The sequence below is a fragment of the Asterias rubens genome, chromosome 13 (assembly GCF_902459465.1).
Source record: "Asterias rubens chromosome 13, eAstRub1.3, whole genome shotgun sequence".
Lineage (NCBI taxonomy): Eukaryota > Metazoa > Echinodermata > Asteroidea > Forcipulatida > Asteriidae > Asterias > Asterias rubens.
This window is the reverse complement of record NC_047074.1, coordinates 8,176,345-8,293,482: the sequence shown is the minus strand read 5'-3', so window position 1 is coordinate 8,293,482 and position 117,138 is coordinate 8,176,345. Positions and strand designations below refer to the sequence as shown.

The following is a 117,138-nucleotide window of genomic DNA, read 5'->3' as shown; positions in this document are numbered from 1 at the left end:
TTACAACAATAGTCACTTGCTAAAAAAAAACGCATCAAGAGTTAGAATTAACTCCACGTACAAATAGAAAAATTCAAGTATTATATTCTTGGTCTCCCTAATCGTCGACAATAAATTATAAATCGATGCAGAATATGAATATACTTTTCTGCAAATAGAAAACAACAAAAAGACTTTGTTTTCTTTTACCAGAAACTGCTTCTTAAGTATCAAAAAAGTATAATTATATTACAGGTGAGCAAGATCCAAAGAGAGAAAAGTTTACGCTAAAAAATGTTTTTAGTTCAATGAAAGCTATGTACAAAATGAACGGCTGGGTTAGCTCCCTTCTCAATCAAGGTAAAAAATAATTCCAGTTCATCTGGCAAAACAAAAGTCTTACTTAACTATTTTTAAAATGTTGTTTTAAGGACAAACCTCCACTTTGAAGATTCAAGTTTTTCATATTTCCATCTCGGTACAAAACGTGAACATTGAAACATCATGGTTTTCAACAGATGGCACTATAGTTAAACAATCAATAAAATAACACCTTCTTGACATTCTGGCTCGGAACTTTCCCATATCAATAAAAATCCTACAGCACTTTAAGAATGTTTTTTTTTTTACCCTAGACTCTGACAGGACTACTTTGTCTAGTTTGGCTGAGTAAGAATGCCCCGATCACACTCAGTAAATTGTTAAGACTTTGATTGGTTTGGCTGTCTCCATGCTCAGCATGGTTAGTTTGGCTGTGCAGTACTGAACCCATCAAACTCATGCAAAGCATTTAGACTCGGATAAGATTGGTATGCCTGATCCATGCTAAGCAAGGTTGGTTAGCTGAGCAGTACTAAACCCATCAAACTCAGGCAAAACCTTTAGACTCTGATAAGATTGGTATGCCTGATCCCATGCTAAGCACAAGGTTTATCGTGATTCAGAAACGCAATGCATTGTGGGAAGGAATATGGGGTGGTTTCTATGCATTTTCTACGACTCGCACACGCAACGCCTATATGTTTGTGTGCAGAGCCGTATATTGGGAGAGTTGTGACAACTTGCGATTAGAAGCCATTTTGTTCCCAAGAAACGCATGGGCGAACACGGGGTGCCAGACTAGTCTGCCCATTGGGTTGTGCTGCGTTTGGAGACAACATGGCGCCCAGCAACCACGTGACCAAAGAAAAGTGGTCCCTCCATGTCGCAACTCTCTCAATACACAGCTCTGTTTGTGTGTGTTCAACAGCGCCCTCTCTTGATATTTTGCTATTCGCGATAAACCTTATGATTTGTTTGTGCGTGCAAAACTGAGTCCATAACACCAGGCAAAACCTCAAGACTCTGATGTTAAGATTAGTGTTCCTAGCCCCAAGCTAAGCATGATTTGCTTGGCTAAGCAGTACTGAATCCATCAAACTGTGGCAAAACCATTAAAGATGCTGATAAGATTGGCGTGTCTGGCTTAATGCCAAGCATGGCTGGTTTGGCTGTGCATTTGTGAATCCAATAAACTCAGGCTAAACCAGAATTTGGGGATGACTTTGACAAGAGAAACGAATGCCAAGGTGGGATTTGAACCATTATTACTGATCCAATCAACCAAGCATTAAGTGGCTAAGTTTCTAACTGAGTTACTTACACAAACAATTTCATCCCTTGACTCTTAGACCAACTCCAGGACTACATTTAAGTGTTTAAACCCAGTTCAAATATTTACATTTTGTGTCATATTTAATTTAGTATAAACAAAGAAGATCTTTAAATCAACAACAATGAACATAAAAGATGTCCATCATCATTCCAAATATTGCAAATATGTAATTGAATTTTGTAAACAAATATTCATACTTTCATTTATTTTCCCAATCAGAAATCTTGGAGTAAGTTCGAGTGTGCACCTTGGTTTACTAAAGGTTGACATTTTGACTCGAACCCAGGCTGGTTGACCAATGGTTGACTACTGTGGTCGACCGTTTGGAACCACCCTCGAGCCCATGGTTTCTTCACTGGTCCATGAACAGCACGTTCCATTCTAACATGTGTAAAGCACCGAAGGGAACCAGTGACAGTGTAGATAAAAAGCGGAAGGTTTACTAGACTTCCAAATGAGTCGTGCGAGTGAGTGTGTCACTGCGCATGTTTGTTGCTGGTCAGTAGTCAACCAAGGGTCGACTAAATGTGCCCACTTGAACTTACTCTTGGTTTCCCCTGAATGGTGGGTAGGGCATAGATTGGTGAAGTAAAACATTTCAGAGTGTACACCAAATCACCCCAGTTCATACATCGGTAAAAACTCTTATCAATTCATATCAATAATGACAACTGTACCATGCACAATTATAATTTAATTCCATTGCTCAGTATCACCAAGCAATGACAATAAACAAGCCCTTCCTGAGTTTACAATAAGGTTAACTAGTCTTGGTACAAGACATTTTTACAATGATGCATGTGATGACATTGCCATCAATAGAGGGATTCCTCCTCATTGTCGAAGCACACTGAAAGGGAGACTTTCGAACACAAGGTGGCAGACACAAGCGTCTTGGCTGGGGATTCGAACCCACACTCTGCTGATCAGAGTTTGAACTCGGTGCTCTTAATCGCTCCGCCACGACACTTCCATGTACTACAATGATATATAATGACAGCGGCTTGAACCAAGACTAGACTTTTAGCAGATTTCCTTTTGGGATAAGTTGCTTAAAAACATTTTTTTTCTCTGCCACGTCTTTTAAAAAAAAAAAAAACTTTTAAGGAACACCTTAGAAAATAAACAAACAATTGCAGCATTGTGTTGATAAACGGAGCCGTAACAATATATTTGGGGAGCACCTCATCAATCACCAAAATTCTATACGAGAAGAAAGACTCCAGGGGGCAAATTCTTCGTTGATTCATCCAATCAGACAGTCCTACCATTCTGACTTTTGAGACACTCCCTTCTCATTGGACAAAATAAATACAAACTTATAATTATTATTAACGAAATCAATCAAATCCATAATGTCAATAAAATCATTGGTACCTCAATCGTTGGCTGTTAAATATAAAAAATAGTTGAAATTCCCGTCATGTTCCGACCATTCAAATCACAAAATAGCCCAACTAAAAAATCTTTCTACAAATAAGGTCAATCTTAACTACTAAAGAGAGGCTTGTGCTAACACCAAGCGAATATCTCTTCTTGAGTAGTGTTTGTTCTGAAAAGAACTGGTGGTTTAACAACTCAACATTTCGATCAGTATGCTCTGATCGTCTTCATGGTGTGTTACCGCAAACGTCTATTTGTAATTCTTCCACCATACAAAGTTTCAAATCCTGCTTTAAAGGCACTGAACACGTTTGGTAGTTGTCAAAGACCAGTCTTCTCACTTGGTGTATCCCAACATAAGCATAAAATAACAAGCCTAAGAAAATTTGAGCACAATTGGTCATCGAAGTTACGAGAAAATGAATTTGTGTGCTTTCAGATAGGAATAAAAGACTAGAAGTCTTTTATTGTTTAGTGAGAAATTACCTCTTTCTCAAAATCTATGCTACTTCAGACGGAGCCGTTTCTCACAATGTTTTTTACTATCAACAGCTCCCCAATGCTCGTTACCAAGTCGGTTTTTAAGTTAATATTTGTTTTGAGCAATTACCAAACGTGTACCTTCCCTTTAAGATCAATTCTTGATAAATTGAGGGCGCTTTTCCAGTTTCAAGTTTTCAAAGGCATACTATGTAAGGATTTGAATATAAGTCCTATTGACCCCTTGCACGCGCGTCACACACGGCGACTGATCCGCGCTCAACATGTTGGTGGGCAAGTTAAGGTTTACGTGTATTAATGCCGCGACGCCTAAAACGCACACTTTCACTGCATAACGCACATCATAGAATTATATATAAAAACGTACAGTGAAATTGCCCACCAGTATGGTGCATTCAAGATTATTTTTTATGATGAAATCAGGTGAAATGGGTCAATTTCAACTTCTTTTTACACTTGAGTGCAAAACAACTTGTCGCTGTGCTTGCTTTTTCTCAAAATGTAATTGTTTTTTCAAGTTAGGCTGTTTTGCAGTGGAGGGTTCACACTGGAATCAACCAATCAAGGAGCTTCGTTCATCAGAAGGCGTCTTCTTATGCATAGGGGGTTAAAGGTTAAAGGTCAGCCGATACTACAGACACTAGCTGTATGATGTTCCTGGCAACTCATTATCTTTCTTCTCCAAGTCTCGGATAGCTTGCTGGATCCTCTTGATGTGACCCACTTTTGTGACCCCGATGTCCTGATGGTAAAAGAAAACAAAACCTGTTCTTTAAGAATGGCTCGCTAAGGTCATGATCAGTTTTGTGATGCACTCATTCTTTAGTCCTTAGAAATAGGCCTGGGCGACTAGTGTTGTAGTCACAACTATTGATTGATTAGTCGAGTCCGGACTACCATTTTTCAACTTCTTGAATAAATGAGCTGCCACGAATGCTACAAAATTAGTCGCGACTACTAGAAAAAAATAGTTGCGACTACCTGTTTGGTGAACCAACAACATAATTTACTTACAAAACACAATCAGACATCAGTGACACTAATCCTGAAATCCTTGCAGCTTGAGTTTTACTCTATTGCGCCTGCGCAAACAATGCCACAATGCATCATGAGAATTAAACATTAGTCACAACTAGTGTCATAGTCGGGACTATTTGAGGTGCGACTGATAGAGTAGTAAATTTCACTAGTCAACCAGGCCTACTTATGAGAGTGGAATCTTAACTCTTTGTGAAATCAACCCTAGTCCATTCCAAGGAAATCACCAGTTATGTTTGTGTGATCAAAAACCATTTCAAGATGAAGCAGTTTGTTTTCAAAAGTTTGTTTTCGTCTACTTTTACAATTTCTGCAGCTTACCTTCAGGTCTCTTCTTTCCAGCGTCAGCAGCTCGGATCCTCTGATGTCATTACGGATGAAGTTATCCCGGTACTCCCCTAGCGACAGACTATCTAGCCACACCCCGACCTGCTGGGGGGTCCACATCCTTGGAGAATCACCTGATGCTGAAATATCCAACAACGTGAGAAGTCAAAAGGAAGAACTCGCTTTGCACTCAATGCTTCAATAACGTGTATTTGTTAGGGGTAATAATGTCAGAAGTGCTTTGATACACCCTTCGAGCTGTAATAAAGCTCTTTATAAACATCGATTACATGTATTATTATTACTTACATGTTCCTTCCGAGGAGCCAGGACTTCCGGATGGGAATGAAGACCGGAAGTCTTTCTTCGTGGGTTTCTTGAACCTTGAGACCATCGGTAACTTAAAACGACCTTTCGTCCGCTTGATGTATGGGTCCGTCTGCTGACAAAAAATTACAACGACCCAAAACAAATTTACCATTCAATCGGACTTTAAAAAGCTTGTCTGAGAATTGTCAAAGCTATTTGAATGCAATGGGGGAAGACCTGGGTCGATAATCGAATGCACACACTGACATGTGAGTAGGTATACACATTCAAACCGGGGACCTATAACAAAAGAGGACAATAAGGTCCACGGTTCGGGAAAGGTCCAGGGTTGGAAAAAAGGTTGCAGAAAAGTTATAAACAAAAAGAGGGAAAATAGGAGGTCCACGGCGGTCCAAGCTTGCGTGCATGTGTAGTGATGTGGGAGCCATACTGATGCAGTACTTGGAGGCTCTTCTTTCTTTGGGCAAGTACAGTCAACTCTCGTTATAACAGCCAAGGCAAATAATAACAAATGCCCGTTGTTACACAACAGAAAAACAAAGAACACAGAGCAGAAATGAGATTCAGGACTTCAAAATGTACTCTTTATGAGCAGAACCTTTTATAACATTGCTCTTTATAGCGAGAATTGACTCTACATAATATCATTAGGCCATGGCCACATCAAGGACTTGGATCACAATGTTGTAATAACCACTGATAAAGCTGTCAAGTTAGACAAGGCCTTTAGCCAGGTCCTTCATTAGTCAAATACACTGATGCATTCCCTACCCCCCCCCCCCCCCCCCAAAAAAAAAAACAATTGTGACTTACATGTAAATCTTCCTCAGGGAAGCCCAGAGCGCCATCTATCAGCATAACTTTACGCAGTTCCACGTCCGTGGCACTGACCGCACTGTTGAGCCTGTTAAGAATGTCGTCCCCTAGGCGCGTGGTGTATGCCTTTGCCGCTAGGAACAAACTGGTCTCACTGTGGAGGTTCCGGACGCTACTGACCATCTCCATAAGGGCTTTGCGACTGGTACCCTGCAGGGAGAAGGGACAAACAAAAAGATAAACAATGAAATAACCAAAGACTCCCCTTAAAGACCTTTCAAAATCATTACGGAAATGCTGCATTAAGGAAAGAGGCTTAAAAGTTACATCTTTTCGTCTGACAACTCACACCTGTTATCTCTATGTAATTGCTAATCCAAACAGGTGGACTTAACTGGATCATGCACAAACCAGCCGTGCTTCTGAATGCCCATGGCAAATTAACTGCAAATCATTTAAGTTTAATGACCCAAGTAATTCAATGCAACATACTTGCTCACTGAAAAGGATGTATACTTTCAGAGTTATTGTGCCTAAACTTGGAAATTCTTTAATGAAGTTTTCTCTAATGCTTTGGTTCTAACAGCGATGTTGAATCTTGTGCTCAATGGACAGTGCATATTTTGCCGAAACACCTGGAAACTCACCTCTCCAACCTTCTCACTACCCCAGAACCTGTCCATCGTGGTGGAAACAGACTGGGCATAATGCATCAGGCCAGACTCTATGGCACGATTCTGCTCTGCAGCTCTCTGAATACTGAACACAACAAAAATAAAAATGTATAGTTTATAAATTGGGGAGGTTACCGTGACTGGCTTTGGTGTCATTCTACCGTGCATTCCCACATGGACGACTTATATTCCACAACGTTTGCACAGCGAGCGTGGTCGCTGTAGGTTTACAGTGCGGGGCTGTTCCCTTTGTACTTTTACAGCCCCGTTAAGTTACCGTTACTTAACTCTTATTTCCGCGTGTTAGTTTTTACAACACGGTCGCGGTAAGTTTAAAGGGAGGGCAGATTTTCTTGCGACCCCATTGGATTTAATTTTGGCATTCTACAGAAAAGTTGGGGTATTCTAACCAAAAAGTGTTCAATGGGAACACAGCTTATAAGTATTACCGTTACGTACCAAGTAACTAGACTGTTGACTGTCTCACAGAAGTGTCTGACCAGGATGACCTCTTCATCGGTAAGTGGCTGCAGCTGTTTCCAAATCTTCTTACGATCCGTCCACGACTTCAAGGTGTTCTCAAATGCCTAGGTCGGAATAAAAAATATTACCTCATCAGTGAAAATTTACAGAAAGAATTAGACTCTTTTTTTCTTTTTCTTTGCACTCTGCACTCTGAAACTTCCTACCAATAGGTTGCTTTCCAACATCTCACAATTTGTTCTAGTTCAACTTAATTTTCTCTTTTTCTTTATGGTGATAGTGTCATTACATGTAGTATTATTATTTCATTGTATCACACCATCAAAAGATGGATAACATTTTCCTTTGTGCCGGTAACTCCTCGAGTCCGGTAGCCTTAGATCTCAAGAGTTTTTCTCTTGATCCTTGCTGTTTCCGCCGTCTGTAGCAGATCTACCCTCACATCTGTCCCCGTTTCATTTAGATGTGTCCCCATGCAGTGCTTTGGGAATGGTGTTGGGCGCTCCCATCCACCCCAGGGACTTCTTTCACTTTCACCTGCCAAATCTTACAAAGTTCCCTGGCCAGGTCTGGGTACTTCCCCCACCTCCCCTCCCTTATAATAAAAAGAAGAAGGAAATGGAACCAGTGGAAGGTAGTGCATTCTGCTCTACCCACCAGATTCCTAGTGGATGATCATGCCTACATCCCTATGGACTGTGAAGGGGGTAAACCTGTTTCAGCAGTAACACTGTTTCAGCATCAAGAGTAGGTGGCAATGTGCCCCTATTGACCGTTGATTTTGATCGGTACCTATAATCAGTAAAGTGTAGCCCTCATCTTCAAGTGGCTGCCACGGCCTTGTGCAACCAGTAGAAGAGATTTATTTCCTCGTACCTTATCTCTGACCAGCATCTGTGCTCTGCTCTTGTGGATGATCTTAACGAACCCTGGAGGTTGAACCCACGCCTCTCCATCCACCTGAACAGGAACTCCTTCCTCGCCAAGAATCGTGATCTTCACAACGTGGCACTACAAGATAAAACAATTCACTGCTATATTACCTCTGAAAATAATACAGTAAGAAAATTTGTGATTTGGGGGTTGAACAAAAACAAATTGACTAGACAAAAACCTCCAGATTAACGTGGGAAAAATAATATTGACAAAATAGGGAGAGGGCCAACATAGGGCTATGATCAGTTCAATCAATCAATCTTGCACCGTATCCCGCAGGACGTTGGCTCCAAAAATTTTCTTTTTCCACTCTTGCCTATCTTGCGCTCTTCGATATTCCAGGTAAAAGGTGCTGTTCATGATGAAGTCGTTTTCCAACCTCTTCCGAGGCCTACCCCGTCTATTTTTTCCAGTTACTGTTTCAATTGAAGGATATATTTTGGAAGTCTGTTGTTTTTCATTCTCACTATGTGGCCAAACCAGGAAAGTTGGACCACCCCGATTTTTGGGGTCTTCAAAACTCAGAAACCGGGACTGTCCCGGAAAATCGGGACAGTTGGCAGGTCTGGAGAAATTAACATGGGATGAATGAAGGAGGAGGATTCAAAATAAGTTTATACACAGTTCACCACATAGGGGGGGGGGGGGGCAGAATGTCTGGAGGAAAAGAAGAGTGAGATTCTCACCTGAGCTATCCGATGATGTTGTAATGTGATCATCCGAGATACGGCCATTTGCATCCCACCAAACACTGCAACCACCTCCAAGATACGATCGTCAAACGAGGGCGCTGTGAAAGTCTACATGACAACATGACAAACAAGGAACAAAATATTATTAAGACATTCTTTTAATAATTTATAAAAACTACTAGAGAGCACATTAAGCAGCTAAAGCACCAGAGTCTAGGCTTTCTCTTGAGAGCGTGCTACACCTCTATGAAATCACAGCCCAAAATAGAACAAACTTTCTTTCAGATGATCACATCATATTAATAATAGTAGCTTCTTAAATAGCGCTCATTTCCCTCACTCAGCGACGCTCAAGACGCTTAAACATTCAGTATTTTCCTGCAAGGTATATTGGGCTGTATTTTAAGTATGAGACTGACCTACTCATTTTACATAGCACAATGTAATGGTTTACAAGGTGCTTTGGCACAATATGCAGCCAACCAATCCAGTAAAAAAGGGGCAAAAACCCCTTTCTCTGTCTGATATGTACACTGGGTTAATTTATGTGTGTAACACAACACACAGGGCCAATGGCTTGTACGTCACATCCGAATGTCACAACAGGGACTCGAACCCACACTCTGCTGATCAGAAACTCCAGAGCTTGGGTCCGGTGCTCTTATCCGCTCGGCCGCCCCACAGCAAAATTCTCTTCAAAATCTCAGTACCAACCTCGTCCTCCTTGGTCGTGCCCCAGAAGTTAGCCCCGCCCATGTAGCTTGGAATGTTTAAGACGACGATGCCTTGGAGGCTGGGTAGCGGTATCCGCTGACCATCACACTCCAGCTGCACCTTCTGCTCCAGGTTGCGGTAGGTTCTCTGGAGAAGCTCCTTGCCTCCCAAGACGCCGTACCACATGATGTTCTTGGTTCGACTGTGGGTTGAACACAAAAACTTCAAAGTCAGGGCCCAATTTCATAGAGCTGCTTAAGCAGAAAATAATGCTTAACAAATGTCTGCTAAGCACAAATGAGCAGGATACCAGTAACAAATTGTACATTTGACATGGTAGTTTGGCTGGGAATCTGGTCAGCATAATTTTGTTGTGCTTAGCTACTTTTTGTGCTTAAGCAGCTCTATGCAGTTGGGCCCACCAGGGCACAAGGAAACTGTGGTCCGGTGGTTAGACTGCAGTACTTGCAGTAAAAAGGTTGTAGGTTCACATCCCCCAAGCTAACCACTAATTTCACAATGACTAAAATAAGTATAGTCAAATGCAAGCTGTTTCAGTCTTTCAAATCGGGTGGTCAGATTAACGTAGTAGTATCTTTCCTCGTCTTCAACTTATACATGTAGGAGCCCGGTTAGAGTCACGCTGGGGGCACTATGTGGATTGAGTTTTCAGTCCCTACCTGCCTTGAGTGGGTTTTCAAGGATTAACTCTCTTTGATTTTCCTCCCGAACTTTCTTCGTTGTCTTTTCTCCATTGGGTTCTTGGCTAGCATGAATCAATTATAAATAATTTGTATAGCACCTAAATCAAAGGTTTGCTCAAAGGCGCTGAGTCACAGAAGAAATAAAAAGTCATTGATGTTAGGCCTGCTGAAACAAGTGGGCTTTCCGAAGTGTCTTGAATGTGTTGAAGGATGTTGTGTCCCTGATGTGATATGGAAGTTAGAACAGTGATTAAGTTCACATTTCTGAGAGTCATTAGCTTCACAACCAGAATCAAGAAATGAAATGAAATGAAGGCAAACTCAATAATTTGGGCCCAAATGCCAAACGGAAAAAGGACATCACTCACCTGCATTTCTCCGGATGTTCTTCTCTCTTATTGTGGAAATCCAGCGCTATCTTGGCGTCCAATCCGATCCCAAAATAATTATTCATCACACAAGTCTCTGTGTAACCCTCCCTGAATAATAAAACAATAACACATTCATAAACTCTTACTTTAATTTGTTCATTTGTGGAAGTGGCCGAGCGGTTAAGAGCACCGAATTCAAACTCTGGTGTTTCTGATCAGCAGAGTGTGGGTTCGAATCCCCAGCCGTGACACTTGTGTCCTTAAGCAAGACACTTAATCATTGCTTCGTCCTTCGGATGGGACGTAAAGCCGTTGGTCCCATGTGTTGTGTAACGCATGTTAAAGAACCAAGTGCACTTTTCGAAAAGAGAAGGGGTTCCTGGCTGTGGCTGCTGTATGCGCCGTAGCACCTTGTAAACCATTATAAGGTGCTAAATAATTGGGTCTCAAAATTCATCCCTGCAATTACCTATCTTTCTGAAAGTTTGTATTATACTCAGCGCCTTGTGTACCTTGTTTGGTAGATACGTGCGCTATATAATTGTAAGACTTCGATATTATTATTATCTTTGGTTTTAAAAGCCCTACTATGGAATCTGTGGTAATTTGATCTTATACATTTGGTTTGCAGTAACACCATGTGTATATCTACTTGCCAGGTAGAGTTTGTTCTTTAGAAAACTGTCTTGCTATATAATTTTACAACAATTTTTTGCTAAACGTTTAGCTTAATTCGTTTATCTTTGGTTTTAAAAGCCCTTCTATGGAATCTGTGGTAATTTGATCTTATACATTTGGCTTGCAGTAACACCATGGGTATACTACTTACCAGGTAGAGTTTGTTCTTTAGAGAACTGTCTTGCTATATAATTTACTACCAGAGAGAAGTTTTTTGGGAGACTTCTCAGTTCTGAAAAGAACTGTACTGCACTTTAACTAATACCCGGCTGGAAGGTAGAAAATCTTAGTTACGGAAAAATCGCATCCCTGATTCACGCTAAATCCACTCAATACTTTACAATGTAGGAGCGCTGGCTGGAAAAATGTTGTCTACAACTCACACTGATTCAATGTCTTGGTCCATAAGAGGTGAAGCAGCGGCACACAGAGCATCAGCATTGGCTAAGAGCACCTTACTAATCAGCCCAGCACCCATAAAACCACCTGAAAGGCCACTTATACCTAGCAAAGAAAATCACAAATAACAACTTCCACATTATAGAAAGATTTGCGGTAACACCATGTATAAATGACTATCTCTAATGAGTTTGGGTGGTTCTGAAAAGAGATTAATCTCAGCGGGGCATTTGTGTTTGTTAGCACACCATTCTTGTTTAGTATTGTGTAAGTTAAGTAGGATTTGAAACTTTGCATGGTGGAAATATGATATGGTAAGGTTTGCGGTAACACGTAATGACTATCTCTAATGAGTTGAGGTGGTTCTGAAAAGAACCGTTGGTTTCAACTCGATGTTTCGATCAGTATGCTCTGATCATCTTCTGGAGTCTATATAACACAAACACAAATGCCGCGCTGAGATTAATCTCACTCTTGAGTTATTGCTAGGACAACATTTCTTTTATTTTAGCCATAATGACCTTTACAATTCCAAAAACAACAGGCTTCTGGGGCGGATCCTAAGACCAAACCACAAGTTTGGAGCTGATATGCCAAGTTATTGCTCGGACAACATTTCATTTGTTATAGATATATATATACCAGAAAAAAGTATCTTCTTTGAATGTATAACAGATTCCTCTAAGATTACTTACTTTTACTGAGTAAAGCATTTCCTCTTCCTAAACGTGGTCCCAAAAGTGTGTCTAAACCTAGAACACAAAACAAAATTAAGTTACTCAATCATGTTTGTTTTTCAAACAACTGTGACACTCGGGAACTTCATTGGCTACAGATTTGAGAGAACGAATCTATTTTAAAAGTGCTCTTCTTGATCTTAAAAGCTTGAACAAAACAACTCCTTTGTATATTTCCACTTTACTGTCACATTACACTCCTTCACCATTTCTTCAGTCCACACTTGACATCACTCGCTTGAATGTTCCCCAAGCAAACAAAGTTCTAGGTCCAAAAGCTTTCAGTGTAATTGGGCCAATTATTTGGAACAATCTCCCTACTACCACTAGGGAATCTGTTACTCTATCTGCATTTCGTAAAGTTTCTAAATACCCACCTTTTTCCATATTTGTTGCTTTCAAGTGTGATATGATCTTAATGGAATAGCGCCTTATAAATTTTAACCCTCAATTCAAACTTGACCCATGATAGTTAAAGCCTGGTTCATAATACCTGCAAATGGGAATTTGATTCGAATTTTGACATACAAATTTGTATGGCATTTGCATTTGCAAGAAGTGTGAACCAGGCTTTATTTTTTTTTTTTTTTTTCCACAACTTGCCTGGAAGAAATGACATATTCTCCATGCTACCGAAACGATGAGATAGACCGACGGGGCCCGGTGAGAGTGTACTACCCCGGCTAACCCTTCGAGTCTGAGGTGACTTCATCTGTTCTCTTTCTGCAAGGGGAGGACGGTGCAGAGGTTGCACAGAGGACGAGGTACAAGAGAAAGGATTGGTATTTAGATGAGGTTCGGGGGAAACGGAGGCCATGACCTTGGCACCCCTTCAAAAGTTTCCAATAGACTGTAAGATTTTTCAATTGAAGTGCCCTTTGCAAAATGAAAATGGCCTTGCCCTCTCTCAATATTATTAAAGGGATAGTATACAGTGGGTAATCACTCTTAAAATTATTTGGGAATAAACACTGCTGGTTTTAGAATTCTACAGCATTTTGCGCAATATTTAACTTTGAAGTAAACCGAATATACATCGATGAATAACATTTAAGGTGAGACGATACAACAAGGAAGATGGGTAAAGATTGACAGACGGAATGTAAGAAAACTTCAGAGAGATAAACAAAATTAGACAGGATTCAGAGGGTAGAAAGGGCCCACTTTCATGTCTCAGCTTACCGCCGAATAATGCGCTTACAATCAATTCTGTGCTACATGTAGCTGTGTAAGCGACCTGGAGTAAGCACGCGCACAAGTAAAAATTCTCTGCTAACCTGTGAAATAGGCTTGATGCAAGCGCTGAACTCCCTGCTTCCGCAAGCGCTGACTTTTTCGCTTACAGTAAGCAGAGCCATGAAATCGACTCGAGCTGTTAAGCAGAAAATACTCCAATATTTGCTAAGCAAAAAATTGAGTGACAACAATACAAACTTAATGTAATTATGGTTGGAAACCCGTATTTGTTCAGCAATATTTTTCTGTGCTTAGCAAGTTTTTCGGTGCTTACAGGTTTTATGAAATTGAGCCGAGAAGAGGAGGGCACAAACTGAATCACAGACTGAGAGATAGCGAGTGAGAGAGACGCACACAGACACAAGATGGACAAGATGAGAACAAAGACATCTTTGTTGAGCAGAAGTCGGTAGTGACCTACCTGCCTTCTTGCGTTCAATCTTGGCCTTGGTAGAGGACGTGAACACAGAGAAAGACATCTTAGGACTCTTTGGAGCCTCCTTACCCGACTCGGACGCCGGCACGTCCAGGCTGGACTCCTTCTCCACCCCTCCTCCGTCCTCCTTGTCCGACTCGCAGTGCGGGGTCTCGATGGTGATTTGGGGTTTCAAATTCGATTGGTCGGCCGGGCTGGAGGAAAGGTCACTTGTGGATTTGGAAACCGATGCGGCGGCTTTATCGACTAAGGCCTTTGCTTTTGCCTCGTGGTGTTGTGTCTGGGCGTTTTGTTCATCAACGGCTGAAAAAAAAAAAAAAACAGAGCAGTGGAAATTTGATAGTTGTGCACTGACTTGTTTAAATAGTCAAATTATTTAATTTTTGTTATTCTGGTGGTGAAGCCAAGGACTTTTAGAAAAGTGAATTTAATCACCGTACAAGCCCACAACCCAAAATGGAGAGAAGACAAGGAAGGAAGGTTCATTTTTAGATGTGGGAGAAAAACCACAGATATTTATTCCAGGGAAAACCCATGCAGTCAGGCAGGGACTGAAAACCCAATCCACATGGTGCCCCAGGGATGATTTGACCCCAGGTCCTAGAGGTGGAAGACGAGGAAAAATACCACAGGGTGTTCTTTCTTTCACTAATCTTTTACAACTTCAATGACCAATCGAGTCCAAACTTCTCACAGATTTGTTATTTTATGCATATGTTGGGATACACCAAGTGAGAATACTGGTCTTTGACGATTACCAAAGGTGTCCAGTGCCTTAAAATTCCTTGAAGAATAACAACTGGGGGTTTCAGTGAAGCCTGAATCTCACCTTTCTCTGTCTGCTCAATAATCTGCCTCACAGCCTTCTTGAGGCTGTTGGCTCGAGACATCAAGGCATCTCGTGGTTTGAAGACCTTGGTAGACGTGGATGGCCCTGTCATCTGCGCTAGGGTGTCGCCGTCGTGCAGCGGGTCCTTGGTGATGTCATCGTGGATGTCAGTTATCGCGACGGGAGGGACGGTCCCGGGCGGGATGGGCGTGGCACTAGCTTCATCCTCGAGGGTCTGTAGGAGGAGCTTGAGTTTCTCGTTGAGAACGGCGCACTGCGATAGGAAGACAACAATCATTCAAGTAGTTGTCAACTACCGGTTCTTTTCAGAACCAACACTACTCAAAATTGTTTACACATCAAGATCATTTTATTACAGTGATAATGAACTCAAATGTAGTGAGCACCAAAAGTTAGGGTAATGGCGCAGAAAAAAAAGTTAAAATAAGTGTCAGGCATGATGTTTGCACCTTGAAAAAAATAGGACAATAGAGTACAAAGACTGACCTAAATAATGTACACATGGAATATGCTTTTAACAGACGTTTTGGAATACTGGTTCATCTTAATTCATTGTCTCGCTAATACTGTTACTGTATATTGGAATACTCTATAATCACATTTTTACTGGGGGCAAAATAATCGGAAATAAGATTGGAGTAGGAAGAATATCATGCCTAAAGTGTGTATAAATCAAAATTTCTGCAAAACTTTAAAGGCAGTGGACACTATTGGTACTTACTCAAAATAATTATAAGCATAAAACCTTTCTTGGTGACGAGTAATGGGGAGAGGTTGATGGTATAAAACATTGTGAGAAACGGCTCCCTCTGAAGTGCCATAGTTTTCGAGAAAGAAGTAATTTTCCACGAATTTGATTTTGAGACCTCAGATTTAGAACCCGAGGTCTTGAAATCAACCATCTAAACGCACACAACTTCGTGTGACAAGGGTGTTTTTTTCTTTCATTATTATCTCGCAAGTTCCATGATCGATTGAGCTCAAATTTTCACAGGTTTGTTATTTTATGCATATCGTGAGATACACCAACTGTGAAGGCTAGTCTTTGACGATTACCAATAGTGTCCACTGCCTTTAAGAAATAGAGTGAGAAATTTTCTCAGGTGAAAGGTTAACCAAGCTCATATCAATATATATTTGGTTTGCGGTAACACCATGTGTGTCTCTACTTGCCAGGTAGAGTTTGTTCTTAGAGAACTGTCTTGCTTTGTTCTACTACCGCGAAGTAGATTTATTGGATGTTCGGGAGACTTCTCAGTTCTGAAAAGAACTGTCCAGCTTTTTAACTACAACCCGGGCGGAAGCTATAGAAAATTGGCTGGGACTACTACTTTAGCTTATTGGATCAGAATTAACTGCACTACCGCGGAGTGAGTTCTTAAAATGGTCTCAACGTTTTTACTAGCTTGCTCTAGTCATCGTCAGGGGACTGATATCATATCAATTTTTCTACTACCATCTGAATTGCTGCACCTTTCAAGAAAATTATTTTTCAATCCAATCTTGATAAAACTTAGCCGGCAAAGGCGATTAAATAAAGCATTTGAAAACACTTTGAAATCACAAAACCATATGGACGTACCTTTTCTTTCATGACCTGTGCATCTCCTGAATGGCAGCTTTGCTCATAGGCACGGCCGACTTTCTCTACAAAATCTTTGACTGTCTCACATAACACTCTAAAATAGAACCATAATAGCGCAAGTTCACAGCAAGCCCATATAAATCACACATTGTTGTTTGGTAAAGACTCTAAAACTTAATGGCAATAACAACCTCCTTTGGACAGTATAATGCATTTTCAGAAACTTTTCACTACGAAGTACTATGGTTTTGGAAAAAGAAATCACGTTATATCCCCTAAAGTTTGAATCTGAGAAGTGTCACTGACATATTGTGTATTCCAATTGCAGAGGTTTCTTCAGGCGTGGACATAACAGCTCCAGATTTTTGGCAATAATGGTAAATAAATACACAGCATTGAAACACAAACAGTGGATTCCAATTGCTGAACGCATACAACCCCTTTGAAACTCTCCCTAAACTTACTTTGCTGAAGATATAACATCAGAGTTCTCATCACAGTGAAGTATCTTAGTCAGATGAGCGGCCACCGAGTCCTCGTAGGCTGTGATCATCTCCTTCTCTTTGCTCTCCATGGAGTCTGAGATGTCTAGACTATCTGTCTTCAGCACGACGGTCCCTGCTGCCCTAGCGCCAGCTAGCGGTGTCTCCTGTGTGCATATACTCCATCTACATCAAAAAGCATTTCAGTAAAACATTTAACCGAGCATTGATATTTTAAACTTTGTCTATCAGTCTTTTTGACAATCTGTCTTAAGCACGACGGTCCCTGCTGCCCTAGCGCCAGCTAGAGGTGTATCCTGTGTTGCATATACTCCATCTACACCAAAAAGCATTGCAGTAAAATGTTTAACCAAGGATTGATGTTTCAAACTTTGTTGATCAGTCTTTTTGACTATCTGTCTTCAGAACGACGGTCCCTGCTGCCCTGGAGCTGGCTAGTGGTGTCTCCTGGGTGCATATGTATACTCCATCTGCATCAAAAAGCATTTCAGAGAATCGTTAAAAGCACTGGACACTATTGGAGCTGGCTTGTGGTGTCTCCTGTGTGCATATACTCCATCTACATCATCAAAAACATTCCAGTGATATTGTAAAGAGATACAACAATTTATATTTGGTTTGTGGTAACACCATGTGTATAGTTATCTACTTGCTGGGTAGATTATGTTCTTTTGAGAACTTGTCTTGCCTACACTACTGCCCTGGAGTAGATTTTGTGGAATTCGTTTGACTTCTGACAACGATTAGAACAAGCTAGATAAAAAACACTGATACCAATTAAGAACTCACTACGCGGCAGTGAAGTTAATAACCAGAAGTCCCCTTGATCCACTAAAGCGAAAGTACATGTAGTAGAAACAATTACTTCCGGTGGGATTAAGTCAAAAACTTCAACCAAGATTTGTCTTCACTGCATCTGTTGGAGTAATTGTTGCTTCAAAAATCTTACGCAGATATTTCTTCCTAGAAAATCATCGAAGTGCTACAATTCATTTTCCTTTCTATACATATCCCCTCAAGAACATTGACATTTCTTCCCTCTTACCTATCCAGCATCTTAGTACTAGCTCGTTCTAGTTTCTCCAGGATTGTTGGAAGCTGAGCGTCATCATCACAGGCTGTCCCCCAGCCCAGGACCCGGGCAAGATCGTTGCCGGTACCAAGAGGTAGCACGCCTATCTGACACTGGTTAGGACAGATTAAAAAGGGCAAGTTACAGACTTGATTATGACGTCACCGTTCAAATATCTGCCCTACAAGATGGCGTCTGTGCGCGTGCATGTGTCGTAGAAATCAAACCGGGAATGCTGCGTGCTTCATTGATGTACGCGTTTGTATGCGCATAGGGTTTGGCCTACAAGATGGCGACTTTCATAGCAAAAAAGTGGTTTTTCAATATGGTCTATTGTTGTCAACGTTTTTAAGATATGTTAACCCAGGCCACCAAAATCAACATCATTATTTTTGATTAGTAGTAGGCCAAAATCAACTTAACCTATTGCAGGTCTAGGAATACCAATGTTATCCAGTCCAAACACTTAGGTTTTGAGTTAATGTACAGTACACAACTTGAACTAGCTTTAGGATTTGAGACATCTTGTGGCCAAGACAACCAAACAAGATTCCCCACTACCAAAAGCCCAAGCAAACTAATTTACATACATCTGGGAATTTGAATTTACCAAACATTGGAGAACTTTGTTGGACTTGGGACAACTCCTAGCCAGAACAATTAAGGATAAACTTTCTTGTTAAGTATTAACCAGGCTTAAAGGCAGTGGACACTATTGGTTATTACTGAAAAAAGTTATCAGCATAAAATCTTACTTGGTAACGAGTAAAGGGGAGAGTTTGATAGTATAAAACATTGTGAGAAACGGCTCCCTCTGAAGTTATGTAGTTTTCAAGAGAGAAGTAATTTTCCTCGAATTTGATTTCGAGACCTCAAGAATTTGAGGTCACGAAATAAAGCATCTGAAAGCACACAACTTTGTCTGACCAGGGTGTTTTTTCTTTCACTGTTATCTCCAATTGAGCTCAAATTTTCACATGTTTGTTATTTTATACATACAAAATGTTAAGATACACCAAGTGAGAAAACTGGTCTTTGACAATTACCAATAGTGTCCAGTGTCTTTAAATAAAAACCTTTCTATTCTACAAGGAGAGCAAACATTTGATTCTGATATTTTGGCAGGGGAAAAAAGGCTCATCCTGAGAGATCCTGTAAAGAACTGCAAAGAACTGCAAAGTGGAAAGTCTTCTTAAAATTTACCTGCTTATGAAGGTCTAACTTGTCAATTTCAGAGAGCACCCAGCCTATACTACCATCTCCACCACACACTAAGATCCGAAAGGTGTCAAAGTTTTGGAAAAGTCGCAGACTGTAGAAATAACCAATGGTAAATACTTGTTATTAAATCATATCATAAAATATCCACCCTCAACAGAGTAAACACTTCAGCTAAAATTAAAAGGAGTAACCAAGGTAGCTAAGCGCTCACAACGAGTTTGAAATTCCCCATATTTAAAGTGGCAAAATCTTGTGATTTTAGAACCAAATGGTCAGCTACTTTTAAAGTGACTTTCTGTCACTATTGGCTTTCACTGCGATAAGGGTTCTTTGTTTTGCTTCTAATCACTGTAGTGTACCACCCCAATGGAGGTTGTTTCCTTCATGTATCCGCCCGCTAAGCCGGGTTCCTCAAAACCTTGTTAGGTGTTTATATATTATCACTGAGCTCCATTTCCCACCTCTATTTCCCGCCTTCGTGCATCACCAAGCTAATCCGCCTCCACAGTACTTAAGCAGCATGCAGCATCAGAGTCCAGCTTTTTCCAGAAGACGATCAGAGCATTGATCGAAACGTCGAGTTGAAACCAACGGTTCTTTTCAGAACCACCCCAACTCATTAGAGATAGTCATTACATGGTGTTACCGCATCCCTTCCAATATCGTATTTCCACCATGCAAAGTTTCAAATCCTACTTGTTTATATATTGTTGCATTCCTCTTAAAACTACATGTGTTGTATTGTTTGTTTTTGTATATCCTTTGATTTGCAATTGTCAATATTTTTAATAATGCTTGCTGGCTAATAAAATTAAGTGAAATTAAATCTTACCCTATGTGAGGCCCACTGTTCATCAGATCGAAAACCTGAGCGGGATTAAGGAGCTGCTTAAAGCGACGTAGGAACTTCACCCCCTGGTTGTCCCCACTCTTGGAGTTAACGAACACCAGGAGGGGGCTACAGCAGCCCTGCCGAGTTGCCTGCCAGTAGCCGTCAGAACTCATTGAGTTCAAGGAGATTGGAGGTAGGAGGGATAGACGACACTGACCGAGGGGACACTTAGCTGGGAACTGGGATCTGCATGATGAGTGTACCTGGGTGTAAATGGGTATAATATGGGCGTAAGGTATGATTGTAGATGGAATGTCCTGTAGCTGGAATGTCTTGGGACAAATGGGTACAATATGGGCGTAATGTATGATTGTAGCTGGAATGTCTTGGGATAATTAATGGGTACAATATGGGCTTTTTTAAGGTACATGTATGATGAGTAATTGTAGCTGGGATGTCCTGGGATAAATGGGTATAATATGGGCATAATATGGGCTTAAGGTATGATGGGTAATTGTAGTTGGTACATGTACATGTCCCCTCATGTCATAATATACAGTGCCCCATAAAATATAAGTTTTACCGGCCCATTTCAACAAAAACCCATTTCATTTCACCCGACTCAATCGATTTCATTTGATTGCTCCGTTGAATCGGCATTCAACAGTTCAATCAATACCTGATCAATCAATAGACCAATCCATTAAGCTCCGCCCCCTTGCCTATTGAACAATCACAACCCATCGCACAACCAAAAGTCTGACACTATAAAGTCCGACATGCATGCGCGTATGCTTGGCGCGCGGCAGAGTTGTGCAGAATGGCATTGGAGAGGTGTGTTCTTGCTCACACATGGGCCGTGGGCGGAGCCTAATGGATCAGTGTATTTCATTAGGTAAGGAAGAGGAAGGGGTAAGGAGAGGGGACATCTGAAGAAGATACTCACCATGGCTTTACACCAGAGACATCTCCAGTCTTGCAGACGCAGCACACTACCACAGGTTTTATCACACACGACACATTTGGCACTTACAGGTAAGTTTCCCTCTAACCACTGATGAGGGGTCGCGATCTGAAATCAAGCAACAAAAATGAACCATCGTTAGGCTTTTTCACATGAGGGAATTCAGCAGGGAGTCCATGGTCCCAAAGTACACAGTGTTGTCGCGATCTGAAATCAAGCAACAAAAATCAGTATGGCTTATTTACAAGATGTTGGATTTTTTCAAGATTTACAGACTTTTGTTTCAAATTCAATATCTGAAAGTTTGGTCGTAACAAGGTCCAAGTCTTCAAGACAACCTGAGGGTGCAAGGAGTGATCATTAGGCAAAACAAAAAACCCATATATTTAGCGCCCCCGCCTGCTTCATTTTTGGGGGACCGCATGGATTTTATTTTTACCAGTTATTTAAAACACAATAAAATATCATCTGATCCATCAAAAATATAACATTTGCAAGTCAGAACTTAACCTCTGCTGATTACATGGTTAAAAACTGATCCGTTCAGTTACACATTTACATAAATGTAATTCTTAAATTTATTCTTGTAAAAATGTGAGATACATTAGGCCACATTAAAACAAAAATTGTTTTTTTTTGCAGATGGGGGGAGGGAGGGAGGTTTGTTGACATGCCAAATATGAAATCAATAATAAAGAAATCATCACAATCACTATTGCAAACTAGTGGTCGAGAGGAAATTCTGAAGAAAAAAAACACCAGTATTTTTACTTGATGCAATAGTAAAATCACCCCCTCCTAAACAATTTCCCACAAATCAAATCCATAGAGAAATGTTCACCTTCCTGGCCGACCCTCACTGATACCCAAACCACTGAATGACTACGGCGTTCCACACACTTCAACTAATGACACTCTCACCCCCTGACAATACATACATGGAACCACAAAATGCCGCAGCTGGTGCCCAAGGTAGCAACCACACATGACGTACGAGCTAGATACATCCTGCTCTCATCCACACATTATTTAATAATAGAATTATCCCACCAAATATATCCTCTCTCTGCCCGCAGGCTTTGAGAAAAAAAAAAAAAAAAAAAAATGGCAAGTGAATCGGTGTCCAGAACTGCATAGCGTGAATAAATTCCCCTCCTCGTAGATTCTGTTTCCTAGAACCATCAGACGATCTTAGAAATACAATTGACGTCAATATATTGTACCACAAGGAATTTCCACATATGGGCAATTCCGTCCAGTTATCCGACGAGACATGCAGAAAGAATCTACACTCTAAGAAGCAATTAAGATCGTCATTGATTGCCGTGATTTGGATTCTAATGTTGGGCATCTGCCAGAAGGATACCCAGAGGAATTTGTTTGTCATTATTGCTTGGAATGATTTAAGTTTCAAAATCCTACTTAGTGATTATGTTTTTACAGGCAAAGTGTTCCTTTGGTTTTTAGATCCGTCTGCCTGTTTTACTCCTTTTCAAATGTGGACATATACAATAAAACTAACCTGTGAAAATTTCATTTAAAGGCAGTGGACACTATTGGAAATTACTACTATACTTACTATAATCATAAAACCTTTCTTGATTACGAGTAATGGGGAGAGGTTGATAGTATAAAAACATTGTGTGAAACAGCTCCCTCTGAAGTGACATACACACATGTGTAGTTTTCAAGAAAGAAGTAACTTTCCACGAACTTGATTTGGAGACCTCAGATTTAGAATTTGAGGTTCGAAATCAAACATCTCAACGCACACAACTTTGCGTGACCATGGTGCGACAAGGATGTTTTTTATATTCATTTATATCTCGCAACTTCGACAACCGATTCAGCTCAAATTTTCACAGGTTTGTTATTTTATGCTTATGTTGAGATACACCAACTGTGAAGACTAGTCTTTGACAATTACCAATAGTGTTAAGTGTCTTTAAAAAGGTGGTTGGGTTTCAAAACATTGGCCACAATCTAAGGGAGTAATGTCCCCACAAGGAGAGAATACTCCGTAAATGGAATATACAATCTTAGAAATGTTTCATGCAGAAACTATTCTCAGATTGGGATGCTTTGGAATCTTTCTCTAAAACCACATTCCTTTGTTCGGAATCATTGGTCAAAGTCTCCTGACGATGACTAGAGCAAGCTAGTCGAAACTTTGAGACAAACCCAAGAACTGACTCCGCGGTAGTACAGTTAAAGGAACACGTTGCCTTGGATCGGTCGAGTTGGTTGTTTGTAACCGTTTGTTACATGCATATGGTTAGAAAGATGATTTAAAGATAGAATACAATGATCCACACAAATTTGCCTCGATATTGCATGGTTTTACTGTTACTTAGCGAACTAACACGGTCGGCCATTTATGGGAGTCAAAAATTTGTCTCCCATAAATGGCCGACAGTGTTAGTCGACGAGGTAAAAGGAAAACCACGCATTTTCGTGTGATACTTGTGTGGATCATTATATTCTACTTTTAAAATATCTTTCTAATCATATGCATTTTATAACAAACGGTCCCAACCGCTTTTCAAAGACCAACTCGACTGATCCAAGGCAACGTGTTCCTTTAATTACGATCCTATAAGCTAAAGTAGTAATCCCAGCCTATTTCTTTACCATCCGTAAGCTGAGGACAGTTCTTTACCCGAACACCCGAACAATCTACTGCGCGGTAGTAGAATTAAGCAAACGAACAAACTCTACCTGGCAACTAGATGCACACATGGTGTTACCGCAAACCAAATATATATTTCTCAAAATGTTATGGAAAAAACTTCAGCGCTCCTAACCGAAAAAGATTTTATGGTCACCAATTTTTGGAGTAATTTTTATGAGACCACAGCTCAGGGGGACACAACACTTCCTTGGACTTGACCATATCCTTCAAAAATTTAAAACCCCTAGAAATGTTAACCTTGAAATGGAGATTTAAATGAAGCTGTCTCAGAAATAACATCATGTCATGCACAATAGTTACAACGTAATTAATGGGCACCCTAAATGACGTCAACATTTTCCACAAAAAAACTAAATATTGTGGAATATTTAAACACAAACATGTAGCAAATTACATTTGGTCTAGCAATTTTGTTTAAGTGTCTTGCTCAAGGACATAACAACTGCGACCTAGACACCAACCCACGCACAGACAACACGGGAGCACTTCACCACTCAGGCACCCACGACGCTCAAATATAAAATGAAATTATTAATTTATAACTGAATAAGCACTATAAATTTGTATCGGTACAACATTTTCCTTCTGTCAAGGTGTAGTTTTGAGAAACTAGCATTGGAATATTCTTTATCCCGATGCAAACTTAACATCTATTTAATCGTTTGCAGTACCCGCTGCCAAAACATAGGATTCAAACTGCCTCTAGCTACCGGGCAATCTCTGTGGTCTAGTTGGTACGACACTGCTCTAGAATTGCAAGGTCGTGGATGCGAATCCAACCCAAGTAATGTGCGTGTGATTTTTTTTCCCAGAACTCGATAAAGTACTGAGTATGTACAGTGCTAACACACATTGTGTATATGGGCAAAAGCCAAAATGAATATAGCATTGTTTTTTTTATATTAAACATTGGACCAAATAAACATCTTTATTTATACACAATTCTAACTAATTCATAATTACATCGTGGTAGTAGAATATAAAGCAAGACAAGTTCTCAAAAGAACATTATCTACCCAGCCAGTAGATGGTGTTACCACAAACCAAATATTCATTGATATTTCTAACATAAATAGAAAGAGTATTTGTTTCTTTCAACGGTAAATCCAACAAGAAAAACAAGAAGTGGTGAAAGCCACTTTTCTATTTTAAGCAAACAAGGACGTCTATAAATTGCCCGACGAACCATGAGTTTTGAGTCGAGGAGGAGAGAAGGCCGGGCATATCCGGTTCCTTGATTGGATTATGAGAAATAAATCTTTTGATCTGTGCGACTAAATTTGATTTGGGAGACGAAGACGGAAGTGAACCTTGAGATTTGGGGTAATGAAATATCGCCGCTGTGTGCAGATATCCGAGAAGGTCGCACTTCAACTTGAAGCCAAGGAAACAGACTGGTAACTAAAAGGGGAAAATCAATGACTAGATTGTGCAAAAATGGAAACACCAAAAGTACTCATTTTTAAATGAAGAAAACATCTCTGTTTTTGCGAGTACAAAATTTATTGCCATTTTAATTATTATTGTAATGTTTTACTTCAGACTTTTAATTGTGTAACTGCTGTTCATGTAGTTCTCCTGCTGGCAGCGATTTGAATAGGCTTTTTAATGAACCATGGAATGAATGAATGAAATGATAGCTATTGAGAATATGTTTTCGCTGTGACGTCTTGCCCGTCGGTCAGCCCAAAGTGACCCACTCCAGGGTACTTGGGGCTAGCCCGGGTGAGCCCCGCAAATGACGTCAAAGCTATTCAAACGTGGCAGGGAGCTCATCGAATGCACCAATCAATTTATATTGGAGACGAAGATAAGAGAAGATGGCTGCACGGTATTGCCCTATGACAAAAAAACAATCAGATTATCAATTTCATTGTATTATCCACAGACTCAAAAATTCACAAAAAACAAAATTGTCTCAAAATAACCTTTTCTTTGAAAACAGCATTAAGAACAATAAATTCCCAGAGCTTTCTTTGGCAGGTCGTTCATACTTAAGCATACAGGGCTTTCACTTTTAAATCTCCTTTCAAAATGGAAATTGTTAGCCAGCAATTAAGTCTCTCTTTACCAATACTAATTTAAAAGTCCAAACCTTATGACCACAATTGAATCAACAAAGTGCGCAGTGAAATTCTCCTCTGAATTCAAGCGGAGGTAAAAGAAAAACAGTCAAATTAATGGGGTTTTTTTTCACAGAGCGTCTTTACGTTTCATAGAGAAATAATTTGAAGAAGGAACACAAAATCTCTCTGGAGACTGGTGGGATGGATCTGGGATAGATAATATCAAATCGAAGGAAATGACGTTAAAGGAACACGTTACCTCGGATCGGGCGAGTTTGTCCATGAAAAGCAGTTGAAACCGTTTATTTTTATTTTTATGAAATAGATATTGGTTATAAAGATTTTTTGAAAGTAGAATATAATGATCAACACAAACATGCCTCGAAAGTGCGTGGTTTTCCTTATACTTTGCGAACTCACATGGCCGCCAGTTTATGGAGTCAAAAACTTGACTCCACAAAATGGTGTGCCGTGTTAGTTCACGACGTATAAGAAAACCATGCAACTTCGAGGCATATTGGTGTGGATCAATACTTTTAAAACATCTTTCTAACCATATACATTTTATAACAAACGGTTTCAAATGCTTTGCACGGACCAACTCGCCCGATCCGAGGCAACGTGTCCCTTTAACCCCTTGGAGACCCTTATTACGCCAGTGGTTTCCTTCATAGAGACACAAACGTTGCATTAGTGATAAGAAGAAGAAACGTAAAATAAACAACACAAGAATTTCCACACTCAGCCTCCTCACAACTTTACAAGCTACCGATTTAAATGAGCGAGATTTCATTAAAGGGTGACGATACTGCGCAATGACGTACTAGAACGCATATCCCTACTCCCACCCCCAACCCCTCCCCCACCCCCTTGGGTAAGAGAATATGGAAATACAACCTCATGTTTAAGCCCTTCAAAGACAGCTCAGTTAGTACGAGATACTCTGTAAGAATTGAATACTGACAAATGTAACCTCTTCAAGTTGTTGGTATTATCTGGAAAAAAACATTCAGTGCCCACCCACCGTATTATTGTTTTACAACTTTTTTTTAGCTTTTTGAGTAATCGTTTTCCCTTTAAAAATATCGTTGCAACAAAGGTATCCCTGACATGACACAGGAAAAATAACAATGGCTCTCGTAGTTAGCACCATGACTCCAGAAGGTGGTAGCATTTTAAAGATCTTAATGAACGTCTAGAGCTGCTATGTCTACGCAAGATGAATAATCCATCAATCTGAGAAATAAAATTTGAGTGACGTTTCTCAAATTCACATTTTCTGCATAAAAACTCTTTTACCAGAGCCACATTACTTCGAGGTGAAATGATGATCAAATTGCTTTCTACTATCGAAAGCTGCTGCACTTCTTAGCAAGTCAATTTGTATTGCCACTTATTTTACATAAACATGTACCTTCCCTTTAAGTTTGCCCATATCACAAAAAGCTTATTAAAACGCTAGCATGTTCAGTGTACATGTACATACCACACATATATAAAATCCCTGCCATTTATTGTTTTCCTCATTATTTTTCCAGTCGATAAATATTGTTCGCTGACAAAAACAGATGAGGGAGAGATAGAAAAATAGAAAGAAGAAAAAAAAAAAAAAAAAAAAAAAAAACAGTTTCGTCTAAACTGACTTTCTAAGATTTATGAGTATCTAATGGTGCACCTGCTGACGGTAAAAGCAATTATTACTGTAAATGGACATCAGCCGCTGCCACAACTTTATTGCCTTGTCATCAACAGAAATTGATAGTTCTGAAATACGGAGATTAATATCAACAAAAATAGCATCTTCTTTTTTTCCCTTAAAGGAACATTACAGAAATGGTTTTGCAAACAAAACAGTTGCTGGCAGTGTAAGCACTTTATGTAATCCACCATATACATAAACTGACAAACCTGTAGAAGTTTGAGATCGATCGGCCATCTGGGTCACAAAAAATAGTGAAAAACCAATGACACATTTTGCATGACATTGATGCAAAACCAAAAATTAGTAAAACACTCACTGAGCGATAAACTCCAAACGGGAAATTTGATTTCTCGTCAAATTAAGATGTTTCAGACAGTAATATTTCAAGGGATGTTTTCTACTATCATCAACCGTGTAAGTTTCATGTAAATCTGTGATCTTCAAGATTTTTGTTTCTTACCATTCTGTAACATTCCTTTAAGCATATTGTGTAGATTTCAAGTGGGGTGGGCGATGCAAACATTGAAAAGCATTTATAAAAAAAAAAATGAAAAAATAAAAAATAAAAATAAACATTATTGCCTTTTTATCAGCTGAAACTGGCAGCTCTGAAATACAAATAATAATATTTGGGGAAAAACCAGGGAAAAAAACAGCAGAAGCTCTTTTACCTAAAGCCAAATGTATATTATATAACATTGTAAACTCTATAACAACACATTACAGTTTGTTTAGTACCTTGTATTGTAAGCAACTGAAATGTTGCTGTTCTAAACCACCAAGAAATAATATCAACCCCCTTCACCATATTATGTAGATTTAAAGTGGGGGTGGATGCATAGCGGGGAAGGACCCCTGCATATAGACTGAACTGCATTAAAAACAACTTTAAAAACCCAAACAAAACAACGCAGTATAGTATTGCTTTATAATCGACTCAAATTTAGCGTTCAGAAATGCCAAGAGTAAAATCAACAAGAATAGTTCAGCTTCTTTTCCCCAAAGCCCATTGTGCTATCAACTGAGACTTATTGTTCAGAAATACGCAGACTCCCTGAGTTAAATATAAAACAGCAAAACTGGGGGGGGGGGGGGGTCCAACTATCAGCTGAAGGGTCGATGTCCGAGTACAGAGCCCATTTTCATGGCTCTCCTTAACGCCAAATTCCGCGCTTCAATTAGCATTTTCCGCTTACTTGCAAGCACTAAATTTGCCCAGTACTGTGGAGTACGCTTGCGCACAACCAAAATTCCCCGCTAACCCGTGAAATACACTTGAGGTTAGCACAGAATTCCCCGCTTCTACAGCTGCTGGTTCTTTTGCTTGCAGTAAGCAGAGCCATGAAGTTGGGCCAAGATAACCTTGCCTTTGTTTTTCAACTGTCTACTCAGACCAGCCTACTCATATTGAAACCATCAGTATCGCCAGTTTCAAGAAGGTTTTCTTTTTACAACCATCCTTGAACCTCCGTGTCCGATCGTTAAAATCTGATATGAGATTCCTCCTCACTTGATGAATGGTGGCCCAGAGCGTCTGTCTGTCATCATCACCAGTGACCGATGATATCGGACTACCAAGGAGGATGCTCCTTCAAGCTTGAAATCCTGGACAGCCTTCGGGTTAACTTAGTCAAGTGGCTACTGGATAAGATTGTCTGGGAACGGCTTTATTCTAACCGCAACAAAAGACGACGGCTGCTATTTGTGTCCTGTTGACTATGTCAAGTCTATTGCAGGGTTTGCCCATACTTTCTTTTTATAGACTAAACAGCGGGACCAGGGGCCGATTTCACAAAGCAATAAAATTCATCGCAAGACAAATTTTCAGTATCACCATAGAGATTTGTATTGTGACATCACACTTTACTTATCAACTACAATTGATTTGAAGTTACGATCAATTTGAGACCTTTGTGCAGGGGCCGATTTCACAAAGCTTTAAAATTCATCGCAAGACAAATTGTCAGTTTTACAACAGTGACTTGAATTGTGACATCACGCTTTGCTTAATTACCAAGACTGATTTTGCAGTGGCGATCAATCTAAGCTCTTTATGAAATCGCCTCCTGGGCTCAATTTCATGACTCTACTTACCAGAAGCAAATAAATTGCGCTTGCGGAATCAGGGAATTCATTGCTTGCGTCAAGCGTATTTCATTCGTTAGCGGTCTAGTGGCTACTAGATGACTGGTGGCGACGCTATTTGATCGATGATATTTTTGTAGCCATAATTTTTTAGGCCAAGCTCAATCACAGAGCTCGAATCCATCGCCCTAGACCGCTCGACCACGACACCCCATAGTCAGAGATGATCTGAGAAGGCTCGCAATTACACACACCACAGTACAGACCAACTACGCAGCGCTGGGGAAAAAAGTACACATACTAAAAAAACCTGGAATCTGTTATCTATCTAGGTTTGTTATCGTCGTGTGACACAAACCAAACACGCTTATCACTCCATGTAAAAATGTACTTCGTGCGTGTTAAAGTGTACTTGAATGTATAACTGCCCCCCCCCCCCCCCAAAAAAAAAGGGGGGGGGGCGCTAAGTTATGCTTCATGCAATTAATGCATACTGGTCCTCAATGTAAAACATACTAGTACACGAACAATCGTTCAGCATATAACAGAAATTGAAAACTTACAAAACTGAAATTGTTACAGATTTTTGTACAAGACTCTCTGCTTGGGTCGAAACGTCAGGCCATTACCTATCTTTTTGCAGGTTTTTTTACATAAACATTTTCTTTTACAAAAAGGCAATTTATGATTTTATGAAACCTTGCCGACTAGTCCTTGGTTTTAGTCCTTTATCACACAGCTACAAGCCAGCCCGTTTTAAAATGACCATTCATAAATACCCATTACCCACACAGTAGATTGTTATTCCTATTGGTGGAGAGCATGTCATGTTGTGTTAAAACGGCTGATAAAGACATAGCTGGAGCTATTTAAGACCGGCTGGATTCTGGTGTTGGGAGTGCAAAAGCTCATTTTACCAATTTACTTACGCGGAACGCAGTATATTATAAGAACTTGTTGCCACTCTTTTATTCCCTGATTTAAAACCTTGTCGCCGCCCTTCTTAAAATATTCATTTTTACAAACAACGAAAACTAAACCCTATCTCCCCCATGCAAAGCCTCAACTCCTACAAACATTCAGAGACTTTTCTAATCAAATCTAGAATTAACAAAAACCTTCAATTACTTGTTTGCATTTGAAATTACATGTACTTAAGTCAATCAACATGTAAATTCCCGTTAACCTTTACAAAATAGTTTATAAGTTATTCATCAGTGATTCGCTAAGTACTTGTCCTTGTTGTCTTTTACAAAGTTTTGTTGAGAAATTAAAACCACCCACCCTGTTTATTTTTCTAGGAAGTAATTTCCAAACTTATCTTCATGAAGTAGTAAATAATTTATCACAAGTTTGTAAACCCATCTATGAAACCGAATCTGAATTATACAGTCGGCAAAGCATCACAACTTTTTGTAGAGAAGGAAATGAAGAGATTAAAGTTTTAGACGGTGGAAGAAAAACCCCAACAGGGAAAACCCACGCAGATTAGTTTCAAAGGAAAATGTCATTCAAGGGGGAAATGTTTCCCCAGATGACAGTTACAAGAACTAACTTCAAACCAAGTATCATGAAAAGAACTAAGAATAATAATAATACCTTGAAGTTGTTATGTGCCACTTTTTATCAAAGTGCTCAGTATTTTTGTTCACTGCAAGGTGTGCAGAGCTATGTTCTTGAAGTATGAGACCCATTCCTTTACATACAACTGTGTAATAGTTTAACACTAATATAATAATAGTGGATTCTAATATAGATCCGTTACTCAGTGACACTCAAAGCGCTTTAAAATACAGTATTTTCCTGCAAGGTATGTGGAACTACGTTTGAATTATGAAATCTACTCCTTTATAGCACCATGTCGTGGTTTACACGGTGCTGTGGCACAATATGCTGCCAATCCAGTGAGAAACACCAGGGCAAACCCCTTTTCTGTTCGATAAGTGCACTGGGTTCTTTTACACAAGACGTGCGGGACAGATACCTTTAAATCTCCCATGTTCTGTGGCACAATATGCAGCCAATCAAACCAGGATCACCGAGGCGAACCCTTATTTTTTCAATACTCAGCCAAACTGTTTCCTCATCAATTCACAGCACACTGTAGCATCAGTCACCTCAGTAAATGCAAAGAATCCACCCTCGCCATTTCATGAATTCATGCTTCGTGCCAATCCTCAAAACTCAAGATCAAGAAAGGGAAGTATTCCCAGTATCATTTGACCCATCGTCGAGATCGCTATTCATCGACATCCATCAGTGTATTCATAGAGCGTTCGGAAGGAGAATACGACACACTTAATCAAGCTGGGAGAAATCTCTCTCTGAACTTCCCATCTCATGGGAGTAGCCAAGGGATGGGGACACATACATACATACATAAAACAGAGCATTTATAAAGCGCCTTTTCAACAAAATCAAAGTGCTGTAAAGTGAGCAAACAAATGGAACTAAACTACATCGTATTACATTTGATACAAACCAATAAGAGATTTCTTGAAAATATTTTTTAAAACTAGTTTCCAAACATCCGGTTTATGACTCGCAAGAAAAAAACATGCTTGTTTCACTCATTTCTATTATTCTACAGCATTTCACATTTCAAGAAAAAAATTCAAATACCCATTAATAATACATATAGAATGTTCTGTATCACACCCCTTGGGGGGGGCGGGGGTATCAAAGCGCACAGTATTTTTCCAGCAAGGTTTGTGTAGCTACATGTAGTATGAGACCTTTTCTTTTATATAGCACCATTATTTACAAGGTGCTGTGGCGCAATATGCAACCTATCAAATCTGGAACACCGAGCAAACCCCTTCTCTTTACAATCAGTGCATTAGGTTATTTTACATACATTACACACCACACAGGACCTACGGCATTACGTCCCATTGTAAGTTACATTGTGTGTGCAAATCTGTGAGCATCTTTGTTTTCAATCTTAATAATGATGTGCACACCCTCCAAATGGGCATTCTTTGATTTCTATTTTTATGCGACTCAAAGAGTAAACAACTCAAAAAGTCCCAAATGTGAAGTAGCCCCCAAATGATTTAATTAGGAACTCCTTAAGATCTTCACATAGTCCCGACTTTCAAATAGTTCACTCTAAGTGTGAAACATCACTTGGTCTATAATATAACAGCTGTTACTTTATGGTCTGGCAATTCCGTTAATTAGGTCTTTTAGAATGCCGCTAACTAACAATTCTTGACTTGAATTGTATTTGACGATGATGGCGTTATCACGCACAGTCGGCGAGTCAAAGACAGGCCAGCTAGTTTACTATGTGTATTCCAGAAATTTAAGTGTTATTCACACGGCAGCAATTTAACTGGGGTCTCTTTCTTAGGTTGTAAAATGTAGCAATGTTTGACAAGATTTTGCAAGAGCAATTGGACGGTAGAACAAATTGGACGGTAGAACAAATTGTTGTCCTTTCACATGAGGTACATATTGTAAAATTTTACAACCAAGCTACAATTTAGCAAGGGACCCTTGCTAAATTGCTCTTAAGTGGTGGGTAGACGTGTAAGTCAGGTAATTGCGCATAGGAAAATAAAATGTAGCACTTTAATGACTAACTGGCAATAAATAGTTTGCATCATCATCAGATGCAAAGAAGGAAAACAACTTCAAGCAAGGTTTAAATACAGTCCAGTGTTACTTCAGGGCAACTTATGCATAGCGTTTTACAGCATAGTCGCGGTAGGTTAACAGTGAAGAGCTGTTCTTATTTGACTTTTTAAAGGCAGTGGACACTATTGGTAATTACTCAAAATAATTATTAGCATAATACCTTTCTTGGTAAAGAGTAATGGGGAGAGGTTGATAGTATAAAACATTGTGAGAAACGGCTCCCTCTGAAGTAACGTAGTTTTCGAGGAAGACTTTTTTTTCCACGAATTTGATTTTGAGACCTCAGATTTAGAATTTGAGGTATCGAAATCAAGCATCTGAAAGCAAACAACTTTGTGTGACAAGGGTGTTTTTTTCTTTCATTATTATCTCGCAATTTCGACGACCAATTGAGCTCAAATTTTCACAGGTTGATTATATTATGCATTTGTTGAGATACACCAACTGAGAAGGCTAGTCTTTGACAATTACCAATGGTGTGAGTGTCCAGTGTCTTCAATTGATAAGTTACAGTGGCTGAGCGGGGAAGTCTTCGACGACCTCTTTCGGCATGTTAGCTTTACATCATGGATGAGCATAGTTGATAGGGAGGTCATTTTACCAAGTGTCCCTATTGGTTTTTAATTTTGTCATCTATTGAAAGTTGGCGGTACTTCAACAAAATAGTCCAATAAGCCTTTTTGAGATATGGCGGACACAATGCTACAACACTATGGTTTGGGTCAATTTTCCGGTGTACACCTAAACCAAACAGTGTGCTCCTATAGTGTCTGCCATACGTGTACCTCAAAAAGGTCTAACAGGAACATGGCTTTAGAGCATGAATAAAAAATGTGAGGATAAAAAAAAAAATATAAAAAAAGGATTCAAATGTGAAAACAGCATTGTTCCTGATGTGTTCCTTATGTTCTGTTGTCCCCTCTCTTTCTAAAGAAAAGCTGCGGTACTTTTACAAAAAAAAGTCAAATGGGAACATAATTTTAGCACATGAAAAAAAAATGTGAGGACATCAAAATATAAAGGATTCCAATGTTAGGACAGCATTGGCCCCCTTTGTGTTCCTTTTTTCTACTGCCCCATCTTATCCAATGATACCATGACACTGGTATTGAGCACTGGTACTCGGTTTTGCAACTGGTACGCATTCGATGAAAATGCTACGCCAAAGGCTCCCACACAGCAGTTAATTTCCTTGAAGTCAGCTGTCAATGTGTACGTAAGGGAAAAATCTTTCTTTGGGAGTGACTTGCGTAATTGCGTTGATATGTTGATAAAGATTGTACGATCATCATACATGTATTTATTTATTCTGCCAAGCTAATTAGCTGCAAATGGTACACTAATAACGTGTTTGTATGTATAAATCACTGATGACGATCGGCATGATGTTTGGTCCTTGAAAAAAAAGTAGGAACATTTGATAGAGTACCAGGGCTGACCATGTACACATAGTGTTATTAGTAGTATTATTATATTATTTGCCATAACAGTACCAACAAAAAATACATTGACAATATACCCCGAGATGGGCAAGGGACAACAAAAGCAAATACATACTATGATCCGTAGATCTGTTGCCCCACACCTGGGGTACAGAGGGAGCCGTTTCTCACAATGTTTTATACAATAAACCTCTCCCCATTACTTGTTACCAAGTAAGGTTTTATGTTAATAATTATTTTGAGTAATTACCCAATAGTGTCTACTGCCTTTAGATGTTACAGCTGGCACTCAACCGTCTCTAGCCACAACCGTGAATATGATGAATGTGACAAAATTGCTTGAGGGGCCTGGGGTCCCTTTTATTCTAGACCTGGAACCTCCCAGATGATACAACTCATGAGGTTTACAGACTATGTGCATCAACAGAAATACTACACTACAGGTTGGGACACAATGTGGACTATTTCTTTCTTCCCCTTGGTGACTGCTTTACTTCTTTCAAAGAACAAATTTGAAGACCTGAGGAGATTTTGAGAAAATCACGAACTCTGGAGAAATCCTATACCTCAGAGGTAGGAACATTTTACTGAGAACAAGGGCTGACAAACATAAAAAAGAGACTTTTCAGGCTTTTTATAGCCATTTGTCTACTCAGGACTTTAAGTCATTAAAGAGCCAATAAAGGATATATATGTCAACTATTACCTTTTTATGGCCAAATAGAAATCGCAGATACCGATTAATAACCATTTTACTCTCAAAATTTGCATTTAGTAATAAATAAATCAAGTCAAATGCACGGGCCGCTTGGCCTTTTTCAGCCGAGAGTCAAAAACGGCTTATCTATTATAATGACCCTGGACACCAGTGACGATTTTCCCCTAATTGAGTTTAAAAACAGTTCTCCAGCTTTGGCATTTCCACATCAAATAGCCGCCACTGACGTCACGATTCCTTTGTCGCGCGGGTTTGTTTGACCCTACGTTTTTCAGAAATTTGGCTTGGAGCGTTATATTTTTTATGTATCCTATGGACTGAAGCTGTTAGAAAAATGTAATATCTATATATTTAAGATCATCCTTTATTGGCTGCTTAAGACAGTTAGAAAGGTTATTAGACAAACTTATTCTGACAATTTTTCAAGCTCCAACAAACTGTTCGGCAAAAGAAACACATTTTTTTTAAAGTAAAACAATAGTTTGCAGATTTTGATTCATTTTTGCAAATTTATTTTTAATTTGGTTTGGGGTTGAACAAAGACAAATTTACAAGAGCAGGAATTTAAACCAACCTCTGGATTTAATAGATGGAAATTTGCATCGTGGATAAAGAATATTAATTTTGGTTTTACCCATATACACCAATGTGTTTTAACACTGGATTAACGGACCGGCGTTCTACCAACTGAGCTTTCAATTTTTATTTAGCATCCTTTTGATCATTACCTATACAAATCTGCAACTAATGACCTTATAGCACTGAGAAGACAAATTATTTTGAGGGCCCAAAAATCGGAAATCAGACTAAAGTAGGAAGATTCTTACCGTTCCATCTTCTTCTTCGATGATGTCTTTCCCAACCGAAGCTAGCGTCGTCCACTTGCAGTTATTCTGAGCACGAACGGCACATCGTTTGTGGGCTTTGAATTTGCATACTGGCAAAAGAAGAAAGAAAAACAATTCATATTCTGTAAAAGCACAAATGTCTGTTTAACTCACATTTTAAACGTATTTTTCCGTGGTAGTTTCTTTTGATGAAATACAGTGTCTTGAGCAATACTGGTTCTTTTAAAGGCTCGGTCGCACTGCAGCGATAACGAAAAACGATACAATCACGACGCAAAGAAAACGCATTGTATTGGTCGAATTGCTCCACGCAGAATACGCACATGCTCATTCAACCAATGGAATGCGTTCTCTTTGCGCCGTTATCGTTATCGCTGCAGTGGGAATGGGCCTTAAGGGAGCTAGGGTTATACCTTTGGTAATTACTCCAAAAATAATAGCCCCAAAATTGACTTGGTAAGAAACACAGGTTAGCTTGTGCATTCACCATGGATTTAAGATATTACATCATTCATTTTCATACAGTAAGAACATGCATGTCTTTTTGTGTGCTTACGATTAGCACAAATTTGGCCGTTGAAACTCAGGGCCCAACACTTTTCAGAACCACTTCTCATACAGAAATGTTTCATGAACCTGGTGTTACCACAAACCTCCATTGACCATGGACCAATAAAATAGCGCTTAACAATTTTCTGCTCAGCAAAAGTAAGCAGGATACCAGTCACAGGTTGTACATGTGACATGGCATTTTGACTGGTAACCTTATTCTGCTACTTGTATAATTTGGATGTGGTTATATTAGCTACTTTTTGTGCTTAAGCCCTTTTGGTTTGGGAATCTGCCGGAAGGCCATGAATTGTTTGTGTCGTTGAGTCGAGGACCTCTATCCAAAAAGTCTCATCGTTTACCTTCACATGAAAGACCGTGGGAGGTTACACCGGATAGCGCCTCTCTGCAGACGTTGCAGTACGTCGGTCTCGCGTGAGAACAAGCATACCAATTATGCATTCCTGAGAGCATATCACGCATATGTTCACCTTCCTGTAACCGAAAAAAAAAAAGAAATAAACAGAAATCCATTATTATTTTTTGCTATCTCCCTTGACATTGATTCCCCGGACAAAAATGTAACCTCAAAATCAAGAGAATCTTTACAGAAATGCTGCCTAAGTGGCCCATGCTAGGTAGCTTCATGGCTTCTTCAGCACACACGTAAACAACTACCCACACAAAATCTTTCATGACGGCTTCGAAAATCAAGTCCTAAACCAAGTTTGAAGGAAGCCTTTAAAGACCAGAGCCCAGAGCTGCTTAAGAACAAAAAGTAGCTAAGCACAACATATTATGCTTACCAGAATAAGGTTACCAGCCAAAATACCATTTCACATGTAACATATGTGACTGGTATCCTGCTAATTTTTGCTGTTCTCTTGTCTGATGAAGTCAAAACTGAGCGGTCACTTGCGCCTTGGCAAGATATTGTTTCAGACATTATAACACGCCTTACAAATATTCTGCCTTTTCATTGGTTAAGAGCGCGTCACATGATATGTCTTAGTTTTACTAGACGTGCATCGTTTGCCGTGTGATAGTGCGTCGTTTTGCCGTGTGATAGTCCGACGACTATCACACGGCGTGCAGTACCCAGACGTCTTTTTACCCACCTCGAACCCAATCAGTTGTGCATCTGTGTATCTAAAATGCGCGTACGAACGTTACGTATACGAAGATGATAAATAGTCTGGTGTGGTGTTATAAAACAAATATTGACTGCTTTAATTCGTGCTATGGTTAAAACTCCGACTCCCTCGGTGATCCCCGGACCTTTCCGTTTTCCCTCTGCTGCGCTTCGAGAAAATAAAACACTCCGGGGATCACCTCGGGGGTCATAGTTTTAACCATAGCACTCGAAGCAGTCAATATTTGTTTACTAGATGTCTGACAAAGACACTCGCTGCTTGAACTACAAACACCGCATGGGACTGTCTTGGAAAAGTTTCTTGGGTTAATAATCATAAGTAACATACACACAGTCCTTCACAACCAGTTGGTGCTGAGCAAAGACATCAAATTAATTGCTCTGTAAATTGCCAGAGGTTGGGTGGAGGAGTCGAAGGAAGAAGAGGGGTGGGGGGGGGTTGTTGCTCCATGTTCAGATGTTGGTGTAATCATTAACAGAGCAAATAGAAACGGTATCCTACTGTCGTTATCTTTATCACAGTGACAACCTTGTTCCCAGCGGAGTGCGTTTTGGCGGCTATAACCAATAACTGCTTCGGTCGTTGGCCAGTGATTAACCATTGGCAAATTCAACTGAAACAGCCAAAACACACCCCTGGAAGTGTGACTTTGAACTATCCAAATATATTGGATATTTTAAAGTTAGTCCTGAGGTTGATCAACTCTGTGTTAGACACAATTGTAGAGCCTGCTATGAAAAAAGAGACATAAGGTCATAGTTCTCGATTCACTTTCGTGGTGGGGAAGTAACTACCCCACAAAAAACTCCAACACTGTGAGAACAATGAGATGTTTAGAGGGACGACGAGCCATTTGTCGACCTAGTTAATCATAAGCATCTTCTTTGTTCTTACAGGTTTAGACTGAAGCCCGGTTCATACTTCCTGCAAATGCGAATGCTAATGCGATACAAATTTTGACGTCACTACGCTGTTTTCGCAGCAAGTCAACAGCGCAAATTATTGGCTGCGAATTGTTCACGTCAAAATTCGTATTGCATTCGCATTCGCAGGAAGTATGAACCGGGCTTTAGTCTTTTTTTAGTGAGATCCCCTTTGGCTTTTGTACACAAAAACCAATCAGTCAACTGATGCAAATTATTCGTTGCGATCTTGTGACGTCAAAATTCATATCGCATTTGCTTTCGCAGGAAGTATGAACCGGGCTTAAGTCTTTTTTAGTGAGATCCCTTTTGGCCATGTAAGCAAACACAAATCAAAGGGCATCTCAGCATCCAAACAGCCGGACCCCTTTTGTTGAAGCAGTCTAGCATCAACGGCTTAGACCACATTCCCTGTATGTGGAATATTGATGAGACATGTTATCTTAGTATGCGTCTCAAGTACACAGGGGGTCTCTTAGGCTCTGACAGGAATATCTCAGGAGGAGAGTGTTCTCTTTAGATACAATCTTATCTTCTAGTTGATTCTCCTCCATACAGTAAGAGGTTAGAGGAAACATTGAAGAAGAGACAGCTGCGTTTCACGCAGGGTCGAAGAAACTGACAGCCGCGATAGATAAAGAAACCTTGTTGGCGAGTATAATTAAAGGGTAATTGATTTTTATTTGGATTTACCCTTATACACCGATGTATATAGCACTGTGTACTGAGTACTTTCTCGAGAAGCCCAAGTTCTGTGAACAAATTGATCACAGGCATATTGAACTTGGGTGGGATTCAAACCCAAGACCTTTTGCCAGACTCAAGACACAATATTTTGTCCTTTGAAAAAAGTGGGACAATTTTATTTAGTACATGCATGAGTGCATGATGTATACATGCTCCAATAGACTTTTCAGCTAGCAAGGGATCCAAACCTGACCAAGAAACAATTTGAATGCAATGTGTGGATGTACACCCATTCGCTTTCCGCATCCAACCATGATCCGACAAACAATGTCCTTTCTATTTTGCCATAAACACCTAGTTTAATGGGTGAAAAAAGACCACATATTTTTAAGTGGAAAAAAACCGAAAGATTCTCATGCCTGTTTCAGGCTATTTAATCAAAGTTTGCTCGGTTTATTGACCTCCCCACCTACTCTTTTATTTTCTTAGTGTACATGTAACAATCCCATAAAGCAAAGACCACCCAGGTCAAAATTCCAGTTGAACCTAGTTAACTGGGGTCAACTGGTTCAACTGGATAGTGACCAAACTCGTCCATTTTCCATATTAACCAACTGGTTTGGACTAGGTTAAACTGTGTTCAACTAGGTTGAAATTATAAACCAGTTGGTTTTTGTCCATTTTCCATATTAAACCAACTGGTTTGAAATATTTTTAACTAGTTTATCAACTGGTTTTCAACTAGTTCCAGTTAAACCCAGTTTAACTAGGTTCAACTGGAATTTTGACCTGGGTATAAGGTGCCCAGCCACTTTCTTCCCACACCACTGCCTGACAATAAATACTCTACACTTTCATCTTGCTTTGATCCTTTTGCTAAACTGTAATTTCAAATTCTATACGCTGTACACTTAAGGCTATAAGAGGAGCTTACATACAAACATACAAAAATGTTTTGTATACCGCCATTTCATCAAGATCCCAGCAGTTTGTGACGAGCTTGCCCCGGTATTCTGGCAATGGCTGCTGAGTGCGCCTCAGCACCTTGTAGACCCTTATAAGATATTGGTCTCACATGAAAAATGTTTGTCAAGTGGTCTGAGTGCCTCATTGGTAGATGTGTGCCCTTAAAAGGAGACTCTGGTTTTTTTATTTTAGTAGTAGTGGCTACATTTGTGCAATCAATCTCTCTCTCTGATTGACGTCATCACAGAATAATTGGGCACTTTGGAAACTTGCTTTGTCCAATAACTCCATCTTTATCAAAGTATAAATAGAACTAAATATGAGCGATACAAATAAATTTGTCAAAAGTACGAGTTTCCTCAAGTAGTGATTAAGGCATTGGAGTAAAAATAACCCGTCCATATGTACTTTGCAGGATTATTGCACTGCCATAATCACAAATCTTGCAACGAACCACCACAAACATCTTCTCCAAAGTACTTTAACCCAACTCATACAGACTGTCTCTATCGTAAATCACTGATCAATCCTCTTAAATACATAATTGAGAACGCACTCTGGACAGATTGCAGAACAAAAACAAAACAAAATTCAAAACAAAAGAGAAGCAACGCTACCTGAAATTTTTACTTAAAGGCAGTGGACACTATTGGTAATTGTAAAAGACTAGCCTTCACAGTTGGTGTATCTCAACATATGCATAAAATAACAAACCTGTGAAAATTTGAGCTCACTCGGTCATCGAAGTTGCGAGATAATAATGAAAGAAAAATAACCCTTGTCACACGAAGTTGTGTGTGTTTAGATGGTTGATTTCGAGACCTCACGTTCTAAACCTGAGGTCTCGAAATCAAATTCGTGGAAAATTACTTCTTTCTCGAAAACTATGGCACTTCAGAGGGAGCCGTTCATCACAGTGTTTTATACCATCAACCTCTCCCCATTACTTGTCACCAAGAAAGGTTTTATGCCAATAATTATTTTGAGTAATTACCAATAGTGTCCACTATCGTACTACTGGCAGTATCTCATTAATATATCCACACCATTCAGAATAATCTTCCAGACAGATCCCTTTTAAAAAAGGAGTGGACAAAAGGGTTACAAACCAAATTATAATAATAACAATAATAATAACTGTGTTTATAGAGCGCCTTAACCAAAGGATACAAAGCGCTAGGGAGAATGCAACCAAAAACCCAAAAGAGAATAATGAATAATGAGCATAAATACATTTAGTGACAGAATCAAAAACACATTAGATGGGACGAATAAACAGATGTGTTTTTAAGAGTCATTTAAACTGTTATACAGAAGATTAGCTTTCCGGATATCCTTTGGAGTGAGTTCCAGTTGCGGGGACCAGCGACGGAAAAAGCACGGTCTCCAAACTTCCTTGAGAATCGAGGTACCACCAGATTGCTTTGTTGCAAATACTTTCGTAAATATTTTTTTACCAATGAAAAATAATGCATTATTCTTAAACCCTACCTCAAAACAAGGGTTTGAATAATTAGTTTTTCAAATAAAAAAAACATACAATTTTATGCCATTTATTTTACATACAAAGTACAGGTATGAAAAAAATGCTGTCGAAAAACCAAAACAAAACATACAAAAACCAAAGCAAAACAACCCTACCTCCATTTGTACGAAACCAAAGGGTTAATCGTACTGCCAGTATCTCATTAAGGTATCCAAAGCACACAGAATAATCTTCCAGATAGAAAGCCTTCAAAGGTGGACTCGAGCTAACACACAATGACATGAACCGCTAGAAACGGCATCTAATCAAATGACAGACGCTAGCTTTCTTTGATCGCGACAAAGCACGTCTCTTCCAAACTTGCAAGCACCGACGTGACTGCCACAAATAACCCGGCAAATTTCCCACACAGATTTTTTTCCCCTGCTACTTCTTCGAGAGACAATTTTGTAATATGCATGTGGATCGATATGCAAGTCGCCTCCTGGGCTAAGGTATCCCACTCGCGAAGGTGCCTGACGTCACGTCTTGGTTATTTAATCAGCGTTTGTTAGCAAGTGGGGTACACGTTACATCGTCAGGCAAACAATGCAGCTTCCTGTTAATTCCACTGGCTGTCATTTCCATTCTGTTGTATTGCTTTTTGTTCTTTTCTCAATGCACTGCTAATTGGTTGCCTACTTGTTAAATGCACTCATCATTATTCTTTAATTAACTGAGCTTTTTCGCTCGTTAAAATTCAATTCTGTTTTTTTCTTAATTAGTAGAGATTGCCTGGGTGTTCCAATGTGAGTTGTGACATTTTGTAATGACAGGTTTCAGTTTTTTTCCTCCAGTAATAATGTCCTTCAAGCGATTGTAAGATCAGTTACAAGCCATCGGGAATTGTTTCCCTTTTCCAAAATTGGAAAACTTATTCAAACTGAATCATTTGTTTTAGATAATTTTTTTATTTCATATTATTTTCGATACCAATGTTTGGTTGTTGCTTAGCTTTTGTCTCGTAATGCCTTGCTCATACTTCCTGCGCAAGCCAATTTGACGTCACAGCTCTCTTTTTGCTAACACTCTTTCGCAGGTGTTCAGCACAGTTGAACTCTTCCCATTTGTTTGCTGCAAACTTGTGACGTCAATATCGCATCACATTCGCATGAAGTATGAATTGGGCTTACCTCTGTTTTGCCTCCTTAGGTGGTAAATCTGTTAACGTTTGCTCTAATGACTTCTCATTAGAAGATAAAAGATGCCACTCTACAACTTCTGAGCAATCATTTCGCTCAGGCGATTTATCATCAATTCAGCACTTCTCCTGAAGACGAGCAGAGTATAGTGTTCGAAACATCGAGACCAAACCGGCTCTTTTCAGAGCTACCACTACTTCGAAAGAGTTTTTTTTTTTTTTTTCTTCTTTTTTTTCCCATGGTTGTACCCGCAAGTTTACTATTAATATTTGTATTTATGGTTGCTCTAATTCTGCACTATTTGGAAATAAAATCTCTCCTCCTATATTTGTTTAAAAGATTGCTCTTTGCATCCTATAAATATATGTTGTTCTATTTTAAACAAGTTTATTTCATGGAGACTGAACATAGAATCTGTTTTCTTCCTTCACGGTTGTTTGGTTCAAGACAACAAAATAGAAGTGCTGATTTTCAAGTCAATAAATGTAAACAATTAGCAAACCAAATGTTTTTTCTCTATCCTGAACATTTTCCTGTGTGGCTTTTTTTTTTTGACTAAAAAAAATTACCCAATAATTTCTTAAGGCTCAACATTATTATTAAACGTAAATTTACTTTTTCCAACGAAATAGTTCTGTACGGAAATGGTTTTGTACAAATGCTGTCACCAAACTCCAAGTCATGATTTGTAAGCCACATCTGTGTACATGGAAATTTCCAATACAAGTTTTCTTCACTTGAAAAATTTTCTGTTTTGCAAGTTAGTTCACAAAATCGTTGTGAAAAATGATAACATTATAATATATAGTGGGACAGATACCAGAAATATTTGGGGAAACGAAACCTTTGATTAACAAACATGGAATCTGGCATACAGTAAGAGTGTGTCACAAGAAAGATATTTGGCTGCAGGGCCATCGCAGATTTGTTATTTGAAAAATGATTAAGGTACAAATGTAGAACTAGTAATTTTCAAAATTGTCAACATTTTCAGAATGGCTGCCATCATGGCTTATTATTCAACTATTTTGTTTTTGGTTTGGATGCTGTTACTAATGAGCTTACAGATTGAATTTTGGGAGGGGGGATAATTACTAATTTTAAATTTTGTTTTTGCTGTGGAGGTTTGTTGAGATAACCACATTGCAGTGACTTAACAAGATTTTAGATCAACATCCAGTGGGCGGCTGAAGTCAAAAATAAATGCATTAAAGATGAGTTTCTTGATCTCAATGAACTTATGCAAGAACATTGGGTGACATTTACCCAGCGATGTTCAACTGTACTTTAATCCTTTTCAGGTTGTTAAAGGCACTGGACACTATTGGTAATTCCTTTAAAAAAAAATTATTAGCATAAAAATTCACTTGGTAATGGACAATGGAGAGCTGTTGATGGTGTAAAACTTTGTGAGAAACGGCTCCCTCTGAAGAGACGTAGTTTTTGATAAAGAAATAATTTCTCACTAAAATATTTTAAATGTGCGACAAGAATGTTTTTTCTTTCATTATTATCTCGCAACTTCAACCAATTGAGTTCAAATTTTCACAGGTTTGCTATTTTATGTGTATGTTGGGTTACACCAAGTGACAATACTGGTCTTTGACAATACCAAAGGTGTCCAGTGCCTTTAAGTGATATTTACCCAGTGATGTTTACCCGCACTATAATCCCCTTTCAGATTGTTAAGTGTAGGCGTACGTAATACCATAAAAATGACCAGCAACGTTACTGTATGGTAAAAATTCCCACCCACTTCATAAGCCATGTTTTGCGTAAACAAGCATAGAATACTAATTGCGTCTAATGAATGCCACGTTTTGTTCTGCAGGACGGCAGTATGATCAAAGGTTATATTGACCAAGGATGAAAATTATGGCAGTGACTCCCTCTCTCACTCTCTCCCACCCATCATTCGGGTGGCACGGTTGGCTTGTGCGTAAAGTGCTCGCCTCTCACCAAGGTGACCCCGGTTCGATTCCCGGTCGGGGCCATATGTGAGTTGAGTTGTGCGTTGGTTCTCTGCTGTGCCACGAGGGTTTCCCAGACTATCCGGTTTTCCTCCCTTTAGGAAAAAAAACCAAACACTTTCGATCTTGGCTGTGCTCCGTGGTCATAATGGGTTGATGTGGCTGGCAGCTGAATGCGCCCTTGCATGCCTGCTTCTCGAACACGTTGTAGCCGCGTCCTTCGCAATTCAGCTCTTAGCTGCGAGTAAGGATGATTAGCCCCCCAAATTATTATTATCTCTTGGTTTTGGCGACAGAATGTTATCCCCAGCTCTGTCCATAAAAGGTTGATGTGGTAAAGCCCACGTCGCTGTCTGATTCATTGATATTGAATGGTGTAGATGTGACCAAACAACTATTCCGACTCTCTCTATCAATGGGGATTAAAGGCCCGGTCACACAGGCCCCGATAACGAGAACGAAAACGATAAAAATGCACGAACTCGCTTGGTTGAATTGCTCCACGCAGAATACACCCACGCTTATTCACCCAATCGAGGGCGTGCATTTTTATCGTTCTCGTTCTCGTTATCGGGGCCTGTGTGACTGGGCCTTAACAGCTGGTGTAGTCGGGGGAAAAAGCAGGATCAGACCTGTTTCAAGATTCTGCAATTTGAATCCGTTTTAACATCAGGTTAGAATCTATCTTTTGGAAAGGACTCTATCTTTTGGAAAATGAGAGCATTATAACCTTGGAGCCCTTCATGTACCCCAAAACTTTCCATCTTTTTTTTTTCTCTCATTCTGAGTCTGGGTTTGGGATGGTGGTAGTGGAGCTGTGTATTAAGAGAGTTGTGACCTCTCGCAATTTTAAACCATTTTCTGTGTGTCCCCCCACCCCCCACCCCCCTCAACTCTCCCCCCCCCCCAAACCCCGCCTCCCGAAAACACTGCATATGCGCACACAGAGTGCCAGACTAGACTGCACATGTGGTTGTGTCACATTCATTTGGTGCTCAATATTGGCCAGTACTCCCCCTAGTGCTTCTTTATTGTGTAACTAGAATCTCAGGAATTCTTTATAGAGGATTTTAGGGGAGGGGGTTTACTTCTATACAAGAGGAAGAAAGTATGTTAAAGTCAAGGTGCGCGTTCAGTAGCCATGTTACTAACGACAACTGGTTCCTCCAAGTCACAAGTCCGCCAATACACAGCTGTGGGTGTAGGTAACCATGACAGCTGGGTTACCATGGTAGTTCACCCCAGGGATTGTCTGTCCATCGGCCTCGTGCTTTGACGTTGAGTCACTGGGATGGAATGACTTGGGGGCAGTGACTGATGAGGAACCATGGTCGCAAAACCATCAAGGAAGCTGTGACTGAGGAATGAGTGTTGGGCGGGAATGGCTGATCTTAAAGACACTGGACACCTTTTGTAATTGTCAAAGGCCAGTAATCTCACTTGGTGTATCCCAACATAAAAACGAACCTGTGGAAAATTTGGACTCAATTGGTCATCAAAGTTGCAAGAGTATGATGAAAGAAAAGGAAAAAAAACTTGCTGCACAAATTTTTTCGCTTTCAGATGCCTAAAAAGGGGCTTCAGGACTGAAGTCTTTTAACTTTTGAGTGAGAAATTACCTCCTTCTCAAAAACTATGTATCTTCGGAGGGAGTTTTTTCTCACAATTTTTTTGAACTTAGCAGCTTTCTATTGCTTGTTACCAAGTCAGTTTTATGCTTACAATTATTTTGAGTAATTATTACAAATAGTGTAAAGCGCCTTTAAAAACATCAAAGAATCTGTGAGGATTGCTGAACGAGAATGGCTGATTCTTAAAGACATCAATCTGGGTCGAATTGTTCTCTGTAAACGGAGTTAGGTGAACTCTAACACCCAACATTTTTCAAATACTCTTAAACATGATTCGATTAACGTGAGATGTACAATTTTATTTCATTTGGCAAAATGAAACGCATGTCGTTGATAGCACTTGTACTTGTCATTATCTATTTTATATTTTTTTGTGTCTGAATATTTATCTTGCAATTCACAATCATTTCCCTTGGATACAAATATCTCAAACTTGTGACTTTTCTTTTCAATATAATAAACTTGCATATTTGGGCTATCAACTGCTTTTCATTTTGCTGTTAAGCGCCTTGAGGAATTTTTTATTCATACTGCGCTATATAAATACTGTTTTATTATTGTTATTAATTAATTAATTTATGAGAGTGAAGACTCCAACAATTTGTGATTTTTCCTGCAATTTTGTAAAAAGTGTAATAAAATATGGTTGGGATGATTTTTGTTAGCTATTGACATTTTTTATATATGAAGTGAATTTAATTAATTAACGAGCACCAATTGTTTTTTCGTAATTTGTTTAATGGATGGTTTTTTTAATCTGTTTTTTTTTTTTTTTTGTCTTTCTACATATTTGTACTATTGATTAATGTTTACCTGTGTACTATGTTTATTGTTTACTTAGGATGCAACATTCGAATACCTTATTTTTTTAATACTTTTTACACACTATTTTCCATTTGTTTTTCTTTATAATTTTGGTGGCAAATTTTATCGATTTTATCAATTTTATTTTAATTCAAATTTGATCAGTCCTTGAGCTGTCTTTAATCAAGTATGTTTTTTCAATTTCAATGCCATGCAATATTATTTGATTTTTCAATAAATACTGAATGCTGAAGTGCCTTGTGTGTCGCTGAGTGACGGATATGAGCACTATATAAGAACCAATAATAATAATAATAGTTATTATCATTATTAAAATGAAAATAACACTTGCACTTGGAGATAGAAGTCTCTCGGTTGCAGCCCCCCGCCTGTGGAACGGCTTGCCTCTCATCCTTCAATCACAACCTGACATTTCTTCATTCGAATCCAATCTCAAAACTTACCTCTTCAGTCAAGCCTACCATTGATTTTTCCCCTGGTCATTCTTTTTAGCGCAGTGAATAGTTTTTTTCTAGATACCAGATTTGTTATTATTATTTTGTTACTTGTCAATCTGATATACTTTTTAGACTGATTATTTATCGCACCGGGCATTTTAAAGCATTTTCCTCTCGCTGATTAAAGCCAAAATACACTAGATATTCTACAGTACCTAAATTTTAATTCAAATTCTTATCTCGATATTAAATATTTTCCACTAGGTAATCTAAGTGGAAATAATTTACATGGATACGCCAAAGATTAACTGCTTCGTGATCAAGGGTTGGTTGGTATTCAATTTGGCGAATTAATTCGACAAGATTGACTCGACAAATTTGTTCCAATTTCACTCAACACTGCTCCGTCGTCAGTTAATGTCACACTATATTTGATTCACGCCGGGAAGGCATCAGATTCTATCTCCAGCATCATCAACAACAACTCACCGTTTTCTCCTCCGAGTCCGAAGCGCAGAACCCATTATTGTTACCCTCCATGACTGACCCTACGAGTAATTTCCTGTCCTCCTGTCCTCTTTGGCTTTATCAGTCCACTTTAAGAATTTAGCGCACTATGATCAGAGGGCTGTTAGCGGAGATTCTTTAGTGTTTGACAGTCTACAGCATGTGAGCCCGACACTTCATATGTGTGTACTTTTTTATTATACGAGGACATTTGGGGGAAGATCGTATATATGGGACAGTCTACTTTTTAAGCAGGGGGGTGAGATGAGTTTATTTCAATGAGGGGGGTGGGGGGTGATGAGCGAGATCTGATCTTACTATTGGTCAATATTTGTCTGTGAATGAAACAATCTATCACCGATGATCGGATTATTTTGTTTTGATTTGGTTTTGAGGAGTACACTGACCAAAATGCTGAGTTGCGTTCATGTAAACCAGTTGTTGTTTTAAGATCCGCACTTCCAAGAAGTAATTTCTTAAATACTTTTCTTCCTTTAAGATATGGATGTAGAATGGTTTTTGTTAACATGATGCTGATTTATAGGCCAAACTTTCAAGAAAGATGTAATCAAGGTTATATGTGAAACTTCCAGCTGAATACAGTGTCTACATGTTGTGACCGTATTTTCATCAAGAATTTTGAATCCATTGATGCTTTACAGCAAGGCGACGAACAGACACCAAGGAAATTTGAATCTTCGAAACTCACCAATTGCATGGGGAAAAAAACTAAATTTCAAGGGAGAAATGGCAGCTCTTTGGTGTGTTTATTGAGAAGTACAGAACGGGAATTATTTCACTTTTTGAAAACGGGGTATCGTGGCCAAGATACCCAGTTACCCAGTTAATTTGAATAGCATGTAAGAAGGTTTCTGACTGACCTTTCGTTATTAACGTGTCAGCCTTCTGGATGTAATATCAATCTCTATTTCATTCTCCAATTAATACCCTGTGGACCTCATCACATCGGCTCAGTACGATAAGGTCATTAGTGCGGTCAGCATATGTTTCATAAAAGAGGGTTTTGCATACTTTGGAGCTTCTGGTAAATGGAGTACATGTATATTCAGGCCTGTGAGCGGACCCTTTAAAAAAGAGCTGAAACACTACATGATGTAAGAATGATTCCCCCAAAGTCCCATTAAAAGTTAAAATAATCATAACACTGGTTCCTCCCAATTGTTGCGCGGAACATTTCTACAATTTTGGCCATATCTAGCTACTTCTGTCCACCTTCTCAAATTCATAAAATCTCTTTATATAAGGAGCTTCCAACAAGAAAAGTCACTGCACTATTCTCCAAGTTTGGTCCCTGACATTGTCCGCGTCCGTGAACGCAAATCGCTACAGGGAACCTAAGGTCACGTCCTGCGAATTCTGCGCTTACCGCAAAAGTATTTCATGGGTAAGCAGGGAATTTTGGCTCGTGCTAGGCGTTCTCCACGTTACTAGGCATTCTACGCCTACACACCTAGCCTAGAAGTTTGGCAAGCAGAAAATGGAGATCATAAGCGCAGTATTCGGCGGTAAGCAGAGCCATGAAATTGGGTCACAGACTTGAACAAAACTAGAAATCCCTGACATGCATGGCTGAAACAAACTGAGTAGAAAATACAATGACAGAAATGATTCCATTTGTTTTATAAAATGACAATTGACATGGGCACCAACTAAGGTAGCTCAAGTTGCACGTTTTCAACTGTCCCCCCCCCCCCCTGGTCTCAAGCCGAGTCACCAAAGTCCCAGGGATAAGCCTGACTGCAAGTCACTAAGACCATGTTAAATTCACAAGCAAAATGGATGAGAGGCCAGCCTTGAGTATGAGACTAAGCCTCAAGTCTACTGGGACTGCCCAGAGTAAAGAACAACCTTGCTGCACTGGCGTCACAAACGATTTTAGGTTTCTTTCCAAAAAAAATCTGGGCCAAAGCACTAAGAGATAGAAATCATGTAAGGTGTTCGTTGTCAACAGTTTGTCCTTGTCAGGCGTAGAATTTTTTGGCTTCTGATGGAATTTGATAACGTTTTGCAATTTTGTAACCTGCAATATGGGCAGATGGTGCAGTCAACTTTTGTTTATTTGACATCACTTTCCATAGATGCTTAAAGCCATTGGACACTTGCGGTAAACAGTATTGTCCAAGGCCCACACTTTGTGTATCACAACATCTATATAAAATAACAAACCTGTGAAATGTTTTCTCAAAAAGTAAAGCATTTCATGGAATAATATTTCAAGAGAAGTCTTTCACCATTACCTTCTGTAAACTCTGTAAGTTATTTGTAAATCTGTGAACTATTTTTTTTGTTTTCTTTTTTTTTTTCTGTACTGAAAGTGTATAATGGCTTTAATATAGTGCAACCAATTAATTTGTTAGAATTTACTCAATACCCAGTACCTATAGTTAGTCTGACTGAGTTCTCCATTAAAGTTAAGAAAACTAAGAAACAATTTTGACAAATCCAACAGGGTCTTATTTCAGAGCTGTTTTCAAATGTCTTTGCTAAGCAAAATATTTAGCAGGGCACTGGCCACATCAATACAAACTAACAATGGTGCATGTACATGTATTTCGCCAGTAACCTGTGTCTCTCTAAGCAAGATTGTTCTGTGCTAACACATATCTGTGCTTAGCAGCTTCATGAAATTTGGTTTAAAGTGTTTGGGTACTTTATGTACAGCATAAAACATGAAGTCCACACATTTACATTACACACAAATTGAAGATAATGATGGTAGACTAGCTTCCCTTTAAATATTACTTGATGGTGTGCTGTAGTTTTTGAGAAATCAGTAAAACAATGTCACACAAAAAATATTTTTTAAAAATCGTCTCAGACGAAAATGATTGTGGTATGTACAACGTATTTACGTGGCTCTATTACACATTTTCATTCACGAGCAGGGATTCATGTCATGGCCGAAAACTTGATCTACATAAAGTTATCAAAACCCTTTACTTAAAAACTAAAAAAAACAAGACATTTTTCCTCTCCTTCCAAGATTGAAAATTGAAGGGATTTACGTCATATACTTTCCTTGAACTCAAGAACGTTAAATGGAAATAAGGAAAACAGAAACATTGAAGTACAAAGGAAAAGCAGGTAATGAGAGCACAGGGGACTATGGGGCTTGAGGGAAAACAAAACGGGTAATGGCTTTAGTAGCCGAGTGTTGTACGTCATAGCGTGGAGCTGAAGGTTCTACCAAGCTCTTAGGTCTTAATTATCATCTCTATGGGATATTCTAATGGGAAAATTTGAAAACTGAGAAAATGGGAAAATGTTGATTATTATTATTTTTATTTTTTAGGAGAGGGTAAAATGAGACTTTCGAGATTTGATTGGAGAAATGTTGGGAGGATCTGATTATTTTTGTTTCTTCAAGTTGATTGAGTTGATGTAAACTTGGGGGTGTGGGCCGTGGGAGGAAGGGGGTGGAGATACATAGTGTTTCAAATAAGCCTACAGAGCACTTGTGACCTTTTGTACAAAACAATTGTGTTGACATACATTGTGTATACTGTTTGAATACAAAGTTCAACCATCGTAGCAATCTTTGAAGGATTTCTTCAAGATTTACCAGATGCTAGTGATGAGAATTTGCCCTCTCAGCATTATATTACACTGCAAAACTCTTCTTCTCCATATGTTGAAATTAAATTACTGTCTCTTTTCTTGGGACAATTAGAAGCAAGGCAACCGTGGGGTAGCAAACGCTTTAATTAGAAAAACAGTCGGAACTAAAAAAAAAATCAAATATCTGTTTACACCGATGCCATAACAAAAAATTGGCATGACTTCGGAAGCACTTAGAATTCATTGCTTTATCACATGTGGTGTTTCTGATCAGCAGAGTGTTGTGTTCAAATCCCGATTATTGCTTTTGTATCCTTGAGCAAGATACTATTATGAATGCACGTTTCATACTCAATGAATAATTCATATACAAAAAAACGCAAACCAGTTGTAAAAGGCTCTCGTGGCTTTGCCACTTGACTCGCGTACGTGGTCTTCACTTCCAGTCGCTTGGGATCGCAGCTCTACAAAGCCAATCCAAGCCACAAAAGCCTTGACAAAAGGCTAGCTTTTACAGAGTTTTTAAGGCTATTACAAACAATCTCACTATTTTTCTGAGGCCCCAAAATTGGAAATCAGTCAAAAGTAGGAACACTATCTTGTCTGATAATACTTCAAGGCTGTTGACCAATCAGGATTGAGGATTTACAGACGCAGGCAGACAAACCAAATTGATCTTCTTTATCCCTGTAGGAGATAAGCCACTTATTTGTTCAAGGCACTGAAAGAAGTTGTTTTTCTAATTGGCTTTAGAGGGAAAGTATACGCATACCTTTGGTAATCACTCTCACAACTAATGCCAATAACAACTCTTTCTAAATTATAAAGCATTTTGAGAGACATTTCACCTCGAAGTAATGTTTTTATGTAGTAAAAAAAAATCAATTTTATGCCCAAAATTTGAATCTGAGAAGTGCTACTGTCGGTAAGACTTCTCAGATTATGTATTCTTATAAGGGATAATTCTTCCTGCATGGACATAAGTGCTCCAGATTTTCCGTGATATCTCAAAAACTTGACAACCTTTAACAACCTTTGCAAAAAAATATAAAACACTCAAATGTTTCAAGAACCAAAGGTATGCTTTCTCTTTAAAGTAAGACACAGGAGAGGTATGAATGTAGACTTGTGGACAAGTCGTTAATGGTCCCATGCCGTGAGATAGTCGAGTTGTGGCGGTGCTCGCTTAAGATCACTGCTCTCGCATGATCTGCTGATTGCCCGACCGCTATTCCCAAATCAAGGGAGCAATCACGGGAGCAATCACGAGAGCAATCACGAAAGCAATCACGAGAGCAATCACGAGAGCAATCACGGGGCCAGCAGTCTCGGAGAGTCGGAGCACTATCACCGCGACAAACATTTAACGACTTGTCCACAAGTCTAGTATGAATGAGAAAGTACTTCTAAAGAAAAACATCCTTACCTCGTAAAACTCTCTATTAGCGACAGACTTGAAGGCACTAATCCACTCCTCCATATCCTTCCGTGTATCAGTGCAGAGGATCAGCGTTCGGAATGGAGTAATCACCTGAGAATTAAGAAAGCAAACGTCAAACACGGTCAGCGTATCAGACTTAGAGAGAGAGGAGGAAAAGTACATCAATGTTTTCAAACACGGTCAGCGTATCAGCCTGAGAGAGAGGAAAAGTACACTGATGTTTACGCTGGGGCTGTATTTTGTTCATCGAGCTATTCTGGGAAGCAGGATGAAAGGAGGAGAGATTCTGAATGATTTGGAATGGGGCATGTGGTCTTCTCGCAATGTTGTTTTTGATTTGGAATAGGGCATGTGATCTTCCTGAAAATTTTGTTTTTGTGTACATCAAAATTGCCACTGTCGAAATGCTTTTCAATGGGGAGTTCTTGTTCTTCTTAATCAATTCAAAAAAGGGAATCCTTTCAAAAATAAATTGTTTGAGATTGACAATTTTGATGTACAGAACCAAACAGGAATTGCGACCAGGACGGAGTTTCCGTTTTCCGTCCCGATTGCTCTGGCTTTTCTTTTCCAGTCTGACGCACACCAACCCGAAATGGGAAGGAAATTTGAAGTTATGTGTAGCGCAGGTTAGCCATCATTTTCACCAGAGCGTGGGTTTGAGTACCGATCATAGCACTTGTGTTCTTGAGCAATATAAATTGCGAGCTACAGTGATTCATTGTACTTATAAGGCACCCTTGGTTTCATTATCATACAGGCCGATCCGACGCGCACCGGGCGCGCAAGTGTTTAGCACCGCGCGCCATTGCTGGGGTGCACATGTGCCAAGTTTTCTGCACAAAGACATGAGGAAATCATGTTTCTTGTTACTCTTTATGTAAATTAAATGTTTTCCTCAACGAATAACACAATTTCCTTAACAGGACATCATGATATACCAATGTAGATCACTGACCACAAATATTTGCAACAAAATATAAGCCGAATCATCTTGAAAAAGGTGCTTGTCTTAGGCGAGTTAGGGGTCAAAGACGTGGAAACTGAATAAAAGTAGCTAAAATGCGGTACATCGGCAAAGAATTTTGTCAGAATTTCAGTATTTTACTTTCTCCTTCATTTAAAAAATTTATCAAGTATGTAGTACGTTGTTATATCAAGCAGCCATATCAAGGAAATTTCATAGATTATTGAGGAAGACATTCAATTCCCATAAAAAGTGAAAAGGAAAACGATTTACTCGTGTTTTTGTGCACAAAACTAGGCACAATGACACCCCAGCAATGGCGCGCAGGGCATGGCGGCTCCCAGCTCTTGCGCGCCTTGATCGGTCTATAATAAAAAATAAAGTTTCACTAAAAAATATAGCTTCACTTTATACTCTTTCTTGACCAAGGGGTTGCCAGAATTGTGGTGCATCCCAAAATAACAAATCTGTGAATTTATTTAGAGAATAATGAAAGAAAAAACACCCTTGTTGCACACATTTGTTTACTTTCAGATGCCTAAAAATGCAGTTTCTCTCAATGTTTTACAAATGTTTAATACTATCAACAGCTCTCCATTGTTCATTACGAAGTACATTTTCATTCTTACAATTATCTTGAGTAATTACCAAAAGTGTTAAGTGTCTTTAAAACCTGCAAATATCTAGTGAGAGTGTTTTCAAGTCACCTTCAAGAGTAAAATTAATTGGATTAAAACAACGTTACAATGGCATCAGCTTTTAATTAAAGGGAAGGCAACACAATGTACCTTTAGTAATTACTCGAAAAATAAATAAACATAATATAATAAGGTCAATAATGTCGCGCTGACTGCATGTTGCATAAGAGTGTTTTTTGCAGGTTTGTGTGTCCTGCAAAACGAACTGATTAAAGAACCAAACAAGTGTGCAAAAACTGTGCATTATAGACTGCATACCAAATGATTTATTACTGCACGAATAAGGGAATCAATGTGTGGTGAAGAGGTTTTGATAATTTTACCGGGACGAAGTCGAGGTAAATTATCAAGAACCAGGCCTCGGCGGGTTTAAACCACTAGTTGAAAACCGATTCAACACACTTTGATTCCCATTCACAAATACCTTTTCGGTCAAAAAACATCAACACTTTTTGGTCAAAAAGTAAAATAAATGCAAAAATTATAATTGTTCAATGATTTCTTTCAACACAAGACCCCTCCAGCTATGAAATGGTAAGGCCCTCGGGTAAACAACTCCTTATAAGGAGATTGCGGTGCGCGTCGCGCGTATCGCGTGATGTGGCACAACTGTTCCGGCCGTTGCTCCCGACCAATAGGAATGAAGTAAATGTCTTATAAGCACAGGCGCAAACTCGCGTGTCACGCCCATGTTTCAACACTTTTTACTGGTCATTATCAAAGGTTTAAACACCCCCACGTGATGCGCTCTCCACCAATAGGAATAGTGAAACTGTCTAAGGTATTTATGCATCATGAATAAAGATTCCCTTGACTTACCCTGAAACTATTATTGACGTTTTTGGTGCTGCTCTCAGCCACGCTGATCTCTCGTAGGTCAACTTCCTCGAAGATGTGAGACTGAGGGAAGAAAAAAGATACGTAAGAGTCACATTTGCTCTACATTTCATAAGATCGTTGGTTCAAATCCTATCTGAGACGCCCATGTTCCCAGGCCTAATACTTCACAATGTTCACAGAGGCTTGTCCCTGGTTATTGCCTAGGTACCCCTTGAAACATACCTAAAAGACTTAATGTGCATGTCATTTCAGTAGGGCGCCCTCGCTTTGAGGTCAAAAGGCAGTTGTTCATAAGCCTGGGCGACTAGTGAAATTCACTAATTGACTAGTGGGGCCTTAAGTAGTCGCCACAACGCTGCTAGTTGCAACTAGTACTTGTGACGGCACGATTAACTTGAGTAGTTGAAGCACATAGTAGAAGCGACTCAACCTATAAGCAATCAATAATCGCGACTTTGACACTAGTCGCACTAGTTGCCTAGGCTTAGTTGTGCACTGGCCAATCCTGTGTGAAGAGCATATAAATCTGTGCATTTCTATTGTTTCATCATAATTTTACCTCAAAGAAGGCAGCTGGATGACGTCATTACATTATAAGGTCTATAGAAGTATACAATTTCCTCATAAAAGTGTCCTTTACAAAGGAGAACACACCTTGCCCTTTAAAAAACGAAACATTAGGCCTGTTTTCCAATCCCTTTTTTTAGGACTTGACATAGTGTTTTACAACCCTATATTTGTAGATGGTTTGAATGACCAAAATATGTTCAGTAAAAGCAGAGGGAAGGAACCATCTATAGAGCTGCTCAGGCCATGTCGTAAGTGGCAGCTGCGTCTGTTGCTAAGAAGGGATGCTTCAAGAATTCAAATGCGGTAAAGAGGTTTTTAAACTAGTTGTTTAATCACGCTGAGGCTTGGTGCTTGGTAATTTTGTCTAGACGTACTACTTGCAACTGGTTTCCTGTACATGGTTTGTGTTTATTTGTTTGCAGTTTATGGACTGTCATGACTAGGTTACAGTGTTCAATTCTTATCCTTGAAAGTGTAATTGACATTTAGCTGCTCTTTTTACAGATACATGTAGGCTCATTAGGTCTGATTGGAATCAATAGAAATGGTGCAAACCTCCTAGCCCTGCCGTCGATTTCACAAAACTCTTCTTAACTTAAGACTAATCTTAGGACTTAGGGCGAGTCCCAACCCTGCACTGTAGCATGCAGACCTTAAGATTAATCCTAACTCGAGATAAGACGAGTCCTAACTCTTTGTGAAATCGACCCCAGGCACTCACAGCAATTACCGCAGAGCCCTGTGCTCTTGCTGTGGTGCCTTCTGCCAGATTTGAGCACAAACTTCAGTTTCTCAATTCAGCTTCCCCTTCAAGCATGTCAAGCGAGGCTTGAAACAGTTAAACGGAAGTCAAAGATTCTGTTTAACCATTTAGATTTTTGGGAATTTTACCTAGACGTCTGGCAACTGGCTTCCTGTACGTGGTTTGTGTATTTGTTTGTGGTTTGGCCACTGTGACTGTAAAGACTGGGTTAAAGTGTTCTGTTTTTATTCCTTGAAAGTGTATTTGTCATCTGCTCCTTTTACAGATGGGCTTATTAGTTGCGATCGGAAGCGATAGATTTTTGTGGTTGAATAAAGAATTGACTACAGTGGGATTCAAACCAACGACCTCTGGATTAATGTACCAGTGCTCTACCAACTGAGCTATCTAGCCCCATGTTGGCGGTGTCCCTATTTTTTTCAAGATATTTTGTCAATATCTCTGTTCGGGAGTGATAGAAACAATTAAACGGCATGTCTCAACATAACCCCCTCCCTGGCTCTGGCACCCACAGCAATTGCCGCCTATGCTTTTGCTGTGGCGCTCTTTGCAAGAAATTTGTCCAGCGGTATTTTCTGCTTAACATCTTCATGAAGTTGGGCTCTGAAGGCTAGTAAGCCTTTTCCCCTGCTTCTAGTAATAGTACATGTAGCAGCGCTACAAACAAATTTCAGTTGATGCATCCATAGCTGGTAGTTTTAATTTTTTTTTTTTAAGGGTTAGCAGAGGGTTGGGGGAATTTTTTTGCAGTAAAACTTCCTTACTGTGCTTTCTTTGGCGTAATAAAGATTCCTCCCTTTAAGCTTGAAGTACCGCCTCCTCCATCTCTGTAAAATGAGCAATAAAAAATGTATTTGTATTTGATTTTATTTCATTGTAATTCAGCACATCCAATGGTGCAAGCGCCAATGATAGGATGGATAAAAACATTAAATTACACAAAATTGCACAATAAAATTATTTAAACAGACAAGACAAGACAAGACATGATTAAAATGGCGAAAAGACCTTACATCAAAATAGTAAAACACAAGACAATTATAACATTAATAACAGATATTTCAGAACAAATATTGAGAAAATGATGTGGGTTTAGAGACAATCTATGATCTAAGACACACTGGGCAGGTTGGGTTTGAAGTTCCCAGGTCAAAATTGCAGTTGAACCAGTTAACTGGGGTCAACTGGTTCAACTGGATAGTGACCAAACTCGTCCATTTTCCATATTAACCAACTGGTTTGGACTAGGTTTAACTGAGTTCAACTAGGTTGAAATTATAAACCAGTTGGTGTCTGTCCATTTTCCATATTAAACCAACTGGTTTTAACTGTATTTAACTAGTTTATCAACTGGTTTTCAACTAGTTCCAGTTAAACACAGTTAAACTAGGTTCAACTAGAATTTTGACCTGGGTTATCAACGAGGAATGGAGAGTACTCCTACATGCAGCCTCTTCTGATTCCCCAAAAAATATTGACATTTTCTGCTTCAAAACAAAGGACAAGCTGAAAGCTCACTGATTATAAAGTTCATACCAATAGCAACTTATCCACAGAAATATTTTTGTCTGAAATACTACCATGACTACCATAGTCAACAAATGTTCAACAATTCCATAAATTACATCATATAGCAATTATGAGTAAATAAATCCGATTGGGATATAGCTTGACAAAGTTCCTTGCTCTATGATTTGACTACGCCTAAAAGCATTTGTGTATGCTTGGCTTGACTGCTGCAAAAAGTTCATTATTGGTTGAAGCAACAGATAATGAAAATGATCAACAGTGCCCTCTATTGTCCGTAGAAAAAGAAGTTGATGTTCTCCGGCAAAAAGGAAAATTAATGAAGAGCCTAAAGGGAGCCCTCCATTGGTCAAAGACAGGATCACCAATAAACCTAAACAGTGTCCTCTATAGGTTGTAGATTGAAATCTTTATGCCTCATAGCATTTCCATGCCAACATACTAAATAATACAAGTTACAATAAATTGATAACAAAAATAAATAATTTGAGGTTGTAACATACTTTAAAGGGAGGCATATCGTTTGGTAACCACTTTTAAAATTAATGGCAATAAAAACTATTGGTAAGCCTACACGTAGAACAGCTTTCAGTAGTATAAAGCATTTTGAGAAAAAATAATACTTTGAAGTAATGTGGTTTTGTGAAAACATATCCAGTGTTTATGCCAACAAATTTGAATCTGAGAAACTTTACAGGTTATAGTAAACTTGTCAAGAAATACACCGTCAGACAAAACCATGACAATTAATAATAATGGTTTTCTTAGCGATTTGGGAAACATAATTCATTGTTACCCTGGGAAATTTAAAGTGCAACTTGCAAGACAACATTTTAAAGTTTATTAATTTTGGTTTTTACCCATACACCGATGTGTGTTAGCACTGTAAACTCAGTACTGTCCCAGGGTCCTGTGAAAAAATATCACAGGCATGTTACTCGGGTGGGATTCGATCCCACGACCCTTGCAATTCTAGAGCAGTGTCTTACCAACTAGTCTACCGAAATTGCCCGATAGCTAGAGGCAGTTTGAATCCTATGTTTTGGCAGCGGGTACTGCAACGAAGTGATGCTAAATTTGCATCTCTAATATTTTTAAGTTTGCTCATAATTCAGTTAGAGTTTTCACAAAAATGGGAGTACACTGCAATAGCTCCTAATATCTGCATCTTGCAATCAGGAAGATTTTGTACAACAAACAGGGAGACGTTTCAGAATTACAATCAACATAATAGCAAAAAAGTTTCCATTATCAGGAAGATTTTTAAATTGGTTTATTTTCAGGGAACTTTCTGCAGTATCAGAAAGAGTTGGCAGCTACACATTGCAGAGTTTTCTTTAAAGGCAGTGGACACTATTCGTAATTACTCAAAATAATTGTTAGCACAAAACTTTTCTTGGTGATGAGTAATGGGGAGAGGTTTATGGTATAAAACAATTTTGAGAAACGGCTCCCTCTGAAGTGCCATAGTTTTCGAGAAAGAAGTAATTTTCAAGACCTCAGATTTAGAACTTGAGGTCTTGAAATCAACCATCTAAACGCACACAACTTCATGTGACAAGGGTGTTTTTTTCTTTCATTATTATCTCGCAAGTTCCATGACCGATGGAGCTCAAATTTTCACAGGTTTGTTATTTTAATGCATATGTTGAGATATACCAACTGTTAAGGCTAGTCTTTGACAATTACCAATTACCAATTACTGCCTTTAAGACACTGGACACTATTGGTAATTGTCAAAGATCAGTCTTCTCACTTGGTGTATCTCAACATATGCATAAAATAATAAACCTGTGAAAATTTGACCTCAATCGGTCGTCAAGGTTGCAAGATAATAATGAAAGAAAAAACACCCTTGTCACACGAAGTTGTGTGCTTTCAGTTGCTTGCATGATTTCGAGACCTCAAATTCTAAATCTCAGGTCTCAAAATCAAATTCGTGGAAAATTACTTCTTCAGACCCTGCCGTCGATTTCACAAAACTCTTCCTAACTTAAGACTAATCTTAGGACTTAGGACGAGTCCCAACCCTGCACTGTAGCATGCAGACCTTAAGATTAATCCTAAGTTAAGACGAGTTACTTGTCCTAACTCGAGATAAGACGAGTCCTAACTCTTTGTGAAATCGACGGCAGGTACCATTGTGCTATAAACATCCATTCAGAGTCGGTTAAGGGTGTTCACCATCTCATGTAACTACGCAAGAGCTTTCCTATAGTCATGTGACATAGCAACCGTCTCTATAGTCTGAGGAATTCAAATTTAAGTGTAACTTTTGATCAGGGCATGTCATTGTACCAGACATTATTCAAATCTAACACTTAAATTGCTTATTGTACATGTATCTTCCAGTGAGTTTTCAAAATGTATAAAAGAAAACTTTGATATCAGGGTTTCTTTTTTCCTCTGCCAATGTACAGACCCTTCATCATCAGCTGGATCCCATAAATCGGGGCCTGGATTTGTCTATTTGTACACTTCATCTGGAATACCTATACAAAAACTTGTTTTCAAAGCGAAAGACATGTGCAGAACACATCTTCCATATCTGTTAAGTTGTGAAGTAAAGCTCGCCGCAAAATACTTTGCTCGGAAAGAAAAAAAAATTGGTTACAGGATTATGGATTATTGGCCGCAGACGGATTTGCAGTCAAGTCGGTGTGTTTGGGTCTATATGCTTTTAAAGCCATTGGACCCTTTCGGTAAACAGTGTTATCCAATTCCCACACTTTGTGTACCACAACTTCTATATCAATTAACAAACCTGTGAAAATTTAGCCTCAATCGGTCATCGGAGTCGGGAGAAACAACGGTAAACCCCACCCTTGTTTCTGCGCGTTTCGCCGTGTCATGACATGTGTTTAAAATAAATCTGTTATTCTCGTTAACGAGAATTTACATTGTTTTGCTGTTTTCTCAAAAAGTAAAGCATTTCATGGAATAATATTTCAAGAGAAGTCTTTCACCATTGCCTTCTGTAAACCCTGTAAGTTATTTGTAAATCTGTGAACTTTTTTTTTTCTGAACCGAAAGGGTCCAATGGCTTTAAAGGCAAGATCGGTAATCAACAAAACCCCAAAATTAGTTTCAATCTGTAAGACCCATGATTGTATTTATCAGTTCCATTGAGCCACATTTTGTGATTTAAGATTTGAATAATGTCTGGTACAATGACTTGCTTTAGTCACAACTTACCGCTTAATTTGAATTTGAATTCCTCAGACTGTAGAAATCGCTGCTATGTATCATGGTTTGGGGCAAGCTTCTGCATAGTTACGTAGCAGACGACGAACACCCTTTAACAATATTAAGTTTTGTCTGAACTGCCTCTAGCTACCAGGCAATCTCGGTAGTCTAGTTGGTAAGACACTGCTCTAGAATTGCAAGGGTCGTGGGTTCGAATCCCAACCGAGTAATATGCCTGTGATATTTTTTCACAGGACTCTGGAAAGTACTGAGTATACAGTGCTTACACACACCGGTGTATGGCTAAAAACCAAAATTACTATTCTTTATCGGCAATGCAAATTTAACATCTATTATACCCATACACAATTCTGAATGAATGTGTACGGCAAAAAAGTACCAGGGTTTGCTTATCTGGAGGTTGCTATACAAAAGCTTGCCCCGAACTATTTGACATTGCAACTGTCTTTGTACATGTAGCTAAGTCTGATATGGAAAGGTTTGCGGTAACACCATGTAATGACTATCTCTAATGAGTTGGGGTGGTTCTGAAAACAACCAGTATCACTTCGACGTTTCGATCAGTAAGCTCTGATCACTTCTGGAGAAAGAAGACGATCCAGAAGACGATCAGAGCATCTGATCGATATGTTGAGTTGCAACCAACAGTTCTTTTCAGAACCACCCCAACTCATTAGAGATAGTAATTACATGGTGCTATACCGCAAACCGTTCCATATTGTATTTCCACCATGCAAAGTTTCAAATCCTACTTAGCTAAGTCTGAGGAAGTCAAATTTTGGCAGTACCTCTGTGATGGTACCAGACATTATTCAAATCAAAGTTGCAAACCGGCTGGTTGTGAAACGTGTATCTGTTTGAAATACTGTCGTCAGTCACAAATCAAGATAATGAAGACACAGCCAAAACAATCTCTGCTGCTTATTTTGGTAGCCACACAAAAACAAAACACTAAACATTTTTCATTGTTTTCACTCAAATTTGACAAGATATTTGCGAAGTTAGTGGTTTGGCATGTTTGTTCAAAACCAGTGGATGAGAAGAGTTTATCTGACAAAATGTGTTGTATCTTTAATAGATGGTACATGTGGTAAGGCGTAGGCTTTATAGAGGTTGCACGCACACTCATCACTCTTTAAAAAAAACATAATTTGATCTCCATAATGATCACAGCAGGAGGGGGGGGGTTGTGGTATGTTCTGATTTGCTCAATTTCCCGACACCACCATGTTCCAAAAAACCCCTGATGAATTTCACGTTAGGGTATGGGTTAGGACTAGGAATCTAGAGGTGTCCGAACATAGGGGTGTGGGTTAGGACTAGGAATCTAGAGGTGTCCGAACATAGGGGTGTGACCCAATAGACCTTTATCATTCTGCCTCCATCTTGGTCAAGTTCCTGACGTATCGAATAACAATAACGAATGCTAATAATTATTTTGCAAATAGGAAACAGACTATTTTGTTCACCAAGCCTCGGTTTGTTAACATTTACATAAATGGGAAAAATTCAAGGCACCATGATAAAGGTCTATCAGCAGGCTGCAGCCAAACATAACAGGAACATGCACTGGGTGGGGTGGGGTGGGGTGCCGTGGCCAAGCGACTAAGAGCATCGGACTCAAGTTCTGTAGGAAAGGCATCGGGATGAGGGTTTGAATCCTGGTCGTGAAACTTGTGTTGCTGAGCAAGACACTTAACCATATTAATCATTACAATAATGAATTTAAATACAAAGCAGGATTTGTCTTACAGAAACCAATGAAGCACAAACTGCATATCTATACACAAAAGTGCCAAATTTATGCAATCCCTCAAGAATTTGCTGTCATCATCAGATGTCATATTAGATTATAATTATTTGTTATATGTATGTCAATTTACCATATGTACATCTAAATAATAAAACAAGACATCTGTACACGTAGATACAATTTGCAACATAATCCTGGTTGCTACACCATAAAAAATAATAATTAATGTGCAGGTACGTGTCTTGTGTGCGTTGGGCAATGCAAGGTTTTAATGGCATCGAATATCAATATTAATTGATTACATGTAAAAGTATATTTAGAAGATCCAGAACAGGGTCAGAATTTGTAGAACATAAAAATGTGTTAGCTTCAAAGCTTATTATTAATAAGGGAATCAATGTGTGGTGAAGAGGTTTTCAACTAGTGGTTTAATCCCAACGAGGCCTGGTTCTTGATAATTTTACCCCATTTATTCATCTTATTTTTTGCAATTAATTGTGAGAGTGATTACCAAACGTATACCTTCCCTTTAAATTAATGTCATAATTTGATTGACAATCGAAAAACAGACTCACGGCAAGTCAAGGTCAGTTTATTCTTCGGAGCACACACGCCAGCAAAATATGACCAAATTTGCATTCAGTCGTGGTCATGCATGGATGTATTTAATCAATATACACTGATAATGCTATGCAAGTTCACTCAATAGGCGCTCTTACAAAATGGGAACTATGAATATTTTTTATTTAAAATATATCTTGGTAAAAGATGCGCTGTATTTGTAGCCAGTTAATACTTCATGTGGAATCGTAGGCTAAAAATGAATCTACCACTTTTTAATCACAAATACAAATTCAACTGACAAATTCAAGATAATGATCAAACATACCTATTTCAACATTAATCAACTTATTGCATTACAGATGGCTTTCATTTCATTTAATTATCTTGAGTAATTACCATCAGTGTCCACTGCCTTTAAGTCTATTACACAACATCATCTTTAGTCTATATAAAATAAATAATAATAAAATAAAATAATGACAATTTATATAGCGTCCATTCATGAAACATGCTCCTGGGCGCTTAGCAATTAAAAAATAAATTAAATCCATGAATAAAAATATGACATCCTTGTTTTTGTTTTTGTTTTTTTTGGCAGTCAAATATAATTTCTATACATTCTGACGCACACAAAGCGAGCATGGAGTTGAGGCTTCCACACAATTCCCTTGAGCGCTTCGTCCGTTTGGCATTATAATAAAATCACGATATGAATGTATATCATATAAATGTGTAACATGATCCGGGACGAGCGGAGAAGGAAATCTTCCCGCACTGTGTGTCCAGTCAGTGACCCCTTTCTTTCCAAGAAGATATGCTTGAACCCCCCAGAGGGACAAGCCTCGGCATGGATGGCAAGCGAGCACCAAAACCGTGGGGGTCACCGTTCGGTCATTCAACGATCTAACATGATTACCCCCCTTGGATGTCATTGCTAGTGACAGCTATAACGGCCGACAACATTGATAACGAAGAGAGAGAGAATGGGGTTGGGGGGGGGACTTGTTCTGTGTTCACATCAAAATGATGGGCCTGTTGCTTTGTTGAAAGGCTGCGTTAGTAAATACAGAACAATGTTAAGCGCTATTCACACGACAGCAATTTAACCGGGGTCCCTTGCTTAATTTTAGCATGGTTGTAAAATGTAGCAATGTTTGACAAGATTTTTGCAAGAGATCTTGGACAGAAGATTTGATTTTGTCCTTTCACACACGGAACATTTTGTAAAAATTTTTACAACCATGATACAATTTCTATTGTGTGAAAGGGGCTTTAGATAGGAAATAGTTGCAGCAGGCAATATTTGTGTTTGTTACATCGTGCCGAGAGGAGTGCACACACAGCTGCATCTGTACCCGTAGGTTGTGCACTATAAAACGGAGGGCCCGAAGGGAAGAGCGGGTGGGGGGTTTAGAAGACCTCTTTCCTCATGTGAACACTCTCTTTTACCGAGTACCGGAAATTGCAGGATACAGTTTGTGTAGGCGTCTATTCCTAGATTGGGATGTACTTTTGGCATGATTCAGTTATGAAAGGAAATCTCAGGGGGGGGGGGGGGAATAAGGGAAAAGCAAATTGGCCAGATAGAGTCTGTTGGGCCCGCTGTCAGGCGTTCTATGTCGACTGGCTTTGCTGGTAGACTTCGGGATAACCCTACGGCTACGCAGTGCACGACCAACAAACTGGTAAATTGGACATCATTGTGAATGTGTCAGCTGCTATTTGTTATGCTATGTGTACATGCAGCCAGACACACACTCAGAAAGTGCGGAGTTGCGAGGGGTATTTATGGTTAATTTTTTTCTCTCCCTTTAAATAATACAAAATATAAATGTGACCAATTCCAGTGAAGTTTTCATTCTTGTTTTATTATTTGGTGGAAGCAAGGACTCTCTGAAAAAAAAACTTAAACACTGTACAAACCACAAAACCAATGGAGAGTGAAGACAAGGTAAGAAGTTTTAGTTTTAAAACCAACGCAGTCAGGTTAGGGACTGAATTAAACCCAATCCACATAGTGCCCCCAGCGTGGTTCCAACCGAGGCCCTAGAGGTGGAAGGTGAGGAAAGATACCTGAACACCAACCGGACCACCCAAGCAACATTGGGCTATCTAACTTTTTCCAAAGTTTGAACAAATTGATTAATCGTTGCAAGTCTTTGGAGATAGTTTAAAAGCTCTTTTCAAACTGTATTTGCAACAAATCTTGAGGGAGAAAACAACGTAGGAAAATAAAGATTTTAAGAGGCAATGAAGGCAACTGCCTCATTTCCTTGGTGCCATTGAAATGCTCCAGTAGAAATGTACAATTTCCTCACAGGGTGCCCTTTACCAAGGAGAAAATGCCTTGGTGCCCTTGCCCTTTTAAAACCGAAGCATCACAGGCCTCATGACTGTGATTATTCCATTAACCGTAGGTAACCCGGTATCTATAAAGGTCTACGTTTATTGTGCTCCTTACGTGCCATCTTAAACATCACCATCGTATGTTTTGATCTTCATCTACTGTTGGTTTTCTTTTAATCTTCTTCTTCTTCTTTTTCAACTCTCGGTGTTAAGAACACTCTGGGCTACGGATTGCATCTTTGTCCGAGGGATTCTTGAGGGATTTAAGCGGCCCCCGACGAGATGGAAATGTCAGTGTTTTCATGTGAGACAATTCTACATGGGGACCAGAAAAATCACGTAGCCCAGCTGCTGTATGCTTAAAAGTGAAAGTGTTGTCTTAAAGGGAAGTTATACGTTTTGTAATCGCTCTAAAAATCAATGGCAATAACAACGTTTTGTTAGAAGCCTACAGCAGTGTTAAATTTTTATAAAGCATTTGGAGAAAGATTTTACTTCGATGTGTTTTTTTTTGTTTTTTGTTTTTTCCATAAGATATCAGTTTGTATACCTCAAAATTTTAATCTGATAAGCGTTAAGTGAAGGTACCATTTGTCAGATTGTGAATTCCTTTTTGGGGATTATTCTTCCCATGCGGATATATTGGCTCCAGATTGTTGGCTACATCTCAAAAACCTACAATGTATACTTTTACACTTATACAGGCTTAAAGACACTGGACACTATTGGTAATTGTCAAAGACCAGTCTTTTCACTTGGTGTATCTCAACATATGCATAAAATAACATACCTGTGAAATTTGAGCTCAATCGGTTATAGAAGTTCGGGGATAATATTGAAAGAACAACACCCTTGATTTCGAGAAGTCAAATTCTAAATCTGAGGTCTCAAAATCAAATTTGATGAAAATTACTTCTTTCTCGAAAACTACTTCACTTCAGAGGGAGCTGTTTCTCACAATGTTTTATACTATCAACCTCTCCCCATTACTCGTTACCAAATAAGGTTTTGTGCTAATATTTATTTTGAGTAATTACCAATAGTGTCCACTGCCTTTAAAACAATAAATAAATTTTAGTTTTTTATTAACTACTCACCTGTAATTGGTGGAATTTTTCCGGCAATGATTAAACGAAAGCTTACAATTTCCTTAACTTTTTCGTGCACCATTTATTTTAGTGATAAATTGATCATTTGAACAAATTAAATGTTTAAAATTCATTTTTTTGCAAATGGCACCCTCAAAAAAGAGAGTTGGTTTTACTGTTTCCATCTAGAGTTTTATTCAAAGAGTCAAAGTTATAAAACCCAAAGGTAAATTTGCCTTTAAAGGCCCTGGACACTATTGGTAATTATACTCAAAAATAGTTATTAGCATAAAACCTTACTTGGTAACGAGTAATGGGGAGAGGTTGATAGTATAAAACACTATGAGAAACGGCTCCCTCTGAAGTGACGTAGTTTTCGAGAAAGACGTAATTTTCCACAAATTTGATTTCGAGACCTCAGAATTTGAATTTAAGGTCCCGAAATCAAGCATCTGAAAGCGCACAACTTTGTGTGACAAAGATGTTATTTCTTCCATTACTATCTTGCAACTTTGACAACCAATTGAGTTCAAATTTTCACAGGTTTGTTATTTTGTGCATATGTCGAGATACACCAACTGTGAAGACTGGTCTTTGACAATTAACAATAGTGTACAGTGTCTTCAAGGAAGCAGGTGAGAAATAGATAAAATTGGATTTAAACAGCATGAGTAATGTGTGGAATGAAAATATTTTTGAAGAACATTAAAAAAAGAGTTTTATCTTTTGCTATTGTAATTTCTTTGTTAGAAGATGACAGACGTTTTATAGTCATTTATCAACTGTCGCTAATTGAGGCAATAAATCCTCACTGATTCCAGCTGTTTCTTTTGACCAGAATTTTTGTTATTGGAGTTCTTGAGAGACCATCTGTGCTTTTATGACGCTCTTGAAAATTGCGTTTCTTATCTCGGAACTCTCTTTAGGCGTGAAGTTTTGATGACATGATTACAGATAAACTGGAGGGTCACAAACTGAGGGGTGATTCATTGTAAAACATGATAGGAAGCAGTTCTCTTCTGAGCACAGGTTTTATGATGACGGAAAGCCTTTTGGTCTGACAAAAGTTAAAAAACACCTGAAGGTTTATTAATCATTTCTGTTTTATAATCCAAGGCCTGTGTGCTTCGCTTTTGGAAGGGCAAGGGCACCAAGACTTTGTCTCCTACATGTAGGCATAGCCGCCAACACCAAAATAAGTTAATTAAAGGCAGTGGACACTATTGGTAATTACTCAAAATAATCATTGGCATAAAACCTCACTTGGTAACGAGTAATGGGGAGAGGTTGATAGTATGAAACATTGTGAGAAACGGCTCCCTCTGAAGTGACGTCGTTTTCGAGAAAGAAGTAATTTTGCTTTTTTTCTTTCATTATTAACATGAAACTTGGACGACCGATTGAGCTCAAACTTTCACAGGTTTGTTATTTTATGTATATGTTGAGATACACATTAAGTTAGAAGACTGGTCTTTGACAATTACCAATAGTGTTCACTGTCTTTAATCATTTTTATTTTATAATACGCTTCATTTTTGAAAGGGCAAGGCTTATCTTTTTACAATAACAACAGAATTTGGAGGTGAAATGCTTCTCAAAATGCTTGATTACTTGCAAAAGTTGGTGTATAGACTTCCAACCAAACACTTTTAGTGGCACTAATTTTAAGAGTAATTACCAAACATACCTGGGCCAAGTTTCATCAAGCCTGTAAGCACAACAATTTGCTAAGCATGAAATTTCTTTCTCAATGAAAACAGTGATTTCCAGATGATTTTCAGGAAGCAAACAACAGCTGAATGCCAGTAACAAGCAATATGCAACAAATTAAAATTTGGTTGGTAATCTTGTTTTTATTATGCTTAGGAGTCCACTGGGCCAGCGCCAGTTGGTGCCAGTTCGCGCCAAAGATTATGTGATTGGCGTGTAGTGGCTCGCTGTGGCGCCGAATTAAGTGGAATAAACTGGGTGCCATATGGCGTGCGCCAAATGCCACCCGGCTTGCTCCAAAATGTTGCGCCAGTTCGCGCCATTACACGGCCATTTGATTCCAAAATTCACCCTGTTGGCGCCATTCGCGCCAATAGACAGCTACTTTGCGCCATTCGAAGCGAATGCGAAGCAAATTTGACGTGAATTTGACGTCACACACTCCTTGCGCAGTGTTTATTTGCAAGGGAGTGGAGCAGAGTTCAACTGCTGCGAATTGTTCGTTGCGAATTTGTGACGTCAAGATTCGCTTCGCATTTGCATTCGCAGGAAGTATGAACCAAGCTTGTCAAGTACGACAAATACAACTTCCCTAGCTAAGCAAACCAACTCTCAAACCAAAACATTACATTGGTATCATGGATGCACAACTTCATGATTACTTCTCCCATCTTGTATTCAATTCAGATCTCAATGCTTGGTCGTTGAAAAGCATCGTTCTGGAGTGACACGCAGACTTCTACAAGAGCTTGTGAAGTCTATGCTCTTGTCAGGATCCGGCCATTCTAACAGCGGCACTTCACTAGAGCCGTTAGTAGCGTTCATGACGAGAATAATTTGCACAAAATGGTTTCTTTTTTTCTCTGTTCCCCCCCCCCCATTCAAGTTCACTTGTGTAAATATTTTGAGGCATTTTATGGTTGTGATATAAGTATACAAAAATACTTTATGTAAGTATTTTTTTTCATGTGTGTTGGTTTTCAGTTATGACTCAAGAAAACATGCTGGTGATTTTGTAATGCTCAAGAAAAAGAAAAAAAAGAAAGAAAAAAAACAGGGAACAATTTAGTCCAGCACTTTTGCAGAGCAAAATATTTTCTATACCTCACACATATATGTACATGTATGGAAGAAAAAGGGAAAAAAAGAAGAAAAAAATGTGTCCACCCCGGAAAACTAAAACAATTTTCTATGTTGATGAACAGAACAAAAGTATGTACCATGGGTAGATTAGACGCAGTAATTTTCTTTGACCCTCGAAGGTCAGATGATAAGACACTTATTTTTATTTGGTAATTAAATGACAAATATACATACATTATGAGACTGAATTCAGTGTGGGGTTTAGACTTGATTCAAGTCCCATTCTCGTGTGAGAGGTCCCTAAGAATATCACCCCAACTTACTATGAAACAACCCGTAGCATACAGTACAGTGCGCACTCGCCGTCAAAATGTGGTCCTGAGAATGGGGAACGGGTTCCGCATGCGAAACAGGTTTGGGAATGCAGAGCATCACAAACAAATGGTTTCCTGGGGGATGGCACGATATTGGGACATGAGTCAAGTCTAGGTGGGGTTGGGTTAGAGATGTCTTTCTCATACATGTAAGCAACTTGAGGTCAAAAGAGCACCCTCAATAGTCCTTTTCACCTTTACCCCTTTGTGAATACTGTGTGGCCTTCACAAGCTCAAGGCGTGTCATGTCTGAGTGTGGGTTTGAATCCTGGTTGTGACACTTGCTACGTGAAATTGGGGAGCTAGTGCTTTCTGCTCTACCGGCCAGACTTTGGACTGATGATACCCAGGCCTACATCCATATGGACTGTAAAGGGGGTAACCCTGTTTCAGCCCTCGGAGTAGGTGGCAACGGCCTCTGGAATAAAATAATTGTAGCCCACACCTTGAAGTGGCCTTCCGGCCTTGTGTGTCTGGCGACTTGCATAATAATAAAAAAATCATAATAATAAAAAAAAGTTAAAAAAAATCAGCCATGCAATCTTTATTGTTCGTTTTACAACTATTTTTCTGAAGGGATAAAACTGTTTGCTAGAAACCAGTCGGCACTTGAAACTCACAGCCTGCAGAATGTTGGGGGGCGGGGAGTTGGGGGGGGGAGACGGACGAACTGGGAAAACCTCGGGGAAGGCATCTACGAATGTCTCTTGTCTTTGGTCTAGAGCTCTCAACCTTCAGACAATGGCTTAATTAGTTTGAGGAGTGAAGGGATGCAGACAGGTGTAACAAACCTAAGCTGTCATTGTCTGATCATCATGTCAAGGCTTACTGGGGCAATTATAGAGTATTCTATAATCAGAGACAGCTTAGCGCCAATAGAAAATAAACAGCGTCATCAACGTAGACTTGTGGACAAGTCCTTAATGGTTTGTCGTGGTGAGATAGTCGAGTCGTTGTGGTCACGCGTAATGTATGCATTAAAAATATAGTTCGGTAGTTTGTGAAAATGTGTTTGTTGAAAAAAATGTGAATTAAATTGAATGAATAAGGTTTCTCCGATCAAATACTGCTCTCCCGAGATCACTGCTCTCGCGCGAAGCTGCTGGCTGCTGACCCTGACTGTAGTCATGAGAGCAATAGTCTGGCAGAAGCCAGTAGTCTTGCAAGAATACCGCCAGTAAGTATTGTTTGAAGCTTTGCATGGTATGGAGAAATATGAAGAAACTGTAAATAAATAGTAAGCTTGTGGTTACATTCATTGTGTAAATCTATTTTGTGTGCGTGTTGGCTCTGAGAAGAGCCGGTTTGGTCTCGACATTTGGAACAGTATACTCTGCTCATTAGTGATAGTCATTACATGATGGTACCGCAAACTTTCCATATCATATTTCCGCCATGCAAAGTTTCAAATTCTACTTGTTCTCCTAAAGACAAGCAGAGTATACTGTTCGAAACGTCGAGACCACACACCGGCTCTTCTCAGAGCCAACACTCACACAAAAGAGATTTACACAATGGCTGTACTCGCAAGCTTAGTATTTATTTATAGTTTTTTTCCTAAATATCACCAGTGTTGCTGGAATAGCAGAGAGTATCGGAACGCTATCACTGCGACAGACATTTATCGACTTGTCCACGAGTCTACCGTCAACGTGGTATTGTGCATGCTAGTGGATGCTAGGTATAGCGACACTGGAGGCAGTGGCGATGCTCTCTTTAGATACGAGTAAACACATGCTTCCTCTACTCAAACACTGTAAACTACACAAACAAACGGTTATCTTACTACTTTGGCGTATTCTGCAATTATGCTCTACAAGGAGAAAGTTTTTTGTTTTGTTTTCTCCTAATGAGTAAGTGTTCTGGATTTTTATTTGTCTTGAAGATACTGACACTGTTGTACCTACTACTCAATAGTCTCAATGAATATGGGTTCTTGTTATTGTTTTAAAACATACATATTAATGCCCGAATGTCTCGGCCACATTTCATTAATAATTGCCAAGGCAGAAAATATTGCATACAGTAGCAAAATTCCAATTCTGGTTACAGCTTTTTCTAGTAGCTGTTTAAGAATTTGTAAGAACTGTATTCTACATTTTTGATAAAGCATAATCATCGGCTCAGAATACAGAGTTCTTATATTACAGTTCAAGTGAATTTCATAAAATTGCTTTTGCATATTTTATATTTCCATACAAAAAAAAAGTTAATTGATCAAAAATGGGCCTGTCAGTAATCATTTCGCAGAAAGAAACATAAATTTTCGTTCATTTGTTTCTGGTTGTGGTAATAAAATTGCACCGACATGTACATGTAGGCCTGGGTGGCTAGTGCGACTAGTGTCGTAGCCGCAATTATTGAGGGCGAAGTCGAGTCACGACTACCGTTTTTCAATTACTCGATTAACCGTGCCGCCATGACTACGATGGGACACAAAATCGCGATTACTACACAAGATGGTTGCGACTACTTGTGTCGCTCTTGACCATTCACGACAACATAATTTACTTACAAAACACAATCAGACATCAGTGACACAATCCTTCAGTCCTTTTGCCGTGAATTTTTACTGGATTGGGCCTGCAGCAAACATAATGCCACCATGCATTTGGGAATTCAACATTAATCGCGATTAGTGTCTAAGTTGCTAAGGCGCAGCTAGTCGAGTAGTAAACATCACCAGTCTCCCAGGCTTACACAAAAGCACCGAGCTATGTTCTTTTCTGATAATTAATCGTTATTTTATCGTTATACATCCCTCAGCCAACACACCTAACCCGCAGAAAATCAACCTGCTCTTGGCGTATACACATTTATGCGTCCCTTTAAAAGTTAATTAAAAAATGTGGTGGTACAGAAAAATGCAGACATTGTTGGAATTAGTCGTCGAGTGATTGTCACAGTGGAATCTTGTCTTCTGCATGATGGGGCGGGAGGGGGGGGGGGTTATATAAGAAGAAGAAGGTGACATGGTGTGATGTCCTTCGCTCTGTGTTAGCTACACAGGTTCTGCGTGTGGACACTTCCGACAATAGACGGGACACATGGAGACATACAGCGTTAACAAGAAGTCAATTTGCAATGTGTGATTGGTTGTGATGGCCTGGATATGAAGCCATCTGTCTGTGGACAAATTGGATTGCAATTGGGCCAGGCAAGAAGAGACATAGGAATGAGGCGAGAGAAGGAGGGTGGGAGGAGGGGAGGCTGGACTGGATGATCGCAGGACGCAAACTGACACTTCACATAAAAACCACCACCGGTAATCTCTTTTACAGCTTGCTCCTCAATTCTCAATTGATTTGGAAGATGACGTTACGGTTATCTTTTTTTTTCTTTTTTTTTCTGGAAGTGAACATGCGGGATCAAGGTGTGGGAATGTAAATGCCAGATGTGGAACTGTGTCGAGGGTACTCTTGAGATCTTGACATGTTCTTTAAAGTGAGGATACACCGCCAGAGTTGGTTTTTTTTCTTCAAAAGAGTCTCCTGATGATGACTAGAGCAAGCTAGTCCAAACATTGAGACCTATTAAGAACGTTCCACTATAAGCTGAAGTAGTAGTCCCTGCTGATTTTCTACCTTCAGCCAAGTCAGCCCGGGTAGTAATTAAAAAGCAGGACATTTCTTTTTAGAGAGAACAAACTCTACCTGACAAGTAGATACACACATGGTGTACCAGCAGACCAACACCTCGTCATGCAATGCCTCAAATCCCATTTCTCTTTTAGAGTCATTGCATTCAAATGTGGTGAGGAAACCAAGAGGGCTAATGTTTTAAAACTTACCTGAAATGAACTTGTCTGTTTCATGAGAAAGCCTTCCTTTATGCATGCCTGTAAAATAAACAATCAGAAAAAAAGGGAACATTTTTATGAGAAAAATCATTTGTACTCACAGTGTATTTTGTTATATAGCGCATTTTAATACAACCGTATCAATGCACTTTACATTAATGCACTGGTCATTGGGCCAATAACATTCCTTTAATCTACCTCAGCTCTCTGGGGAGTACATGTATACAACCCCGGGCATTCCTAGCGCTCCAAAGGCTTTTTCAAACACCATATCAACCTCGCAGGTACCCATTTATACCCCTGGGTGAAGAGAAGCAATTATAGTAAAGTGTCTTGCTCAAGGACACAAATTACACTACCAAGATTCGAACCTACACTCCAATGACTTAACCACCAGAACTTGAATTTGATGCTCTAAACCAGTCGGCCATGACACCCTATGTGTTGTGTCAGGCAAGCTAAAAGAACCAAGTACACTTATTGAGAAGGGGTTCGTCCCCATAATATTGGCAGCAAATTTCATCAAACCACCTTGTAAAACGTTACAAGATACTAAGGTACTATATGAGCAGGGGTGGATTTCACAAAGGTAGTCCTAACTTAGGACAAGTCCTTGGCAATGCTAAGAGATAGGACCAGTCCTAAGTTAGGATGAGTTACTGGTCCTAATTTAGGACCAGTCCTATCTCTTAGCATTGCCTAGGACTAGTCCTAAGTTAGGACTACCTTTGTGAAATCCACCCCGGGTCTCATAATTAAAAACATCGCTCGCTTCTCCTCTTGTATACCAAATAATGAGTGCATTGATTTGCCCCGTAGTGTGATAAAGCACTACATAAGAACTGAGCACTATTAAAAACATTTGTTTAAAAGAGATTGGTGTATGGTGTTGTAATATTTTGTATCCAGAAAATATTTTTTTAACATGTACTTGTAGCTAAAGTAAATAAAAACCAAACAAAGATATTGACAAAACAGGGAGACTGCCAACAAAGGGCTAGATAGCCCTAAATCCGAAATTTAAGACCAAGAAATTCTAACTATAAATGAAGTACCATTTAATGATGTTTGAAGCTTTGCATGGTGTGAAGACGAGCAGAGAATATACTGTTTGAAAAGTCAAGACCACACTGGCCTTTTTTTAGGAGCCAATACACCTTAAAAAGAGATACTATACTCGGTTGTGCTCGCAAGTTTACTAGTTAACTAGTAAGTAGTTTACTAATAATAATAATACGGACATTTGTATTGCGCAGTGACCTACGTATACATGTATATAATGAATAGGGTACATGTAGATGGCCTAAGCTTTCGATCCAAACTGGACCTTCTTCAGAGGCATAAAACAAGTACAAACAAATACATATCCATTTATATAGAAAAAGAGAGGGGGAAATGGATTAAGGGAAGGATCCAGAAAGAATCGGGAAAATAACAGCCCAATCAATGTTTCTGTTTCAGAAACAATTGGTGGCTATGAACCAATAGGAGGAAAGTGGAGAGGACAACGGATGTTTAGTATGAAAGGATGGATTACTGGACCATAAAAATATGGTCTATATAAATGTAACTACATAAATATACTCTACTGCGCATTACAAGGAATACACACAATGCAGAGAAAATATGAAAAGACAAATACACAAACAGAGCCAGAATGAATTAAATGTGTGAAGTACACAAATGGGTTTTTAACTTAGATTTAAATACATTAAGTGAAGAAGACTGTTTAGTATTTAAGTACCATTTTTTTCCCCAAAAGTAACTCACAGTCGGATCTCCTCCATCAGACAGAAGAGTGTCCCTCCGAAGCAAGGCATAGCTAATAATCTCATTCCACTGGGGTAGCAACTCGTAAAACATGCTTCTTATTCTCAAATTAAGTCATTCCTTTACATGAGTTTTGTGTTTGCGAGAGGGAAATAACAATTGACAACAAACTCCTCTAGTCGGTAACTCCGACTCTCCGGCCTCCGCGACCGAATAAACCGGTTGCTCCAAATGCTTGAAGTCATTACAGTCATCTGTCATACTATGCATTTTCCCTTTTCACTATTCCTCTTCCACAAGGCCACAGATTTATTAAGGTTCGTCAATTGTATAAAAAAAAAAAAAAAAATTATCATAAAACATCAATTTGGAGGTTAAAAACTGGCAGATGGGTAAATTTGTCGTCCGTCTGCGAAAGAATGAAAACACTTGAAAAAAAAAATACTGCTGCAAAAAACTTCCTCAAGAGATTTGCATCAAACAGGCTCCAGTGAAAACAATGTTTGACTATACTGCAAGGTCGTTGCAAAGTAGCAGTATGGAACAGACAATTGCAAGATTTTTCTTTTCCTTTTTTCAGAGCATATATGCAGAGTGACAATCTATATTTAAAACAACTGTTTATGTTATTCTTTTAAAAGCAGTGTTGCCATTTTTTTTTTCTTTTTTTTTTTCGTTTTGTAATCTCGTTGGCGCCTTCATAATTTGTTAAGGTCTTTCCCAAGAGCTGTCCTCAGCGAGGTAAAAAAGGAAGAGAAAAAAAGAAAAAAACTCTTGACAGCACCGGATGTAACAATCCCTTGACAGTCCGTTGACTTCCTCCATTTAACATTTAATTTTTACCTGGAGGAAACTCCAAGTGGATGTCCCAAGACACATTGTCACGTTTCTCTTGGCCCCAGCAATTTTGTATTTTTTCCCCAAAGTTGAATGAACTTCTTTTGAATTTCAAAATTAAAATGGCTTAGTGGCTCAAAGGTACTTTGCTTTCGATTGGTCACCCTAAAAATACTACTTAAAACGTACAGAAATAATTGAAATTGTTTGTGTTTTTCTTTGCACACGGAATCAACATATAATGTCTTCAGCATAAACTAGTAAGAGAACTTTTAAAATAAAAGTTGACAGAATCTGGATCCAGCCGTTTATATTCCCCTCGTCAAAATCATTTGTCAAGATTTCAGGGCACAATGCAGTTCAACAAATATGGAGCACTGTTTCTCTGCCGATTCAATAATCGCAAAGAATGAAAAAAAGAAATTCACAGAAGACGTTAGAACTGAAGGAGGTCGGTTCGGGAGATGATTTCTTTACGTCACTCATCCATGGGCACTTCAAGATCGCAAGAGAGAGAAACTCTTAAAAACCTCGCTGACTAAAACAGCGTCTCGGGAATAAGAACTTGGATGGAGCACAGAATAAACACTCGCAACGAAGGCAAGGTGGAGACAAAGATGGAGTGGAATCGCGGAGAAATGCAGTCATTTAAAAAGAAGAAAGATGTTGCGGTACCACTTTGATGGTTCACACGTTTCTAGTCCTGTTTATAAACGTCCTCATCTCCAAGTTTGCACAATGATCACGAATTCCCTCAGAAATGAATTTGCAAAATCTCCAAGGAGATTTGACTTCCACATCTATCAATGCCTTAATAACAAAAAGAAATCCAAGATTGTATGCATCTTGATGATTAAGTAATGTTTACACAAGAATCACACGGCACCACTTAAAACCAACTCCTTATGGAGAAACGCAAACATCAAACAGGCTTCTGTTATCCCATAGAATTACTGCTGTGCATTTTATGTTCCAGTGTCTGTACAATTTGGCGCCTCCCAAGCGAGCATCTTTGAGTAGTAAGATTCGGTAAACACATTACCAAAACATTGGCTAGTCCATTCTGTCCATTTGTCCCAAGTCTATAAAACAAACACCTCTAGTTTCGTCAAAAAAAGCTCCAAGTTCCTTCTTTATTTGGGTCATGTAGATGTAGACCGCCTTATGCATCTTTCTCATTTGCTGAGACTTTGTCTTGTCTTTGTATGTTTTCAGCCCCCTTGATGAAGAATAATTTCCTAAGGGAATCTCAGGGTCTTTACGATGGCTGATACCCCTGCAAGCGTCGCTCAGAGGCAGTTCAACTTGGCTTTGGAAGATTCCTTAAATCTCTCTCAAGTGAAAGACTTTTGACATCGTTGTGTGTTAAGTCGTCTCCTGACGGCAACACAATAGCAAAGCACAGATTACCTCGCAGAGTGAAAACTCATCTGGACTAACGCTCGACTTGAAACTCAATCAAAAAAATACTGCAAGCCGAAAGAATAGTGCATTCAATTTCTACTCCACTACATGTTTTAAACGGAGAAGAGAAATCATACAAACAAGTGTTTCAAGCCGCTGAGATAGAAAGTCTGGTGACGGGAACAGGTGTAGGAAGTTGACAAGGCAGGACGACCCAATCTTTAAAAGCGACTCGGATCTCGAGACATCTCCATTACCAAGTTTAGTTTTTGTTCATATAGGAGAGACGGATATCGCCAACAGGGGATCACAGTCCACAACCGGGGCGGAGGAGATAAAATTCTAGTTCAAACTACCCCTATGTGTCGCTCTTTCCCTTGAGGGTAGAGAAACAAGAAATCCGGTAGCGTTACCGAACCCACCAGCGCATGGCTAGCTTTATTTCTTGCCGTTTTTTCTTCTCTTTTTTTTCTCTGATCCCTTCCCTGCCCACCAGATCTGTCCATGAATTCCTAAGATGTTACCGACTCCATCGCCTTGGCGTGCAAGTCACAAATTGCTCCCTCTCACTTCATTAGCCCCTCAGACTCCGGAGGCCATTCGTCAATCTTCATTGCTCTTCTCTGGGCCAGTTTATCGGGTAAGGTGGAGAAGAAAAAGAAAAAAACCTAACAGGGTTAAAAGGCACACACTCTCCCGTAAATGCCGAACTGATCTTTTCCCGGTTCCCTTCCGGAATCGAAGGTGTAAAAGTACATGGCGGGACTAAATGATAACCAACAGTAGAGTGGAAGGCTCCGTAATGAATACTTAATTAATACCGGTCGCCTTGCTAATTGACTAATGTTAATAATATCAGGTGTAATTACCACCTTTGCAATATTTCTTATGCTAAATGTGCAGCTGGACTGCTGCTTTGTTTTCTTAACCAGATATTGCCAGGGTGTGGGTTTAAAACATTTGGTAAAAGCTAATGCATTAATACACACCACCCCTTGAGTGAACAATTATCGAACTAAATGACTCAAGCTGCGAAGTACGAAGTCGGTCATAAATATTTATGGCAAACAGTTAAGCCATCACATCAGTGACCTGAGCTCACACACAAACACGCTGCCCTGGGTTTTTATCCTCCTTCTCTTACGTGCTCCCTTGAAGAATGATCGGTCAGTCAATATTAATTTGTAGGTGGTCGATTTTATTTCTTCTTTAGGGTATGAGGTTGGGTTGTCTGTATGTATCTCCACTGGACAGAAGTTAAAGGATTTGGGTACTTTTTCTACACAAAACACAATGTCCACAGATTTACATTAAACTTACACAGTTTGAAGATAATGATAATACAAAGCTTAAATACGTTTTTAAAAGCTAAAACAATTTTTGTCTCTGTCTCATGATCAGTGAGACGAAAATTATTTTCATGACATTGTTTTACTCATTTCTCAAAAACTACAGCTCCTCAGCAACTAATATTTTCAGGGAAGCTTTATACTATCATTGTCTTCAAACTGTGTAAGTTTAGTGTAAATCTGTGGACATTGTGTTTTTCGTTCAACAAAAAGTACATAGACCCTTTAAACACAGGCCTGATACTTCACGGAGGTAACAAAGGCGATTGCCTCCATGCCCCCTGGCTGTGCCTTGGTGCCCTTGAAATGCTCCAAAAGAAATTTACAATTTCCTCCTAGGGTGCCCTTCACCACGGAGAAAATGTCTTTGTGCCCTTGCCCATTCAAAAAAGAAGCATACAGTCGATGACTATGATGTGTACATGTACATTGTTGGGGGTTGAGTGTCCCTCAAAGAAAAACGAGGACAACTAACTTAAAAACAAGGACGACTTATTAGCGCCTCTTTCGTGTTCAGAACCAATGAAGACATCACTGAAGTCTAAACTGTGGGAGAACAAATAGAGATCCTCGATTTACGGTATTGATGAACATGTGTGTGGGTGAGTACAATGTAGGTTTCAAAAAATACACTTTCAAACCAGGGACCTACATGTATAACAAAAGAGGTCATATAATAGGGTCCACGTTTCGGAAAAGGTCTACAGTTGGGAAACGAGTACAAAACCAATGGGAACTGAGGGACACAATAGGAGGTCCAAGGTTGCAGGCGCGTACAAGCTTGGGTGTGATCGACAGGGGGGGGGGGGGCTGTTGCACAAACACCTCTGCCTTCTAAGGTCAATCGCACTTTACCAGCATTGGACTACATCCTTAGATAAATACCAGCATACTATTGATTAGAAAAACAATTATTCCTGGAATGAATTGACGATTGATAACATGAGGAGTAGGAGGATAACCCCAGCATCCGGGGACATCTTAAGACACACAAGGACAAGGTCTCTACTTAAAGGCACTGTCCAGACACTATTGGTAATTACTCAAAATAATCATTAGCATTAAAACTTACTTGGTAATGAGCAACAGAGAGCTGTTGAAAGTATACAACATTTTGAGAAATGGCTCCCTCTTAAGTAACTTAGTTTTTGAGGAAGAGGTAATTTCTCACTCAAATAATAAAGGGCTTCAGCTGAAGACTTTTATATGAATCTGAAAGCAGTTCGAGCCCTGAACTTATGGAGACTGAAAAACAATAGGAACAAAAGGTCCTAAGAAATCTAACGAGACGCCGGGAGAGGGATGTTCCACAGAGATACATCTGTCAACTTATTTTATTTTTTTTATCTGACCATGCAAACATGTCAACATTATTTTGCATCATGCAATATGCAAAAATGAGGCCCATTATCATAGCAATTATATCCGTTTCCATTTATTTCATTGTGTGATTTGTTTTGTTCAGAAATGTTGACGACCACGTATTCACAAAGATCCACACAAAGAATGTTGTCAACGGCTGATTTCCTTTCATCCTATTGATTAATCCAGTGAGGTGACCTCTTTTTAATTAGCTAATCAAGGTAAAGCTGAGTATAATGACCCGCGAATGTCGATTAATCAACATTATAATTCACACCGTCAGGTCAAGTTGTCAGGGGACAGATGTTACAAAAACACGGACCTAATTTCAAAGAGCTGCTTCAGGGCAATTCCACGGTGAATCCTAGTTCATCCGGCAGTATGTGAATATTGCGATACAAATTTTAACGACACAGCCCTGCAAATGTTTCGCAGAAGTTGAGCACATTTCAACTGATACAAATTATTCGTTGAAATTTTACATTATGTGTCATAATTTCCACATAAATCCAAGAGTTATGAAAGTAAAAGCTTGACAAGTTTTGAGATTTGCCCCTTTTCATCATATCAAAAGTTTATAAGAACTAGACAGTGCAATCTCCATAAAATATAAGATTTTATGTTTCTTTCATTGAGCAGTGTACAAAATGTTTCTTTCATTGAGCTGTGTACAAATCGTGCCTGCAAGAAGTCCAGGCTTGGTGGCTCTTTTGTAAACATGTGATGTCACAGGTCACATCGTCTATACTTTCCCTATAAAAACCTAGCAAGTGAGTTGCATTAGCGACTGAAAGCAGTTGAAGAAGAAAAAATTGTAAAAAAACCACAACAACAAATCCAACTTGATGGCGACTTATTCTTAATGTCAGACTCCTTAAGTGCTGTTGATTGGTGCAAATTCTCTCGCTCTTATCACTGAACAGGAAACGCGCCCCAAAACCCCAGATAAATTCTGAGCAAGAGGTGGAAACTACAACAAAACAACTCCAGACTAAAAGCATTGGTTGGAACTCAATTGAGCAGCGAATGACCTCCTCATAGTGGGAGAAAATTACGACAAACTCGAAGCAAAAGGATCGAATGAAAACATCATCAATTGTAGTTGATAAAAGCTTTCGCAGGGAGCAATTCTAGACACGTCCATTAAGTCACAACTCAGGTGGGAGCATGAGTGGCGCTAAAAAGGGATGGCTCAATAGGAGACTTTCCAACGCTAGGTGGCAGCAGACATACCGGGTAAATTTCCATTGTTTACGTAGTTCTGAACATGCGCATAATTCTGAGAACAATGGATTTACCCGGTAAGTCTGCTGCCCTCTATCGTCCCAGAAAGTCTCCCATTGTATGTAGTCTGAAGTAAAAAGGATATTATTTGTGTTTTAGTCACATTAAAACAAAATGCTGGAGGAGGAAAAACCTAAAAGAAACAACGAAGACGAAAACAAACTTTTTTTTTTTTTTTTTACACAAAATTTTGTTTTGTTTTCACATCCAACTGTTGTTTTCATGTGAGGTTTTGTTCATGTTTAATATAATATTTGTACATGTACTTTTGTATTTTCTATATTGCAAAGCTTTTAATAACTACTGCTATATTTTTAATGATTGTGAATTATGTCGCAATTCGGCAGTATGCTGCGATGACATTTTTAAATAAATAAACCATAAAAATATGAATTTTGTGCCTGAACAAAACTTATTATTAATCAAATGAAAATGTCCTCCAGGAGATAATCTAGGGATGAGATTTGACAAATAAGGAAATTCCTGAAAAGGTTTGCAAGCCGGGTTCTCAATTATTCAGGCCCAGAACCTTCTGGACGTTACAGCTGAGAGGGTCTCCAACTCTACAATGTACATTCAGGTTTTGATACAATCTGGACTTTTCCAATTTCCCTTCAGTGACTGCTTTATACTTCTTTCCAGAATATTCCAGGCTCAAGGAGATTTTGAGAAAATCCTGAAATTGGGAAAAAATCCCAGAAAATCACATTCAAGATAAACACACAAAGCAAACATGATGAGGGATAAAACACCTCTGGCATGACGTTGTGAATGGAATCTTGGTTGCGACGGCTAAATGATGATGATGATGAAATATCAATGCCATATTTTGCCAATTTTTTTTTGTACAAGTTTGAATCACTTTATTTTTTCATCAGTTGAATTAAAAGACTGTGAATGATTACAAAGGAATCTCCAAAACAAAAAAAAACAACACGAACATAAAGTAAACACTAACCTTTCAAGAGTACTATATAAACATAAAAATGTCGGATTACCTATTCAACATGGATCTGTTTAATATTAGGCCCACTCTCTTTCGTGAGAACACTTTGCGTAGACTGAGAGAGTAATGCTAAAACATTGATGGGCAGCTCAAAAAACGTGTGCGCAATTTGTGTAAAGTGCGCTTATTGAAGGCATGCATGTTTGAGTAGTAAACACTTGGACTGTTGACTGTAGCGTTGAAAGCTTTCCGGCAATACTGACCCCTCTGGCTCTGTTGACCTACGCAGCGCTAGCCGTCCTACGGGCTACACAACAATCACCGTCGCCGTGTAGCAATCGCAGCAGCTGCTGCAGTGTTCTTTTGTTTTAAGCATTTTTTTTTGTTTATTCTTTTTAGGGGTTCCCTGGATTTGTTTAATAGTATTCAGTTTTACTCTGAATGCAAATATTAATATTCCAACCGACTTATTTGATATTGTGACAGATGTTGCCATTCATTTGCTTAAAGCCATTGGACCCTTTCGGTAAACAGTGTTGTCCAAGGCCCACACTTTGTGTACCACAACTTCTATATCAATTAACAAACCTGTGAAAATTTAGGCTCAATCGGTCATCAGAGTCGGGAGAAAACAACGGTAAACCCCACCCTTGTTTCCGCGCGTTTCGCCGTGTCATGAAATGTGTTTAAAATAAATCCGTAATTCTCGTTAACGAGAATTTATATTGTTTTGCAGTTTTCTCAAAAAGTAAAGCATTTCATGGAATAATATTTCAAGAGAAGTCTTTCACCATTGCCTTCTGTAAACCCTGTAAGTTATTTGTAAATCTGTGAACTTTTATTTTTTTTTCTGAACCGAAAGGGTCCAATGGCTTTAACTTGTCCACAATTACTTCCCTCTACATGTAGCTACATGTACAATCCATAATTGTACCCGAGAAAAAAGGAGGGTGCACAATTATTTTCTAGGGGGGGAGCACTCCTGCAGCCAATTTCACAAAACTTTACGCAACTGCGTAAGTCCATTCACAATTTGCGCCATAAACGGTGACCAATAAATGACCTTGTATTGGTTAATCCCCAGTGCAAAGTAGCAGGCATGGAATTACACGCAAGCCACTGAGGCCATGACCCCCCCCCTTGGCGTCCCTTCAAAAAATGTCCATTGAGTGTAAGATTTTCCAATGGAAGTGTCCTTTGCAAAATGAAAATGGCCTTGCCCTTTCAACATGTTCAACGATGAAATTCCAGGCCTGAAGTAGAATTTCCTCCACAAACCACCGTGAACCAATATCATTAAAAACTCAGAACCCCCATCTGAAAACCATCTGGCTTGACAAATATCCCGCCATAGAACTTGATTATGTTATAGTCTGATGGAGTGTTGTCTAAATTCAACTCCCCTGGGAGTGGGTTGGGTAAATACAAGAGGACTCAAATTCTATCACATTGTAAAGGTCACATGTATATACATGCACCTGATACACACTTTATAAGGTCATACAAAGTTTGTCCACACCTAGTTAAAGTCGGAAGATTCCCTGTGATTTTGATGCTATTTTTTTTTACGCCACACTGTTGAAGAAAATTTTTTGTTTTTTTGTGAATGATAAACAGCAGATTTGCGATCTTCCAACTTTGATGACCAGTTGGGTCAAAATTTTGACAGATTTGTGATTTTATGCATAGTTGAGATGCACCAAGTGAGAATACTTGGGTTGATTTCACAAAGAGTTAGTAAGAGGTATTAAAAATGTAAAGCTAGTCCTACACGTAGGTAAGTCCTAACGCGAGATAAAATTAGTCTTAACACTTTGTGAAATCCACCTTTGGTCTTTGACAATTACCAAAAGTGTCCAGTGCCTTTAAACAAAAGATACAAGCCTTCTTCTTTTCCTACTTGAAATATACATTTAAGCATTAAAGTACACGTACAATGATGTCCAACAAGTACGTGGCCTAGTTTTTCACACTTAGTGACTGTCAAATCAAATTATACTAGCTCCCCTAAAAAGGGGAAGAGGATGCCAAACACAATTATCATAAAAGCTAGCAACACAAAAATGTGCTCAGCACAAAATATATAGCTTAGTAGTACAGATTACCAGCCAAATTTACCATGGGATTACATTGCTTACTAGTGGTTCCCCTAACATGTGCTCAGCAGATACATTTGTCAAGCACGATTGTCTGCAGTCTGACATTGCACCCTAGATGGGAACACTTAAGTAATTTAGAATCAAATTATCAGCACAAGTTGCAAAGGATGCGTTTGTGCGAGGTAACCAATAACTGTTTCATTGGCCAGTGATTAAAGGGAAAGTACACATTTGGTAACTACTAAAAACAAAAATTACCTTAAAAAACTGACTTGGCAACGAGCATTGGAGAGCTTTTGATAGTGTAAAACATTGTGATAAACGACTCCCTCTGAAGTAACGTAGTTTTTGAGAAAGAGGTAATTTCTCACTAAAATAATAAAAGACTTCTAGCTAGAAGTCTTTTATTCTTATCTGAAAGCACACAAATTCGTCCAACCAGGGTGTTTTTTTTTTCCAATAATTTTTTCGCAACTCCCGATGACCAATTGAGCTCAAATTTTCACAGGCTTGTTATTTTATGCCTATGATGGGATACAACAAGTGAGGACACTGGTCTTTGACAATTACCAAATGTGTACCTTCCCTTTAACCAATGGCCAACTCATCCAAAACAGTTATTGGTTATGACATAGTCTTGGTGCATGACAGTTGTCTTGGTTCAAGACAGTTCTCATTTACCTTAACGCACAGCGCGGCCGCTTCTACTCACCAATAGCACTTGCCACCACCGCCCATATCACTAACCTGGCTTAGCCTGTGCTGTGCGTGAAAGGTAAACAAGAAACGCCTTGCACCAAGACTAGTTACGACAGCAAAAACAAACCCCTGGTTCTTGGTAGACGTTCTTATTGTTTGAAACTACATTTTTATATATATATGCAGCCATTATTATTTACCATAAAACTCTTGGATCCTTATGGATTCTTGTCATTTAATTGGTGAAACGTGTCATCCTGTATTTTGCAGCGTATTAACTGCCGCGATGTTGGACCATCGTAACCATTGTATGTGGAATAGGGTGGTTCTATTGATTTTCGAGGTTTAATTCTCAGAAACACTCCAACCCGCTCCTTCGTCCAAACAAGAGGAGGTTGGGTCACAGCAGGCAAGGCCAGTATCTTCGTGGAGTCCTCCACATTATTGAGAAGGGGGGTGTTCAAAGTTTACAGAGAGTAGTGTGGACGTGTTTTGGTGTAAGTTTTGTGTAAATTTCTGTTCTTTGGCATTACCAAAAGTGTTCAGTGCCTTTAAGTCTTCGAAACTCCTTGCTCAATGTACCTTCTTGCACAAAGTTGTTCAGCACAAACTAACAACTATTCTTTTATAACTTTGATCAGGTCTCGCTTTCAGGCCAATTGTTATAAGCTCAGCCCCCTTCTCATTCTTCCTCTTTGTGACCTACTTAAGAAGTGACAAGGATTTACGGACGAGACTTGGGCGAGCTTGTCTCCAATCTTTCCAACCCTAAGGGAGCCCCAAGAACATGATCAAACAGTGGAAGTTATCATTGCAAGCTCCTTTCGTCTCCTGAGCTCATCCTAAAGATAAGCCTAATGACAATCTCATTCATTTTCTCAAAAGATCTTACATAAGAGTATATTTCACACCTAAATTCAAAGAGTTTTACTCCTGGGGTGAATGTGACCTGGGCCCAATTTCATAGAGCTTCTTAGAGGCAGTGGACACTATTGGTAATTACTTTAAATAATTATTAGCATAAATCCTTTCTTGGTAACGAGTAATGGGGAGAGGTTGATAGTATAAAACAATGTGAGAAACGGCTCCCTCTGAAGTACATGTAATGTAGTTTTCGACGTAATTTTCCACGAATTTGATTTCGAGACCTCAGATTTAATGTAGAATTTGAGGTCTCGAAATCAAGCATCTGAAAGCACACAACTTCGTGTGACAAGGGTGTTTTTTCTTTCATTATTATCTCGCAACTTCAACGACCGATTGAGCAAAAAATTTCACAGGTTTGTTATTTTATGCATATGTTGAGATACACCAACTGTGAAGACTGCATATAGTCTTGACAATTACCAATAGTGTCCAGTGCCATTAAGCAGAAAACTGCTAAAGAATTTTCTGAATTGAGAAGTTCTCAAAAGAACATAGTCTACCTTGCAAGCAGATAAACACATCGTGTTACCCCAAACCAAATAAAATACACAATATTCATCTGCTCACTGTGTCAATCATCTGCTCACAAGAACTGTCAAACCCCCAAAATGTTCTGGGGTCGAACATAGGACTAGTCCTAGCTTAGGACTAGTCCTAGGAGATATTAAAAACTTAAGGTAGTCCTATAACTCATCCTAGCTCGATTTCACAAAGAACTTAGGACTAGTCCTAACTTAGGACTAGTCCTAGGAGATAATAAAAACCGAAGGCTGGTCTTATAACTTGTCTTAGCTCGAGATAAAACTAGTCCTTACTCTTTGTGAAATCCACCCCTTTTTTTCTCTTTCTCCAAAGGTGTGCTTTATTTAGGGTTACTCTTACTTACTTTCATGCTATACTTGTCATTTTGTTAAACCAGTGCAGCATTTACATCAGTTTGGGTGCTCCAATACAGGAGGGTTTACCTCCTCTGGTTGCAACCCCATTTGTACACGTACTTGTTTAGTTTTTTTATAACTTAATTTATTTACTTGTAATCAATATTTCTGTATTTTTGTTGTGGAAATAAAACAAACAAACAAACCTCTGGATCCTTTTAGCATACTATACGCCTCTCTTAATATTTATGCATGACGTCATAATTCTTACCCAAAATGAGGCTATGGGGCGCACGTCCGCCACCACTTGCAGTGGCTGCGCCTATAGCCTCGTTTTGGGTTAGCATTGTGACATACCTCATGCATAAATATTAAGAGAGGCGTATAACCCTTTAAAGTTGGACATGCAGTCAGCTAAAACCCTTAACCACCACTGCCAATAGCATAATATTGATCTCCGTAAGAGAGTATTCTAGTCTAAGTCACCCGAGTCTCCTAGTTGTGTTAATGCAATTACACTGATATCAAATCCTTCTGAACTAGATGAAGGAGCAACGGCCTAATGCCAAGTTCTACTCTCACAAACCGTCCAAACAACTTTACTTCTTCGGCCAGAACACTAATTATGAAACTTGTACAACAAGTTTTCCATAAAATTAAAGGTAAAATATGACCAAAGTAGACAGGGTATATTTTTTAGGTGGATTGCATTCATATTTTAATGCATTGTGCACGCGTGAAGAACTACCATTGACCAAGAGTCTTGCACAGCAGCATGTACACCCGTGTACTTTTCCCTTGTTAATACATCAAAGATGGCAGTCGATGACGTGTACTGCAACCCATCTATCCTCACTTTGTGTATTCCAACATATTTATGTTTACAAAACATCGGCTACTTTTGAAAAACAATTCCATTTACATGAAAGTAGATTTAGAGAGAGGGATCACACAAACTTTCCAATCTGAGAATGAAACGTTTCTCAGATTGTGTATTCCGCTGTGATCTTGATGGAATGGCGGTATATAAAATTATGCTGAACTGTATGTATGTACTGTATGTACATTGTACATGTATGTACGTTGTAATATCAATACAGAGAGCAACTACAACTGTTGCAAAGATGGCTACCCCTAAATCCTCCAAAGTGATTGCTTTTGAAAACATCCGTTCTCAACGACACCGACACAAAACCGCCGACTGAAATTGAGATGAACCTTTAAGAAGAACCGGCCCAGTCCGTCCGGCACATCTGCATAAAAACCACCCTCAACACCCGCCGGCAGTGTAACGATCTTGAAAGGAAATGGACCCAATTGGAGACACCAAATCTACCAATGTATTAATTTGTGAGTGAGATTATCCGTGGCGCTTAAGGGCAGGTTGGGGCTCATCGTACACGATGATTGACATTAGACCACATGGACCGCAGCGGACGTTTCCATCGTGTGGACAAACTTACTATAGGATGTACATACATGTTTGCTCATTGTGTTCCTTTCAGACCGACTGAATCCTTGTAACGATACATGGGTAACGTGTGTCAGACTGTACCTAAAAGCTATAATGTATTTATCAATGCCTCTTTACCAGGTACAGCAATTGAGGAGGGGGAAGGGGGGCCTGGAATGGGGGAGGCGTTAGGGACGAATACAATGAGGGGGGAAAGCTCAATCGGTCATCGAAGTTGCGAGATAATAATGAAAGAAAAATAACCCTTGTCACACGAAGTTGTGTGCGTTTAGATGGTTGATTTCGAGACTTCAAGTTCTAAGTCCGAGGTCTCGAAATCAAATTCGTGGAAACTTACTTCTTTCTCGAAAAACTATGGCACTTCAGAGGGAGCAATGTTTCTCACAATGTTTTATACCATCAACCTCTCCCCATTACTCGCCACCAAGAAAGGTTTTATGCCAATAAATATTGTGAGTAATTACCAATAGTGTCCACTGCCTTTAAAGAGAATATATCCGTTTTGGTTACCAAACGAATATATTCCCTTTAAATGTTACTTAAATTAACAGCAATAACAAACTGACTTGGTTAGTTAGAAGTGCAGCAGCTTCCAATAGAAAGCATTTTGAGAAACAATTGAAGTTATGTGATTATGGAAAAAGATGTCAGTTTCTGTCCCTCCGAATCTGAATTTGAGAAACGTTACTGTCAGAAACATTGCTCAGACTCAAATTTGAGATAAAAAAACTGACATCTTTTTACAAAACCACAGTGACCTTCAAAGTGAAACGTTTCCCAAAATGCTTTTTTTATACTAACGAAATCTGCAATGGGAGACTTTCTGGGACGATAGAGGGCAGCAGACTTACCGGGTAAATCCATTGTTCTCAGAATTATGTGCATGTTCAGAACTACGTAAACAATGGAAATTTACCCGGTATGTCTGCTGCCGCCTAGCGTTGGAAAGTCTCCTATTGGATTCAAACTAAAAGTTTGTATTGCCTTTAATTTTAAAGGATTTGGGTACCTTTTCTAAATGTCCATAGATTTACATTAAACTTACAGGGTTTGAAGATAATGGTAGTGGAAAGCTTCCCTTCAAATATCACTTACCGAGGTGCTATAGTTTTTGAGAAATGAGTAAAACAATGTCATGAAAATACCTTTATAAATGATAAATAATTTTTGTCTCATGAGACGAAAATTATTTTCATGAAATTGTTTTACTCATTTCCCAAAAACTACAGCACCTCAGCACGTCATATTTACAGGGAAGCTTTCTACTATCATTATCTTCAAACTGTGTAAGTTTAGTGTAAATCTGTGGACATTGTGTTTTTTGTCCTACAAAAGTTACACAGACCCTTTAAGAGTAATTACCAAATTACCTTCCCTTTAAAATGACGACTCAACATTGTTGTATTGCGTCAGAACAACCACATTTCCGAATTCATGAAAAATCACGCTTGAAACTTCATCTCTGAGGCTACAGGGTACTCCTACATGTAAAAAAAATCGTGGAAGTCTCCTGGGAGCTTTTAAGGGTAACCGAGGTCATAGATTCCCAGAATCTCCACTCCTCTACTCGATGTAAAATGTTTCGTGTCAACTTGCAGTCTTCCTCTCCAAGGAAAATACAAGTAATTGCAGAGTCAGACAAATTATGATGAGGACAGACAAATGATGATGAAAAGTTCAAGTCATCTTTAAAACATCTTTAAGGGGGGATGGAGTCAAGTTTCTTTTCTAAAATGCACGTAGGCGATTCAGAAAATAAAATGGTTTAAATTGAGGGTAATCTTAGCTGAGTCTTATAACAACCTCTTACTGCAACTCATCTTGGATTTCATCACGGTAAAAAAAAGTAACAATAAGGATGCACTGCTTCTGGGTCGGGCCAAAGACATTACATTTCAGATTCCAACGCATCTTTCTCAAGATTTAATGTAAAACCCTTGAAGCCTTCCCTGACACAACTTTGAAATCAATGCCCCAGTTTTTGTTATCTTCTATGTTCTGAGATCTCGGTCATGATTGCATTGGTTTCTGATGACCTTGTCCGGTTACATTGTCATGTTTGCATGATTAACAAGCCCAAGACAAAACGTCTCCTAGTGATGTGGCTGAAGGCGTTAAAGAGACGATTGATGTATAAGAGGCAATCATCCTCAGGCCTGCTACTACTACATGTACACTCTAAAAACTAAAGAGTTGAATCTAACACTTGCATGAGTTCGGTGAAGGACTTTTGTACAACCACCATCTTTGTTGTGTCCCCTATTAAAACTAACATTAATATTTATTCTCATTTAAGGTTTTAAACAGCATTGATAAGGGGGGGGGGGGAAACCTACTGATTATGAAATTCATTTTGCAAATCTACACTTTCCGTACAGGACTTCAAACAGGCAGATGCACTGGGAAATGGGCCTGTATTTGAATGTTAATAAGGGAATCATTGTGTGGTGAAGAGGTTTTCAACTAGTGGTTTTAATCCGCCGAGGCCTGGTTCTTGATAATTTTACCGAGACGAAGTTTTCTTTTCAGTCAAAAAACATCAACTCTTTTGGGTAAAAAAGTAAAATAAATGCAAAAATTATAATTGTTCAATGATTTCTTTCAACACAACACCCCCCCCCCCAGCTATGAAATGGTAAGGCCATTGGGTAAACAACTCCTTAAAAGGAGAATGCTGTGCGCGTCACACGTATCGCGTGATGTTGCACAACTCACCCGGCCGTTGCTCTCGACCAATAGGAATGAAGAAACTGTCTTATAAGCACAGGTGCAAGCTCGAGTGTCACGGCCATGTTTCAACATTTTTGACTGGTGTTACAGTATATCATCCGTTCAAACACCCCCACGTGATGCCCTCTCGACCAATCAGAATGGATAAACTGTCTTAGGTATTTATGAATTACTCTTACAAATAGGGTTGGGATGACTTGTACACAAATATAAAAAAATTAGGGAAAGGTTCCTTCTTGGTCTGGAGATGACACTGCTTAGAACATACAGAATGTTACATTTTGGAGGTTTACAGCCCAATCTTTGCATCACTGCGAACTGTGATCCAGAGGTTTGGTCACAGACATAGTTCGGGTTAATGTCTTTCTGCCTGAAATGGAACTCCAAAAAATCACAACAACCACAAAAATGTTCCAAAATCAGGAGAAACATGACAAATCAGCAGATTTTAAAGTGATGCCTAACAAATGGATCATCACTGAATATATGTGGGTTGGAAAAAAACAGTCTTGGCAATCAGGCACGGATTATCAATCATTTTCTTTAATAATTCACAGACCCGTTTTAATTTGTATTTATATAGAGAATCCAGATTCTAGGGTTCATCGCTAGTTCAGACTACATGTAGATTCATCTCCACTTGGTGCCACATCGCCGCTGCTACCCCTTACCAACATGGCTATATTTGTCAACTTAAAGGCACTGGACACCTTTGGTAATTGTCAAAGACCAGTCTTCTCACTTGGTGTATCTCAAGATAAGCATAAAATAACAAACCTGTGAAAATTTGTGCTCAAATGGTTGTCGAAGTTGTGAGAGAACAATGGAAGAAAAACACCCTTGTCGCACAGGTTGTGCAATTTCAGATGCTTGAAATCGAGACCTCAGCTGAGGTCTCGGACTCAATTAAAATATTTTAGTGAGAAATTACTTCTTTCTCAAAAACTAGGTTATACTTCAGAGGGAGCCGTTTCTCACAATGTTTTATACTATCAACAGCTCCCCATTGCTCGTTAACAAATTTATTTTTATGCTAACAATTATTTTGGGTTATTACCTACAGTCTAGTGCCTTTAACACCTTCCCTGTGTCCCTCGGGGAAAAGAAAAATCCCCTGTTGTGATGAAAATTACCCCTCAACTTGGAATGGGAAACGAGATCAAAAAGATGAAAAAATGTGACATCAAATGACGAGTGCACAAAGGAGGTGTCCACATGCCCCGATTGTACTGGGCTTTCATGCCGCAGCTGCATAAATGATCGTGACTAATGGCGTGGTTGCCACGTGCTTGCCTCGCGATTTTTTCCGCATGATGCCTGCCGAATCCTGCTGGCATGAAAAAGCCCTACGGAGGATCATGGCAGTGCGTTTCCTGCTGCGGTGTCCCACGAGGGAGTAGTGTGCTCATGTGGCGTGCGTGGGTGGGTTCTTAGGGAAACAGGGTGGGGACTGAAAACCCAATCCACATGTACATGTAGTTCCCCTGGCGTGATTCGAACGGAGGTCCTAGAGGTGGAAGGTGAGGAAAGATACCACTACGCCAACCTGACCACATTATGATGGTACATTGAAAATTCAAAGATTACAATCACAAATCCCATACATGTATGAACAAATTCTGTGACTCAATAAATTGAATTTCTTTTACTGATATAAATAAAAAAATTAACCACAAAAACAGTTTTTCTGTTACGCATGCGGTCTACATATTATGTGAGTAAACATAGCATTGCTTGTAATAAATAATTATTATTTTCTGTGTGAGTTTTCCTAATAAAACCATTAATTATGACTTATTTGATGATATAATCTGAACTATTTATTGGTAGAAATTCAACATAGTCGCCTGTTGCCTAATGAATCATCCTTTGTGCAAAATCATGAAGGAAAAACAAACTTGAAGAAACGTACACATTATAATTATCGTTTTCACATCTGCACATAAAATTACCGTTCCAGAACCCTCGCCTACACATCTCTATGCCATATTTTTTTCCAATTTCAAGAAGAATTTCTCGAGCAGTTGCTCTTTTTTTTTCCTGTTGAAATGCCTCTCAGATATTTCTGTTTTCATGAAATATGGAAACGGGCAGATCCATTTGGGTGAGGGGTAGTGTCTTTGAAATTGAGGGGGAGGGCATGACTGCAAAAATAATACCTCTCACCAGTGGCATCTTTCCATTTTGAATATTGGGACTTGATTGTGGAACTTAATGACCATTAAATACAACGTATACGGCCCCTACCCTTAGTTTTTGGAACCAGTCGATTGTTTAATTCCTATAATATACAAATGTAGATTTATACACAAAAAAAAATATATATAATCTTTTTACACAACCACACTACATTTTGTTGTATGTATCTTTTTTTTAAAATGATTTTGGGGGTTGAACAAAGAATTGACTAGAGTGGCATTCGGGGGTTCGGGGGTGCCAGTCAGAAGCCATTCAACCGTTAACTGCCGTGTAGCCAGGGATCACACCCAGGTAATGATACAACCTGGGAAGCGGCAGCTAGGGGATCACCTTAAAGGGATGCGACTTTTTATATCAGATATCAAATAATAAACCACAAGGGAAACTGACTGGGTACATTTTAAAATGATTTTGGGTTGAACAAAGAAAAATTTATTAGAGCGGGATTTGAACAAACGACCTCCTGTTAAACGTGCCGGTGCTCTACCAACTGAGCTATCTAGCCCTATGTTGGTGGTCTCCCAATTTTGTCAATGTCTTTGTTCGGGGGTGCCAGTCAGAAGCCATTCAACCACAAACTGCCGTGTAGCCAGGGATCACACCCAAATTACGATACAACCTGGGAAACGGCAGCCAGGGGATCACCCTAAGGGGATGCGACTTTTTGTTTCAGATATCAATATAAACCACAAGGGAAAACTAACTAGGTAAATTTTGAAAAGATTTTTGGGGTTGAACAAAGAATTGACTAGAGTGGGATTCGAACCAACGACCTCCGGATTAACGTGCCGGCGCTCTACCAACTGAGCTATCTAGCCCTATATTGGCAGTGTCCCTATTTTGTCAATATCTTTGTTCGGGGGTGCATATTGATGTCTTTATTTTATATAGAAGATCTGATGGAAGAGTGTGTCAAGGACACCCCTTCCTTTATGTTTAGGGGAACTCGTTGAGCTGTTGGGGGAGGGGCTGAAGGTGGGGGGGGTGTTATGCCATAGATGCTCAAGTCATTGCTCACGGTCAGCTTTTCTTCGCGCCTTTTCTTTATTTCCCTCAATACGTCTTGTGAGACACGGTTTGTTGCATGATACGACTCATCAACCTTTGTTATCATTGAGCAGCGATTCGTGTATTACAATAAACATCTTCTCGCTTTAAAGTAACTTAAGCCGAATGATAACAGTATTTTGCATTACTTTTTAAATTAGAGTGCAATAAGTATATGAAAATAAAAAATTAAAATTTATGTCTGATACAATATTTTAAAGTCAAGAAAAAAATGTTTCAAGGCACTACGTAGTTCAGCTCCATCCTACATAAATAAAAAAAATGCTGATGCTCTGTACTAAAAGACCTGCAGCTGATTTCACAAAACTTTTCGCAACTGCGTAAGTCCACTTGCGCAACGTTAAATGGAGCAACTTGTGCCATAAACGTTGCGCAAGTGGATTTACGCAGTTACGTAAGGTTTCATGAAATTGGCTGCAGGCCTGAGATCTATCTTCATGTTCTCCTTTATTTGCTAGGCCAGTTTCGGGGAGAGGGCTCTTAAACAGTAAAGCAAGACTCTGGAATTCACTTCCTGATTACCTGAGACAAATACACAACATCACTCTCTTCCAGAAGAAATTTGAAACATACTTGATCAAACTTGTTTTCCCATCAATTTGACAATACTTGAAAAAATTTCTTCAAGACTTTTGAATGTTTTACAAGAACAGAAAAAAATGCCTTAATCTTTACAGAGTAACTGTTTGCAGTAAAGAAGATGCTGTACTGCTTTCTTATTCTTGATATAAAGTCTGTCAGCCAGTTATTGGCCAAGTCCTCAGCCAACGAAGGACTATGATGCCACCAACCGTCAAATTATATGTACTCTTTATTTGAAAAAAGTGAAATGTTTTGATTGTCACTCATGTCCAATTTAGCTTTAACTGCCATTCAGCGATATCAAATAAAACAATTGAAACGAACGAACTACCCTTTGAGTGCACCACAACCTTTCTGTGAACTTGCACTTCTTAAAAATAAAAAAATAAAAATCCTCAACATGCTTAAAAGTCCCTTGACACGGCACACGATTGAGAGGATGCTTTCGTCATGAGTAAAGTGCATGTGAATCATAGAGAAATAACACTGACACCATTAGCCACAAGTGTCCTTCAAGAACGTCCTTCCTCTGGGGGGCTTAAGTATTGACACTCCCCGCCCCTTCCCTCCCTTTACCCCATGGGATCTGTACAATACAAACAAAACTCAGAGTTCATGGTCACATTACAGACTCAATGAACTGTAATGCACTTCACTCACACTTCATGATAATGTGTGGGTTTTTTTTTTTTTACAGTGGACCATGGATAGAATGTTAACTAAAACATATGGGGAAGGTGAAGAAGAAACAAACATTGAGGTCTGTGGGAATCATTATCACAAGAATATTTCATCATATTTAATCATGTTTTAAATTTTTCAAACTGAGTCAGACCTTAATAGACTTACATAACTTACAGGCATATTTGCCCCCTGGAAAAATGTGGGGCAATTTTGTTAGTACAAATCCTGAGTCAATAAACATGTACACATGTAGGCTATAGTATTTTAAATAAGGGTATCAATGTGTCGTGAAGAGGTTTTCAACTAGTGGTTTAAACCAAACGAGGCCTGGTTCGTGATAACTTTACCGAGACAACTTCGAGGTAAATTATCAAGAACCAGGCCTCGGCGGGTTTAAACCACTAGTTGAAAACCGATTCAACACATTTTGATTGCATTCATAAATACCTTTTCGGTCAAAAACCATCAACACTTTTTGTCAAAAAGTAAAATAAATGCAAAAATGATAATTGTTCAATGATTTCTTTCAACACAACACCCCTCCAGCTACATGTATGAAATGGTAAGGCCCTCCGCCGCCCTCGGGTAAACAACTCCGTGATGTGGCACAACTGTCCCGGCCGTTGCTCTCGAACAATAGGAATGAAGAAACTGTCTTATAAGCACAGGTGCAAGCTTGCGTGTCACGCCCTTGTTCCAACACTTTTTACTGGTCATTAACAAAGGTTTACACACACAACGTGACGCGCTCTCCACGAATAGGAATAGCAAAACTGTCTGAGGTATTTATGAATAGATCTTTTGGGCCATTTTTATCACAATTTTACCAATAGCTCCTTCAAGAACTTTGCTCATGAAGGGGCACAGCAATTTCCCTCTGATAAGGGGCACTTCTATCAGGAGAATGTTAATTTGTATTGGAGCTTTGCCAGGAGTACCACAGCAAAAGCACAGGGCACCATGCCAATTGTCTTGGGTCCCGTGTGTTTTCTTGAGGCATGTCTCAGTGTGTACTGTTTAGGTGTGCTGCCCTGGGCTTAGCATGAAATTTCTTCCTTGATAAAAACAGGATTACCAACCAAATTTCCACGTGAATACCAGTAACAAGAAATATGCAACAAATGGAAATATTGTTGGTAATCCTGTTTTTATCAAGGAAGAAATTTCATGCTAAGCAAATTTTTGTGCTTAGCAGCTCTATGAAAAAGGGCCCTGAAAGTAAAACAAAGATTGACAAAATACAGAGACTGCCATACATTGAGCTCAGTTGGTAGAAAACCCGTGGCACATTAATCCAAAGGTCGTTGGTTCAAGTCCCACTTCTACTCAATTTCTTTGCTCAACCCAAATCATTGAAAAAAAAAAAAAAATAAAAAAAATGTTTGCAAATTAATTTCCTTTTCCAGTAAATCAGCCAAACAATTTATTCACCATTGCCCACACTACATGTACCTCTTCTTGAAACACTTGGGTAATAATGTTATGATTCTATGCAGACATCCTTTTCTGTCACCTCCTTATAGCTATTCACACATGGCATGTAGAATAATCAAAAGTGACACAGCGGGAGTTCGTTGTAGGGTAATTACCTACTAGTTTGTTACGACCTTGTTTTAAAGCAGTCTCTCTGGGAATGAAGCAAGGACGATGGGAATCATCCAGGGGCTTCATTCCGATGAAAACTGTTCACTATAAAAATAGCATGTCCAAGGTTTATTTTAGTCAATTTGTGGGTGTTGATTAAAGTAGAATTTACTAAAGCAGGATTTGTTTTATAGAGCTGCTTATGCAGAAATATTTGCCTAACAATGTTCTGCTTAGCAGAAACAAGCAGGATACCAGCCAAAAATTGTACTTGTGACATGGTAGTTTGGCTGGTAACAACATTCTGGTAAACATATTTTTGTTATGCCTCATTACTTCTTGTGCTTAAGCAGCTCGATGAAATTGGGAAATTATCTGACCAGATATTGAGCAACAAACAAATTCAGTTCAGAATCACACCAAAATTTGCCTGAAATATTGTCAAAATTTTTATTAATTCTGATGGGGAAAAAACTCCAATATAAGAATATGCGAAACTTTAATAAATGTAGTCAAGAAACAATTTTAGTTCAGAATCACACAAAAGTTTGCCTGAAATTTTGTGAGAGATTTTGTCAAATTTATTTGGATGAAAAAAAAAATCCATACAAAAATATGCAATAGAGAAATTATCATTAATAATATAACCTTGTTAATATGAGTCTCTCTAGGCAAAGGGCAAGGATGAAGAAATATTCAGCCGTGGTTACGTTCAGTCGAGCATGTTCATCAAAACAAGTGACTTGTATGAGATAGAGCAAATTTGTATAATGGATTGGAAATTTTGTACAAAAAAAATTGTTGTTGACAGCGAGTTTTTTTGGACGAGAAGCAAGGCCACTGGATGAAAATGTACTTGAAATGATCTTAGAATAATTTGTAGAAGAAGTAAACCTTGATGTAGAAGGGAACCTTTGGTAAAAATTAATTATTTTGTATTAAATTTACAGGAATACTATTATAACCTTTTCTTTGATTCCTGATAGTGAAGCTGTGGAAAAAATGTGAAAAAAATGATTTTCACTATGATTTTCACTATGTATGCATTGTGTATTTCTCAAAAATGCATCATCTGATACTCAAGGCCCTCTGCTTTATTAATATTATTTACAAAAAATGTATCCCATCTTTCTAAAGGTTCAAACTGTAAGAATTTAGTAGTTTTTATGAGTGCAAAAAAATACTCATGTTACGATGTAATGAAGTCTTCATATTCTCGAACATTAGTTTTTGGGGATTAAGAATGATTAATTGAACTTGAAAAACATAGATAGTATGTGACTGAACATGCATAGAATATCAAAAACGTGAACGTTTACCCTCAATTAGTCATCAAAGCCAGAGCAAAAATGAAACACCTTCTGAAATAGAAGGTGAATTTTGAGGCAACCAAATACAACTTTACAACAACAGAATTTGAACTGATAACCTCTGAATTAAAGGCAGTGGACACTATTGGTAATTGTCAAAGACTAGCCTTCACAGTTGGTGTATCTCAACATATGCATAAAATAACAAACCTGTGAAAATTTGAGCTCAATCGGTCATCACAGTTGCGAGATAATAATGAAAGAAGAAAACACCCTTGCACACGCAGTTGTGTGCGTTTAGATGGTTGATTTCGAGACCTCAAGTTCTAAACTTGAGGTCTCGAAATCAAATTCGTGGAAAATTACTTCTTTCTCCCAAACTATGGCACTTCAGAGGGAGCTGTTTCTCACAATGTTTTATACCACCAACCTCTCCCCATTTCTTGTCACCAAGAAAGGTTTTATGCTAATAATTATTTTGAGTAATTACCAATAGTGTCCACTGCCTTTAAGGTGCCAGCGCTCTACCAATTGAGCTATTATGTTTTGGCTGCTGACTGGCACCCCAAACAAAGATATTGACAAAATAGGAGAGACCACCAACATAGGGCTAAGACAGCTCAGTTGTTAGAGTGCCGCACTTAAATCTGAAGGTCGTTGGTTCAAATCCCACTCAAGTCCATTTTTCTGTGTTTACTGTTTAATCCCAAATTGTTTGAAATTTACCCAGTCAGTTTCCCTTGTTTTTTATCACTTGAAATTTTTAAAACAGAAGTTTGACAGTCATTGCTGACCAAAGGATTACAAACTTCTTTTTAAGGACCAACATTTTAGGAAGGAGGCTTCATAGAAACATGCCCTGAAGAGTAACACACAGGACCTGGGCTCAGACTACCAAATAGCCAAACTTAAGTTTATTGTTTCATAGAAAATTCTTTAAAGGCACTGGACACTATTAGTAATTACTCCAAACAATTATTAGCATACCTTACTTGGTAACGAGTAATGGGGAGAGGTTGATAGTATAAAACATTGTTAGAAACAACTCCCTCTGAAGTTACGTAGTTTTCGAGAAATCAGTTATTTTCACTCAATTTGATTTTGATTTTGAGACCTCAGAATTAGATTTTGAGGTCTCAAAATCAAGCATCGAAAGCACACAATTTTCTTTCATCATTATCTCGCAACTTCGACGACCAATTGAGCTCAAATTTTCACAGGTTTGTTACTTTATGCATAATGTTGAGGTAAACCAAGTAAGAAGACGGGTCTTGACAATTACCAATAGTGTCCAGTGTCTTTAATAAAGCAGAAAATGTAGCTCAGCACCAGAAGAAGGTTACTTGTCAAAACACCATGTCTTTTGTAGCATCTGTGATTTGACTGACTGATATCCTGCTAAATTTCATCAGCTCTCCCCAGGGTCCAGATGGCATGAATTGGGTTAATAATAGTCTGTAAAATTCAAATTTATGCATCAGTTTATCACACATGTTTCATATTTTAACCCATAAATTGATTTAATGTTAATGTAAGTCGGTTATTTGGCTTAGCACAGAGCAATTTAGCTTTTTAGCAGACACATCAGAATTGCCATATGTTTCACTTTTTTATCCCTGAAATATCAAGTACTTGCATGCAGTGGCTATTTTAAATAAAAAAGTCACATCCCTCAAAGGCAGTAGACACTATTGGTAATTACTCAAAATAATTATAAGCATAAAACTTTACTTGGTAACGAGTAATGGGGAGAGGTTGATAGTATAAAACATTGTGAGAAACAGCTCCCTCTGAAGTGACGTAGTTTATGAGAAAGATGTCATTTTCCATGAGTTTGATTTCGAGACCTCTGATTTAGAATTTGAGGTCACGAAATCAAGCATTTGAAAGCACACAACTTCATGTGACACAGGTGTTTTTTCTATCATTATTGTCACCCAACTTCGGACGACCGACTGAGCTCAAATTTCACAGGTTTGTTATTTTATGTACATGTATGTGTTGAGATACACCAAGTGAGAAGACTGGTCTTTGACAATTACGGAAAGTGTCCATTGTCTTAAAGGTGAGCACTTGGTGCCACTTCCAGGTTGTTCTTCAACTTTGGTGTGATCCCTGGCTACCATGGCAATTAAAGGGACTACCAACATAGAGTTAGATTTGGTAGAGCGCAGGCATGTTAATACGGAAGGAGGTCATTGGTTCAAATTCTGCTCTAATCAATTTTTTTTTTTTTTTTTTTTTTTTTTTTTTCAATCCAAGTTCACTAAGAATTTTCTCAAAATCAATTTGATTTACTAAGCACATAAATTGTGCACAGCAGAAACTGGTTACCATGCCCTATTTTATTTATGAGGAACATTATGTAGCTTACGCTTACCAGAATAAGATTACCAGCCAAACTACCATGTCACATGCACAATCTGTGACTGATATCCTGCTTATTCATGTTAACTAGAAATGGTTAAGCAACATTGTCTGCTTTTGAGCTTACACACAGAAACTAGCTAAGCATAGTTAGATTACCAGCCAAACTATCATGTCCATGTCACATGCACAATCTATGACTGGTATCATGCTTATTCTTGTTAAGCAGAAATTGTTAAGCAACATTTCCTGCTTTGAAGCACCCCTGGAGCCAGCCTGGTTGACACCAGTTACTGCCGCCTTCCTGTATAGCCAGTCAGAATTACAGGACAATTAATCACATCATTCATCCTTCAATATCAAAATTGGTTTTTAATTTGGAAGTAATTTGGTTACGTCAGCCGCTGTGCAGAGATTAAATAACTCCTTAGCATATACAGCCAACCTGTGCAAGGCACATTGACTACAGATCTAAATTACAATGCAATAAACCAGGTGCAAGTGGGATTTGAAAATTAGGCTTCCCTCCTTTTTGTCGGGGAATGGTCACTTTTGTATCTCATGCTAGGATGTCATGGCCGAGTGGTTAAGAGCATCATATTCAAGTTCTTGTGGTTTTAAGTCATCAGAGTGTGACTTCTGTTCACCCAGGGGTATAATGGGTACCTGCGAGGGAAGAGGTTGATATTGTGTTTTAAAAAGCCTTCAGAGCGCCACAGCTTAGAAAGATTGCAAGAATGTTATTGGCCCAATGATCAGGGGACTAACGTACATGTACTAGTAATGTACCCAATTCACTACCAGAAAAAGGACTAGCCAAACTGCCATGTCACAAATACAGTTTGTGGCTGGTGTCCTGCTCATTTATGCTTAGCAGAAAAATGTTCGGCAACATTTTCTGCTCTTAATAGCAGCTCTATAAATTGGGCCCTGTTTATCTACATATATATGCACGGAAGGTACGTACACGTTTGGTAAATACTCCAAACAAATATTAACTTAAAAACTGACTTGCTAACAAGCATTGGAGAGCTGTTGGTAGTATAAAACATTGTAAGAAACGACTCTCTCTGAAGTAACGTAGTTTTTGAGAAAGAGGTAATTTCTCACTAAAATAATAAAAGACTTCTAGCTAGAAGTCTTTTATTCCTATCTGAAAGCACACAAATTCGTCCAACAAGGGTGTTTTTTCTTTCAACATCTTGCAACTTCAATGATCAATTGAGCCCAAATTTACACAGGATTGTTATTTTATGCTTATGATAGGATACACCAAGTGAGAACACTGGTCTTTGACAAGTACCAAACGTGTACCTTCCCTTTAACTTGCTTTATAGAATCTCTCACTCCGAAACCAAACTGGTACAGACTTCCTGGAAAGTTGTTTTCATGCACTTCTAGTTTCAGTTCCTTGACGCAAATCAAATTGAATCAGTTTCACAAGATGTATTGGTACGTAGATTATTAAAGCAGTATCATCGTTGTAAAATCTGTCACTACTTTAACAAAGGGCGGGAGTCATTGCTGACTGGAAGGTCTGAAAATTTGATCCAAGTTTTAAGAGGTATAGTATTTAAAAGGTATGAACTTTTCACCTTTTGGTAACCCAACATTTATAAGAGATTTTGGGAACAGTATCCTCACCAGTGCTGGAGAATAATACTGGGTTCTTTTATCACACCACTGGGGTCATATCAAAGCACTCGGCCTTTGTTCAAATAAAAACAGTTCACTTAAATGCATGTTAAACTCGGTTATGAAGATTTCTCTTATATCGATTCTGGTCATTGTAAAAATAACTCAGGGCTTGATTTCACAAAGCAATAAAACCCATCGTAAGACAAATTGTCAGTATCACCATAGTGAATTGTATTGTGACATCACACATTACTAAGCAACTATGATTGATTTTCAGTTACGATCAATCTTAGCTCTTTGTGAAATCGACCCCTGGTCCAATAACTACTTTGAACCACAAGCCCTGATGTCTTGTGGAACCCCCCCCCCCCCCCCACACACACAAAAGTTCAAACCCTTAACTACACATTACAAAATTATCCCCTGGTACCTTGTCCAATAAATGAGGCTTACCTCCTTCGGAATACTAGGAGTTTCCTGCTGTTTAATAAGGGTACCAGACTGCAAGGTATTTCCCATTATTCTCTCAACGTAACCCAATCCAGAGCATAAATCACATCGCTGAACGACATTTTTGTATTCCATTCAAAGGCGAGCGCACACGTGGATTCAGAACTCTCAAAATTGTTTCCCATACAAACACTTGACGAACGAGCTCACGGTAGTCCACATGATCATAAGCATTCCCAAAGTTTACGCTCAGAATTACCATAGGCGGTTATAATGTCAATCCAGAGCCAACCGGTCATCAAAAAACCAGTGTGAACGACACCTGCATTAGTCATTTTTAGCAAGCATATCAAAGAGAAACCTCATCGTCCAAATAGAATGAGACCGGTTGAGAGAGAGTGTGTGAGTTACATACAGTTTCTGAACACCAATGTAAAGCCAACCAAAGCTGACACGAGGTTTCCAGGTGCATAATATTCAACGCTTGGGCGAATTTGCATGAAAGCATGACAAGTCAACAAATATTTCAGGAACTGTAGTATAGAACGTATGGTCACAGTACAAAGTTTACAACTTGCACAGACTTCCGGTGGCAGCCCACCTCGCACAAACTGAAAGCCATTCACAAAATGCTTTCAAAAAAAATCCATTGACAGATTTCACACCCACCTCTGGTAGCTCACACTTGATCACTTTGCTACAAAAACAAAATCATTCCAATACAACAATTCCAAAACAAAACATGGACAGTTGCCTGCACAAAAAACGCTTTTCCAGAACTCATACATGGTCAGCCCCACACATAAACACAGAGTGAAGGTGTTTTTTTAATTCATGGATTGTCATAAATTTCCTTGAATCTGTCTTATCCCAGAGGCTTAAGGACTTCCTTCAGCACTTCCTGTTATAGGCTTTAAAGGCACTCAACACTATTGGTAATTGTCAAAGACTAGCCTTCACAGTTGGTGTATCTCAATATATGCATAAAACAACAAACCTGTGAAAATTTGAGCTCAATCGGTCATCAAACTTACGAGATAATAATGAAAGAAAACAACACCCCTGTCACACGAAGTTGTGTGCATTTAGATGGTTGATTTCGAGACCTCAAGTTCTAAATCTGAGGTCTCAAAATCAAATTCGTTGAAAATTACTTCTTTCTCAAAAACTATGGCACTTCAGAGTGAGCTAATTCTCACAATGTTTTATACCATCAACCTCTCCCCATTACTCGTCACCAAGGTGGGTTTTATGGTAATAATTATTTGAGTAATTACCAATAGTATCCACTGCCTTTAAGGTACGTCCATCTACAACAAACATTGACTGCTTTAATGCCACTGCAAGGCTGTATTCTCCCCCTGTCAATGTTGCTTACAAATTGTTGATGGACAATCAAAATATGACCATGTCAAAAATTTATGCTGTATTTTTTTCTACAATTCGATACAGAGCTACATCATCATGAAACTTGCAAGAGTTACATTGTAGCATGGGTGTCTTTTGGACACCCTCTTGTAAATTTTGACACCCATGTTTAAAAATTGGGCGTCCAGATTTTTTGGGGGTCATTTACAAGTTCATGTAAATGTATTGTTAGTAAACAATTTGGATACCCATTTTGGATACCCATAAATTTCCAGCAAATTTGGATAACTTGTTACCAAATCCTGGCTAAAACCTGGTGTACAATAATGTTCATGTGCACTTATGAATAAATCATTATTAAAAGCACATTTGTATTAAATAACTTTAAGGAATATTTTCAACTTTGTAGCTTATTTGGAATTATGTTCCAAGCATTTGTTCCCAGAGGTATTGACCCAATTCACCTGAAGTCATAATCAGAATAATCTTGGATGCGCCATTTTGGTGGTCAATGTCAACACGTAAACCTATTGACCACCAACATGGTGAGCGTGGCATCAGTCGCCGCGTGTGATGCGCGTGCAAGGGGTCAACATCTTACTTTACAAAAGCGACTACAACCAATTGACTTAATTTTCTGCACAAACAGGAACGACAGAGGAAAACACTGTTATAGACCTTTTTGCAACTTTGCATAAAAAGTAGCCAAACAACATCCGGTTTATTTTAACGTATTTGACCTCCAGTGACCTTGCCTTCCAGAGCTGAACACCTCATGTTTATTTGCATACAAAGCTGTTGGATGTTGATGGGATTTCGATGCAGTGACTTGAACCGGACAAAATTGCTGGGTACCAGCCAAGTAACTATTTTTTATAGGTGGTTATCTTTTTTAGAATGCAAAATATTTATTTGTCATAATTAACAGAATTGCATTATTGTTCATATTTGGAAAAAATCACAGGCATATTACTCGGGTACGATTCAAACCATCGACCTTTGTTATTCTACTAGAGAAGCGTCATACTAACTAGACCACTGAGATTGCCCGGTAGCTAGAGGCAGTTTGAATCCTTTGTTTTAGCAGCAGGTACTGCAACAATTTAATAGACGTTATGACAGGCGTAACTAAGAAAGACAGGGTGACAAATGAGGACCTAAGAAAGAAATCAAGAGTGCAGGATATTATTAAGATGATTAAATCAAAGTGAAGATGGGCAGGCCATCTAGCAAGGAGGTATGGCAACTGGACTCCAAGAAACCGGACAAGAAGAGGGGAGACAAAACAGAAGATGGAGAGATGAACTTAATACATGTAGGGGCATTGCTTGGCAACAGACAGCTCACGATGGTGTGAAATGGATAATTGGTGGAGAGGCTTTCCTCCTACAGTGGAGTGAAACAGGCTAGACAGAAACACTCAATACTTTCCCGAGCTGTGTTAATAGTTTGATTACTTTCTAGATCAGGTACATTAAAGGATTCGGGTACTTTTTCAAAATGTCCACAGATTTACATTAAACTTACAGGGTTTGAAGATAATGATAGTGGAAAGCTTCCCTTCAAATATTACTAACTGAGGTTCTGTAGTTTTTGAGAAATGAGTGAAACAAGTCACAATATAATTTTCGTCTCACGTGAGACGAAAATTATTAATCCCATTTACCAGTTAAGCACATAATCATAGCATAACTGGTTAATACATTTTTACATGCAAAAACTGAGACGAAAATTATTTGTTTTACTAATTTCTCAAAAACTACAGCCCCTCAGTAAGTAAATTTTCAAGGGAAGCTTTCTACTATCGTAGTCTTCAAACTGTGTAAGTTTAATGAAAATCTATGTGCATTGTGTTTTGTGTTAGGAAAAGGTACATAGCCCTTTAAATTATCCCCCAGATGGTCTGAATACATTCTTCTGCACAATCTCAATAGAAGGGCCTTGACTGACAGCTATTGTAACTTCATCCCATGTCATCCAAACAGCTTAAATAACTAAATGCTCTCCCTAACAAATTGTTTTTGACATACGTGTTCACATCTGCCTTTGACCAACCTGTTTGATTGGTCATTTTCTCACATGACGATTGAGTTTTGGCTGGTTACTTGTTTTTGCTAAGCAAGACTGTTATGTGCTTAGCAAGTTCCAATACTTGGAGGCATTATGAAATTGGGCCCAGATCTTTCTGCTCCGCTTTGAATTGAAAGGATTGCATGATAGCGACCTTATTTTATTCGACCATCATTAACAAAAATCAGGGTCCAATTTCATGGCTCTGCTTAGTGTTGTATTCTGTGCTTATTATGACAACCTGTAAAGCACATAATTCTATCGGTCAAAAGCGCAGAATTCCACAGTAAGCGAAGCCATTAAACCTTGTTGCCTTCGGGAAGGTAAAGGCGCAGGCACCAGCAAGAGTAAAAAGATTTCTGTGTGTACATGTACCTCCAGGCCTGATAAGTTGTGGGTTCATAAATAAGAGAATAAAAGAGTAGCGATGGTCTTTATCAGCCGTTTAAAACTGGCAGAGTCGTGGCCATGTGATGCAGGGCGGAGCTTAAGGTTAAAAAGAGTAATAATCTTACAAAATCTGTAAAACTTTTTTGTAAATTTTCAATACCTGTTGTATCTTCAGGCTGCATTTTGCAAAGGATCCAATTGCATGCGACACTTAATGATTGTTTGATGAGAACAATGTGATCTTGTTGCGACCAATCAGATTGCATGCCTGGAATTACACGCAGGTCACAGAGCCCATGGTCTCTATTGCCCCTGGTCTTGGCCTTGGTGCCAATCAAAAGTTTCCCATACACTTTTAGGATTTTCAAATGGAAGTGCCCTTTGCAAAATGAAAATGGCTTTGCCCTTTCAACTTTTTCAAAGATGAAATTACAGGCCTGAGATTGGATAAAAACCCAGGTATTTTTAAATGCTTTTGCTCTTGATTTTGGCAGCATTTTGAATGGAAAACACTTCTCTGAATGGCACTCCAACATAATTATATTAAAACCAGTGAGTCTCTACTAGTAGTTAATTATCTCAATTTCTTGTATAATTTCCAATAATTTTCGCCTTTAAATGATGATGCATAATTGCTTTCTTGGAAAATCTACATTCATTATGATCCTCCACTTGACAATTTACACAAACCAAATCATAAAGGCTTAATTTTGTTTTTACAGTTAATCTGATACAGTTAATCTGATTCAGTAATTTTCATAACATTATGGATCATAAAACACTCATTGTGAAGTAAGTACATTTTTACTGGTACATGAATTATGTTTCAAGGCATGCATGGTAAAAACCATCAGGGCCCAATTTCATAGAGCTGCTTAAGCACAAAATTTTGCTTAAGCAAACAAAATCATTGCTTCGTAAAATCAGATTACAGGCCAAGACATTCACCCAATTGTTATGCTAAGTAAACAACAGCTAAATACGAGTCACAAGCAATGTATGTGGCATGAAATTTTGGCCAGTAACATGTGTAAAACAAGCAAGCTATTTTTGTGCTGTAGCTATTTTCGTGCTTAAGCAGCTCTATGAAATTGGCCCCAGGCCTCGAAATAACCCATAACACAAAGTAAGTGCCGTAGTGCCCTGTGCTTTTGCTGTCGTGCCCTTTTCAAAGTTCCAATACAAGTTTTCCTCACAGAAGTGGCGGGTGCCCCTTTTCAGAGGAAAATTGCTGTACCCCTTCAAGAGCGAAGTTGAAGGCCTGAAACATATCAATAGATCTACAGAATATGTTTCAATAGACACAAATGTACACATATTAAGACAAAAGTGACAAGACAAATTGTATCTAATGTACACTATACAAAATGGCTACCGTCCACACCCCCCCCCCAGCAACTCATGTATTTTTCCTTGTCAACAGGAAGTACACATACAAACTGCATCTCTTGATTAAAAAACATCAAATGAAATCATATAAGAATGCAAGCATTACACCAAATTTTAATGTTAAAAAGTGACCTCTAGAGTAAAGCATGATTTAATTAGAAGTCAGTACACCAAATTGACAGTCAAGTCCACCTATAACTGAATAGAAAGACAACAAAAAAACACAAGCGTTACGCCTTGAGAAGGCATTTCTTGTTATGTGCCAAATTAAATTGTAGACCTTCATTGAGGTTGAAGGGAAATGTTGCAGGAAGTCTCCCTTAATATAAGATGCAATCTATTCAAGCAGCTGAATTGATCCTAGGTCTTCACTGTGTTTTCAGGCAATTGGTTCATACAATTTCCGACAGATAAACCTCGGCAAAACGTACAACAAAAATTCTTGATTGACACGACGAAGTCTTTACTTTTTATCAGGAAGACACCCATTGGCATCCAGGGTCACCAGACCTCAGTCTTTATGAAGTTGCTAAGCAAAGATACAGGCCTCGACATATCCCAAGGCACCCACAGCAATTACCATGGTGCCCTTAGACTTGTGGACAAGTCGCGTTGATAGTGTTCCGACTCTCCCCGCGATTCCTACATTATTTTACTACTGCTGTCACGACTACGGTCCCATTTAATGAGGAGTAGAAGTCAGCAACCAGCAGTTTGCGCGAGAGCAGTGATCTCGCCTTAGCACCGCCACAACTTGACTATCTCACCGCGTGGGACAATTACCAACTTTTCCACAAGTCTATGGTGCCCTGTGCTTTTGCTGTGGTGCCCTTAACAAAGTTGCAATACAAATTTTACTTTTCCCTCACAGAAGTACCCCTTGCCAGAGGAATAATGCTGTGCCCCTTCAAGAACAAAATTCAAGGTCTGTGAATAGTTTCAAACAAATTTAGCTGAGCGAAACTTAACAGGGAGCATCCTTTTCCCGGGGTCCCGACCCTAATTTGCACAAAAGAGAAGGCAGGAAACAGCTTAAACCAGGTTACTCCAAGGCAAAGTTGAGCGGGAGTCAGTCTTCTTACATTAAAGCCATTGGACACTTTCTGAACAGAACAAAAATTAAAAAGTCACAGATTTACAAATAACTTACAGGGTTTAAAGAGAGTAATGGTGAAAGACTTCCCTTGAAATATTATTCCATGAAATGCTTTACTCTTTGAGAAAACATTATAAAAAATTTCAATTCTCGATATCGAGAATAACGGATTTACATGTCATGACACGGCGAAACGTTCGATACAAGGGTAGGTTTTCCCGTTATTTTCTCCCGACTCCGATGACCGAATGAGCCTAAATTTTCACAGATTTGTTATTTTATATATAAGTTGTGATACACGAAGTGTGGGCCTTTGGACAATACTGTTTACCAATGTTGTGAGATTGCTTTAAACAATACAATTTTGCAGTTGAGCGAATAACATGTTTTCTCTTGCAGTATTGCAGGCCTGTATGCTTTGTTTTTGTAAAGGCAAGGCACCAAGGCATTTTGTCCTTGGTAAGGGGTACCCTATGCGGCAATTTTAAATTTCTACTGTATAGTATTTCAAGGGCACCAATGACTAGGGGCATGACTAGGGGCATGACTAGGGGCATGAAGGAAATCTCCTTTATTACCTCCATGAAGTGTCAGGCCTGACATGAATGCTAAAAAGCAATCAGGTGTTTTTGGAAACACAAGAATGAAGACAGCTTTGGTAATAGTCAAAGACTAGTCTTCACAGTCGGTGAATCTCAACATATGCACAAAATAACAAACCTGTGAAAATTTGAACTCCGTTGGTCGTCTAAGTTGCGAGATAATAATGGAAGAAAAAACACCATTGTCTCACGAAGTTGTGTGCTTTCAGATTCTTGATTTCGAGACCTCAAAATCAAATTCCGAGGTCTCAAAATCAAATATTTTAGTGAGAAATAACTTCTTTCTCGAGAAACGATGTTACTCTAGAGGGAGCCTTTCCTCACAATGTTTTATACTATCAACATCTCTCCATTGATCACTAACTAGTACGCTTTTATGCTAACAATTATTCTGAGTAATTACCAATACTATCCAGTGCAGGTTTAAAACACAAGATTATATATGGCTTACTGATTTAAAGTTCGCAGTGCAGTAAACTCAAGTGTTTGAGTGAGTAAATCTTGATCATCCGATTACTAAGATGTCGATGGAAGAAGATTTGTCTCCGTATAGCAGGATTATTTTTTTTAATACAGTTTCAATCATCCACCAAGCCCCCCCCCCCCCGACTTAATGTGAAGGTATGGTACGCCTAATACTACAAAACAATTATAGTAATCGGAAATGCTGGAAAGTTGTAATGGCTTAGAAGGCATGTAATTTCATCTTTGAGAGGGCATTCTCATTTTGCAAAGGGCACTTTTATTGGAAAATCCTTTGAAGAATATGGGTACCTTTTAAAGGGGCACCGAGGCCAGCCATGACCTGGGGCAACAGAGTCCATGGCGTCTGTGGCCTCCACGTAATTCCAGGACAGCTTCGAGACAAGTGAATTGCTTTCACTTGAATTCAGAACTAGGCTTAACCTTCTTCCCTAAAACTAAGCCTACTCCACTGGCAAGACAAAATCATTAAACATGAAAAACGTAGCTGAGTAAAAGTCTCCACTTAGGGTATAATTGTACCTTTTCCTAACAAAAAAACACAATGTCCACAGATTGACATTAAACTTTCACAGTTTGAAGATTGTGATAGTAGAAAGCTTCCCTTGAAATTTTACTTACTGAGGTGCTGTAGTTTTTGAGAAATGAATAAAAGTAATAATTTTCATCTCAGTTTTAGCATGTAAATACATATTAACCAGTTATGCTATGGTTTTGGTATAATATCATAACTGGTTAAGGGGATTTTACATGCTAAAATCATTTTGGTCTCATGAGATCAAAATGATTTTGTAACATGTTTTACTCTTTTCTCAAAACCTAAACAACCTTAATTAGTAATATTCGAAGGGAAGCTTTCCACTATCATTATCTTCAAACCCTGTAAGTTTAATGTAAATCTGTGGACATTTTGAAAAAGTACCCGAATCCTTTAAGGGAAGGAAGTAGGAATAGGAAGCAAACTTGATAGGAACACACAAACAAAATAAAACAGAACTCTCGTTACGTACAGAAACTCACCATCTCTAAGCAACACCCTGAAACCATGTAAACATTTAGTATCTTCACATGGTGTAGTGTCACAGGTGTCCTGTATCCTAATTTCACTTTCCCCCCTTGTGAATAAACGTTGACACCACACGCATTACTGCATCAAAAGGCCGCTATCACCCATTTAGCACATGGCTTTACGCCTAATTCCATAGCATAAATAAATGTGAATAAGTAACAGACACTACTACCAACATATAATATTTGCAGGTAGAGGTCCATAATGTTTGGTCAGAACAAGAAAACCCCGGTGCCTGGGCGGCAAACATCCATACTTGATTGAATGTTTATTCCATCGTGAGTACATCTGCGACGTCAAGCATACTAGCCTGGGTATCTCTTGAGCCGAGAGAACTCTGCATCGTTTGTCATTCAAACTTAAGACAATACTTGGTTTGCTCCTCTTTCTTTTAATAGCTGGGGGCTTCGCAGTAAGTTTACTCTACAAACGACCCGTACTGAGATGTCAATTTTAATGGCAAATGTAAATATTTATGATGCCCCATTTAAAACGGGGGTTGTGGAAAGTGCAAGTGTTGTAAAACATTATCGTACGTGTTGCAGGCAGTATATAGGACGTAAATACTGTACTATTTTATTACTCGTTGGGAACCGAAACCTTTTCAACATGCAGACAAACCACTGGGACCTTGTATTTGTGTGGAGCTTGCTTTAATAAAAAACACTTTTAAAGAACTCCTATTTCACTTATCGCCAACATGTTTGGCCTAAGATAGGCTTGGCTTAGAAAGCCTAACCCAGTGATAAGCAATTGTTAATTAGGCCTAAATGCACAGCCCTCAGCCCTGAATCCTTCTGTTTGGCAAAGAGGAGCTAATGAGGACTTGCGAGGGTAAGGGTTAGTTGCTCTAGGGCACCAAGGCATTTTCTCCTTGAGAAAGGGCACTCTATGAGAAATGTGCAAATTTCTACTGGAGCATTTCAAGGGCACCAAGGCAATGACCAGGGGTGGATTTCTCAAAGAGTTAAGACTAGTCTTATCTCAAGTAAGGACAAGTTACTCGTTTTAATATAGGACTACCCTTATGTTTTTAATATCTCCTAGGAATAGTCCTAAGTTAGGACTAGTCGTAACTCTTTGTGAAATCGACCTCAGGCAATCGCCTTCGTTGCCTCTGTGAAGTACATGTTCATGTATCAGTCCAGACAAGTGGGTGGCCACCACTGCACAAAGTAGCAAAGACACTCCCCACTCATCAGAAAAAGGACACATGACTGTCCCAACCATACAGAGTGAACATGTTGACAGACATTATCCATGGATCATGAACAATGAATTATCGCAGTGAGTTAGCAACACTTGACAGCTTTTAAGCCAATTAGTAAAGTGTCCTCGGAGGGTTCCAGCATCGGGGACTTGGGAGTGAGATGCGCACCACGATGAGAATGTACATCACTCCGGTACAACCACAAAATGGAAGGAGCATACGTTCTGCAAAATTAAAGTTCTGTGTTTTTTTGGTTTTTTTATACATTGTATAAATAAATTACATACTAATTAATGATAATATTTTAATGGTTTTACCAGGAGTAGTGTGTTTGGGTGTTCTTCAGGCTTAAGCCTAATTTGATAGAGCTGCTTAAAGGCAGTGGACACTATTGGTAATTACTCAAAATAATTGTTCTATAGCATAAAACCTTTCTTGGTGACGAGTAATGGGGAGAAGTTGATAGTATAAAACATTGTGAGAAACACCTTCCTCTGAAGTGCCATAGTTTTCGAGAAAGAAGTAATTTTCCACGAATTTGATTTTGCGACCTCAGATTTAAAACTTGAGGTCTCGAAATCAACCATCTGAAAGCACACAACTTCGTGCGGCAGGGGTGTTTTTTTCTTTCATAGTTGTCTGGCAACTCTGGCGACCAATCAAGCTCAATTTCACAGGTTTGATATTTTATGCATATGTTGAGATACACCAAGTGAGAAGACTAGTCTTTGACAATTACCAATAGTGTCCAGTGTCTTTAAGCAGACAATAGTGCAGGACTGACACTTCACGGAGGCAAAGACAGTGATTGCCTCCGTGCCCCTGGTCATTGCCTTGGTGCCCTTAAAATGCTCCAGTAGAAATTTATAATTTCCTAATACGTAGGGTGCCCTCTACCAAGGAGAAAATGAATGGGTGCCCTTGCCATTTCAAAAACAAAGCATACAGGCCTGGGACCACACTGCTGAATTTCTTCAACCCTGGACACACTTATCCATCATTACAGAGCTGATGCAAAACTCCATAGTCTAAACACCAATTAGAACATCATTAAATAGGCCAGCAATTACCTTTTCAAAACCCATGTCACTATCACACCACATTATCATACAACAGAGTTCTTTTACATTGAAACCTTCCTCCACCATGTCCGACTGCCCTCATCAACATAATATTTGATTGATACATGCAATAAGCAGCCTGCAATATGACCTTAAACAAAGATACATAGAGTCTTGTCACCAAACACACTCGATGCAGTTGGACGGTTTTGCCTAGTCTTGGTGCAAGACATTCTTGTTGAGTTGGTAAAACCCATAGGCCACATACAATAGACCTTTTCGCAAATACCCATAATAGCGCTAACTGTTGAATGAGGTGCATGCTGGTCTAGCTAGGGATCAAACTTGATTGCTATAGCTGGACCAGCATGTACCTCATTCAACACCTACAGCGCACGTACTGAGCTTTTGCAAAAAGGTCGACTATACACTCAATGCTACACATGTCCCGAAAATTCCACAAATAGAGGGCGTTTACTGTAAGCTGCGATCCCGCTAGAAAGAGTGTTTCGAGTGTGGTGTGGTTTGGTGATCTGGATGTTTTCCAACAGCGCCCGCTATCGTTCGATAGTAATGTGCGCGGCGAGGAGAAGTGGATCAGGATCGCGATCACGATAGTTGATCGACAGTGAACAACAACGTCTTGCACCAAGACTACAATCCCTGCCAAAATGCTTGGGCCACCCATTCCCAACATTACAATAAACATTCCCTGATCACCACCCCCCAACAATAAACATTCTCTCCCCCGTCCCACCGCTCAATGTTGACTGGAACGCAGAAGACCGTGCAACGATCTGGGCCAAACGAATAGACCTTATGCATTGACGTCATCCAGCCGCCATCTTAGTGGAAAAACGGTAACGAAACAATCAAAACGCACAGATTAGTACGCGCGGCGCACAGTATTGACCAATGAACAACCTCCTTTTGACCTCTAGGTGTTGGCGCCCTACTGAAATGACGTCATGTGCATAAGGTCTATTGGGATTGTAGGTTTTGCCTGGTTCGGCGTTCGCTTGCAAATAATACTGAAAACAAGTTTTTCAACACCATCATGTTTTGCCTCAATACACCAGCTCCCCCCCCCCCCCCCCAACACGACAGCACAGAAGGCAAAAAACAAAGACTTGAGGCAAGTCTAGGTCCTACATCGCACTAAGCGTTCATGCATTCATGCTTCTCAATCCCTCATCTAATAAAAACAAATTAAATCCCTTTCATGCTGGGCCGACGCTGTTGGGAGGGCATTTTGCTGGAAGTAACAAGAAAACTCAGCATTAAGGTTCTGGGAAGATATCCCACGATTCAATTAGCGACAATCTACCAAGGTGTTTACATCTCGCCCCCGCCGTTGCCGATCGGAAAATTCAACCACAAATTTTGGTGTGTAATGCAAATGCAAACGAAATGAATTAAAGAATAAACTATAAATAATTATAAACTGTGGGTACAACCATATTCTCTTTTGGGGGGAGTATTGGCTCTGAAAAAAAAATGAACAACAATTTTTTATGTTTGTTTCTTGCTTGGGGGGTTCTCCTGAAGAGGAACAGCAGAGTATACTGTTTGAAAGGTTGAGACCAAACCTGTTCTTTTCAGAGCCAACACTCCCTCATATGAGAACTATTACATGGTTATACTTTTATTTATAGTTTTTTCTTATTCTTCATACCATGCAAAGCTTCAAACATCACTTAATTAAATAAATGGTCCTTTTTACAAAGAAATTGTTCATGGCGATAAACAAGCAGAGTGCCTGCATGTCTATCACAGAAAACATATATTTGCACGTCGGACGATTCGAGTGTGTACTCTAGCATG

General features: G+C 39.0%; 1 protein-coding gene across 5 annotated transcripts; it reads right to left on the bottom strand.

Moving 5' to 3' along the window:
• Positions 1-3,577: 3,577 nt before the first annotated feature.
• On the bottom strand, positions 3,578-75,114 carry LOC117298554 (diacylglycerol kinase delta-like). Of its 5 annotated transcripts, none has more exons than XM_033781869.1 (27): positions 74,927-75,114; positions 58,249-58,311; positions 56,131-56,211; positions 53,632-53,736; positions 37,222-37,354; positions 36,290-36,399; positions 21,098-21,223; positions 20,152-20,414; positions 19,302-19,410; positions 18,072-18,211; positions 16,988-17,191; positions 16,521-16,617; positions 14,918-15,191; positions 14,074-14,391; positions 13,020-13,139; positions 12,375-12,431; positions 11,664-11,784; positions 10,600-10,710; positions 9,528-9,729; positions 8,808-8,921; positions 8,062-8,196; positions 7,162-7,289; positions 6,676-6,787; positions 6,026-6,238; positions 5,192-5,324; positions 4,877-5,022; positions 3,578-4,259 (listed from the first exon to the last, which is right to left on the bottom strand). In XM_033781869.1, the coding sequence occupies exons 1-27, from the start codon at positions 74,948-74,950 to the stop codon at positions 4,158-4,160; spliced, it is 3,741 nt and encodes a 1,246-aa protein (XP_033637760.1). In that variant the 5' UTR covers positions 74,951-75,114; the 3' UTR covers positions 3,578-4,157. The 5 variants fall into 5 exon arrangements, with proteins under 5 accessions (XP_033637760.1, XP_033637762.1, XP_033637763.1 ...); XM_033781871.1 differs by having other exon boundaries at positions 5,192-5,321; XM_033781872.1 differs by having other exon boundaries at positions 14,158-14,391.
• Between the last annotated feature and the right edge of the window lie 42,024 nt (positions 75,115-117,138).

Bases quoted from the DNA above. Each gene is read 5' to 3' on its own strand.
- LOC117298554 (XM_033781869.1), bottom strand. From the start codon at position 74,950: ATGAAACAGACAAGTTCATTTCAG. The intron at 21,224-36,289 runs GTAAGAATCTTC...GCTTGATTTCAG, and splicing joins TCGAAGAAGAAGATGGAACG to ATCGCGACCCCTCATCAGTG. The intron at 18,212-19,301 runs GTAAATTTTAAG...TGTCCTAACCAG, and splicing joins AGTTAGACCTTCATAAGCAG to TGTCAGATAGGCGTGCTACC.